Source organism: Hakea prostrata, chromosome 4 (assembly GCF_041222555.1).
Source record: "Hakea prostrata isolate BN-2017 chromosome 4, UWA_Hpros_2, whole genome shotgun sequence".
NCBI lineage: Eukaryota > Viridiplantae > Streptophyta > Magnoliopsida > Proteales > Proteaceae > Hakea > Hakea prostrata.
Window position 1 is genome coordinate 20,762,691 of NC_142603.1, and position 144,179 is coordinate 20,906,869.

The following is a 144,179-nucleotide window of genomic DNA, read 5'->3' on the forward strand; positions in this document are numbered from 1 at the left end:
TTTTAACTATTAGGGTGATTACGGTAATTTAGGGTTTAAAATGAAAAAATAAAATAAAATTAGCCAAGGGTAGTTTGGAATTTTAGAAAAATATTTAACGGTAAAAGTTAAATTTAACCGAGAAAGTTAACAGAGGGGAGGTGTTTGATATATTTGCTAGGTAAGAGGGGAGGTAAGTGATATTATCCAACTAAGAGGGGGTGTATATGCTATTTGTCCAGCTAAGAGGGGAGGTAAGTGATATTTACCCTTGTTTATTCTAAAGAAGAAAAAAAATGCAGTAGTCATCTTTTGGGAATAGACAATCCAGGTCTTCCAATTTCACAAAGATACCCATAACCCTAGCTCCTATCCTTCAACTATCTTTGTCTTTCTATATAAATTTAATCTTAATGTTTGCTTTGAGGGACTTTTGATTCACTCCTTTATCATTATTCTTCTCTCTTCTTTTCTAGTTGGCTTTCCAAAGGCAACCCTTCATAACTGGACATAAGTGGATTGATAGCATTCACTAGAAACTTTGCAGAGATTTAGGTTGAAAACCCACATGCCCGTTGGGTTTTTCCATAACTATGAGACCTAAAATGCCATGATCGAGAAACTCGCTCGTGCCCGAGCTTTCCTGCCTTTGGAGGCCCTTCTTTCGGACCTCCAACGTTCAGATATCAAATGTGGCGAGAACCTCTTCGTAACGGTGATCCGCAATTACGGTATAGCCAGCCACCCCAAGCAGGCCATCCAAACCTTCCTTCGAATCCCAGAACTTGGTGTTGCTAGATCCGTCCGATCCTTGAATATGCTCTTGAATGCTATGATCCAAAACAAAAGATATGACTTGGTGCATCTATTGTTTAAGAACTGTAAGAAGTTCGGGATTAATGTTTTCACGAGTAATATCTTAATAAAAGCTTTGTGTAAGAATGATGATTTAGATAGGGCACTTAAGATTCTCGATGAATTTCAGACAATGGGGATGGTTCCTAATCTTGTCACCTACACAACGATATTGGGCAGTTATTGTTTCCGTAGTGATATGACTAGAGCCAAGAATGTTTTTAATGAGATCTTGGATTGTGGATGGAATCCAAATGCCACAACATATACAATCTTGATGGACGGATTTTGTAAGCAAGGGAGGTTGATTGATGCTATTAAGGTCATGGACGATATGGAAGAGAATGGAGTTGAACCCAATGAAGTTACTTTTGGACTCATGATTGAGTCCTACTGTAAAATAAATAAATCTGGTGAAGCTCTGAATTTGCTCGATGATATGCTAGAAAAAAAAGTTCATTCCAAACTCAACGCTCTGTTGCAAAGTGATTGATGTTTTATGCGAGGAGGGTAAAGTGGAAGATGCTTGTGTTATGTGGAAGAAGCTACTGAGGAAAAATTTCGCTCCAGATAATGCTATCTCGAGCACGCTCATTTACTGGCTCTGCAAAAAGGGTAAGGTCTAGGAAGCAAAGGAACTATTTGACGGGGGGGGGGGGGGGGCTTTTTGGGTTTTTTTTTAAAAAAAAAAAAAAAATTCTCAGTGTTGGTAATACATCAAAAGTAATTCAATTCAATTAATTGATGGGGAAAAAATTCCTTACCTGAATTCGCTTTCCCTTACTTTAAGTATTCACAGCGGAAGTCTAGATCCACGTCCTCGTTCCACCACCAAAGATTTACCGGCGAGATTCCTCAATCACAGGGAAAGGGAATAATATCCACAACCCAAATGCCGTGGATTAATGGAATGAAGATCAAATACTAGCAAAGAAGAAAATCTAAGCCTGCGATTCTAAGAGAGAGGGAGAGAGAGATGGAGCTGCCGTTTCTCAGAGATTCGCTCGTGCGAATGAATCACTCCGTTACTTACTCACTAATGCGGTGGTTACCAAAATATATAACCCTATTTTGTAACCGCCCTAATAGTGAGTTTCCAATATTGCCCTTGGGCATTTAATTTATTAATCAAATTAATAAATTCCAACAGCTCCCACTTGCACAAGGGCAAGTGTTAATCTTTCAATGTGTCCCAGACACACTTGTATATCCCAGATATACACATTCAATCTCTCTCGCTATGTATCCCGAGATACATAGACCTCTTGTGTCCCAGACACACATGCATATCCCGGATATACATATATATTAATCTCTTCACCATGTATCCCGAGATACATAGACCACCCGTGTCCCGGACACTAATATCCACAAGTCATATCGGCAAAATGGGTTGTGCGACCGGTGATATACCTGCACGCGTGAGCCCCAAACTAGAAACCTTCCCGAAGAGCCGTAATGGCACATCACTCATAGAAACAAATCAAATAAGCATTAGTATAATACAGTGTCCTAGGTTTATTCAAACTCACTAGACCAAAGGTATCTCGATCCCTCTGAGAGATCACATTCTTGTCCTTAAAATGTTCACTACTGTAACACATACAGTTGGCGCCAGCAAACACTTTTTAGGGTGCAGTTGAATCAAACCTTTCCTTTCGCCCCAGACCATCACTACACTTAGGATTGACTCCTTTCCCGGTAGTGCCCCTTTAGGTCGAATCTATCATGACCATAGGTAACACCCCAAAGTAGCCACATCAACCCTTCGTTTCATGATGTCGTCGAAAGTCACTAAGAACACTAATGGACCATAAGGTCCAGGACTCACACAATGAGAGGAGCAGGGATCCATCCTCTCATTTCCAATGATCGCTAAGCACACATAGTATGATATATGTGCTATGGTGGAGCATTCTATATACAAATAGAACGTATGTCCATCTTAACACCATACAGGTCTTAGTCCAGTCGCAACCCCTTGCGCCTAACCCGAGTTACTTTATTGTCGCCACCCTAGCGCCACATAAAGTACTCGCACCTGGCTCCTATAGGCAACATGAATAGTGGGAACATTCATGTCGATTCTCTTCACAATAGAGAAACTCATCTTGATTCCAAATCAAGGCGACATCATGATTATGAATTGACCAACACAAAGTCATTCACAATCCGTCTCATCTCTCGCTCGCCTCCAAGGCGCCAGAGGCGAATGCTCGTGTGAGTGAGCCATTCTCTTGCCTATTGACATATGTTGTTTTATGCTAGAAGAAACACAATCACATAGAAAGTGAATAAGAATAAATGCTGGAATGAACTCATATTACTCATTAATAAGAAAGTCTCAGTACAAAAATAAGTCACAATCTACGCAAGCCCAAGGATTTTACATGAGAAATAAAAACATCCTTGGCTATAGGTTTGGTAAGAGGGTCAGCTACCATCAAACTAGTAGATATGTGCTTAAGTACAACTTTCTTTCTTGATGTAATGTCTCTAACAAAGTGATATCTCAACTGTATATGTTTGGTCTTCCCATGATACTTGGGGTCCTTGACATAGCTAAGAGCTGCCGTACTATCACAAAGAGACAAGGGCAGCCTCTTTGGATGTCATCACAATCCCAAGATGTCGAAGGAATCTCCTCAACCAAACAGCCTCTTGAACCGCAGCGGAGCATGCCACATACTCGCTTCCATGGTCGAGAGGGATATACAAGCCTCGCTTCTTGCTACACCACGAAATGGCCCCGCCATTCAGCAAGAAAGCATATCCAGAGGTTGATTTGCGCTCATCGATGTCTCCAGCCCAGTCGGCATCACTATAGCCAACTAACCGCAAATCCGATCCTTGGTAACACAACATATAGTTACTCGTTCCTCCGAGATATCTCAATATCCTCTTGATCGCTTTCAGTGCTCTATGCCGGGTTTGATTGGTACCGACTAACCAAACCCACCGCATAACAAATATCCGGCCTAGTACACATCATAGCGTACATAAGGCTACCCACCGCACCGGAATATGGAACTCTTTCCATCTTGGTTTTCTCCTCTGGAGTCTTAGGACCCATATCAAGGCTCAAATGCAAACCCTTCTCCACTGGAGTATCAATTGGTTTGCAGTTGTGCATCTCTGGTATCTCGTCAAGACATTGTCAATATAGGTCTCTTGAGATAAACCCAAGAATCTCTTTTGCCTATTTTCGACAATCTTGACACCAAGCACATAGCTTGCTTCACCCATGTCCTTCATATCAAATACGGAGGACAACCATTTCTTAATGGTTTCCAATAGCTCCTTGCTATTGCTAGCCATAAGTATGTCATCTACGTACAAAGTGTCGAATGACATAATTATTATCAGATCTCTTGGTGTAAACACACGGTGGTCTTCCTCAAGCATGGAAAAACCATTTTCCATCATAGCTTGGTGGAAGCGCACATTCCACTGTCTAGATGCTTGCTTTAAGCCATATATGGACTTCTTAAGCTTGCACACTTTGCGCTCAAGTCCATGTGCTTCAAAGCCTTGAGGTTGATCCATATAGATCTCTTCCTCAAGTTCTCCATTGAGAAAAGCAGTTTTTACATCCATCTGATAAAGCTCCAAGTCCAACCGAGCAACAATGGCTAGTATGAGGCGAATTGAGGCAAACCTAACCACGGGGAAAAAGTTTCCTCATAATCAACGCCCTCTCGTTGGGTGTAGCCCTTAGCCACTAAATGAGCCTTGAATCTCTCAATAGATCCATCCGCCTTTCTTTTGATCTTGAAAACCCACTTGTTCCCAATCGCCTTTAGGCTCGGCGGCAAGTCAACCAAGTCCCGGACATGATTAACTTTCATCGACTCCAACTCTTCCTTTATTGCTTTTAACCATTCCTTTGAGCTTGACCCCGCAAGAGCTTCCCGCACGCTCTTTGGTTCATGCTCATCGACTGAAATAATCTCACGCCGATCTCTTCAGGAGTTACCATGTAGGCTTCATCCTCTATGTCTAAACGTCGACGAGGAACTAGCCCGCGCCTACTACGGCGCAAGTGCATGTCAGATTGCTCACCGTCTAAGGTAGCTATCACATCTGCACTCCCACTCCCACTAGGATCTTCTGGATGAACCCCAGGTTCATTATCCAGAATCTGAATCCCTGGAGTGACAAGACCACTATCTTGTATCTCAAAGAATTCCGATGATTCTTTGTTAACTCCCGAAAGAGATGGAAAATCATTCTCCAAGAATGTTGCATCCCTAGACTCAAGTTCCGTTCTCCTCTCATTCTCATCTAGTCCAATGAAGACATGGCCCTTTGAGGGTTCGGAATATCTCACAAAGATACACTTTCTTCCTCTCGGGTCCAAGCTTTCCATATTGGTGAGAAGTAGAGTGAACATATGCCGCACATCCCCATGCGCGCAAGTAACTCAAATCTGGCTTCCTTCCGGTCCACAACTCATATGGTGTGGAAGGAACCGATTTGGTTGGAACTCGTTGAGGATATAGGCCGCAGTCAAGCAAAGCATCTCCCCAATAAGAGATGGGTAGATTTGCTCGCGCCATCATGGATCTCACCATGTCTAGCAAGGTTCTATTCCTCCTCTCAGCAACCCCATTTTGCTGTGGAGTCCCTGGAATAGTAAGTTGTCTAGATATCCCCTTTTCATCACATAACCCTTTGAACATATCGGAGAGATACTCTCTACCTCTATCCGTTCTAAGAGTTTTAATCCTTTTATCTAATCGATTCTCAACCAAGCTCATGAATTTCTTAAAACATTCCAGAGCTTCGACTTATGAGAAATTAGATAAATGTGACCATACCTTGTATAGTCATCTATGAATGTGATGAAATATGACTGTCCTTTTCTAGTATGCACATTCATGGGTCCACACACATCCGAATGGATAAGTTCTAAAGGAAGAGAGGCTCTCAAAGCCTTTTTAAATGGTTTTCTAGTTGCTTTTCCTACTAGACATGACTCACAAAGTTGGCAAATCAGATAGTGAACCTTGGCCTAAGAGACCTTCTCTTGCCAACCTGTTCATCCTATCTAAGCCAATATGTCCTAGTCTAGCATGCCACAAATTAGAATCAATACACACAAGTATTTTGGCAAACAAAAGCATTACTAGAATTAAATGAATAATCAATTGTATCCAATACAATGAAACCATTATCAAGAAAACCATAACCATAAACCGTATCACCCAGATACAAAACCAAAGAATTGTTTTCAAATACAATTCTAAAACCATGTCTTAAAAGATAAATAACAGAAACAAGATTTCGCCGAATGTCCGGAGCATACAAGACATCATGGAGTAACAACGTCCGGCCACCTCGCAAAACTAATTTGCATGTGCCTATGCCATGAACCTCCACGCTTGAGTTGTTCCCCATCGTTATCCTTTTGCTTCCTCTTGGAATACGACGGTATTCCACGAAGCTCGAGCGTTCCCTTGTTATGTGTTCTGTCGCACCCGAATCAACAATCCACAAAGGATTTAGTTCAGCAAGCATAGTAGAACTTGTTACATAACAAGATGAGGTATAACACACAAGACATACCTCTTGCTCAGGTGCAATCACGAGCAAAATGACCAAAGCTTTCGGCACTTGAAGCAAATCAAAGCTGATTTCTTCTTGCCAAAGCACTAGTCCCCCTTGAACGCTTGGGCCCACTCTTGTTTTTGTTCCCACCCCGGTTACTTTGCTTGGACCGCTGAGGTTGAGCTTTCTCTCTCTTGCGCTTGAAGCCCGCACCCTTACTAGTGCTAGCTTCAGAAGCAAATACATCGCTTTGAGGGGTATCGGCCAACATCCGATCCTCATCAAGCTCAAGGTGCTTGGCAGCTTGATCGAAAGTCTTGACCTCATCGCATGAGTCAAGAAGATCTTCATATGCTCCCAAGTCTTTGGCAATGACCCGATGATCTGCGGAGACTTGCTCCTCATCGCCATGTAGACATGATGGTTATATGCTGCCTCATGGTGTGACCCGGCGCATCTTATAACCGTCAAAAGTGAGTCCGAGCTGGCGGCCTCTTGTGGTGGAAGTCCCTCCATACTGGAACTTCACAGCCTCCCACAAAGACTTTGCAGTCCTATGCTTCTCATAACGAAGCATCAGGTCATCCCTCATGTAGCTCAGGATTGTAATCCTAGCTACCCAGTCTTTCCTCTTCCAAGCATTGTATATATCAAGGTCCCTGCGATGCTGTGTAGTGGTACCTTCCTCGTGTGGGTTCATGGTCCGGTTTATGGTCTCCCAAGATATCTTGCTCTTCCAGAGATATTGCACCTTTCGGTGCCGTAGGTCATAATTCCTCTCATTTAGCTTATCTCCTTTAGTGAGGTCAGCAACAATGCTCTTGGTAGCAGCCATTTTTCTAGAGATATTACATACAAGAATGAGTTCAATAAATCTAGCATAAAACACAACTCATGCAACAACAAATCACACTAGCATAGTCAACCTATGGGATAAGCACTTAAACCAAAAGAGATGCTAAAAAAACATTCAATCAAATTCTCATGCAAACCCACATAGACTTATACACTAGCTTCATTCTGTGCAAGAAACATGATTGATAGACCCATAAATAAAAAATAGTTTTATTAAAATAAAACATGCAATCATGTTAAAGCTATGAGGTGGTTCACACAGAACACTTCTACCTCATTAGCTCCCACTAGGCCCCAATAGGCCTTCAATGCCCAAACATCACACAGACTGTCGGGCCATTGGTGTCCAGTAAGTTAGAAACACATTCTAAACTGGACAGACCAATATCCAAAAAAAATCCATCTCTCGGACGGATTGCCGTCTCGCCGCACGGAATTCCGTCGCCTTTTATGCCCAGACGGATGACCGTCCGCCTGCACGGAAATTCCGCATCGGCGCGGTGTGATCGGACGGAAATTCCGTGCTCCTGCGGATTCCGACAGGACGGATGACCGTCTCCTAGACGGAAATTCCGTCTGGGTCCATAGTGACCAAAAAACGGCGATTTTTCAATTTTTCTTGAACGGAAAAAAACGGTAAAACACGTTTTTTCACTCAAAAATCATCCAAAAAACACATGAAAAAAATCCAACAATAAATTTTAAACAAAAATTTTCATCATGGATTATCAATTCATGCAAATCTTCATTAGATTAGGGAAATTCACAGGGATCCTCCCACTCGGATCCGAATCAAAATTAAAGGTTTCCAAAAACCCTATCAATTCTCCCATGGGTTTCGTATTAAACCCTTGATCCTCCCATTGGATCCATACAATTAAAATAAACAATGGGGAGGAACAATAAACGTGGGAACCAATGGCTCTGATGCCAATGTTGGTAATACATCAAAAGTAATTCAATTCAATTAATTGATGGGGAAAAAATTCCTTACCTGAATTCGCTTTCCCTTACTTTAAGTATTCACAGCGGAAGTCTAGATCCACGTCCTCGTTCCACCACCAAAGATTTACCGGCGAGATTCCTCAATCACAGGGAAAGGGAATAATATCCACAACCCAAATGCCGTGGATTAATGGAATGAAGATCAAATACTAGCAAAGAAGAAAATCTAAGCCTGCGATTCTAAGAGAGAGGGAGAGAGAGATGGAGCTGCCGTTTCTCAGAGATTCGCTCGTGCGAATGAATCACTCCGTTACTTACTCACTAATGCGGTGGTTACCAAAATATATAACCCTATTTTGTAACCGCCCTAATAGTGAGTTTCCAATATTGCCCTTGGGCATTTAATTTATTAATCAAGTTAATAAATTCCAACACTCAGGAATGTGTGAGAGGCGGGAGTTGCAGGAGGCTAGAAGGTTGTGGGATGACATGGTGGAGAAGGGATGTGCTCCAAATGCATTCACCTATACCTTGTTGATTAAAGGGTTTTGTAAAGTGAGTAAAGCAATAGAAGGAGTTAGGGTTTTAGAGGAGATGTTGGAGAAGGGATGTATGCCGAATAAGTCAAAATACTCTTATCTTGGTTGAAGGGCTTAACCAGTCCAGAATGCAAGAGGATGTAACCAAGGTTCTTGTTATGGCAATTAATTCAAAATAAGCCTTCTTGCGACTAGTTTGTGGGAGGTATGTGTAAGCAAGGTTGGCTGCAATTTAAATAACTCAAGTAATTCTAGAGAGAGTATTATCGGATACTATTGGTTGATCGCATTAAGCAGGTAATGAGAGCTAAAATTTGAGCAATTTATTTCAGATACACATTTCCTTGGAGTGAGTAAAAGATATAGCTTTTCGATGATCCCTCTGTAGAAGCAACTGAGTTTAAGAAAAACACCACTTCATTGAGCCTTCAAGGCTTATGGCAGAGGTGGATGTCGTTCACTTTTATATTTGGTTAAACACCCTGGAACATTCATAGGCTAATCAATCAAATCACTATTTAGTTTGTTATGTCTTTGCTGGTTGAAAATTGTGGGATGAAATTTTTTCTTCTTTCCCTAGTTGGAGGATATGAGCGTTGATTATTTGATATGCGCTGCTACTGCAATTTGGATATCTTCTTAGTTTCAGTATTTCTTGTACAGTATGTTGTTTTCATTGAATTGTTGACTTCTTTTCAGGTTTATTTTGAGCCTTTTGTTGCTCTGTAATGTCAACAATTTAGGGGATTGTTCATTTCTAGATACGTGCTGTCACATGAAGGTAATTTCCCCCCCTATAGTTACTTATGATTCTGTTTACCATGTAGATCCCCGACGGGATATTCATATCTAGTTGCCCTAAAGAATGATGGCTGATGATGGAATGCACAATCTTAATGTTATTGTCCTACAGCTAGATGGTTTGATTATCGTCTGGGTCACCGGATGTGCAATGGTGCTTGGATGAAAGTGTTTGGGCTGAACTTTTGACCATCTCAGTAACTTGCTATTAGTATATGAATTGTGTAGTGGCTTTGGCCAAAAATGAATATTGTGGCTGGATTGTGGGTTTAACTAGTCCACCAAAAAATGGAACAAATAAATGCTATACTATGTTTCTTTTGTGTCCTCACTTGAAGCAACTCTTCCTTACCTCCATCTGCTAAAATTAAAAGGCAATTGGAGTGAATTCTATGTTGTTATGGGACTTTTAAAAAATAGATTAATAAAATAAAATGGCAGAGGGTTTTCTAAGCAAGCTGTGTGAAGAGCTTACCATTGAGGTAAAAGGGTGGTGGAACAATTAAAAGCGGTCACTTTTCAAAGACAGGAAGCTAAGTAAGCAACTGCTGAGATTCTAGCCGTCTTGGAAAATGATGGATTTGGTGACTTCTTTGAGACATTTGACTCAAGCTCTGACCAAGTCAATCGGTATAAGGAGGGTACTGAATCTTCAAAGAAACTAGAAAACTTCTTGATTTCAAGAGCAAGGATGAACGAATTGGAGGATTTTTCTTGTTTGGAGCCGAGAGATTCTTCTAAATCTAGTAGAAGTTTATCTTGGACAAGCTGCCCCCTAATAGTGCAACTTCTCTCTACATGGATCAGCCCAGGAGAAGAGGGGCAGTTTCAACAGTGGTGGTTATTCTTCAAGAAGAAATTTGTGTAAATCATGTGGCCAGCTAAACGAAAAGCAATGATATCAAGAGCTAATGAAGTGGGAGGTGGATCTTTCCAGCATCATATCAGGGAAGTGGAGAATCTAAAAGTGTAGAAGTCCTTTCCAATGGTTCTAAAAATGGACTAGTGGAGGACATAGAAGACACATATCAAGAAAGGAAACCAAAGGGATTCTTGAAGACATCAAAACGGCACTAGAACATGAGGCCAAGCTCATTGTTCGATATGAAGCAGAAGAAACTACTTAGAGAGAGTGGGAGGCAAACTTCATAGAAAATATCAACTATGTTCTGGATTCTTGTGAACTTGGGAATCAGTCTAATGTCAATGAAGAGGGGGCGGAAATAAGGCCGGAAACTGTTGATCTAGTTGACATGATTTCATCGCATGACCAAGTAAGGTTAGAGGCAGAATATGTTTGTTGCGATGAAGATGTCATTGGCAAGCCCTTGGTCAATGGAGTTCTTCCTACACTGCATTCTGAGATGGGTTGCCTACCAGTTTAGCAACAGAGTAGTAGCAGCAGCCACTTCATGGTTGATGAAGTCTCCTCTAGTTTCTCTTTCCCTAGATAGTTGAACATAGAAAGTAATACTAAGGGGAAGGAAAAATTGGATTTGTTGGGAGCTCTCTTTGTCAGCCTTTGCATGGGTCATTTGAGCATCACCCTGTGCAGAAATCCACATTGCATGTGCAGAAAAGTTCTCGTAAAGGAGAAGAACCATTGTTCAGGCTGAACAGACCCCAACCAGTAATTTTACATGAAATAAAAGGTAGCTTGGAAGGTGTGCTAGAGGCACTTTGACATGCAAAATCATCTCTTAAACACAAAATCAATAGATTGCCAAATTCCCCTTTTTCAGAAGTAAAGGCTAGGAATGCTATGGAAGTTCTTGTTGGGTGTGTTGGGTTGTTCAGAGTTCCAAAGGATATGAATCCAAAAACTTTCCTCATAATTCCCAGATCAGCTTGCTGAAGCCCTTCTCTGGTTCTCATCAGAGTTACATTGCAAATATGGGGTTGGAGGTGCTGCCAGTGATAGATATAGTGCCAAACTTTACCTAGATAATGGGCCTGGTAGTTCTCCTCAAAGTTTGTATATTGATCCTTATATGGACATGAGTAGTAGATTACCCGCATCCGGTACAAACTTATCCTTCATATGCAGAGTTGGTCCCAAGAATTCCATCTGGTTATGGTGATGGAAGTCAAAGTCAATCAATTTAAGAACTACAATACCTTCTGGAGGTCAATATTACAGTTTCCCTGATGAGATAAGGCCAAATATACGCAATTAATAGCAAGCCATGGTGGTTGATGCATTTTCCCTCAGTATCAATCTTCTACAATGATGTTGTGATGTTTAGTTCGAAATATTGGTTCAATGGTTAAAATTCTTCCTATCGAGGGGTGTGACACCTTATCCTTTGAGTGAGCGTGATGCAATGAAAATGAATGCCCAAATGTAATGTATGCACTACATTGGGATTGCTTGAACTCCCAACAAGCTTTCTATCATCTTAGCCTTGACCACAACTTGAAAGGTTTGACTCCTTGGAATAGTGTTTCAATGGGTTCACAAGGGTGACTGACTAAACACTTGGGTTGAGAGTGAATATGTAAACTTTGATCACTTAGGAGAGTGGAGGTTGTGGGCACTTGGTTGAGGTCCTCATTTAAAGGCGTTTGGCTTTTATTTTTTTATTTATTTATATATATATATATATATATATATATATATATATATATATATATATATATATATATATATATATATATATATATATATATATATATATATATATATATCATACTACTATAATAAAAGCATGTACTCTACATTTTTCGCAAATCTTTTTCTATCTTGTTCTGTCCTTAGAATTTTTCTAAATACCAATAATGTTGTATTATTTGTTATTTCTTTAGTTATTTTTATAAGGATAATTTGGACATTGTAGTTATGAATTATTATGAATTTATCCTTAATTTTATTCTTGATTTCTCTCTTGACCTCTTTGAATCTCTCTCAAACTTTGTCGCTTTATCCCTCTCCTTCTCGAACTCTCTCTGCATCTCTCTCTAAATCACCACTATCTCTTAACACCTCTCACAATCTCAATCTCTCGCTCTCTATATCCTCTCCCTCTCGAAACTCGCTCGGAATCCTCTCGCTCATAATCCCTCGCGATCTCTCTGAACTCGCTCGGGCTGTCAAGTGTTTTTTTTTTTTAATTTTTTTTTAAAATTTTTTAATTTTAATGTTTTCAAGCGTATGATCCAGCGTTTTGAGAAGAAGCTGCTAAGATGAACAAAAAGTCATTCAAGTCCGCTTGGGTTCTGGACTGAAGGGCAAGCGTGAGCGTGCTATTACCATCGACAATGCCTTGTGGAAGTTCGAGATCACAAAATATTACTACAGAGTTATTGATGCTCCTGGGCATCGTGTCATCAAGAACATGATCAGGTACATCACAGGCTGATAGTGCTGTTCTTATCATTATTCTACCACTGGAGGCTTTGAAGTTGGTATCTTCAAAGATGGTCAGACCCGTGAGCATGCCTTGCTTGCTTCACCCTTGGTGTCAAGCAGATGAGTTGTTGCTGCAGCAAGGTGATCAGGATTTCCTCTTCAATTTTTTAGTTTGTCTTTTGATAGTTATATTAACTTTAGACTGTTTTGATAAGAATTCAGTCAGCATGTTCTTGGGTAGTTGAGTACGCTTCTAAAGCATCTGCTTATTTCTTTTAACGGAAGGCTTTTCTTTTCTATTTCTGGTTGACCTTTTACTATATCTTTTTTCCTAATGTCCTACACATAGTGGTGCTTAAAAGTGTTTACACGCTATGAATTATTTCAGTGGGCTTGATGCAACATTCAGGATTCTGAACAATTTCCCCCTGATATGCCGTGGGTCTGACATCATATCGTCAAGGTATTTGAAGCTCAAGAAAGAGCTGGATGAAAACTGAAAAGTGTTTCTCATAATGGTTAATATGGGACGAAGGTGCCAACACAATGGTCAGTGCGTTAGAGTCACCATGTTTATTTGGGTCTGAAATTGCTTATAATACCTTTGCTTAGTCATAAAAAATAAATAAATAAATTGGGTTTTACATTATGAAGTGGGCTTCTTCTTCTTTTTAACTCAAATACTTGATAGGTAGACAATTGGTGAACGCAATGTGTACGTGAGAGTTTAATCATTATATTCCTGTAAATGTTGACAATACAGTTTTGGGTTATGATTGTACTCTTTCAAGTATTTTGAGATTCTGTTTCCTTGCAGACAGAAAGTGAGATGGAAGTCAGCAAATTGCTCGATGACCTGGGGCTTCACTCAAAGCAACCGTTTGTATGGGTTTTATATTTATTTCATTTTTATAATACTGTTAAAATAACTAACACCACTGTTGTTTCTCTCTTTTTGGTTCTGCTAAGTTCTTCTAATTTTTTCCCCCTGTTTTGCTAAATAGAGCTCCACCAAATCATCGATCACTTTTGTTTTAGTCTTGGGAAGTTTTTATTTTGATTCATTTTTGGTTTTTTGTTAAAATTGAGGTCAATTAACTGGTTGTGATTCGCACCACTGCATCAACAACCCCAACACCTCTTCCCAGTTCCCATCCCTTCTTCCATTTTCTTTTTGTCTTTTTTACATGCATAATTTTTTTTTCTTATTACTATAATATTATATTCTCTCCATTTCACACCATATTTTCCTTCCTCATTACAATTATTGCTGGAAATCATTTGTCCAAAATTCTATAGGGAGATAGAGATTGAAGCAAATGTTTTTGAATATTGTGCATGATTCGGATGGATTGTCTAATATTATAATGATCAAGCTCTATGGAGGTTGCCCTCTTTTCCTTCTCTTCTTCGAGTAACTCTTTGTAGATCTTTTTGTTATGTTGATTATTATATTTAGGGATAATATAACTGATCGAGTGCTAAATAGATAATACTGCAACATTCATCTTTTTCTTTTCTTTCTTTCTTTCTTTCTGCTAGCGATGGTGATGAAGGAGTCCATAGTGAACTCTAGAATTAAAATTATTTTAAAAATTTATCTAATTCATAGTTTATATCATGTATAAACTAATATCCTAATGCCCAATACAATACATGCTTATGTTAGGTAGTCTAAAGATGATGAAGTAATCTTAACTTTTACTTTTTTATATTAATTCATTTATATATGAGTAGGTGCTCCTAGCTATATGGTGGGTAAGTTATGTCCTAGAAAAGTGAACATAGGTTTATGAGCAGCAAGGTAATCCCATCCTAATAAAATGCATATGCAACATTTTCATTTGGTTAAATGTGTTTCTTTATGGAGATTGGGTGGTTATCTACAATTTTTTTGGAGTTTTAAGGTGGTTATCTAGCATCTCATCAATTATCTTGGAAACTCACCAAATTTGACAACACCTAGAAATAGCAAGCATAGAACTACAGTTTGACAATATCATGATGTAGTATGATCTATTGTTCATTTTTAGAACCTTGCAACAATACAAGAAAATATTAATTTTTCATGCACTAGCAATATGGCTTTGGATAAAAGACTTGTAAATTTCATATTTAACTTGATGGTCTTTAGCTCAAATTGGTAGAGCATTTGGAATATAAGTTTGTTCCAAAAGATGGTGGTTTGAATCCACCAAGCCCTTTTTAGTCTACTTTTCATAGTGAAATTAATTATGTTCATCATAATTTATATAATTTCAAATGATGTTTTCTCTTTTTCTGTCTTCTCATTCTTTTATTTTTGTCTACTTTTCTATAACTCTTGGTTATATGGTTCACAAGAAAAAGTGGATGCTTATGTTTTCTTGACATCTCTATTGTATGGTTAAATATTATAACCCTACGTACATTTAAATGAATTGTAAAGTATGACAAAAAGTTTTTCAAGAATAATCAGTGACAAAAAGTTTTTCAAGAATAATCAGTTGACAAAATCAGGGTAGCAAACAATTTTCTAAAATGATTTGGTTCATATGACAAAATATTGATATCAATTCCAAATGACCCTGAATACTAAATTCAATACAAAGAAGAACAAAACCCTAAGGTTTGATAATATATTTTTTTTTAATGCCAAATAAAGCCATCAAGTCATGTTTCATTTGATTTTCGAAAAGAACTTATGTCTTTAACATTAATTCATTCAATTAGGACAAATGCGGGAAATCCACGTGCATTTGCACGTAAATTTAACTAGTATATATATATATATATATATACACATGGGGTTTGGGTATTTATAATGTTCAAAAATCTCATTTGGTTTGAGTCCCAACATATGGTCAACAACTACATTTTTACCTAAAATGGCAAGCTTTTTAGGACAAACGGCTTGCCATTTGAGGAGTTGACGTTGGAAACTTGGAATATAGTTGTTGGATTCAAACATGTCTTTTAGCAACAGATTTATTCTGTTTAGCTTATGTGATTGCACATAAGTTCAGAGGCAAGCATCTTGATTTAAAAGGCCTGCTGTTGTTGGATAAATGGCTCGCTGTTTCTGGAGAAGCGGCTTGCTTTTTAGTACAACAACTGGACGCCTAATTTCATTGTTGGGTTTTTGGTTTTCCTAACCAGCCCAATATCCAAGTTGACTCTATCTAGCATGTCCTTGGTCTATCTAATAATATAATGAGCACGATGTATGGGAGTGTGCAATTTTATGTGTGTTCATAGTGTTCCAAATGCACTTAGTCAACTTGAGCTTCATTGATCCTTCTTCTTGGTTCTTCAAGTCTTCATATCGTCTTCAAGCTTCAGGTCCACATACTCCAATTCTTTGTTGAGTCCAATAATTGCCTTCATTTATGCCTTGATTTCACTCATTTATTATGTCTTGATCATTCTTGCCTTGGTTCCATTATTCACTGTCTGGCCTTCGAGTTAATCTTGAGAAATCCACCATTTTCCTTTTGAGTATCTCTAACTTTGCTCTCTCCTCTCTCTTGCAGCTCTCTGGGTTAAGCTCGATTCCTTTCCTATGACATACCTCGGCCTTCTCTTTATCCCTGGTAAACTCACCCCCCACCATTGCTCCCCGATGCTTGATCACATTCGAAAAAAACTCTAGCTTTGGAAAGGAAAAATTCTCTCCTTTGTTGGCAGAGTGGTGCTCATCCGTTCTCCCAAAAGGGATTTGGTGAAGACAAGGAAGGTAAAGAACCCAATGTTCAGCATGACATACGTGATATATGCTAATTGAACTATGATTTTTACACTTACATACATCACCCAAATCCAGAATGGGAAAATTCTTGAAAAATGTGTAGATTTTTTACTTTTCCCTTAAGTCCCAAAATGCTAGTTTGTTTGGTTGCTTGGGGTGGGAAAGTGGGAGACAAGTCTCCTTGATTCAAGGAAACTTGTCTGCTGATGTGGCAGCCCAACTTTCCCACCCCATGCCATTTTAAAACCCCACATATTTGGTGGGACTTTGTGGGAAAGTTGGAAAAAGTAAAAAGTGGGACCCACCCCTATTATTTTTCCACAAAACCCTTTCTTTTCCTTTCCTTCTCCCTCATCCCACTACACATGGGACCCACATGTTTTTTTTTTTCCCACCCCACCTTTGCAAATAAACGCAGCCTAAGGTGCACCGATATTTTGGTAAGAAAGGAAAAAAATAAAATAAAATGAAATTCACTAAGGTACACCGATATTTTAATAAACACCAAAGGAGATCCTCAAATGTTTGACAACCATAGGTTTGGGATACGGGTGAGACTGGGCCCAAGTTTGAAATGAAGACGGCCCTTCCTATACTAACAGGCCTAGCTATCCAAGACATAGCCAAAAAGGGCTCTATCACAAGTTTGTTTTGTTTTGTTATTTTTTATTTTAATATTTGGTTTTTGGTTTTTCGGTTTTAAATATTTGTTCTATTCTTTTAAAAAAAATTTATAATGACTTTTTCCAATAAAATTAAAATTAAGTAATTTCAGAATGGACAGACGGGTCATGCTTCCATCGGATCATGTCTCACTTAACCAATAGACTCGTTTTCCATGGTGAATCCCTTCATGATTGGATATATTTTATATCTGATAAATTTAAAGAATATGGAAATTTGAATTATTTAGATCAAATGTAGAGCTCTCTTATGTGGTGTATTTGGAAATTTAGAAATTTCATTCTTTTTAATGAAAATGATCTTTCCATAAGACAGACACTCACATCTTTTCATACTTTATGTGCAGAAATTCAATCTTTTTGTACTAATACATCTCATGGAGACACTAGGGCAGCATACCCTTTGCATAGAGTGGAAAGCATGGATGATGATTCGGAATTATTTTACCTTTTTGTCGATGGATCATGGAATTCTAGATCTCTTTATAGTGGCAGAGGATGCATTGGAAATGAAGGTTCATCAGCAGCTTTAATGGAATTGGAGGCAATGAGAGATGGTCTCCTCTTGGCAAAAGGTTTGGGAATTTCGAAGGTGCATATTAGCTCGGATTTTAAACCGGTCATTCAAGCTCTTCAAGGTCTTAGTACCTCTCTTGATTGGTAATAAGCCTTGTTTCTGAAATTAGGACAATTGCGTTGGATTTCACCTTTATTAGATTTGCTTACATATCTAGGTCTAGAAATAGTTTTGCTGACTATCTAGCTCGGGGAGCTAATCTTTTTAAACTCTCTAGACATTGGTGGGGTTTGCCACCTTTCTTTGTTGTTTCCCCAAGCTTGTTCCTCTCCAAGCCTTTGGCTTTGGATGCTTTTAATTAATGAAATTTTCCTGTTGTTAACCTAAAAAAAAAAAAAAAAAAAAAAAAAAAAAAACCAATAGACTCGTAAATGGAATAGACTAAATCCACCTCTGAATTCGCATTCATATTCGTTTAAGGGTGTGTCCGTACTCTGTACATATTTGGGAATTTTCTTTCTGGAAAATATGCATATCTGTTCACCAAACAATTGGATTCGGATTCAGATAATTGCTTACTGCATGGGATAGTCTGCCATTTTGGCTACCACAATAGTGTATTCCGTCGCCCTTTCGGATTGGATAATTTTCAGATGGAGTAAAATATTCAACATTTTTTTCCTCTAAAAATGGATGATAATTGAATTTGGAAATCTGTAATCGATCATAGCCGGATAATCGAAAATAAAATTATCTAGTTAGAGTAAAATATCAAACATTTTCTAAAAAAAGGATTGATAATCAGATTCGAAACTGAAAATTTGTAAAACGGAAATAAAAAAAGTTACAATCACCAGTCAATAATCGGATAGTTAATCGGATCATCAGATATCCAATAAAGTTTAGGATTGGAATTTGGATGCCTTCTCTAAATTTTTGCTAGACTTGAATTCAAATAGCAGTTTTTCTAATCGGAATCGGATTCAGATATACCAGTATCTGAATCAGAATCTCATCCATTTAAAAGTCTACTAACGGCGTACTGAGAGAGCTTCACAGCTGAACTTAACTGGAATAAATAATAAAAAAGATATATTTTTTTAAAGAGACAACAAAATCTTTCCAAAAATAGTAAAATACACGAAAGATAAATAACAAAATCGTATTAGTGGATGGCGACCCCTCAATACGTTTCACTGTGAGAAAATACGGAATTCCGGCTTGTCGGCGAGGATCCGATCATCTTGTCTGTTCTTGGAAGCAGAGACCAAGTACTTTTGACAATCCATCCTGACTCTTCTGGTCTGTTCTTTCTGATTCCTCATCTATCACTTTTCTTTTTCTAAATTTTGATTGATTCTTCTCTTCTGTTCTTTCTCGTTTGAACACCTGATCTTATAGTTTGTCAGAATTTCTCAGAAACAATCACGCATTGCAGATTGTTGATTAAAATATACTTGCATTGTTACGCAATGTTCCGAATCTTTGACCAATTATCAGTTGCAATTTCAGCTATTAACTTATTTCTTGAGTAATTTAGAGAAATGAAAATGATTCTTTGAATTCTTGAATGGTACAACATTGGTGCTGGCAGTTTGCTGGTGGATTTCCCTTTTGGAATCAATTGCTAAATATATATGGCGACCAAGAAATTGCCAGACGGGAGAGAAAGTAGATCTTTAATGGAGGTTAACCTTCTCTTCTCTTAGTCATACATACAACGGTGCAGACGTTTCTTGAGAAAATCGTAGTAAAGATTCGTTGCTCCCCACCTTCAACATCACTTCCGTTGTCAAATGATCTTAGCATTTTTGGATATCCTTCTCTGAACACATTACCTTGTGCTTTGTAGCAACTTCATTTCTTTTTCATTTTCACAGAGGTCTCTGACAAAAAGTTCCTTTCTTCATATATGACCTGACTCTGAACTAAATTCACTTCCTGAAATTGTTCAATTCATCTGCCTTAGGTCTGTGGCACTTGAGTCGACAGAAGCCAATACCCTAAACGCATAATGAAAGAAAGAACCATCTTGGAGAGTCTTTTAATGCACATAACAATTTTCCCTTTCCATATTTTGATAATAAACTATTGCATTGCCTTCTGGAAGTTTCAATTTACTGCTAACTGCCAAGAAACTCACTTGGAAAACTTGAATTTATACAATATGAAAGTAATGAGAGAAAATCCTTTTCTGAGTAAGATGTTTACCCTCTATGCGTTTCTGTGAGGTGTTCCTTTCAAATTCGGAGGGTCTATCATTAGAAAGTGGCCCAATGTTAGAAGTGTCGAGAAAAGGCATGCATAGATTAGGCCTTGTATGATAGAAGTGGTGAGAAAAGACATGCATTAATTAGGTATTGTATGAGGAATTTACTTGAATAGAGCCGATTGAAGGATCCTTGTAGCCAACTCCATTTAGTTGGAATAAGGCAGAGTTATTGGATGTATTTGGGTTCAATATAGGGCATTGTCTACATGGTTTATTATGTTTGCATATGCTTCCCCCACCCTCCTCCCTCTCCACCCCCAGTTATGTTTTGAGTTCTTTCCTTCTATGTTGGGAGGGTCTATTTTTACTATGTGGCCAAATTTTTTTGATCCTTAACTTACACAATTTCACATTCAATTTGAGATTTATAAAATAATTGGATTCTGAATTGGGGAAATTGTTTATATGTTTTATTAAATTTGCAAACATGCTCGAATATATAGGACTATATTTTTTATATTTTTGGAGGGTCTAGACTGTATTTTTTAGTTGAGAAAAGGCAGAGTTGAATTGCTGTTTTAGAATTTTGTTCATCTCCTTTTACCATCTAGATTTTTATATATTTAGTGTTCCACTTTCTACATTTTACAAGGTTGTCATCTCTTTCTCGACAAATGAATTCATTGCTACAATTCATATCCTTTTTGTATTGTTATTATAATACAACCCTCTATATTATTAGGTCATATGGAGTTGTTCTTAATTGTGAACTCTCTCACCATCAGATTCTTACGAAGTTGTAGACAAGACATCTTTGAAGCATATCAGATTATAATCAGCATTTAAGATATCTCAATAATATATGTAGGCCTCTCTTTCTCATTTAAAAAAGAAAGAAAGAAAGGAAAGTTATGTAGGCCTTGTTGGAAGAAAGTACCACATTGTCATCTATAACCTGAACAATCAAATATTAGGTGTCTGATGCGACATCAAACATCTTTGAAACTATTGAACACCAAGTATATTGTAGCTTATGGGGAGTGGGGACTATTCTTTCTACCACTTTTTTATGTCATCATTTAGAATTTTAAGCCCAAACTGATGGTACTACCTTCCCATTGTCTCTGTATTTACACACTGATCTGGTGATTCTTCTCTTAATACTAAATGTTGCAATAGAAGGCTTTTTGGTGGAAAAGTGGGAGATATTTCTTTGTTTCGAATCATGGAGGAACCAAATTCTTGTAGCTGTCATAACTCATAAAGAGTAGAATGGTATTTGAAAATGATAATTATAGAACTTCTGGTCTGTCAAAGAAATGCCTGGCATTTTTAATTTTTGTCACAAAAATGTAGATATGAGATTCTCTCAGAATACAAAAACCCACCCTATATATTTTGTTGATTCATACAAATAAATGTTTTGCTATTGATATTGTACTCTGTAGGGTATAGACAGATAGCATGCAAGTGTGATAAATGCATTACAGGGTTATCACTAACTTTGTTTTCCTGCTTGTCATGTTCATCAGGATAACTATATTTGGTTTCAAAGGAAGATGTTTTCTTAAGAAACATGGTAGGAGGGATAGCTAATCAACAGAGCATAAGGAAAGCCCTTGGAGCTCTCAAGGACTCCACAAAGGTCGGGTTGGCAAAAGTGAATAGTGAATTCAAGGTGATTTATCTACTGTTTCCTGATCCCCTTTCTTTCTCCATTAACGGTTTCTCTTGTTCTTCCTTTTTATGTTTCCTGAAGTGTTAATCTTGTGTTTCCAGGAATTGGATATTGCAGTTGTCAAGGCCACAAACCATGTTGAGCATACAGCAAAGGAGAAACATTTCCGCAGTGAGTGAAGCCATCTCCCAGACTTGTGTCTTCATTGTGCACAACTAATAAATGCTTCTTTTTCTACATATTGTTTTAAATTAGAAAGTTGACGTGTACTATGCTTTTGTCCTTACATGTGTACATTTTGTTTGTATGTTTGGTTCTTTTGGGGGGTGAGTATACACCAGTATGTTCACAGTGCTATTTGTTCTATGCTGGCAGCTATTTTTGATGCAGTATCAGCTTCAAGACCACGGGTTGATGTTGCATTTTGTATACATGCTCTTGCCAAACGTCTTGCTAAGACACATAATTGGGCAGTATGCTCCAGCCTTTGCCAAAATGAATTTCCTTTCTTTACAACATCATGCTTCTACATGTCGGTCTTAATGTCTTATTCACAGTCTCATTCATCTCCTGACATTTATTTAGGTTGCTTTAAAGACTTTGATTGTAATTCACCGTGCATTGAGGGAGGTTGATACCAGATTCCGTGAAGAGCTTATTGATTATAACAGGGGCAGAGGTCATATGCTGAATTTATCTCATTTCAAGGATGATTCAAGTCCAAATGGTACTTCCTGTTTTCTTGATTTATCTTCGGCATTGGAGTATTGCACTCTTAAGATTTATGATTTGGAACTGATTCTGTATTTATGTTGTCAAATTTTTGGTGTTAAGCATGGGATTATTCTGCTTGGGTTCGTACCTATGCTCTGTTCCTGGAGGAGCGGTTGGAATGTTTCCGCATACTGAATTACGATGTTGAGAAAGATCGCTGGGTAAACTGTTTCAATTGAATTCATCTTTATGTTACCTTCTTATTTTACATTCTACTGAACATCTGTGTTACTGTCACAAGTTTGTGGGGCGTCATAGATTATACCAAGCTTGCACAAAGGACCTGGCTGTTAAACAATATCAATGAGGCACCTTGGTGCAGTGGACTGCTATATCATAATGAGCATAACTAGGCTTATTTTCCAGAATAACCATTGCCTTGGACTTGTGTTTGTGGAGATATTCAAAATTTTCAACTCTGAAGTTGGGAGGGTATCTCAGGAAGCATGGTTATATTAATTATTGATGGTCTCTGATTCGGTGTAATCCATTATATTTGTTCTATTGAATTTTAATTGGTAATGTTGGTAATATATTCCATGTCCATCAAATCATAACTTCTCCTTATTCCTCCCCTATCCCAAAGCAAAGGAACTTTAAGACCCTGGGATTTAGATGCTCTCAGAATTATTATAAAATGATTTAAAAAAAAAATGTACTACAACCTAGGGGTTTGGGGTGTAAGTTTTCATTACTTGAATTTGTCATTATTGAAGTTATTTTCTATCAGGAACTGGTGCAATAAAAATGTTTTAAGTAGAACTGGACTTTGTGTAATATAAAAATATTGTATGTTAAACTTTTCTGTTGGATGAAACCATATAGTTGGTGTTTGTGCCTGAAGTGCTTCGTCCTGGGGCAGGACTATGAAGCAGGAATATTCTCTTGCTTTTGAATATCCTGCAATTTGAAATGAAACTCGCAGGATGTGTGCACTTTCATGCACTATGAAAGTTGTAATACCATGCATTTCAGGAAATTCCTTTAATATTGTGGTGCCCTTTTGCTGTGCTTGACTACTTTTGGAGAGTAACTTGTTTTTCTTCTTAAACAGAGAACCAAGGAACTTGACACTCCAGGTATGCTTGAGCACTTACCTGCCTTGCAACAGCTTCTTTATCGTCTTCTTGCTTGCAAGGTGAAGGATCTACTTATTATGTGTGTGTTGATATTTCGTTGTTGGATTTATCTTCGAAATGATGCATTTTATTTGTTCAGCCACAATGGTTGTCTATGTTCTACATTTTGGTTGAGGTGTAATGACTCAATTAGTTTTCTGCAGCCAGAGGGAGCTGCTGTATATAATGGCATGATCCAGTATGCACTTTCAATTGTAAGGACTCTTCAAGCACAACTTCTGTAGTGAGAAAGAGATTCATAATGTTAGTTTGTGCCTCTTATGCCTCTTTTTCTCAGGTTGTTGGGGAAAGTAACAAAATTCATGCTGCAATCAATGATGGTACTCTTAATTTGGTTGACAAGGTGGGTTTTGCTTTGGTGGTTTATTCTTACTGATTTTTCATGTGAGTAATAGCCACTCAAAAATTGTTTTGTATGACTAGTAATATTTCTGGGGCAGTTCTTTGAAATGCAGCGGCATGATGCTATAAGGGCACTTGAAATTTACCGAAAGGCCCAGAATCAGGTGTGCAGCGTTGGTGAATGTTATTCCTTAAGGCAAAGATGGCTTGTGTATACTCTTTTCAAGTTTCTACTCTTTTTCTACTGTCTGCTAAGTTTTGGTTTCCTTCTTCTTCTTTTTTTCCTACAGGCTGAGCTGTTATCTGAGTTCTTTGAGATCTTTAAGGACCTTAACATTGGACGGGGACAGAGATTCCCTAAAATTGAAAAGGTGCAGCCATCAAAGTTGCTTCACTTTTCTCATCGCCACTGAACAATGGATAGTTGTCAATGACATTTATGTTGTTTCTTCTTTCACTTGGAATGTGATATCTGATATGCTATTTTCCACTGGCAGTCCCCTGAATCATTAATCAGAGCGATGGAGGATCACTTGAAGGAGTCTCCACAGCCTTTAATGCTTCAGCAGACAACGGTATGCTTCGAATTTTGTGTTCTATTCCGCCTAAGTACATATGGAGCTGATGTGGTCCCGTGTTCAATTCCCTGATTACGGGTTCTGTATAAGTCCACAAGAATGATAAGTATCTCAAATTGAGGGTTCAATAGAAAATCTGTAAATTTCCAGAGCAAAACATGTCCTTGAAAGTAGTTAACAGGAGCTGAGATGTATATCCTGAATCAAACTTTCAAAGTAAAGACTGGACTATTCTGGAAATTAAAAAAATGTGCAAGTAAACCTAATTGAAGTTCACTAACAGGGGTTTTGTGTGAATTACAGTAATAAACCTGAGGTATTAATTATGATGATTCAAGATAAAGAGGTCAGACATAAAACTTAAACTGAAAACCCTGTCAGATATGATTTACCTCACTGTCCAACATCCAGAGCTGGACTTGGTATGGATTGTCGATAAATAGTCATAGAAATGACACATGACCTGACTTCAGACCCAGACTCTTCTGTTTACCCCCTCAACCGAACACCCACAGACAGGGAATAACTGTTAAGGTGAATAGAGTACCTTCTTGTTGTATCTGTTGGTGGACTGAAGCCGCCCATTCAGAGTTTATTAACTGTTGGAAGGTCAAGTTTGGCATAGAAAAATATACCCATTGAGAATTAGCACCTGTTTCTTCTCGATGTAGCTTTCCTGGTCTGAGTAGGATTGAGCTATTTAGGATTTCTAAGTTGTATTTTGTTTCTATTCATTATTTTCTTATCCATTATAGGACTTTTAATTTGGTTCTATAAATAAATTGGTGTTATAGGAGTCTTCACAATTCAAATGAAGCTCCACACCAGAATTTTGGACAGATCTCTCTTCTTCTTCTTCTTCTTTTCTCTTTCTTCAAACTGAGTTCTATTTACATGGTATCTGAGCTGCTTGAATAAAACACTAGCTGTGATCCTTCAAATTTTCGTTTCTCTAATAAAGGACATTGCTGCCGGATTTGAAGATGTGCAAGCACTCATTGCTGCATTTTTTGATGAGGGGTTGAGACTAGTTCAATTCTGAATTAAAGAACTAGTTCTCGCTTTGAAGGACAGCTTCAGTCTCCCTAAAAGGTTAGTGTCCTCTTTTTTTGCCTTCTCTCTCTCTCTCTCTGAAATTAGGGGTCTTTGGTGCACTCAATCCTAGTTTGTTTAGGAACTCCTTTGTTTGGGGTTTTCTTTTTTGTGGATTTTTGGGTTTGGGGGGGTTTGTTTTCTTTTCGGTTTTTTGAAGGTTTATTCTTTTCTAGGTTTGGGTACATGTACTCCTTTTTTGGTTCTTCTCTATCTGGATAAATAAGATTCTGATTTCTGAAAAAAATACCTACTTTGCTGTCAGTTTTTTGGTATAAATTCTGGTTATAATACTCAAGTTCTGTTATCTATTTTGGGGAATAATTGGGAAAGTTACAGTATTACCCATTATTGAGTTTTCTGTACAGAACTGTGTACCTGAGTTTCCAAAACTAATCAATTTTAGGTTTGGGTTTACAAGACTAGGTAGAGCATTATTTCAACGTCAATTGTCTACTTATTTTTGACTGTTTTACCCTCGCCTTCTTCACCTCCATCTCCATCTATTTTGGATGGTCTAGTGTTAGAGTTACTTCATAAATGCAATGTCCCGTGATTGCCATAGGAATAGCTGTTATTACAAGCTCAAGTGGAGAAGACAACTTGCAAGTGATAATAGAAGCCTTAAATGTCTGTCTATGGAGACATTGTTATATGAGTTTGGGTCTAGGGTGGCTGGGATTGGGAGGTTCCTATCTGTAAAATCGAAAATTAAGAAAAGAAGAGGGGTTTACCTCTAGGCGTTGGCTGATATCTGCTTTCAGCAATTAGTAGCAGTGTCAATAAAGATTTGCTTTTAGTAAAGCAACAAATTTTCATGGCTTAAGCAGGTGGATGGAGTTGCAGCAATTGTTGTTGTTACAAATTCATTCAATTTAGGCTCACAAGTTGATCAAAGGAAAAAAAGAACTGATAAAATCAAGAAGAAGATTGATCCAAGCAATTAACTAAAGAGCTACAAAACAATCAGAAGATCTGTAAGATATAAATTAAAAATTGAAGAGGCAAGGATATAAAATTCCAACCTGAAAGTTGAGAAGGATTTTGATGGGTTAAGTTTCAACTTTTGTATCAATGTCCTAGAAACTGTAATAATCAATTATCCCGAGGTGTTAACTCTCTACTCAATTTATCATCGTAATGAAAATATGATTTCCTCGCCTCCTCGGAACTAAATATGTCAATCTTTCTTTTTAGGATTTTATGCTTTCTTTTGTGCCTTTCATTATATTTATTGTAACTGTGAAGCCAAAGTGAGTTTGAAAATAGTGGATTTTGATGTACAATTTTATTGCATATTCATCTCCATAGCTTGTGTTTGAAGACATGCTTCACTTTCCTTGAGTTGTGATTTTGCTTAAGTTTTTCATTCTGTTTTGTCTCTATTTTTTTCTGGATGAATAAGAACTCATTCCAAAAGAGAGAAAAAGGGGGGGGGGGGACTAGGGAATTACATAGCTAGTCAAGTTAAAGCCTATCTAGGAGAAGAGACATTCCAAAAAAGGCACCAGACTTGAGACAAACAAGAGGGCGAACAACAATAAGCAAGCTAAAACACCCTAGACAAGCCAACAGGCCTGTGTTTCTTTCAACTCTTTTTCTACTTATTCTGGAGGGACTTGATAAAATTGCCATCCACATGGGAGTGCCCTTTGTTTGAGCGATTACTCTACAACCTTCATAATCTGAACAATTGAAGGGGTAGGAATCTCAATGTCAGTAGCAAGGTTGTCAAAGTGACAAAGCGACCAAGGCAATGGAGGGCTTCCAAGGTAATAAAGCGACAAAGCGCCAACTAAGCGATGACTAAGTGGTCAAAGCATTCTAGTGTTAATTTTTTTACATTTGATCCAAGTATCAAAAGTTACATAAAATTCCTAGCATTTTAGTATGAAACATTTGCACTTAATGAAAAGTTCATTCATATAATCAATATATAAGATTGGAAATTGTAACATAGTCGTTAACGTCAAATATACAACATCAAAGTCACAAATCATACTTCAAAGTTTAACAACCAAAATGACAAAACAACTAAACAACCCTACCGGGAGACAAAAAGTTACTCAGACACTTGTTGAATAAATAACTTAGGCATTATGCATTCACTTCCAGTTGATAACCAAGAAATGTAACATAAAAAAAAAACCAATATCAGAATCTCATAGAAGAAATGCTATTTCAGAATCACAAAGATGTGATATTGAGCTTACTGTTGGTTACCAAATATTTGATATACTGATATTGGGTTTACCATAGAAGTATTATTTCAGAATCTCAAAGAAGAAAACAGAAAAATCGAAAAAAAGGGGCCAATTAAGCAGTGGCTGGGCGACCAAGGTGTCTAAGGTGGCGCCTAGACGCCTAAGCGATGCTTGGGCGACAAAGCGACCACTTTATTGATTTAAAAAAAAAATCAACGGTTGCTTTGACATGGTTGAGACCGCCGGGACGCTTAAGCGATGCTTTGACAAATATGGTCAGTAGTACCCTTAGAAGCCACCAAATCACACCTACCAGGGGGACTAGAGGAGGGCCAAGGGGTTGAGAGAGAGGGAGTGGAAGAAGAAACTGGGACCGAAGGAGAATGGGCTTGGGAAGTAAGGAGAAAAGAGGGAAGTTGGATCGGCTGAGAGTGGGGGAGGCGAGAGGGCTACGCTGGGAGATAGAAGGCAGATTGGCCGAAGAGAGGGAAGGGGTGGGTTAGGGGCATGGGAATGGGCCTGGGTGTGTGTGGGGATAAGGGGGTGGTGTGGTAGGGGGGAATGGAATGGGCTGAGGGCGGTTGAGCCAAGTGACCTACGGCATGATTGAGGGAAGTTTTGGGTTGGGGAGGGGCGAGAGAGGTGCCTTGTAAGGGGAGCAACAGAGAAAGAAAACTTGGTAAGGGAGGGGAGGTTCAGAGAGAGATTTGAGGGTGACTCACTGGAGCAGCTTTAGAATGATGTGAATCAGTGACTGAGGCAGAAGCGGGGACCAATGGGCTGGGATTTTCCCCAACAACGCCTGAAGTTGAAGAACAGAGAGGCAAAAACCTGACAGAGTCTACTGAGGCATCACATGGAGTAGCAGTCAAAGGCTCAGGTGTAAGGGCAAGCTGACTTCGTTGGCAGGACGACAGGATGCATTGGGAGGTGAACTGTGTCAACCAAGAAGTAGAGACCAGAGGTTTTGGGGGCAGTGACAGAAGCAGGCCCAGGCATCGCAGAGAGAGGTGGGATGTGATTGGTGGAGATAGGGAGGTTAGACTATGGTCTCGGTGGGGGATGAGGGTGAATGGTTGGGGGGGGGGGATAAAGGCTAGAAGATCCAGAAAGGAACTTAAGGAGAGGTGGAGGGTTCTGTGAGGGGGGGATGCTTGCTGGAACAATTCAGGGAGGGATGATCGAATGCGTTGCAGTTGATGTAGTGGGGAGGGAGGCTTTCAATATGGATTAGCTGAACAAATCCATGACCCTTTTCATCAATGGTTTGAACTGAAGGAGGAGAAGGAGCAACCGCAGAGAGCTCTACACAGATTCTGAAGTAAGACAACCTTGTCATTTTCTTGTTTGAACGGTCATGTATAGAGGGTGGACGATGATAGAGCTGATTCAGCTCAAGCATTTTGTACTCCAGCAGTGAAGGGGAAGACATGGGAGAGTGATCCAGAGAGGAATGGATTTGAGATAAATTTTCCCCAACTGCAGTTGGGGATCCCATTGCCTGAGGAAAATTCGATCAGGACCAACATGTTGAGGGGCACCTTCAAGGGCACACTGCAGGGCTTCATCATCAAAAAGAACAAGAAGGAATGTGGTCATTCATGCACCAACTTGAGGGGGAGTGTTGTAAGTTTAAGAATAAAGTGTAGAATTGTCTCTAGGATGCTATCATCTAAATTCCCTCAATAATCCCTCATAGGGAATTTCTTTTCTGTGTACTCTCCTGTTATTATAAATAAAGACTAATTGTGTCTCTCTGACATAAGTCAGAAATTCTCAGACCATTCAACAATGCTTCCATGTGGTAGGAAGTAGATCTCTTCCCTTATGTGGTTGTCAGTCCTACTTAGACCCAAAAAGTAGAGCTGGAATTTTCTTTTTTGGGGCGGGGTGGGGGGTTTCAAATCCTGTTGTTTTTCTTGGTTCTGAATTATGTGAAAATAATATTATGTTTGTGTGAGCTCACTAGCTCAGTGGCCTAAAATGTTGTTTATTTATATGGAAGAACCTCAAGCACCAGGATCACAAGTCATGAGAAAATGGTTTCCTCTCTGATTTTCCATCGAGGGCTTCATGCATTTATGAATAGAACAAGAAGGAATGGATAGTCATTCATGCATTTATTTCATTCATATACTGCTGAATAGTTACAGAACATAGAAATAGAACATAGAACTTACAAGGTTGCTGAGCTACTTCCATTAACATCAAAACACAACTGCGGCAAGAGTAACTGCAGACACAAATACTCACCTGAGAACTAAGTTCTCCCTAGCAGGACCCCCCTGCTTCACTTACTGACTTCACACGTAAAACCCTCCTTCTCCCTCTCTAACCTTACATAACCAAATGTCTCCTAACTAACTGCTGTACTATTGATTACTTTGTTGCCACCTGGACCACATTCTCTGTTCCCTGTCATATGCCAAAGGTATGGTTCTTGCCCAATCTCCTTTTGCCACTTGCCCCTTCCAACTGAGTTTGTCCCAAAGTGTTAAGCTGGGGTTGATTCCCTGTAGCAGCTGACACTGATTCTGTGTTGCTCCCTCTCTTCTTGTGCCTGTCCACTTGAGCTATTAGTGGGTTATCACTTTCTCATCTCTTGTCTCCAAATTGAGTTCTATTTATGTCGACCTCTCTCTCTCTTTAAGGTCATCTTCTGGTCTTAGCACCTTTTTTATAATGCATTCTTGTTTTGGGCTTTCCACCTAGGGATCTCAAAAGGTCAAACATCTAATTGACCTTATAACTGCGAACAGTTCTCTGCATTGTCATGAGAGTTTGACAGATTATGTGGTTTGGATCATACAATCAGGGTAAGGTTTTATAATGAGTCAATCGCTCCACAATTAGTAAGTTTTTCCAGTCAGTTTTCCATTTTCTGAAACTAGTTGTTCTTTTTATGTGGCTCTTACCTGAATGCCCAAAAAAGTTAATAGACTGCTTGCTCAGGACAGGGATAATGCTTTTTATGAAAAGTTTCTTGGTTTAGTTTTATGGTTGCATCCTTTGAATGATGACTCGTCTCTATTTTATGTGGATCTCGTGTGCTGCTTTACTGTATGTATGCTTTTTTTATGTCAATATTTAGATTTATCTGTTGATGTGGAGACAATTATGCAGCCTTGATCATTATCTTATGCATAATGACGGTTCTTTTTTCTTTTTCTTTTTTGGTTCTTTTTCTAATTTTTCTAGATCTGCAGTGCTACATTCCTCAAAAGTCCTTTTTGATGCAGATTAGTCAAATAAATTGAATTGTTTTATTGGAAATAAGATTTAGGTTGGGCTACATACGTGGTAGGTTTTTGATGCCTTGTGTTACATTCTGATGGCCTGTATAATTGGCCTATAATATGGGTATGGGCTTGGCATATGGGATCAGTTCGTTAAGTGGCTTATTTCTTTACTTTAGTTGTTGTTAAGTGACATAGGCTGGATTAAGATTCTGTAAGTCCAGTCCTACTATGCATCAGCCTCCTGTTCAGACTTGTTACCTAATTATGTATGGGCTTAGGCTTTTTCTTTTCAGTGTCTCAAATCTGTTTTTGAGCCTTCTATTTAAGTTCTCAGAGGGGCCAGCATTTTACATAAACTTTGATTAATGAATAGCCTTTCCCTTCCTGTGAGATGAACCCTTTTTTCTGATAAAGGTTGGTTGGTGTTCGATCCAACCAAATACCTTCTGCTGGGCAGGCAGGTGCCCTTACCCTCGCCCTTTGTCTTATTGTTCTCCTTCATTGTTCAAGCAGGTACTGTGTTTTTTGCAAATTTCATGATCTCACTGGGATTTCCATACAAATGATCTTTGTCTTGTTAACATTGACCTGGCTATTAAGGATATCTGACCAATAGATCATCCTTATATTTTGAGGTGTTCATTATCATCATTGAGAAGGCCTTCAACCAAGACCTGGTACTGATCAGGTCTGCTGATCTTTAGATATTTAATCTCTCAAGCCTTTTTGCTTCCACCTTTAACTTCCTTAGGATTTTGCTACTGGAATTGGTTGACTAGTTCTTGTGGGATTTAAATCATGATATTGGTTTTTATTCATATTATAGTTTTGTTTTAAGATTATTGTTCTAGTCCGTGATTTGATTGTTATACCCTCTCATAGTATTGTCAATATTAGTACTCATAATCCAACCATTGAATCCATATGGTAATTTTCAGGGTTCCTGACACGCAGAACAAAACTTGATTCCCATCTGAAGATCTTAGTTGCCTGTACTCACTGATCTGGATTATCTGTTCTCTAAATTCAATCCCTGTAGCCTGTACTGTTATCCATTAATTAGATTCTCCAGAGATATATTTTGACTGGTACAACTTGAGGGAGGTGCACAAGTTTATATAGGTTTAATTGCAATTGATTGGTCATGCAAAAAGGGGCTGGCATGAAGGTTCAGATTTATATGACATGAACCTAGGACTTGGGAAGAGATAAAGTGCAGGCTGAAAAAAAAAGCTATCTATCGAAGCATATCCAAATAAAGCTCACCTTCACGCAAATTACTACCAACAGGCATTTAAAGGTGAAGAGAACTTGAAGCAGCCATGTATAAAGTTCAGTGTGCAATGGGGGAGTGTTGGAAATTGAGCATCAACAATGTCAAAATCCAAGCTGAACTCAACTTTGCATCACCAAGATAAGTAACAAAAGAAGTATTCAAAGAAAAGGAGCTTAAAGTTGATGGTGAAGCTAAATAATTTTCTTGAATAATGATGGTGATAGAGATAGTACTTGACTTGTGTCAAATGCAGAAGGTCAACCTGTAGAGGATTCTATTAAAGTGGTTTATGTAGAAGAGATAAAAGTAGGGGAAGCTAAATTAGCATAAGATGACCTATTGTTTGAGGTCACTTTGGAAGAAATCTCTAGCGTCCATGGCACTGTTCTTCAAGAGGTGGAGCATGTAAATCAAATTATTGATGAGAAGGTTACTAAAGTGGAGGATTGCATCATAGAGGTTGACGGAGACATGGTAACGAACTAACAGACGAAGTCTTGTTTAATACACTCTCTGTGAAGCTTCGTCACCTCAGATGCTTTTCTTACCATGGGAGAATTTATTTATTTTGTGAATCCACCTGTTGATTTTGAAGGAAAAACTCCAGCAATTGAAGGTTATTCCTAATGTTACTACATCAACAGAGTTTTTTTTTTGGGAGAATGATCAACTGCTATTGAAATGTTTCCTCCACTGTAGAACTCAAGAAAGATTTTTCATTCCAGGATAGAATTGATGTAGATAAATCATATAGATATGCTTATTTCATTGGAAATATGCTGTGGGTTGGGTTCTATATCTGTTGGGCCTTTGTTCCTGTGTGTTATCAATGTAACGGGTCTATAAAGAGGCTATGCATACAGGTTTAATTAAGCTCTCTGTGTTATAGTTCATATTTGTGTTGATGATCTATTTATGAATAATTGATTATGATGAAGATTATGGACTATAAAAAAAACTGTGTGCTTAGTAATATTAGACATATAAAATGAAAAATAGGTTTGGTATAGTTGGATGAAAATTATATTATGTATTACAGGTTTGGTTTTGACATTGATCTCAATGTTCCAGTTTTGGGTTGGTTTCTGTTTTACCTTATAAATATTTATAGAAACATGAACAAAAAGTGTATTTTTAATAATTTTTGGCTGGTTGCGTTTTCTTCCGGATTATATTTGTTTTGGTTATTGTTCAATTTGGTCACGATTTTACAGAATCTCTAGTTAAAACATGTTCTGATAAGTTCATATCAGTTTGACTCCAGTGTTTCACCCAATTTTGGCTGGTATACCCATTTTAAGTAGTCTCAGTTAGGTTTTTTTTCTATGAATTCATTTTGATACCCCTTAAGTATGATAATAGAGAAGTGGGAGTACAAGAGATTAGATTGAGAGAAAAGATTTGTTCTGTTCTGATTTTATCAAGTTTACCATTCTACCCCTACTTGCGTAGCAATTATGCACATGTTCATTGATGGTCAAAATACCATAAGCATCTACTTATATATGTGTCTAAAAAAGAAAAATGGTACTAAAGCGAGCGTTATTGTTTTCTTTAGTCTTTTACTGTAAACATATTATATATTATAATATACATAACATACTATAATCTATTAAATTATGAATGATATACTATATCTTACAATTTTCACGTTTGCAGTTGCCATACTATTTCTCATTCTATACTCTATCATGTCTAATTGTAATGGTTACCAGACCAGTTTTTGTTAATTAACTTTATTTAATTAGGCTATAATCAAAATTCCAAATGAAACCAAAGAAAGCCGAAGTAACATTTCTTTATTTTAATTGTGATTCAATTAGACCATACTAGGATTCTATAAGTTCAGTGTTGTTTTGAGCCGGTTAGTATTAATGATTGGTTAGGCCTTTTTCTTTTTTGTCTGTTTCGTGTCTCCTATGTAAGTTTGTAAGGGGGACAAGCGCTGTACATGAATTTTGATTAATTTAAGTTTTCTTCTTTTTGCATGAAGCCTGATCAAGGTAGGCTGATATTTGATCTAAACCAAATACTTGTGGCAGGAAACATTGGTGCTCCTACACATACAACAACAACAATAAGCCTTGTCCCAACTAAATGGGGTTGGCTTCATGGATTCTTGCCCTCCAATCAGTTCTGTTCGAGGCCATGCTAGATACAAGGCCTAAGCTATACATATCCTTTCTCACCACTTCTCCTAAGGTTATCTTAGGTCTACCCCTAGCTCTTCTAGTTCCTTCAATATGGATTATATCACTTCTCCATACAGGGGCATTTATAGGTCTCCGTTGAACGTGGCCGTGCCACCTCAAACGACTTTCTCGAAGGTTATCACTTATGGGAGCATCTCCTAGACCAACTCTAATATGATCATTTCTTATCTTATCCATCCTAGTTTTTCCACTCATCCATCTTAGCATCCTCATTTTTGCTACACTGAGTTTATCTATATGATTCTTTTTAACAGTCCAACACTCTGCACTGTACATCATAGCTGGTCGAACAACGGTCCTATAAAATTTTCCTTTAAGCTTTAATGGAATACGCCGATCACATAAGACCCCGGACGCACTTCTCCACTTCATCCACCCTATTTTAATTCTTTGGGAAACCTCATCCTCTAAATCACCTCTTTTACTTATGATTGAACCTAGGTATCTAAAACAATCACTTTGAGGAATCTCTTTATCGTCAAGTATCACCACCTCATCATCTGCCCGATCATGACTAAAGTTACAAAATAGATATTCTGTCTTCAATCTACTAAGTTTAAAGCCTTTTGATTCCAAAGCTACTCTCCATGATTCTAATTTGGTATTAATCCCCACTTGGGTCTCGTCAATCAACACAATATCATCATTGGTGCTCCTACACATACGTTACTCTTATTCTTCTCATTCATTGTTCAAATAATTGCTCCTTTGTTTTCTGCAAATTTTATATTCTGCCTTGCAGGTTTACGCCAAGTGTTTTTTTTGTCGCATTAATATTTTCATTTCCTGTCAAGATCTGACCAGCAGATCATCCTGCCTTTTGAGGTGCACATTATCATCCTTGAAGATGCCTTTGACCAAGACCTGTAACTGCACTGGAGATATTTTTGTTACCTCCAAATTCTTCCCTTCTATTTCTAAATTTGATTCTCTCTCAATTCTAATTGCTTGATTTGATTCAGTAATTCTGTTGGCTTAATATTGCTGAGACTTTAATGATGCTATCAGTTTAATTTGCTCTCGTAATTGTGGATTCTTAATGTCAATTCTTTTGATTTGGCTTTTATACCCACCCCCCTCTATAGTTGGATTACTTTTTAGCTCCTGATCCAAACTATTAGATTGAATTTTTTTTTTTGTTTATTTTTTTAAGCAAGAGTTCCTCACAGTCAGATCAAAACTCAACCTGAGTTTATGAATTTTTTCCTTCATCCCCACACCTCCCCCCCTCCCCCAAGAAAGAAAAAAAAAAAAAAACTCAACCTGATTTTTGTCCCATCTTTCTATTAATTTTTTAACTTCATTTTGGTCTACATAACTTTTAGATTTTATATTACCGTCCCAGCTTCTAAATCTAATATCCTTTTGATCACTAGTACAATGATGAAAGAGGAGCTACTCCCAGAGCAGAAGCTAGAGGAGCTACTCCCAGAGCAGAAGCTACTCCAAAAGCAGTTTTGCCACCTGAGAAGGAAGATGTTGATGAAAAACCAGAATCCCCAGATTTGCTACCTGAGGCCCCTCAGACTGACCGAAGTCTTCCAGTAACTGCACCAGTTGTCGATCTGCTGGTAAGGGATTTTTTCAACAAAAGTTGCTCATATAGTAAGAGGTTTTGAAACTTACTGTCTGTTAAGGCTACATTTGAATTCATTGTTTGGCCATAAGGGATTAGATGACTTGAGCCCTGAAGTATCTCAACTAGAAGAGAAAAATGCTGTTGCACTTGCTATTGCCTCATCTGGTAATATTTTTATGTACATCATTTCATGAATTATCCTGCACATATCTGATCAATAATTCTGCAGTCTAATGTTGATATTTTGACAGTAAATTCGGCAAACACTGGAATGGATCTGACTGGACAAGCCACTGGGTGGGAACTCGCACTTGTTTCTGCGCCAAGCTCTAATGAGGCTGCTGTAGCAACTAGTAAATTGGTAAATGCATTTCACATCTCAAGCCAACAAATACTATCACTATTTATTAAATTTTTATGTATCATCTTATCATCATTGCCGTTAATTTAAGCTATCTTAATTACTTGAGTCCTACATCTTCAAATATGTTATTAGCATTTATATTAATATTTTCTGCATCATCACATCATCATCTTCCTTACCCCCCCCCCCCCCCAAAAAAAAATAAAAATAATAATAATAAATAAATCATCTTCATTAATTAACAATCTCAGTTGGTTGTGTCCTACATCTGACAACCCCAGTGCTGTAGTGCACCATGCTGTATATCTGTTACCACATCCTCTGTGAAATATGTGTTTGACATGCACTTCTAATATCCTAACCCCCTAATGAGTTATGACTACAGGTGTCATTTTCCACCCTTGTAATTCCAAAATAAACCATATTAATCAAATCAGGCACTTATGGTTGTGGTTGTTCTATGATTTCAGAGGATGCCAGCTGATGAACAATAATTGTCTGCAACCAATTAGAGGCTTTGACTTACTTAACAATGCTGAGAAATCTATATTTCCTACTCAATTATTGCTTTGGCTGTAATTTCTTTACAGATGAAATTCATTTTCCTTTCATGTCATAAATGATGGGGCTTTTTGTTCTTCAATAGATTCAAGCCATTTTTTGTCCTGCTAGTAGTTTTGTAATCTGGTGTTTTGGAGAGTCCAGGTGTACTGTTCCCATCACAAGTTTAATTGTACATTTTATTTCATAACATGGCTTAAGTGGTGGATATTTTAGTTTTGTTGAGATCTTTGATAACTTGGTTTCCTGAGAGTTCTTAGTCTGACTGAACCAGACATTTTCATGTCCCTTAGAAAAGAAGATAACTAGTCTTGATTCAGATACTCCTTGAAGAATGTTGCCTAATTACATAGGAAGCCCAACACTCTGTTTGTCTTTATTGAAGAATACTTATACCTAGGTTAGTCTAGGATCAAGTCCCATTGCATGATTTAGTAGATGAGTATCCGGACTGATGGAAGTGCATTTTAAACTTATTTTCTGTTGTATAGCTGCAATTTTTTTTATTTGTTTTAGAGAAATAATCCAATATTAGATGTGATAATTTGGGAAGCAAATTAGTCTGTATTCTACTAGACTACTACATCTTATCTAGTCCATGTTTTTCTATTAGAAGCCATCAAAATGCATCGCATCCTTTTATAATTTTTCTTGTAATCATAAGGTGTCAGCTGCATTCTATTTATTTCATCAGGCTGCAAGGTCATTTGTTCTGAAATTAGTTATTTTGATCCTTTGCGGTAAAATCAGTATGGTGCAAGTTCTAAGAGAAGTAACCTTAAAATTATCATAGGGTTTCTCGGGTTTGGAACCCTAACATGTACTTCGCTATTTATTTTATCTGTCTTAGTCGGAGTCACTTCTTAACATCAACAACAACAACAACAACAACAAGCCTTTTCCCAACTAAATGGGGTCGGCTACATGGATTCTTGCCTTCCGATCAGCTCTGGTTGAGGCCATACTAGATATAAGGCCTATGCTGTATGCATATCTTTTTTCACAACTTCTCATAAGGTTATCTTAGGTCTCCCCCTAGCTCTTTTAATTCCTTCAATTTGGACTAAATCACTTCTCTGTATAGGGGCATTTACAAGCCTCCATTGAACATAACCGTGCTACCTCAAATGACTTTCTCGTAGCTTATCACTTATTGGAGCTACTCCTATACGAGCTCTAATATGATCATTCCTTATCTTATCTTTAGTTTTCTCACTCATCCATCTTAGAATCCTCGTTTTTGCTACACTGAGTCACTTCTTAACGTCGTTGCTCTCAAATATTAATATACCATTGATCACTAGTTCCATGATTTTACCTTGATGTTGCTATTGATAAACCTCTGAAATAGCTTCATGTTCCTGTGATACTGAATTACTGATACCTCGTCATCACTTCCATTTATTGTCATTATCCGTTTATGGATATGCTACCCACTCATCTACAATGTTCCAGTTCATTTGATCAAAATTAGAGGTTAAATAAAACAAAAAATGGGAAGAATCCAATAATTAGGGGGCCAAATGGTTGAGGTGGGTTGTTGAATTTGCCATACGACCAATCTGGAGAATCCCTGTCCATCCATATGATCTGAATGACCAATTGAACCTTCGTAACTTTTAATCCTCATGCCAAAATACATCATCTTTGATTTCTACATTGTTTTCACCTATACAACCATTCACTTGATCTTTTTTTCTGTTTCCCTTTGATGCCTTAACCAGGTTATCCAACTTTGTTACTGTATCCTGCTAGGTTTGCTGACCCTTCTTATATTTGCCATGGATTTACTTGGCTGAACAAATAGCCTTTGGGGAAAAACTTTATGAGCTTTTGAGGTGGTCATGAATGGGTAGGAAATACTGAGGTTAGCTAAATTTTGTAGATTCCTAATCGAGCAAAGTTGGTACTATGTCTTCTATTTATGGGTTCCATTGCTCTTGTCATTTCTTCTATATTTGTGTTGTTTGTTTAAGCTTATTCGTGTTCATCTTTGCATTTGCAGGCTGGTGGTATGGATATGCTAACACTAGATAGTCTTTATGATGATGCAATAGCAAAAAGAACGAACCAGAACAGGACCTACCACATGGGACAGGTGGCCCCTAATCCTTTTGAGGCTGCTCAGTTCTCCCATAACCCATTCTATGCTTCCAATACCACTGTGCCGCCCACCGATGTGCAGATGGCCAATATATCACAACAGCAACAACAGCAGGAACAGAAAGAATTGATGATGAGCTCAGACTCGGGCAATCCATTTGGTGATCCACACATGGGACAGGGTGGCCCCCCGAATCCACCACCGAATCCCTTCACGGGCTAAATTTAGGTAATCAGTTCTAAATAGCAAGAAATGCTGCTAGGAGATACTAACAGTGCGGGTTAAGACTTGTAGATATTTAGGCTGTGGCAGTGGAGGCAGTGTTGATTGACAGTTTGGTACCTCCCTCTTGTACTTGTTGTGGCTCATTCGTTTTCTTTTTAGGGTTATGTAACTGAAGCTGCAAAGCTGCATAGGAAAATGTACTATATCCTCACATGGAAACCCAATCAATTGATTCTGTCCACATTCTTCATAACAGATAGTTTGATTTTGAGTTAGATGAATGCATATTGGACAATTCTTCCATTATATCATGACGAGATTCTAAATTCAGTTGCATAAATTTAATTCTGTTCAGTACTAACTAGTACTAGTTTCACACTTTCACCAACCATCATCCCCAAGGAGAAAATCCATTTTGCAGTTGAGGGCACATCGAAATTGAAGCGAAATTGATTCCTCTCCTCTATAGGATTTGTTGGAAGTTCATCAATTTGAGCTTCAGAAGGATAAACTATCCTTGCTTGAGCAGATCCTTGCTGCCTTCACTTACTTGGATCTAGATCCTCTCTCTACTTCTTGAAATTGCGTGCCTATTGTGCCTTGCTGTTGGCGAGCAATCTGCATGCAAGATTGGAAAACCAGCACAGCCACCAATTACTTTATTGTTGATTTTGGGGTTAGTGATCATATGTGCTACTCCTCACTTGGCTTGTCTAGATTTTGTTGGATTCATACAAATTCATATCTACAAATTATTTTTTCTAATGGAACTCAAAGTTCTTGTAAAGGCACTAGGTACAATTACATTATTTTTATCCCCTTGTGATGTTTTATTTGTTTTTATTTGATCTTCAAATCTATTGTCTATTATTAGCAAACTCATTTAAGATTTATTTTCTCTTATAATAATATGGCATTGGCAAATGGGTCTCCCTCTGACAAAGTTTTGAAATCCTTAAACTCTTGTTTATTCTTGATTCTAGCAGTTACAAAATTTGTCGTTATTCCAAACAAAAGACTTCCTTTTTCTTCTAGCTCTAATACATTAATTGAATTGTTAGGATTGGTCCATTCTATGTGTGTGGTCCTTCAACTGTTGGTTCTAGAGATAGTTTTAGGACCTATTTGGTTACATGAGTTTGGAGATTTCAAATATCTAGAGATTTCAAATTTATGGATTTATAATTTATAAAATTAGATGTTTGGTTGTGGAATGAAATTTGTGGATTCATCCTAAAAAACTATTTGATTCGACGTGATTTTTGTGAATGTGCAAATGTATAGTTTTTTTGAAATCTTTGGATTTCACCCCTTACCCATAAATCTACAAATTCAAGATTTTTACAATCAAACGGGTATAATTCTCAGATTCATCAAATCTCTGGATTCATATAACCTAGGCCCTCAAGTATTTTATTATGTTCATTGATGATAAATCTCTACTACTGGGTTATATCTGGTGCATCTGCAATTTTACCTCATATAGTTGTTAATATGCATTCTACAGTTAAAAATAAAAATTAAAAAAAAATTGTTGTGATTTGTATAACTAAAAAGAAAATGTTAAGAGTGAGGTTTTCACTTGGTTATGTATTTGGATGCATGCCTTATTTGTTTAGGATCAAGATTGTCTAAAGTAGTCATCTTATAATAATCCATCTATTTTCTATTAATACAACCCCCTTTTTTTGGGTTTTGTTCCCCAGAGTTTCCGTTGCAAGGGAAGGTGAATTCTCCAAAAGAATTGAATTTTCCATTGTAAGAGAACCATAGAAAGAGAAGAAAAGTTGGAATTGAAATGAGTTGAAATAAAATATTGGATCAAGCTTATATTGTTTGGGCTCTCATCTATATTTTTCTTTAAGTGTTTTAGAGATCCATAGTTGTTATGAGACATCCTATTTGCATATATTGTCATTGATTATTAGAACCCATTTGCATATGTGGCCATTGATTATACGTTTCTTGTCCACTCGTAAAAAACCCATTTGCATATATAGTCACTGATTACTAGAGATCCATAGTTGCTATGAGACATCCTATTTTTGTTCTAATTCTACATAAAATATCAAAACCATTTACATGTTCATTAAATATTATGTGCATTCATTTCTTTGTTGCTTGGATCACTATGCCCTTTTGTATCAGGATGTCAACATCTAGTGTGAACGATGTCAAAAGTTTTTATTTGAATTTCAACAATATAAATTGCAGCTATGGGAACTTAACTACAGTCAAAATTTCAACATCAGTTCAACATCCTAATAGGTTATATTAAGGATGTGCATCATTTTCGAGGGGATGTAGTTTTATTTCAATGGTATGAACCAATAGGAGAAGTGCCGACACCAACTCCTTCACGTGGGACGGAAACAAGACAAGATAACACACTAGTTAGGGAACTGTTGAAGTCCAAAAAAAAAGGGGAATGAAATGTATGGAGAACATAGAGAATGATGTAACATTAATTAAACATTTAGTGATAGGAGTAGTTGTATTATGTGGTATACTTTTATTATTTTTTTGTTCACTTGCTTAATTGTATTTTGTTATGTTGTTATGGAATGCTAACTAATATCATGGTTGTTTTCATTAATTTTTTAAATGTCAGAATCATTGTTGAACTTTTCAACCATAGGCACTCTTCGGTAAGGAATGTTATAGAAATATGTTTTTGGTGCCTAAAGAGCAAGTTTCCAATTTTGTGTAAAATACATCATTGGTTTACATTACGTACTCAAGCCAAAATTGTCATTGCTTGTTGTGTTATTTATAACTACATCCGTAATGAGCAAGTTGCTGACAAAAAGTTTCAAGAGTATGGAGATCCGCATTGGATACCTGAAGAAGTCATATGGGACCCTTATGTTCCCCCTAAAAACACCCAAAATGAACCAAGACAAATGGAAAAGCAAAGGAAGATAATTGTAAATGAATTGGCAGTAATAGCGAAACTCCTTTTAATAACTTGAAACATTAGAATCTACCTGATTTTATGTAAACAATTGTGTATCACCTCATGTGTATTTATCTTTTTTCATTATTTTATATTTACCTTTTTAATTAATTTATTAAATTAAAAAAAAGGTGCCCATTTTGTACTTTGATTTTGTACATATCATACAAGATTCTATGCCAATTTTGCCAGAGAAACGTGCCCATCTATGTCCAATCATACAAGATTTCAGTACAGATTATGTGTCAAATTTGCCCAATTTGGCATAAAGCATAATAAGTGCATTAGGTGCCGAATTGAAAATTTTGGCATAGAATCATTGCTATACAACCCCTAATTATCTTGTGTTGGCAGCACTCCACAAGGAGTAGTAGAAAATTATCACTTGCTTGAAGTGATCATTTTTTCTCTTATCACATGGTTGCTTACCCAAACGTTACTGGTCGGATGTTGTGTTCACCAGCTACTACCTAATCAACTAGCTTTATGTTAAGGTGCTAAAATACAAATATTCTATGGAAATCTTCTTGGTTGTTCCATCACCCTTTTGCATCTTCTTTTATTTGGAAGTGTTTGTTTTGTTCACGTACAAGATAGTGGAAAACTTGACCGTCAAACATAGAAATGTGCTTTTAGGATACTTAGCACTTAAAAAAGAATACAAGTGTTCTGATCTTACCAACAACCAATTGTATATTTCTAGTGATGTTAATTTTATTGAAGATCAAATGTTCTTTCCTCCTAGGGATCAAATTGAAGGGGAGTTCACTGTTGATGATGATGGTGATTATAATGGTTTAGATATTGAATTTATTGCTGTAGAGGATTATGGGAACAAAAATGATGAGCTCAGCATTAAGCATCCTACTACCACCAGCATCCCTAATATCTCCATTGAAGAGGGTGTTACATTTGCCTTGAAGTGATTGCACTAGCACCTAGTGAGGAGGATGTTGTGTCAAACCAAACATTTGTTCGGAGGTCCACTTGGGTGGAACAACTTTCCATTAAATTTCAAGATTATATTGCATATTTCTCATTAAAATATCCATGTCAAAGAGACATCTATTACGAGAATATATCACTCAAAGTTGACAATTCCTATCTTCCACTAACAACCATAAGAAACCAACTACATTCCTTGAAGCTCAAAGCTCTATTGTATGGATTCAAGCGATGAATGAAGAACTTGGAGCTCTTGTTAAAAATCATACTTAGGATATAGTTCCGTTACCTAAAGGAAAAAAATGAATTGGGTTTTACAAGGTGAGATACAAGAATAATGGCTCTATCGAGTGGCACAAAAAGCAAGGTTAGTTGCCAAAGGTCACACTCAAATGTACACTGAGGATTACAAAAGAAACATTTGCACTCATTGTCAAGATGAATATTGTCAAGTGTAATGTCCATTGTTGTTAACTGTAATTGGCCGGTGTTTCAAATAGATGTTAAGAATGCATTCCTCCAATGAGATCTTGAAGAAGAAGTATTTATGGATCTACCTCCAAGACACTCTTTAGAATATAGAGGCAACCTTGTGTGCAAAATTAACAGAGCAATATTTGGTATTAAGCAGTCTCCACGTGCTTGGTATGATAAGTCAAGCTATTGTAAGTTTTGGTTTCAAGAAATGTGATTCAAATCATTCATTATTCATAAGGAGAAATGACGAGGGTATTGTTGTCATCCTTGTATATATTGATAACATTATTATCTTTGATAAAAACTTACAAGAAGTAAAAGCTCTCAAATGTCAATTAGATTAAAAAAATTGATATAAAGGACATGGGAAGACTTCATTATTTTTTAAGAATTGAAATAGCCCACTCTAGTAAGGGTCTACTTATGTGTCAAAGAAAATATGTACTTGACTTGCTAGAGGAAACAAGGAAATTGGAAGCACCACCTATTGAGTCCCAATGGACTACGGTAGCAATTTTTTTGGAAATGTGACTTTGTTACAAGACATTGGGCGGTTTTAGAGGTTAATTGGGAAACTAATCTATTTAACTATTACAAGGCATGATGTCACCTATAGTGAGTTATGTGAGTAGATTCATGCATGGCCCAATGGAAGGACATATGGCGCTTGTAGATTGAATTCTCTACTATTTAATGTCTTGTCCTAGATGTGGTATTTGGATGAAAAAGAATAACTATACTAATATTGTTGCTTATTGTAAAGAAGATTGTGCAAGAAGCCCTAAATACGTAAAGTAAAAAACATGTTTCTATACATTTGTAAGAGGAAACATTCACTTGGAAAAGTAAGAAGAAACCAGTGGTAGCCAGATCAAGCACTGAAGCATAATACAGAGCTATGTCTTTGGAAACAAGTGAATTAATGTGGCTTAAATTGTTGTTACAAGAGTTGGTTTTGTAGTACCAAATGAGCCTACAAAGTTATTCAGTGAGAGTCAAGCAACAATTCACATTGCCTATAACCTTGTGGTCATAAACAAACAAAGCACATCAAGGTGGATTGCCACTTTGTTTTAGAGATGGTTCAAGACCGAATGATTGAAACTCCCTATGTTCGTAGTGACAATCAGTTAGCAGATATTTTTACTAAGGCACTACCAAAGGGAGGACTTCAAAGCATGGTGCTCAAGTTGACTTCAAACGTTGTCTTCGCTCCAACCTTGAGGGGAGTGTTGACAAACAATCTGCATGCGAGATTTGAAAACTAGAACAGCCAACTTCTTCTAAGCACAAATCCAGAGGAGATTTTGTAGGATCTTCTTGTAATAGTTGTGAATCCTCTTGTTACCAAACTGGTACGTTGAAATAGTTGTATTCACCATTATTTAAAGGGAACAAATCTCCCCAGAGTGGCTAAGAAACACTGGGGATTTTTTTTATTGTGGACGTAGGCCCTTCAATAACCTAACAAAGTTAAACTTTCTTGTGCATCTTTGCTTCTTCTATTTGTTCTCTTGTTCTTTGCGATTACTCGTATTGAATACTTGCATATTTTGGGGGTCTTAATTGTCTATCACACTCAAAGTAGTGGTCATCCATCACCATTCAATTTGGAAATGCTATGTGTCTCTTCATACGTCCAACCATGGAATGGTTGGAACATGTTATTAGGTTTTAAATTGGTTGAACCACTACCAGATCATCACAACATATCAAACCAACTCATCCAAGAATAGAAACAACTGCTCTGAGAATCCTTTCAGTAGTATGGAATGATTTTTCGAGAATAAATTGGAAGTGATATAAATTATGGTAAATTTATAAGATTATGTTAAACAAATTCTACATTAAATGATATTGTTCATTAAAGTACCAAAGATCTTGCCAATGCTTTGCCTTCAAGACCTTCAACTAACAAAGAAGAGAAAGTAAGGCTATCGAATCAATTGGAGTCTCGGATATGAGAAGCTTTCGAAACAAAATTTGCAGGTATTAGTTCTCTACTCTGAGGTGTTCTCAGTGCTCGAGTTTGTTCTCTGTAACATAGAATTCTTTAAATAGCTATCAGAACTATCAACACATGCAGTGGGTGCTCTCGTTTGCCGCAACAAAGAAATGTTCGATGGTCAATGTCTACTAGCATATTTATGGTGCTTCCACACCCATATAGAGTGGATGATGGGTGCACAAATTAAAGAAGTAGAAGATTTCTATTTGAGTAAACCTTTTTTTTTTTTTTGAATATTGTGGTGGTGCAAAGAAAGATAAACCTTCTCCTTGTTTGTTCTCCAAGATATTGAATAAGCTGAACACGGTTGTGAGCTGACAGGAAAATCTTTTTATGCAGCAAGGGTGGTTAGTTATTCATAGAGAAAGGCTAACAATTAGAAACTCTTTCGTTCTCCTAGACCTAAATTGCCATTATGTTGGAAACGTCTGATTGTTAGGAATACGCAATTAATGAAGTAATTTTTGGATATCATTTAATGAGTTATACAAGCCTATTTATACATAATATACATAAGTAAGATAACAACGAGGGATTACATATTGCTCCCAAACACCCTCACACAAAGTCAAGGGTCCTTTGAGAACCTTCAGTTTGGACCGAAGATAATGAAAACGAGCGGAGGGGAGTCCTTTGGTGAACACATAAGCAAGTTGTTTGGCAATAGAAACATAATGAACCACCAAGTCTCCCTTTGCAACTTTATTCCTAACAAAATGAAAGTCAACCTCTATTTGCTTCATACGGGAATGAAACACGAGTTTAGTCGATAGATAAACACTAGTTTAGCCGATAGATATGTAGCACCCACATTATCACACCATAACACCGGCAATGAGGACAAGGTAATCCCTCTCTCTAAAAGAAGAGATTGAATCTAGGTGAGTTTAGTAGTGGCGAGGGCAAGTGCTCGATATTGGCTTTCGATGTTCGAACGAGCAACTGTTGATTGTTTCCTAGATTGCCAAAAAATCAAGTTGTCACCAAGATAAATGAGGTATCAACCTTGGGACTTGCAATCAAGAGGACAGCCGTCCCAATTGGCATCAGAGAAGGCCTCAAGAGTACATGACGTGGAAGGAGTAAGATGTAAACCATATAAGATAGCACCCTTCAAGTTCCATAGCAATCTCTTCAAAGCAGCCCAATGGGCTTCAGTAGGCATGGCCAATAACTGACACAATTTATTGACTACATAGGAGAGGTTTGGCCTTGTAAAAGTTACCTATTGGAGACCCCCAACTAAGCTGCAATATAGGCTAGATCAGCTAATAAAGGCCCATCAGTGGTAAGATGTAGTGAAGGAGTGAAACGTGTACATGCAGGCTTAACCTGAGAAGGTCGAGCACTATCCAAAAGATCACCTATGTACCGTTGTTGAGACAATAATCACCCAGTGTCCATATGAATGAGTTCAACACCAAGGAAGAAGTGGTTTGGACTCAAGTCCTTGAGGGCAAATTTAGAACTTGGTGGCCTCATAAGTGAATCAATATCAGATGCCGAAGACCCAACAAGGAGGATATCTTCTACATAAACCAACATAAAGAGTGGCCCATTAGGCCCATGATGATAAAACAATGAAGAGTCCGTTTTGGAGCCAGTGAAGCCCAAAGAAACAAGGCGAGTGCTAAGGTGAGTGAACCAGACACATGGTGCATGCTTGAGGCCATAAGGGGACCGTCGAAGTTTGCAAACATACATTGGATGTTGAGAATCAACATAACCTTGAGATTGGTGCATATAAACATCCTTGGCCCCTCCATAGATCGAGATCAGTAGTGGGCTTCGAGCTTGGGCCTACCCTTCGCTTCCACCATAGATCTCTAAAATTGGATCATTTAGGTCACCCACCAAAATATGTCCGTGCAGGTCCATTTTCCAAATCGGGTACAAGCATTCGGGTCACAACATAGCAATGAGGACCACTGCAAAATTATGAAGATGATTTTTTGTCGAAAGTCTTTGAAATAAACTATTGAAATATAAAAATAGAGCTGCAATGGTCGGGCTGGGTCGGGATTTTGCAATCCCAAGCCCTGCCCTATATATTATTATCTAAGCCCACTCCCACCCTGACCTTAATTCAGGGCTAATGATTATTATTCCTAACTCTAAGCCCTACAGGGCCAGCCAAGCCCATTCCTGGCCTGATTGGCCTTGTCCCTAGCCTTGATTGGCCCTGTCTGTAACCCTGATTGGCCCTATCCCTAATTGGCCCTATACTTGACTCTATCCTTGGCCCTGATTGAACATAAGTAGTGGTTCTTCCTGTGTGCCCCTTGAAGAAGAGGTTAGCACCTCTTAATGAGGATGAAGAATCTAAGTGGTGGTTGTCCCCATGTGTCTCTTGAAGAAGAGGTTCTTCTTAGTGAGGACAAAAAACCTAAGTAATGGTTCTTCCTATGTGCCTCTTGAAGAAGAGGTTTGTGCCTCTTAATGAGGATGAATAATCTAAGTGGTTCTTCAAGTGTTCCTCTTGAAGAAGAGATTAGCGCCTCCTAATGAGGATGAAGAACCTAAGTGGTGATTCTTCCGGTGTGCCTCTTGAAGAAGAGGTCAACAACTCTTAATGAGAACAAAGAACCTAAGTGGTTCTTCAAGTGTGCCTCTTAAAGAAGAGGTTAACGTCTCTTAATGAGAACGAATAACCCAAGTGGTTCTTCAAGTGTGCCTCCTTGAAGAAGAGGTTAGCACCTTTTAATGAGGATGAAGAATCTATGTGGTTTTTCAAGTGTGCCTCTTAAAGAAGAGGTTAGCGCCTCTTAGTGAGGGCAAAGAACCTAAGTCGTGGTTATTTCCATGTGCCTCTTCATAAAGCGTTTAACTCCTCTTAGTGAGGACAAAGAACATAAGCGAAATGGTTCTTCCTGTGTGCCTCTTGAAAAAGAGGTTGGCGTATCCTAGTGAGGACAAGAACCTAAGTGGTTCTTCAAGTGTGCCTCTTGAAGAAGAGGTTAGCGCCTCTTAGAAAGGGCAAGGAACCTAAGTGGTTCTTCAAGTGTGCCTCTTTAAGAAGAGGTTAGCACCTCTTAACAAGGATGAAGAACCTAAGTGGCAGTTCTTCCAGTGTGCCTCTTCAAGAAGTGGTTAACGCATCTTAATGAGGACGAATAACCTTATTGGTTCTTCAAGTGTGCCTCTTGAAGATGTGGTTAGCACCTCTTAGTGAGGAAGAAGAGCCTAAGTGGTTCATCTGTGTGCCTCTTAAAGAAGGGTTAGCACCTCTTAGGGAAGACGAAGTGGTTGAGTAGTTCAGCTCAAGCACCTCTTCAAGAGGACAGTTGCACCTTTCAATGAGGATGAAGAGGTTGAGTAGTTCAATGTGAGCACCCCTAAATGGTCACAATAATACTTCTTAAATGAAGAGATAGAACTTGGGAAGTTCAGTTCAAGTATCCCTAAATAGAGGCAATAAAATCTCTTGAGAACCCGGCCGGGGGCTTCTCGACTAAAAGAGACAAAGTCTAGAGACAAAATTGAGATTTAGCAACAAAAGGTCAAGCAAAGAAGAAGAAAAATTGAAATAAGTACCTAAAAAAGTGGCATTGAGAAAAGTGAGCATTCCATCTACTCGAAAGAAGTCGACCAAATGGAATAAGGGCCTTTTTAGTGGTGGATAACCAGCCCAAGTAGCCCATGATTAGGATGGCCTTTACTCTTCAAGGGAAAGGCATGGAGAACCTCCCCCCTTGGGAAAAGGCATGAAGAACCGAACCTCCCCCCTTGGGAAAAGGCATGGAGAACCTCCCCCCTTAGGGAAAGGCATGAAGAACCTCCCCCCTCGGGGAAAGGCATGAAGAACCTCCTCTCTTGAGGAAAGGCATTAAGAGCCCCCCCCCCCCCCCCAAGAAAAGCGTGAAGAGCCTCCCCCCTTAGGAAAAGGCATGAAGAGCCTCCCCCCTCAGGGAAAGGAGTGAAGAACCTCCCCCATAGGGGAAAAGCATAAGGAACCTTGCCCCTTCAGGGAAGGTACGAAGAACCCCCTCTTGGGAATGACCCGAGTCAATGAGTTAAGTACTCTAAATTTGGAGAGCCATGTTCGGAGAAGCCTTCGAAGAATGACTAAGTCAAAGGGGTCAATTGGGGAAATAACCACTCCATATGTCCATAGTGAAACATGGGGGGGGGGGAGTGACATTCAGAGTAACGGCTCCATTAGAGTCCATCAGGGAACTGCTAAGGAAAGGAAATGTGCTTCCTAAGGAAACTCACCCTACTCTTCACTAAGTGGGTGAAGTCTATTGAAAAACTGCCTCAAGGTAATCTCTATATAAACTCAACTCAAGAGACTCGCAAGGTATGAAATACTAGCTACTACTATTGCTTACACTTTGAGAACTCCTCTTAAAGCCTTCAACTATTGTGCCTAGACTAACTTTGAGATTCGGAGGGGTTCCCTAACCTACAGTAGGTCGGGCCGCTCTAACTTTATTGTGGGCGGGCGGCCGGGGGGGGGGAGGGGGAAGAACAAGCGCCAAGGGGGCCAAAGACCCGGGGACCAGAAAAAAAAAGAAAGCCACAAGGGGGCCCACACAAACAAACGAAAAGATAATTTCAACAAGAAGGTAAAAAGGACCAAAAAAAAAAAGACCACCAAAAGCAAAAAACATAGGAGAGCAAAAACAACAAAAAACAAAGAAAAAAACAAAAACAAACAAAAAGAAAACAAAAAAAGAAAAAAAAACAAAAAAAAGAGAAAAAAAAAACCAACACCCACCCCGAGAAAGAGAGAAAGGAAAAAACGGGGTAAGAGAAGAGAGGAGAAGGAAAAAGGGAGAGGAGAGAGTAATGGAGAATGAAGATTCAAATAAAAATACCACGAAGAAGAGAGGAAAGGAAAAAGAGGGGGAGGGGGGGAAAAAGGGATGGGAGTAGACGGGCAACCACCCAAATTCAAATGGGGGGGCAAAAGTTTCGGGGGAAAAAAGGAATACAAAGGATAAAAAGGATTATTAAATTTCCGGGGGGCCCCGCCCCTAGTGAGTCCGCCCCGTGGTTTATCACCTACTCGGGTAACATCAAAAAAGCCCTTAAGAGGTCGTCCAACCACTTAGGTGGCTTGAAGAAGGTCTAGAAGCAACACTTCCACTTTGAGCTCTTCTTTAGTTAATTAGCTTTTGGTTCTCCACTATCACATAAGAATGGTATAGATTAGTCCACAATGTAAGATATAATCTCCAAGTCTAATAGAAACTTTCAAATCTTGACAAACCATTTTTCTACATCACAAGGTGTAAGCTACTTTGGTGGTGGAGTAGGCTATTTATTTTCTTTATGCACTACTTCTGTATGTAATAGTTTATCCTTCCATTAAATGGACCATCCTGGAGGTGTATTTTCTGCCATCCTTTTTGGTTTGGAAATCTAAGTTTGTGAAACCAAATACTGAATAGTGATCATATTCATAAATCAAGAAATAATCCTTAAGCTGTATAGGTAGCTTTAGGATATTGTTGATAGTAGTCCAATGTTCTTATTCGGATTGGACCATCATAGAAAATCTGTAGTCTTTTTTCTTTTTGGTAAAGCACACCAAAGTGTGTGGATAATGACCCCAAGGTGAAAGAGAAAGGTTTTATACCCTTAAATGGTCCTCTTTTGAAGAATATTAGAAAGAGGAGTAAAATAGTTATTCAACATAATGGTATAAGTCTCATTTAATTCAGTAATAGTTGCATTATAAAGTGAGGATTGCCCACGGGGTGTTTTAACATTTGATATTAAGAATTGTTTTTGTAACCTAACCGATCACAATAGATTTTGTAACCATTTTCCTTATTTTTAACTTTATTTGTAAAACATTATAATTGTCTAATTAGAAAAATTTTGAAATTGGATTTGATAGTTTAGGACGCCTTCCAAAAGTCAAAAATGTCAAATTCTATTTTAAAATTATAAGGAATGCCAATTCTATAAATTGCAAATTCTCATTTGTTATGTGAACCAAATTAAAATGGAAACGGAGTTCAAATACATTCTAAGGATGAAATTTATGAAATCTTTAAGGGTTGGAGGGGCATTTGTTCACAAGGATTCTTGAATATCATGAACCTGAAAATTCTTGTACCTTGACGAAGCTTTTTTTCTATTTAAGGAAAATGTTTTCCTCTATAATGGATAGAGAAATTTTCATCTTTTATTTTGGTTATGATGAAGGGCATTTTCCTATATAATACCAATTAGAATTTTAACAAGCAATATTAATCAGGAAGTATCTTACCATGGGAACAAATCCAAGAGCAAGATTTTCCAACCTTTTCACCTGGAAAACATCATCTGTTGTGCGTAGTTTTCTATTGTGCACAACAGTGCACTTTTATACCAAATCATATGCTGGGAAAGCAAAGAAACTATAAGACTATTTTGAACTTTTCAAATTTGAAATCAAGCTTTAAATCTCAGCCTGTGATTTGGTATAAAAGTGCATGTTGTGCACAACAGAGAACTGTGCACAATTGTGCACAACAGGGGATTTTTTTCCCTTTTCACCATAATTGCAAGCTATTAATTTAGCTAATAAAACAAGTGCATAATTGCATATAGCAAAGAATATGAAACTTTTTTGCATAAATGAAAATTACCTACACCTTTTTTGTCAACAATTACCTAAATCAAGGGTGTTATTTAATATTATTTTGCATATCTTCAATATTAGAACATTTACTGAGATATTATTTTGGAGTCACTTATCGTAATATATCTGTACATATCTTACATATGAGGTAGTTTATTCACTGTAATATTGGATTGTAATCTTCTCTTTCCAGGAATATCATTTATTGTAATCTTCTACCCTAAGTACGTTGTTTTTCTTATAGAGAAAGTCAATCTCCCATTTATGTTTTTTTATGCATCGGTTCTCAATAAATTCACACAAATAAACTAAATCTAAACTTAACAAAGGGATTTGGCACCCTTGGTTATGGCAAACATCTCTTAGTGAAGAGGTCAAGGGTTCAATTCTTCTTGGATATATGTTATATCAACCCCCTTCCCCGTCAAAAAAAAAAAAAAACAAAAATTATATATGTATAATTAAGAAAATGACAATTACCTCCCCTTCTAGTCGACAAAATGACAACTTAGACCCTACAAAATCTGCAAATGTCACTTAGCTACTCTATTACTGAAATGCCTGGGAGTGACTATCCTCACAAATATTCATTTTTTAAGTGGTAGTAATTTTGTTAAATTTTTATGAAATTAGTCTCTACTAAGATGGCCAAAAGAAAATCCCCTCCACCCATCTTCTTTCTTCTTTCCAAAACACATCCTCCCAAATTTTCCACCATAGGCAGTTCACCCATTACCATTATTGATCCCTCACACATCTTTTTTGTAGCAACAACAAGTCATTGCCTACAGCTACTACAAGGCACCCAACACGAGCTTGGCCTGGTTTTTGCATAGTGTGCACCTACAATTAGCATACATCACTTTCCTTCACTTGTAACACCGTAGCATTACCTAATGCCCAACAAAGTAGCTCACTAGGCCCACAAGCTTAAACAAAGACATCTAGAAACCGTAAGTGGCTGCATAGTTACCAGTTTTAGGTCAACTTTGAATTAATAACTGTGATTCTAGAAGGAATTAATACGAGATGACAATAGACAGTGAGTCATTTGTTATTTCCTAAAAGAAGTTATAGCCATTTTGGTGAATGAGGTCCAGTCTGCCTATCTATACAGAATTCCTAGCTCTACTGAATTCTCAAGGTTGTTTCTCACTTCCAACCACATTAGAATTAACCTACCTTGGAGGCCACACAAACAACTACCTCTTCATACTTTTAAGGTCTTGTAAATATCATTCTAATGTTTCAAGAAGTCTTTATATAATATGGAGGTTCACTAGTCAAATTAGGTGATCATTTTAAGGGTTTTTGGAAATTGCCTAAGCATGAAAGGATGTTCCAATGCACTTCTATTTAAACTCTCTATTGTGAAGAAACTTAGCAAGTTATTGGAATGAAATTTGAGATTGGCCTTTGGCTTTAGAAGAAAGAGTTCTTCTAGTTTTGCTCTTATTACCTTGAGTGGATTTCCTTTGGGTGGCAAGTGTCCTATCTTAAGTGTTTACTTGTAATACTTCCTATTTTTCTAATATTTCCACATCAACTTTGGTGTCAAAGTTCAACGTTTAACAGTTGATCATCGTCAATGTGGACCAAATGTTGATTCTCTTACAACTCGAGAAAGACACCTACAAGATATGGAGTTAGATGATTTCAAGAGACAAGTGCAAGAACTTTAGGAGCATTAGCAATGCTTCGAACTTCTGAGACATGATGATTAATCATTTTGTCTCTCTAATGGAAGAAGATCTTGAAGTAGAGAGAAGTGAAGACCTATCAGCTCTAATGAAGGCTCGAATTAAAGTGATGAATTTGAATGTGAAGATCCACAAGAGTTTCTTATCCTTTGCCAAATTTTAAATGCCACTTTTATCAAAGAAGATACATGGCTCCGCAGTAACATTTTTTACATGATACACATCTCATGGCAAGATATGTGATGTCATCATTGATGGAAGCTGTAAAAATTTTGTGGCAACAAGAACAAATTACAGCTCAAGACAAAAAAACACCCTCAACCTTACAACCATTTCTGGCTTTACAAAGGTGAGGGTAGAAAAAGGATGCATTGTTCAATTTTCAATTGAAAAAAATATATATATAAAGATGAAGTGTGGGGTGGTGTTGTACTCATGAAAGCTTGCCATTTGCTTCTCCGAAGCTTGACAATATGATAGAAGGACTTGTCATGGTGGCTTCAAGAATACATATACTTTTGTGAAAGAAGGAATCAAGTCACTTTGGGTCCCTCCTAAATGGAGAAAATTCCTAAACTATCAAATGGAGAGGGAAGCTATTTACTCACTAAATCTAAAGTTGACAAGTCTTGCTTATCTATACGAAATTCCTAGCTCTACTCAATTCTTAAAGCCACTTCTCCACTTTCAATCACATGAAACTCGTCTACCATGGTGGAGCACACAACCAACTACCTCTTCATATTTTCAAAGTCTTATAAATGCCATTCTATAGGAGTTTCAAGGTTTTTTTTTTTTTTTTTTTTTTTAATTTAATGTGAAAGTTAACTAGTCAAACTATAGGTGGTCATGTTCATGTGTTTTTCGAATTGCCCAAGTTTGGAGATGTCTTCCAATGCACTTCTATTTAAGCTCTCTATTGTGAATGATTTCAACAAGTTATTGAAATGATACTTGAGTTCAGCCTTTGGCTTTATAAGGAGCGAATATCTTATCTTCAGTGTTCACTTGTAATAGTTCATGTTCTCTAATTTTTCCAGTATCAACTCGCGTGCTACGAGTCTCAACCCCTTCTGAAACCTCTCTATATGACATTGACAGCCGTTCGATTCAAGCTTGCATGACTACCATAGGTAATTCAGTGCACTCTTTCTTTTTGAAGTGTTTGCAATGCACAAGACAAAAACCACCACATGAACAAGAAGGTAAAAGAAGGTAGAATCCTCAATTTTCTCGTAAGGGTAATATGGTTAGCAAAAGATCCTTTTTCCAGTTCAACATTGACCTACACTAAATGTATTCAAGAGCTAAGGTTAGGGCACATTGCAGGGGAGATCCAATTAATTGTCAAAATTGCAAAGGAGACTAATTAGTCATCAGAAAATGCGAGGGAAGCTCTAAGCAATTTACTCAAATCGTTTTGTATTTTGCAAAAATTTGTTTCTACCATTAGTAGGGGGAAGCACCTACTTGATGTTGATCGTAACTATTATGCCTCATTTCTACAGAGAATAGATTGCAGAGAGCCTCATCTTCTAAATATTGCTAGGGTTTGATCAGACACATCAAATAACTCTCATCTCCAAGAAATCTTACAATTGTGCTCCTTGATCTTTCCATGGCTACTACAAGAGTTTGGTTGTCACTTCATCTAGTTCCCGTCCTGCACAAAGTCGATAACCTTCGCTGTCTTCGCTGTCAATATTTACTTTTGTCGAGGATACCAAATATAACCATAATCCGAAAAATCCTTATAGGTTAACATTTAAGTATTTTATTTCACAAAGAACTGGGGGAAAAAATGAAGAAGAAGAAGAGAAATAAGGCATGCCCTCCCTCAAGTAATTTCACATTAAAAATAAAAGGGACCTGCCAGCACTGGTCTCTGAAGACAATGCAGAAATTGTTTTGATTCAGTTCTAGTCATAATTGGGCCATCTAAATACTGGTAAGCAGCACGACTCACTGCTGGAAATCAATGTAAATTGCATGATATGGGTGATCTATAATGGATCTTGTTCATCTATACGTTGCCCCCAACAAATAAACCAGGTTTAGTTGCCAGGTTCCATTAACAGGATTAATACAAGCATCCTACAAGTCCCAGGTTTTAATAGACATGCATAAACTCCCAGTTTCATTATCATGTTAGAGATCTGCAACGCAGCACTCGAAATGAAGCTGTACCATTTTCCAGTCTCATTCACAATAACATCTCTCTCCTGTTGCAATTTTCTTTTTGTGTTGAAATCTGGAATATCAAGAGACTTATCTGCAGTCCTATTTCTGAAATGAGACCGAGTAGGATCCCGTGTTTGGATCTTTAACAGTTTTGAAGTTGTCTAGGCTCATACCGAAGCGCCCTAATACAGAGTTCCCCATTTCTTTCAGCTTCCCTGCCCACAAAACAGACAAGTTAAAAACAATTGCTGTTTATTATAGCAGTTAAGTCAGTATGCATACAGTAACATGAACTCCGCAGACTAGAAAACTTTCTCAACTACAACTCTTACCATGTCTAAGCTTCATGTAAAAATGATATGATGAACACATATATAAAGAAATAGTAAACTTTATGAATAAAATCACCTGACATAATAACTAACATCTAGGTATAATTGCAGTAATAATGAAAGTAATAAAGGATGAAAGGTGAGCCCACATATAACAAAATCAGGGAACACAACCGGAACACAACGGTATTGTTAAAATGAAGGTACAGAAATGATTAGATTTGATTACTTCAGGGAGGGATGTGTGAAATAGTAAAGAAGCCAGGGATCCACAACCGCTGCCATTCCTGAACCACATCACAGGTCTCTATTACTTAAAAGACAAAATAAAGGATGAAAATAATCCTGACTACTAAAGTAAAAATGAGATATTCATGGTTGATCAGTTTGGGCCATGGAATGTCTGCCTCCAGCTCATCAACACAGACCTTAAATGTTCATATCTGGTTCAGTAGCCAGTAGTTCCCCACCAGAAGCACATTATTGCTCGTTTTTCACTATAACATGACCACCTATTCCAATTAAATATAATACACAATAGATGGTTCATCCAAAATGCCTTGCTAGAAGACAAAGAAAAAGTTATCTAAAAGACTAAAACTAATATCAGAATAACACACTAATTAGTTGAAAATCAGAAGATTAAGAGAGTGATTTGGTTTGTCCAATATAAGAGGCTTTTCTTATTTTTAATGTAGATACTGATCAATGCCTTCTTTTCACAGTAAAGCTTCACACATCACATTCTTTAATAATCACTCTCACATCACCAAGTAATACTCTAAGCCATAAAAGCTCACAAACAACATGAGCCACTTCTCAGTCCTCTTCTTCTGCACTGGATTTGTATTACCATTGATCTCTTCAGGCTTCCCTAGGCAACCGATCTCCTCCAAGTAGAATGCCTGGAAGTAGATTGTGGATCATCTAAGCAAGCCCACTTTATGTCAATAAAGGCTTCTAACTTCAGATTGTTGTCAGAGAATACAAAGTTCCCTTCCCTCTGAGTGTTCCCCCCCCCCCCCCCCCTTTTTCTATTTCCCACAAACAAGTGATGTCCTCTACTAGCCAAGGATAAAAACTTCTTGCATTATGTATTAGACAATTCCATAATTTCATAATCAATCTTAATCTTGGTCATAGAAAGAGGGGAAAACATTGCATATATATTTAGAAGATTATCTTCAGCCTTATATAGCCCAAAGAAAAGAAATAATAAATGACCAAATATTTAAATAATGAATTTTCAAGGCTTGGCTGTTCAAACTAAAATGGAATGAAAAACAAATGAATCACAAGACCTCCTTATCCAGGCCAAGTCTTCCAGAATAGTATCAGCAATCAGCAAAAACCTCGCAAACCCACGTCTTGTAGTAAACAACTGAAGCAAAGGAGAACCAACCATGAGTTCAGTCCTGGTTTCTGAGGTGTCAATAAACCAAACAAAGCTGTGCCAATTATTGATGCCCTAACCCATTTCTGTATCCATGTGGTAACGGACTGGTTCCACTTGGTCTTTGGGTTTGGTAGTAGTACTGATGAACCAAGTGGACAGAAAAAGGTTTTCAATTGCATCTAGGATTTGGGTCAGCCAATTAAAACCATAGATTAGCTCCAAGTGTTTCTTTCACTTGAGAATCAAAGCCATAACAAGGATCAACATCTGCTTTGCTGCCAGATCATTGCAGCAAGTATCTTTAATCTTCTACCTTCTATTTAGAGTGCTGCTTGTATGGAATCAGTAGAACCTGGAGTATTGAATCTCCACTTGGACTTTCAGGTTCATCTGATGGTTAAGGAAGTAGATGTCTCAATCAAAGCTTGCTGATTTCCCTTCTCTGGTTTAGTCTAGAAGTCGACAACCATCACCCCCAAACCTCTTCCATGATCTTTTCTTTTCCCTCTTCCATTAAACCTATCTATAACTCAAGTTCCAAAACTACCCCTTTCCTTTGTACTTATTCCATCCTCTAGCCCTTTAATTTATAATCTTCCAATTCAGTCTTCAATTGTTAAATCAAATACCATATTGGCATCCATTGTTCTTACCCATAGCCTTTAAATTATATTTTATTACAAAATGCAATCCATATGACCTGTTATATACCATTCTGCCTTTGTCCTTAAAAGTTTAAATGTTTACTAATTTGCCACTCGTGCTTTTTGAGTTATCCAACTCTTGGGTGGGCCTATAAGCAATCCAATAAACATTAACCTGGCGGGATTGCATCAGGCCATTAGTCAACCCTGGCTTTAAATAGCAGGTCCCCTACTAATAAGCCCAAGCATGCTCTTTCAGTCGCAGAAGCTTATGAGCAGTAATAAGCTTCTTTTAATAATAATAATAAATAAATAAATAAAAATAAAAACCGAGATAAATTTTGTTTGCATTTGAAACTACAGCAATGTTGACAGGCTGTGGTTGTTCAGCAAAAGACACACTAGCACCAACAATCTGACAAAACATTAAGCCTTCAAGAAAGATCACCATGTGATTATTGATATGCTTGATACTAGAACTCGCATGATACCACAATATATGTGAACTTGACTCAAATAAGAAATCGAGAATAGGATCCTTCAATCATGAGTGCAGCTAATATCCATTAATGCTATGAAACAAATCTTTTTTACTTCATCCGAGCTTTGGTTTCAGCTCATCGGGATAGGGACTGACAAAAGAGAGATTTTCATCATTTCTAAATCACTTGGATAAATACGATAATTTTTGAAAAAAGGGTATTCTATAATAAAAAAAATTGCCGAAATACATAGCCAAAATAAATAAATAAATATATCAAATGTCATCTCAACTGAGTGTCCTGATTTCCCACAAACTAAAAAACAAATGAAAAAAGACAACAAAATTTTTTTTTTAAATAATATTGAGAAGAGTAACCACCAAGAGAAAAAGTATTCATAAAATATTGCAGCAAAAAGGGCATCGCAAAAGAGTGCACTCAAAACTTACCAATCATCTCTTCCTTCATTTTTTCCCGTTTCTCTGCTGCCAATGGCTCCAAACGCCTTATGGCTCTTCTAGCTTGATCATTTGAAGGATCCAATTCCAAGATTTTTTTCATGTCTACAGGACAAAAAGAAACCCACATAAGTAAATATTATCACCGCTACCACAAAAGAAACGGCTCCCAAATGCTATAAGCCCATGAAAATAACCCAAAGTAATTGTTTTTGAAAGGATTACACAAAAGCAGGTTTATATAACACGAAGAAATGTTCTTGATAATTTTATTATATAAAGCTCTTCCAAGATTTACTTCAGTCCATCACAAGACCATCCAGGAGTAATCAAGTCAACTTTGAAAGGAAGACATCCTTGAAGTATTCAACAATTCAAGTTGAAGAACCATGACATCTGATTTCAAAAAGCGCCTCACTACCTCTCACTATTTGAGATGCAGATTGGGAATATCCAGATGATCGGTATAGGAAAAGATGGGTTTGGAGTCATATGGGAGGTGGCAGTGCCAGAGAGTTCAGAGGGAGAAGAAAAGATGATCATTGGTTCATTAGAAGTGTTAGGAAAGAATAAAAGGGTCTTCTCATGTCCAAAGTATATCTCTTCCCAAATTATCACTTGACAGCCAGTTTTTAACCAACCATCATTTGTGCTTACTATCATAAATGTGGGGGCTCCAAGGTGGTTACTAGAAACCTCGTTTAGTAATGTCTTACACCGAGTACGGAGGTGTAAGTCTATATTTTCCTGAACAAAATGTCAGACAGCAAGTTGACTGGTTATTTTAATAAGAAATGGGAATTCTTCCCCAAGGAGTTGGCTCAGTTGGTGTACTAATGGCTCATAGGCTCATAAGTGAGAGGTCAAGAGCAAATCTCCTTGGGGCTGTGGCTTCTCCCCTGCATTAAAGTTAACCACCCACCCCACCCCATATGTAAGTTACCCCCTTCCCCCATACAAGCTACAGCTGCGCGCCCCCCCCCCCCAAAAAAAAAAAAAAGGAAAAAAGAAACAGGACTTTTAAATTTCGTTGGCCCCATCTATGCTATAAGCAAAAATAAGTAAGAGCTCAAAGTGATCCTTGATGAAACCTGACTGTATTAAGAATACGGCATCCTCACTCTAACCCCCTGATGTAAGCACAAAATCCCCCCTTGCCAAAACCCTAATTTGGGCCCCAAGGCCCAGCCTAGGTGGCACAACTAGGGGCCTGGCCGAAACCTCCTAGGGGCAACTTGGTCATTTGCCGCTCATATTTAGTTAATTATTTTTATTCCAATAATTCTGTTTTATTTTCATGAGTCCAAATCTGTTTTTATTTCCTTGTTTGAGTTAATTAAGTGAGTCCAATTTAGAGTTAGAGTGCCACTAGGAATCTGTTTTCTTCTCTGCTGCAGTAGCCTTGGCCTGGCTGACCAAGATGAACCACTTTGGAAACCCAGACGGCCAGACCAAGGACTAAACCAAGACCAATTTTCTGGTCTAAAGGCTGGAATTTACTTTGGTTAGTATTTTGTATCTCAAATGATAGATCAAGGATCCTCTGAGTTCTTTGCTTTTTATCCAATTTAGTTTCTTGGGTTTTTCACATCATTTCGTATCGGAGTTTTGGCTCAAATCAAATTGATCTATCGTTAATTCTATTTCTTCTTAAGGTTATTACAATTTTTCAGTTGACATTATTCGTTAATCTCTTGGATAGTCTACATTTTCCTCTCCATTCCTTGTCTTTTTATTCGGAAACTTCATAGCTCAAAAAGGAGGGGAAAAAGAGAGAAAAGAAAGCAAGAACAAAATTCCAAAAAAAAAAAAAGGAAATGGAAGTACAGCGAAAAAAGGGCAAATTGTGTAAGGTTTGAAATGGTTAGTATTATTTGATTTGATAGAATCCAATTCTTTCCATCTTGATAGTTGATTTTAAAGCTGCAACAGGGGGGAAAAAGTGAGAAAAGAAAGCAAGAACAAAATTAAATAAATAAATAAATAAAGGAAAGGGAAAGTACAGCGAAAAAAGAGCAAACTGTGTGAGGTTTGAAATGGTGAGTATTATTTGATTTGATAGAATCAATTCTTTCCATCTTGATAGTTGATTTTAGGGCTGCAACAGGGACAAGCTGGGCCGGGCTTTTTCGAACCCAATCCCAGCCCTAAATGCTTATAGATAAGCCAATTCTTACCCTAACCTTAATTCAAGGCCTAAAATCCTTGTCCTTGACTCTAAGCCCTAGCGGGCCAAACCCGTCCCTATCCCACCCTAATTTTCCCCAATCGGGGGAGACAGGGCAGGTTGGCCCTATCCTTGTCCTTGATTAGCCCTGTCCCTATCCTTGATTGACCCTGACCCTGGCCCTAGACTAGCAACTCTAATATAAAAATTATCTCAAGTAAAAAAAAAAAAAAAAAAGAGATACCAAATAGAACAATGACACTTTCAAAATCCATACTCTTATTAATTTTAAAATAAAATAAAAATCAAGAGGAAAAAAAAACTTCCAAGCTATTATTATTCAATCTAATATGATAATATCTTAATTAGATGTACAATAGAAAAATAGAACTTCCATAATCTAACCTTTTGTTAAATCTAAACCATTTCATATAAAGAAAACAAAGAAACAATGCAACTTTCAAACTTTTCAATGTTCTTGATAAATTTGAAATGAATAACATCTCAATTATATAAACAATGAAAAAACAATAAATTTTCTAAAATACTATTAATTTTGATATCAAAAATAAAAAATAGCTCAAACAAACTAAGAATAGAATACATAAAAATAAAAAAAAAAACTCAAACTCCATATTGTTTTTTCTCCATAAATCAATAAAACAATTTATAAATTCATATTGTTGCCTTGACCACAAAAATTAGGGCCAAAATCAAGGTCATGACCAGCGGCAAAATTAGGGTCATGATTAAGGCCAAAATCAGGGACAAATCGAGACGGCCTAGGCAAGACAAACACTAATCCCAGGCCCGCCCTTGGCCCCAATTCAAGGTCAGAATGGGACAATGTGGGTTAGGGCCGCAAGGGCCAAACTTGCACCCCTAGTTGATTTGATTTTTCAAAATCCTATTTTTTTTCCTTTTCTCTTATCTTGGAAGCTTTCCCATATTAACTCCTTGATCTTTTTCCTTTTATAAGTTGATTTCCTTGTTGTTGATATTTTACTTTTCTAGCTGTGTTACATCCTTCTATTTTCATCCTAAAAACACATCATTCCTTTCCAAACCTACCTCCTACATGCCTACAGCTCTTTCTTTTTATCTACCCTTCTTTATTGCTTTTCTTTCTTATATTTTCAATTGATTCCAATGCAAATATGAGCTTATTAATTGCAAAACTTGGACAGTTGGACTCTTGATCTCATTTGTGCTGTGTCTGAGTTTATTATGGCAACCATCGTCATGCCAAGTAGGTGGAATTCATTGAAGCATTTCCTTATGTCATTCAATACAAACAAGAAAAGGAAAACGTTGTTGCAAATGCCTTGTCATGAAGATGCTGAGTCGAGGACGAATCATTTTGAGGAAAGGCAGAATGTTGTTATCCAACCCAACAATTATGACTCTCTAGAGAATTCTCAGGTGCCAAGTGGATCGACAACAAGTGCTAGGGCTAAGAGACATCAAGAAGCCTTGCATCGATTGACAAAGAAGATACTTGCATCAACAACTAAAGATGAAGAAGGCTTGGGCATTAGTCAAGCCCGACAAGTTAATTTGTGCAAGTAATTTAGGATTGGACATGACTTTATTAGTTTGAGCCAAGACCTATGTTCAAATGTGCTTGTAATGTATGTTGAGTAGACTGGGCTTACAAAACATAGTTTAAATAAGTTGAGTGGTGTTTAATGGGCCCCACAAAATTCTCTTAAGAGGGGCCAAGAGTTTGTCTTGTAGTTATAAATATATCCTTTCATCATGTAGAAGACAATTTTTAAGTGATAATAGATAACAAATCTGGTGAGGCTGGACTTTTCCTTTGAGTTCTTTGAACTCCATTGAACTTATCAAGGTTATTCTTCCCTGTGGCCTTTATCTCTTAATATTATTGGTTTGTGTTTGGCTAATGAAACATCAGCTAGGCATTGTTATCTTGGTTTTGTTTTGTATCTCAAACGTTGGGTCAAAGATCCCTTGAGATATTTGTTTTTTTATCCAATTTAGTGTCGGGGGTTTACAAGACTTTGTTCCTCTAATACCAAACGATGTGGAGACCCCAAGAAATGAAGTCTTGTAGACCCCCAAAACTAAATAAGATCAAAATAAAGAACCCGTAGGATCCTTGACCCAACATTTGAGATACAAAACATAAACCATAACAATGAATAAAACCTAACCTGATGTTTTAGTAGCAAACACGAACCAAGAATATCAAGAGATGAACGTCACAAGGAAGAATAACCTTGATAAGTTCAATGGAATCTGAAGAAGAATTCAAAGGAAAATTTCAGCCTCAAAAAATTTGTAATCTATTATCACTCAAAATCTCTCTTCTACATGATAAAATGATGCATTTATAACTACAAGACAAAAGCCCTAGGCCCCTCTTAAGAGAATATCATGGGGCTCATTAAACAACACTAAATTAATTTAAAATATGCTTTGTAAGCCCAATACTACTAAACATGAATTTTGAGGATAATCAAAAAATAAGACTTGGCCCAAAATACCGAGGCAGGGCCCAATCCTAAAAAACTTGCAGCAAATTAACTAGGTAGCCTTTGACTAATACCCAAGCCTTCTTCATCCTCAGCCACCGATGCAAATACCTTTTTGTCAATCCATGCAAGGCCTTCCTTGTTTTACCAGCTTTTTGATAAATAGGTTCAGGTTTTCTCCTCTTAAGCTTTAAAAGTTTAAGGACTTTATCATAAGGCAAAGAATATAAATATCTTCCAGTTCAGCATAATGAAACACATGTCCACAATTACTATTATACGGTGAGTGATTAGAATCTCCCTACTGTAACCTTGCAACCTTTACATAACAAGCTATCTGCCCTTCTACTTGGAAAGAAATCCATCTGGTACACAAAGCCCTTAAAAAGAAACAAAATGACCCCCCTCTCTTTTCATGTGTGTCTACTACAGATTAGTCATTGCAGCAGCAAAATCTAAAATCATATCCTTCATGTACTTCTTTATAGCCTCTAAGATCTCTTCCAACATCTCCAATCGGATCACTCGACCTATCTAGAAGCATAAATGCGAATCATAGCAACATCTTTTTATTTTCTGCGAATACTATCCTCTTTTCTTCATAATTTACATGCTATACCCTAAAAATACAATGTGGCAGGGATATTGTCGTCAGAGAAAAAGTAGAGCCTTTTCCTTGTTTTCTAGTTAGATTCTCATCTTGAACAGCGCATTGAATTTAAACTTGAATAAATCTTTAAAGCTTCAACTTACCTGCAATAGCCTCTTCAAAGTGTTCAAGCTTTTCATGTGCCTCTGCCCTTCTGAGCAAAGCTTTCACATATGAAGGATTTAGCTCCAATGCTTTTGTGCCTTCCTTGATTGTCTCATCATATTTTCCCTGAAATATGCAACATTTCAAATTCCAAGATCCAAAGAGTATTCCCAGAAAACAATGTCATTGAATGCACAAAAAAGCCCTTAACCAAAAAATTAAAAAATAAACAACAGTGAAAAGGTTCTAGTAGGCGGCAGGAATGTTAAAAATGACGAGTGTGAAGCTTCAGCACAGGGAGGCATGGAAGTGCAACTAGAAGCATCATGAGGGTGGATTTCCTGTCCTTCCATGGGGCAGATAATGCCGCTTCGGGGAATTCAAATTTCATCTAGGCTCTATCATTTTATTGAGTTATTTTTTGGTATTTTGCATTATCTAATTCCACATGACAGATGCACAGTCTTGGCATGGTTGTGCAAGAATCAAGCATATTGGGGAGATGATATTCCTCATTGATGGAAAATGATAAATTAACCAAGACGCTGCCTTCTCTCCCCCCCCCCCAGAAGGTGGGAGAGAACAAATTCCATGGTAATGAAGTCTCTTTCTAACCAGTATTCATTTGCATTATTTTTATTGCATTTAGATACGATAATTCTGGTTTTCCTACAAGTATAAAATTTCTTAGACGTTTTAAGGGTGAATCATGCATAATTGGAGCCAAGGAGTACAGTTCATGCGCACTGATACAGAGTATAAGGCATGCAGACATAACTGGATTAAATAGATTCTACCTCTTTACTTTTCTCAAACAAAGGACAACTTTCTTACATGTCAAATGATGTCTGTCAAGGAAATGAGACAACATTGGAAGGCAAACCAGATAGAAATTGGTCGGTCCAGACACATATCAGTTGATATTAGGAGTTGGCCAAAGACTGGTGTATTAACTGGATAAGTCAGTACTCAGTAGTCACCGATCCTTATTTTGGAATCTTGTAAGGATTAACAAAAGGTAATATCATTACCACAACTCAACACTTTTCCCACTTGGTGGGGTACCTGACTGCTGAGCAAGAAGTAACACTATAGTTTCCACACTAGAATGGCAATTAACTTTTCTAAACAGTGGAAGTCAAGACATCCAACCTTCCACAGCCTATTGAAGCATAAAGTCAGCCCTTGGTATTGCACTGAATCAGTTCTCAAATTTCAAGCAGCCACATACAGTTAAAAAGAAAAAGGCTGCATCCTTCAAGCTAGCGAATAGAAAATTTTAACAACTTAATTAGAAGAGAAGCGAATGAGCTTGAAGCCTTGAAATTGAAATCACAGGGTTATTCCAACAAGTAAAGAAGGTAAACAAAGTTGGTTCAAATCTACCAGCTAAATCTCTAGACATGAAGCAACTGTAATGCAGCTAGAAAACTTGACATTAACCAGAACAGTAGAAGCCACCAGGAAGTTTCGGAACTCAGTTAAGAAAAATGGTAATGAAACAATCATCAAGCACGTGCTCGTATATCCTTGGGTTATAGCCCTTCAGTCTCTCGTAGGTGCAAAATCTTTGTAACAGAAGTCTGCGCTCTTGGGTTGTTGTCATAGTTACTGAGATATTATTTGTTTATTGAGAAAAATACAAAGCCCTTTTTTCTTGGTACTGCTAAATGGATGGAGGCACTCTTGCTGGGCCTCGTAAATATATATATGATGGTGTATTCTTGTTTATTTTGTTGGATATTGCAAGTATGTTTGCTTTAGAGTGAATGTGCACACATGGCTGACCTTGCATATGAGGCGCAGTGTTGAACACAATTGTGTGACATCGGCCAAAAAAATCAGCATCAGACAAAATGTTTGTTGTACGCCAAGTGTTTTGAGGATTTGCTACCATAACAGGAGACTTCAACAGAACAACTACCACCCTCCCTCCCTTTTTTTCTCTTCTCAGCAACACATTAGGGCTAACAAATAAGAATATCCCTCAATCATTGAGGTCCATTTCCTTCACCAATTGATTAATTAAAATCCATTTAGTATACTTTTCTGTCATCACATCTTCAGACCTGATGTTTCAGATTTCTACATTGATTCTGATCCTTTAGTGACCAAGTCATAAACTAACTGTTCAGGCGTCCAAGAACTCCATTAAAAAGACAACTGAGAAACTACTTCTAAATCTCCATAAAGGCACAGCCTCCGCAACCCAATAAGTTACCTCCAGCTTAACAAGTTGCTATATAAATCAGCTCCAGCCCCCAAGTCCTAACGTGGATTTTCTTAATATGGTAGGAGGACTCTTGAGATCTGATCTAGTGAGTTATCTATCTCTATTCATTTAGTGAGACGAGATGATGTGTGAGACAAGACAATGTACTTAGCACATAGGGTTCTAAGTCTCGACTCTCGAGAGCAACTTTGATGATTGGATTATCATTTGTACTTCGAATTATGAACTGCGAACATCTATAAATGTACTAAACTTATTAAAATTTAGAACTTTGAGCATTAATGTATATGTAATGTGTACAATAAGTTATCTTGAGGTTCCACTTCAGCGTAGTCGTTTCCCACTTCAGGTCTGAAGTGGAACTCACATGTACGTTAGTTTTATCTAATAAACTAAAGTCAACAGTTTGTTCAGAAGGGCTGAAGTAGGTTGACAGCAAGTTTTAACCCCAAATGACCCCTAATACCCCACTAACTGGAGCCTCAAGCTGGAGGAAAAATCCAACCAAATCAGCTTTCTCGAGCCAACTCTCTTTTTTGAGTTGGCGAGATGGGCATCAAGATTGAGATCTTAAATGCATACATGGATTCCACACTCCATCGAACTAGATCTCGATCACAACTGACCAAACTCTCCAAACTGTCTTCGTTTTAGGCTGAAGCTAAATGAAACCCGTGGTCGAAACCCAATTTTCATACCTAGTGGTGAACACCCGCAACAAGATCAGGCAGATCTTGATGTCAGGCCTTAGTGGAACTGAAATTTTGATCATTGCCAGACCCAAGCACTCCCTCCATGCATAAAGTCACTTAGCCTGCTTGTCATGATAAATTGGAAACAGTTTTGTGCCAAATCACAGCATGCATAACAGTGATTTCTCATTTGGTAAATGAAAAACAGTTTTGTGCCAAATCACAGTATGAATAACAGTGATTTCTCATTTGGTAAATAAAAAAACAGTTTTGATGCATACGAACCAGAAAAGTGGGCCTATGAAACAAGTGCTCACTTGGATTTACATATCTATTAGTCCTTTGGTCCAATAAATGGGCCACTTTAATGGTTCTAACCTAAGTGTAGAAGTTTGGACTACGAGATATAAAGCTGGTTAAGTTAGTGATGTGAACCCAATTTCAGGGTTAGGGTGTCTTGGAAGAGTTCCTTAAAATTGAGGGTTGCCCAGAATCTTCCAGCAAATAATTTTTAAAAAATAAATAAATAACAAAATGCCTATGGATATCCAAGAAAGTTGTTGGAAGATCTTAGGAGTGATATGGGTTGACAGGAAAACAGTGTGGGTTAAAAAGGATCAATCAAATTATATGGGAAAGCTCAAATCCTAGATGGGAAGGTCTATTTAATAATAGGGAGTCAATATGGGATGAAGGGAACTAGGGTTTCAAAATAGAACTGGGTTTAAGAAGGGATGTTATGATGGATATAAAGTTGGAGGGAAAAGATCTCTTCTAACTTTCTTTTCTTTTCTCTTTCTCTTCTTGCTTTTCTTCTTTCTTTCTTTCTTTTCTTTTCTTTTCTTTCTTCTTTCTTTTCTTTTCTTTTTTCTTTCCTTCTTTTTTCTTTCTTTCTTTTTCTTTTCGGTTTTCTGTTTATCAGTTTTTTCCAATTCTGCCGCAAGGAAGAAGAAACAGAGAGGGAGGGCCGGCAGGTGTGGCGGGGGTAGGGGGTCTTGTGAGGTAGGGGAGGGCTGGGCAGGTCATAGGTGATCATAGGGATGAGGGGAGGGGCTGGGTAGGATCATAAGTGATCGTAAGGGTGAGGGAGAGGGGCTGTGATTACGGTGGCAGGGTAAAGGGGAAGAGTGGTGAGAGACTTGCGGTGGCAGGGTAAAGGGAGGGAGGGAGGAGCCGGGGGAGGTTCCAAGTGAAGGGGAAGGGTTAGGGGAGTCTTACAATGGGAGGGAAGGAGGGGGAAGGGGCTGTGACTGCTGTACTTACTTGAAAAACCTGCTGTGATTGTTGATGGACGCTAGAATTCTTAACAGAGACGTTGATCCTTGAATGAAACTCTTAATTACTCAATTGTGGCCCCCTCAACAAGGCCTCGATCCTTAATTCAATTTTATTGCATAATCAGACTTAAGGAATACAAAGAAAGAATAGGCTATTTATAGCCTGCTAAAAGATCTTAACTCTAAGTGGGATTCCTTGTATAGATTAGGATCCCACCATGTTAATCACAACCATTGAAATAAATAATAAAAGATTGAATGGAATCTCCTTGAAAATAGATTCCCCCTAAGACTTGAACGCTAAGGAACTCTTCTTGTAAATAAAGATTGTTGGGAATCTTATCTTTAAAGAAGAGTCCCAAGACTCAAGAACTCTTAGGACCCGTTTGATAACCCACCAAAAAACATTTTCTGGTGTTTCTTGATTCAAGAAGCAGAAAAGTCGGCTGAAAACTGTTTGATAAAACCATTTTGTTTCGCATGATTTTGCAATGTAAATTGAAATTTGCGAAAATTTTTACTTTGAGAAACACATTTGACGTTGTTGTGTCTATTTCTCGAAGCAAAAATTGGATGCGAGCTAGGTTTAAGTGAAACACTTTTAGAAGGGTTATGTTTGGAATTTGGCAATCTAAACATAACAATGGCAAATTTCGTAAATTTTATTACAATTTCCAAATTTGTTTCAAGAAACTAATTTTATCAAATGCCAATGGGTATTGTATCTACTTCCAGAAGCAAGTTGTATCAAATGCTTAAAAAAAGGTTTCTACTTCCAGAAACACCAGAACTCAGAATTGCTTCTGGTGTTTCTCGAAGCTTAAAAACTTGGTGAGTTATCAAACAGGTCCTATCTCAACTAAAAATAGACCTTCAAACTAACTGAAACTTTTCAACAAATTAAAAAAACAATTCTGAAAAATAAACCCGTAGCTAAATTAGGGCTGAAGTGACCAAAATACCCATCCAGGAGGGTTCAGCTAGCCCTAGATGGACCCACTTCGCAGTTCGGTCGGGGGGTCCACCCCTGTTCACATCAGTTAGAATCTTCAACTTCATTTAACATTTGTTATTATATTCCCGTATTAGTTTGGCCGGATTAAGTGAGATGTGAGACTGCTAGCTTATCTCAAACTCCTAGTGACAGTTTTTTAAGTTAAACTGTTTTCTATTATTTTCTTTTGAATAAGACAATCTGTAAACAGTCTCTATACTATTCTACCATGCAAAATATACAAATACATATAAAGGCTGCTGGCAGTCAATTAAAAAATCATATTGTTCAGTTTTCCTGAAATTTCGTCATTGTGGATAAAATTGTTGCCAGGGAGATTCTCATATGTACTTTCTAGATCCCAACTTCCAAGTGAGGGCTAAGGTAGATTCCTCAGTGTAAGAATATATTTTCTTCGATGGTTTGTGAATTCCTGTCCTCTCCTATTAATTCTTTGATTTTCTGTTTATCTACTTACATTCCAAGTTCTAGTTCCACCTTTAATTTTTGTTTAGGCTTCATATGCTATGTTCTCTCTTCTATGATCCTACTTGTACTAGTCTCTAGGTGGAATTTTCTGGTTTGAGGTTAGTCAACATTAGGTTTCAGCATTTACAATACTAGGACCTAATATCTACCAGATTGCAGCATATTTTTTGTACTCACTTTATAGGACATTTTTATGTCATCTTTCACCATCTAGTAAGTTTCAGCATAAACCATTACACCATATGGCAAGACCAGGAGTTCAGCTTATAGCTAAAAACTGGACATCTAGGAAAATTTTCAATAGGCTCTTTAAATAAATTTGATTATGCAATTCAAAATAAAATAAAATGTGACCTAAACACAAGGTTCCCCTACCTATTTAAAAAAGGGAGGGCAAGTCCATCCACATATTTAATGGTTGATAGTTGGACGTATTGTTAAGATTCACAGTAGGGTGCCCCATTACCAAATCAACCTTAAATATGGCTTCAAACGAGGCAGCCAGACAGTAATTTCTTCTCCCTTCAGACAATGTTATTGTTGTTATTGTCAGTGTTGCTGTTGATGGTAGTAGTTTTTTTCTTAGCGAATAAAAACAACAGATTTTTATTGGTCTATGGTGCACAATTGAAAGTGGAATGATTAGAGATCATATTTATACCCCTTCCATCTTCTGAACTTACCTGAGCAGTCATTGTCATGGTAGTTCAAGCAACTCAAGACTCTATATATAGCTATTTTTCAAAACTGTGGATTGGTTTTTTGGTTTGTAGCTTGTTCAACAACTTCTACATTGCTAATTCAACTATTACATATTATAAATTAGCAACCAGATGTAACAGATCTTATCAATTTCAATCATCTGATCTGCAAGTTCATTTCAAAGAAATAGCAGGAGAAATGTCCAAGATAAGAGTTCTAATACTTTGTGTAAGCATATAAATAAAGACATACCATTTTCGAGAAACAAACAGCACGGTTTGCATGACACATGGAACGTGTTTCTGTGGCTGAAGGAATCTCAGGAGCCAGTTGTAAAGCGAGTTCGTACTTAGATAGTGCATCTTCATACTGCCCAGCCCCAAAAAGTTTATTGCCTTCAGCCTTCGCATCATTGGCTTGAGATAAAGCTCTCTGTTAAAAAGAAAACAGAAGACCATAACTTGTGGGTTAACTGATTTTAAGAAGCTCTAGAAATACATCACATGAAACCACAGGTCCATGGTGAAAGTTTACACTCCCCAATTCTGCCCCCAATTCAGCATATAGATCATAACTTCAGGAATTCACTTAAGTAAATGACCGTTCGTCATAAAACCGAGACATAAAGCTATTATAGGTTCCCCATCATGCTCCTTATTTAACAATTTACACAGATCAACTAAGGAGTAAGGAGGAAGAGCAGACAGGTACAGGTACCCATCCAAACATTAGGCCTAAACCTGGCCCACCACTACAGATTATGACTTGCATCGGGAGAATACTAGAAGATCTAATATGTTTCTATTTAAACCTAGGGTCTACCCACTTATCCAATTAAAAGATGCATTTCAGCTATCAGCAAAGAAAAGTTTTGTTTACATCGATTTACATAATCAGTATCTGAGCTGAGGTTTACCTAAAAACCACGTATTAGAATACATCATACGATCTGCAGCAAGGATTCCAGACCATTCATTTTGTGACATTAAATCAACACTTCAATTATTATTGAAACTATTCATAACTTGGTGATTGCCCATAAGTTTTGAAGCTAAAACACGCCACCTACCTTAATTCCAGCACCAGTAATCAGCCAGAATAAGCAACAACCGTATTATGCCATTAAGGTAAAAGAAACCATCGATTCATACTTATGTAATGAAGCATTGCTTTAAAAAGCCATTTATTTGCCGAAAAAAACTCGAGTTTAAATAAACCGAGACAGAAAACAAGGATTGGAGTTGCTAATGATTAATGTGTCTAGTATGAATCTTCGACTTAGGGTTCCATCAGGGTTCCATCGTATTATGCCGTTAAGGTAAAAGAAACCATCGATTCATACTTATGTAATGAAGCATTGCTTTAAAAAGCCATTTATTTGCCGAAAAAAACTCGAGTTTAAATAAACCGAGACAGAAAACAAGGATTGGAGTTGCTAATGATTAATGTGCCTAGTATGAATCTTCGATTTAGGGTTCCATCAGGGTTCCATCAATCGATTCAAATATCACTTTGTATAAATTAGAATGAGAACACATCGATTCTCTCCAAATCACGGCTCATTTTAACGAAAACACAAAACATGAATAAGAATTTCTTATATAATCAAGAAAAGAAATATTTAATTTGTTTATAAAACTTCACAGAAGGAAATTCATTCAAATGGGCACCTGTTGCAATTGCTCATCAGTCAAGGCATCTTCGTAGGAATCACCCTTAGGAGGTACAGGTTGTTCTTCGGTTTCGCCATCGCCTTCACCTTCAGCTTCACCTTCACTGGCTGTTTCAAAGCCTTCCGCTTCCCTTCCAGTTGCCTCTTCAGTAGCATCAGCGGAAACTTCTGGTGCAGTTCTTTTGTTTACATGATCGTTTTGGTTTTCCTCTTCAATGACAACCATTTCCTTCTAATCGAAGCTCGAACAGGATGAATGAATTAACGATTTAAATCAAATAAATGTAAAGTTCACCCAGACGCAGAGAGGAAAATCACTGGTGAATGAAAATCTAAATAAAAGGGAGAAAAAACGCTATTACGGGTCGCAGAGCATTCGAGAGAAAGCTCGTCGAGGAGAAAAGGTATATACATTACCTGTATTTCGGATTTTTTTTTTTTTTTTTTTTTGTACAAAGGCGGTTTTTATATATTAAGGAATTGAGATGCGGGTATTGTATATGCCGCCGATAAAGGTTCAACCCACGATCTCTCCATTGAAAAATAAGGTTCTCAATCATTCTATGATTCTACTAACCCTCCATTTGGCGTTTTAGCAATTTTGTTTTTTTTATCAGTTCAACGAACCATCCTCTGCACACCCATTAATCCTGGCCCTTGATTCCTCTACATACCTTAAAGGTGACCGGTTTGCTAACTTTGAACCGAACCCATCCAGCCGGTCCAGACGAACAACCTCATACCTTTTGAAAACACAAAATCACGATTTTGCCCTAAATCTAATCCTCTTATTTCTGCCACTCATCTCCGAATTCGGATCATCACCCTTGACAAAGAGCACAGAGTGCTCCCCGGCAACTTTTCCACCACAAATTTGGTGGGGCCCACCTGAAAAAAATAAAAAAATAAAAAAACCCTCCCATCACCCCACCCCTGGGCCCCCCCGTTTTTATGGTGGTAAAGCCGTCAGGGAGCACTTTGTGCTACCCCGACGGGGAGCTGATCCGGACTCCTCATCTCCCATCCTTTAAAGATGTCATCGAGCGCTTGATCCTTCGCATCACACAATCCATCCTCCATACTCCTTGGCTCCGACTTCTCCTTCAACGTTTCTGCCTGTGGAACTGACCAATTTAATATTCCTGAGCTTGATCGTATTGTTCTCAAAGGCAAGACCTCAATTCCCCCCTATGTGAATGTATCTACTGTCTGCAAGACCACCATTACCACTTGTATTCTATAGCTCATTCATCAGCTCTACCTCAAGAACATTCTACAATGATGTCAAGCTCTTCCAAGACCAAAGCCAGTTTAATGTCATGCTTGCCAATGTCTCTTGCCTGCTCAGATGTACCAGGTCCAACCTCAATGTCGTCGTTGCAAAATAGGTAAATAAGATGTTAGAGTAATTGTATTAGAAATTTTAAAAATATAATAATAAAATTGCAATACAATTGAAAATTGAAGATCCTTAATTAAACTGGAGAACTTGATGTTGTAATCAAACGAACTGGCAATGAACGAGGTTGAATAACACCTTAAATGTTGCCTATAAGGTAATTGATGCACTCTACTACCAAGGGTTCTTCACTCCACCACCTCTAAGATAAATCAACCTCCGACTAGAGGATGAGGTAGTTCTTCTAGTCTCTTCAAGGAGCCAAAAGGTACAACACAACACTAAGATAAACTTAAAAAAAAAAAATTAAAAAAATTAAAAACTTTGTAAAGTAATAAGCACCTAATAATGCAAGTGTGAGGAGTGTATCAATTACACACAAAATGCAAGAGTTTGGATTAATATAGGTTCAAATCACACCTTACACCCCTTGAGATTCTTCAGGTAACAAAAAAATCCATCTTTAAACAATATGAAATTCTGACAGATCTTTCGAGAAAAAGTATCCCACAAAAACTAAATGATGTTAAGGTGGGAAGGATTACTTCCATTGTTACAATTAGAAAATCAATTGTTAGCAACTAAATGCTAAAGCTAAAAGATTTTCCTAGCGACCCTAAACCATCCATTATTTTTATTTGACTCTAATTCAATGTTCATATGTTGTTGGTAGTCTAAGTTTGATCGAATATTGAAATCATTGAATAATTAATCAAGGAGTATCATAAAACTAGACGGGTCAAATCACTGAGCGCCATGTGTAAGGATGATTGTTCAAGAAGGATTTGATTGACCAGCACTCTCTAGATAAGGAATAAGGAGTTCTCTCTTCTTTGCCGCTTCTGCTTGCTCTATCTCGTTGAAGGATTAACAACTTATTTATATTTCATACTTATATTTTTAATTCCAGTGTTATAAAGAAGATTTCTACAGACCCATCTCTTGTGATGAGCCGTAGTAGTTACAAGTTTGGCTGCTAAGCTTCATTCATCTTAAATTTTCTTCTGTGGATCCCAATTGAATTAATTATTTCGCTATCTCCCTCTTTACATTTCTCTCCCTCAACCCTCTCTATTTGATTAACTAGATTTCTCTTTTTAACCCTTCATTGTCTTCGAAGAAAGAGAAAAGTCCGAGCTCCCATCTGGATCGGTCCTTGGGAAATGGAATCTGAAGGATCCAAGGTCGTAGGTGCAGTTTGTAACACTGATTTCTTCTGCCTCATCTTCTTTTTTCTATTTGATCAATCTCACTTCGCCCCGGTAATAGAGGGCCATGAGTGGAAATATAGTTTTATCCACTCCTACTACCGTTGATTTTTTAGAGTGGCGGAAGGAGGAAGAGGGAGAAAATGAGGCAAGAAATGAGAGGATTAGATTTGGGGCAAAACTATTGTGTTGGGTTTCCCTCCATGTGGGGATGGCCCGTTAATTGAGTTAGTCCATTTGCTTTATGGAAGAACATTTTAGTCTTTTTCTTTAGAGGTTAAAAGAGAGACTAAATGCTTGTTCTGTTAAGGAAGAAATCCCAAAAACAAAGAGGAAAGAGCTCTAATCCCCTTTTTGGGTGTGCCCTGTCTAGTTTCAATCAAACTCTTCATCTGGTGGTCATTCAGTGTCCGATCAAGCTCAAATTTGGATTCGTGACTTGTTATTGTTCAAATCCAAGGTGGAATTGTGAATCAGAGCTCACAAAATTAGTGCGATTTATACACCTTTGTGCCTCTATTTTTTGTGAGATTTATTTGAAACTTTTTATTTCATTTTTTGTTGGAGTTCATACAATGGTATATGCCAAGAACTATTGTTCTTGATGAATATTGCTGATTATTGATATATTTTTTTTAGTTTTACCTAGAGAAGATCCTTGTGTTCTCAATTTTGGTGATTAGTGGATTTTTTTGTGGACTATGGTCCCGTGATTTTTCCTCCTCATGTCAGAGAAGTTTTCCACGTTAAAATTCATTTTTGTTATATGGGATTTTGTGAACATGTTTATAAATATGTTTGTAAATGTGGTTGTGATACAATTAGCAACTAAGTTGTGAACAAAAGATATTGCCTATAATCTGTTCAATAAATTGCTAAAAAAAGTTTCTACTTGTCTATTTCCTAACTGGTTCCCTCAAGAAGGAGAAGAATTAATTTGTTTCCGCTATTATTATCAACATTGTGGTTGAGCTATCCATTCCTTCCTAGCTTACCCCATCAGAGTGGTATCAAAGCAGCTAGGTTAGTTGTCAAAGTGGTTGCTTGAGTTGAACAATGGCGAATACTAGTAAAATGATCACTTTGAATGGTTCTAATTATCATATTTAGAAAGGCCTTCTTCATGTAAATGATTTTTATTTGCCTTTGTTTGCTAGGGAGAAGCTTGAAGATAAAACAGATAAATAATGGATTATTTTTCATAGACAGGTATGTGGTTATATCAGGCAATGGGCCGTTGATAATGTTTTGAACCATATTACTGAAGAGACACATGCACACACTTTGTGGTCTAAGCTTGAGTAATTGTATACTCGAAAGAGAGGGAATAATAAATTATGTTTGATAAAAAACATATGATGGCTTTGAATGATGGCTTTGAAATATCAAAATGGAACTTCAATGACAAATCATTTAAATTCATTTTAAGGAATTATTAATCAGTTAGCAACTATGGGAATCAAGTTTGATGAAGAGATTCAAGGTTTATGGTTTCTTGGTTTTTTGCCAAACTCTTGGGAGACATTTAAAACATCATTATCTAACTCAACTCCAAATGGTGTAATCTTAAAGGATTTGGCCAAAAGTAGTGTTTTGAATGAAGAAATGAGAAGAAAATTATAAGGTACCTCTTCACAGTCAAATGCTTTGGTTGTTGAGAAAAGGGGGAGCAGTAAGAGAAGAGGCCCAAAGAATAATGGCAAGAGCAAGAGTAAGTTTAACAAGTATGCTAATGTTGAGTGTTACCACTGTGGTTTGAAATGTCATACAAAAAGATATTGCTAGAAGTTGAAGAAAGAAAATAAAAAAGGAAAAAGACAAAGAAAAAAAAGATGATGACAAAAGTGAGGATAGAGTTGCTACTACTTCTGATGATTTTTTCTTTGTCTATGAGGATGATGTTGTTAATTTTGTATGTCAAGAGACTAGTTGGATGATTGACAGTGGTGCTTCGACACATGCTATATCTCGAAAGGATTACTTTACATCTTACATACTAGGTGACTATGGAGTTGTAAAGATGGAAAATGATGGTTTGATCAAGGCTATTGGTATTAGAGATATTTGTTTGGAAACCAATATTGGCACAGAGTTGATTTTCAAATATGTGAAACATATACTTGATATCCGTTTGAATTTAATTTCTACAAGCAAGCTTGATGATGAAAGGTATTGTAGTACATTTAGTAATGGCTAGTGCAACTTTACTAAAGGTGCTATGGTCATGGCAAGAGGTAAAATTTCATCATTGTATTTGATGCATTCAAAACAACACTCTAAAAGCATTATAAATGCAATAGAGAATGTACAGTTGAGTTATGGTACAAGAGGCTTGGTCACATGAGTGAGAAGGGAATGATGATGTTGTCCAAGAAGAATCTCATATCTGAAATGAAATGTACACATTTAAAGAAGTGTACTCATGTTTGGTAGGTAAACAAAATAGAGTTTCTTTCAAAAGCTCCCCTCCTTCAAAAAAGAAATATGTATTTGACTTAGTACATTCAGATGTGTGTGGTCCTATGAAAATAAAGACACTTGGAGGCTCTCATTATTTTGTAATATTCATTGATGATCATTCAAGGAAATTGTGGATTTATACCTTGAAGACAAAGGATCTAGTGCTTGATGTATTCAAGCAATTTCAAGCTTCAGTTGAGAGAGATTGGAAATAAGTTGAAGTGCATTGGCACAAATAACAGAAGAGAGTACAAAGGGCCATTTGATGTTTATTATAGAGAACAAAGAATTTGGCTTCAAAAGACTCCTCCAAAAACTCCCCGACTTAATGGTTTAGCTAAAAAAATGAATATGACATTGGTGGAGAGAGTCAAATATTTGATTTCACATACAATGTTGCCAAAATCCATTTGGGGTGAGGCCTTGGGCACAATTGTGCATGTTTTTTAATCTGACACAATGTGTTTTATTACAGTTTGAAGTGCCAAACAAAGAATGGACAAGTAAGGATGTTTATTGTGATTATTTGCGTGTTTTCTTGATGCAAAGTATGTGTTCATGTTCCCAAAGATGAGAGATCTAAACTTGATGCTAAAACACAACAATGTATATTTTTGGGTTATGGTGAAGATGAATTTGGCTATAAGTTGTATGATCCAATTCATAAAAAAATTGTTAGAAGTAGGGATGTTGACAGGATGGAAAAGATAGGGCTTAAGTATAGTAGTGACTTGATTGACTTGGATCTAATTCCTCCAACAGTGGTACCCGAACAACTTGGAGATGAAGTTCAAGATGAACAACAAGGTCCAAGATGCAGATGCTCCCATAGAAGTTGAGACAAATGATAGTTCTCAAGATTAGTCACCAACACCAGAAGCTCCATCACCTATTCTGCTTAGGAGGCCTACTAGAGACCGATAGCCTTCCACAAAATACTCTATTGATGAGTATGCATGTGTTATTAACAGATGAGGGAGAACTAGTGTGCTTTGAAGAAGCAATGATAGATGAGCATAAGAATGAGTGGATTGAAGGCATGCAACATAAGATGAAATCCTTGCATGAGAATCACATCTTTGAATTAGTAAAGTTTCTTAAGGGCAAGAGGGCTCTAAAGAATAGGTGAGTGTATAAAGTAAAATAGGAGGAACACTCTTTACTTTTCGATACAAGGCTAAATTGGTTGTCAAAGGTTTCAGTCAAAGTAAAGGTATTGATTTTGATGAGAGATTTTCTCTAGTTGTGAAAATAGTATCCATCGGGTTGTTCTTAGTCTGACAGCTAGTCTAGACTTAGAGGTTGAGCAAATGGATGAGAAGACTGCTTTCCTTTATGTTGATTTGGAGGAGAAAATTTACATAAAGCAACCAAAGGGTTTCAAAGTGAAAGGAAAAAAAAGATTATGTTTGTAAGTTGAAGAAGAGTCTTTATGGCTTGATATTAGGCATTGAAGCAATGGTATAAGAAGTTTGAGTCAATTATGGGTGAGCATGGCTACAAGAAAACTTCTTCTAATCATTTTCTTTTGTTCAAAAATTCTTTGATGATGATTTTATAATTCTTTTGCTCTATGTGATGATATGTTGATTGTTGGCAAGAATCCAACTAAAATTGCTAAGTTGGAGAAACAGCTAAGCAAGTCTTTTGTTATGAAAAACATAGGACTAACAAAGCAAAATTCTTGTTATAAGATCATTTGAGATAGAGATGCAAAGAAGTTGTGGTTATCTCAAAAGAATTACATTGAAAACGTCATTTAGAAGTTCAAAATAGGTAATGCTAAAGTTGTTAGTTCTTCTACCCTTGCTATTCACTTTAAATTGAGCACCAAATAAAGTTCTTCTACAGTTGAAGAAAAGGAAGACATGGAAATAATTCTATATGCCTTTGCAGTAGAGAGTTTGATGTATGTCATGGTTTGCACAAGACCAGATATTGCTCATGTTATTGGTGTAGTTAGTCGCTTTCTCTCAAATCCAGGAAAAGAGTATTGGAATGTTGTTAAGTGGATTATGAAATATCTTTATGGTACTTCAGATTTGAAGCTTGGATTTGGAAATGATAAAACTCTTTTGATTGGTTACATGGATGCAGGTATGGCTAGGGATGTTGATTCTAGGAAATCTACCTTAAGTTACTTAATTACTTTCTATGGTGGTGCGGTGGTATGGCAATCAAAATTGCAGAATGTGTTGCCCTTTCTACTACTGAGACAAAGTTTATTGTAGCAACGGAAGCTTATAAAGAGTTGTTATGGATGAAGAAATTTTTATAGGAGCTTGCTTTTAAACAACATCAATTTGTATTATTTATGATAGTCAGAGTGCCATCCACCATGGTAAGAATTCATTTTTTCATGCTAGATTAAAGTATATTGATGTTAGATACCATTGGATTAGGGATGTGTTGAATTCCAAATTTTTAGGAAGTGTGAAAATTTATATTGATCAGAATGGTTCCAACATGTTGACGAAGGCTCTACCAAGGGAGAAGCTTCAAGTTTGTTGTTCGATCACTGGGTTAGCGAATCCCTCTACATAGTCGGGAGAGGGAGATTTGTGGGGTTGGATTTCTGTCCATGTGGAGGATGGCCTATTACTTGAGTTAGCCCATATACTTTATGGAAATGCATTTTTGTTTTTTTCCTTAAAAGTTAAAAGAGAGATTAAATATTTGTTTTTTTAAGGAAGAAACAGAGAAGGAAGAAATCCCAAAAATAGAGAGGAAACAACTATAATCTTGTTTTTGAGTGTGCCTTGTCTAGTTTCGATCAAACTCTTCATTGGGTGGTCATTCGGTGTCTAATAGAGCTGAAATTTGGACCTGAGGTTCATGACTTGTCGGTCTTCAAATCCAACGGTGGGATTGTGAATCAAAACATGCAAAATCAGTGCAATTTGCACGTCTTTGTGCCTCTATTTTTTGTGAGATCAATCTGAAACTTTTTAATTTCATTTATTGTTGGAATTCATACAATGGTACATGCCAAGAACTGTTGTTCTTGATGAATGTTGATGCTTTCCTCTAGTTTTAATTAGACGATTATAGTATTCCCAATTTTGGTGATTAGTGGATTTTTTTGGTAGACTATAGTCTCGTGGTTTTTCCTTTTCATGTCGGAGAGGTTTTTCACATTAAAATTCCTTTGTGTTATGTGTGATTTTGTGGACATGTTTACAGATGTATTTGTGGATGTGGTTATGATACAATAAGTAACCAAGTTGTGCGCAAAAGATATTGCTCACAATTTGTTTGATAAATTATCTGCTAGAGTTTCTACTTGTCTATTTCCTAACAGATTTGCTCAAGAAAGGAAAATAATTAATTTGTTTCCATTGTTATTGTCAACATTTTGGTTGACTTGTCCGTTCCTTCCCCCATCAAAAACCTCTTTGGTGTTTTCAAAAGGTATGGGTTCGTTTGTCTGGACTAGCTTGTTCGGTTTGAAGATAGCAAACCAGTCACTCAGGTCACTTAAAGGTGTATGGAGGAATCAAGGGCTAGGATTTAAAGGTGCGCTCAGACACTTCGCTGAACTGTTCTACATAGCACAGAAGCAAAACCGGTATTTCAGACTCTTTACGGAAATATAGTACACCTTATTTTGTCCCTAGCGTGAAAACCATTGGATTGGAATATTTTAAAACTCATAAAGGAATGAATGAATGTCAGAGAAATATTAGAAACTCTCTTTGAGATCTAGGAAAAAGAAGATAACAGCATAGCAACTGTGTGCTAGACTATTAGCTTGCAAGAAAAGATGAAAAAACTAATTTTCATAAATACTCATTCCTTGGGCGGAACCGGCCGCCAAACGAGGGGGGAGCGGCACAACGCGCGGTTTTGGGCATGAGCTCCCCCCGGCCCCCCGGAGGTCAGAATCAGGATTCCAACGGGACGATTCGACCGGATTGAAACTTGTTTTAACGCCCTAGTGAATGGATCTATCATAGAATTTTTAATTTACAAGGTCACCTGAAAGATCGAAGAAATTAATGAAATCTGGTTTGGGGATTTTATTTTTCATGCCACGTATAAGAGGTCTTCCTCCTTGCAGTTGACATTGTAAATTCACGGAACAACCAAAAAGCTTCAAAATCTCCTCTGTGTGTGTCTCTCTCCCAACCTCTTCCTCTCCCTGTGTGAGTGTGTTCTGTGTACTGGTTAAAAAGGATATCGTTCTTGACAACAATATATCCATGGTGGCTTTTAAAAGGATGAAAGGGGCCAAGGGAAAGAGTCTTAGGCGACAGTCCGGAGGCAGCGCCGGAAAAGACGAATCCCACGCGGATATGGGGGGGAACCGGATTTCAAAAGCGCACACACACGCGATCAATAGTTTTTGGTGAATCTAGTTTCTCCCAACCAAACAAATTTTATAAATTGTTCCATAGATTTGAGTCTATAGTTTGATCTTAGATTTTGAATCTTCGCTCGTACCAAACGCCTTAGGTTCTTTTTGGTATCAATTATCATTGTCAATTATGAGAAATTTTCATTATTTAAAATTGTTTGGCATCTATTCTGAATTTTATTTTTATTTAAAATAATAGAAAAACCTCCAAAATCCATAATGAACTTTTTGTCCATTATAGATTATGATGAGAATTTCATTATCTTTATTTGTGTAAGTTTACTTAAAGTTCTATAAAGTAAGATGAGGGTAAAATAGTCAATACACATTATTTTATAACAACCATACTTTTTCCTTCTTTTCTCACTTGTTTTCTATCATTTTTAACAATTTTTTATATTGACACCAAACTTATTTTCCATTTCATAATTTATTTTCGATAAAATTCACCAAACCATTTTTCATTCTTGACCAATAATGAATTCTTGTACTTATTTATTTTAAATAGGCATAATAGAGAATGAGAATTGATACCAAAAAGAGCCTTAGAGAAGGGGGGGGGAAATTGAAATGAAAAGAGACGGAGCGTAATGTATTATTTACAACCAAGAGGAAGAATTGTAGGAATTGCAAGGAGAGTTTGGTGAGGATTCTCTGCATGAAAGACCATAACGGATCTGTTATGGTTTGAATTCAAATTTGAATATTGTAAACGAATTTTGTACAACAACTATGTTTATTTATAAATACATAAGACCTACTCATCAAGGTAAACAACCTACTTATCAAAATTAGAGTTTTTCTTTGCATTCTTTCATGGTATTAGAGCTAAGGTTTTGAGATATTTTTTTTTTTTTTTTCTTCCCTTTCAAACTTTTTAATGGAGTAGTTTTCTCGTGAAAAACCATAATGGCGTCGTATGAATAAAGCTAGACAATCTACTTGAGATGCCAATTATGGTTTCCACGGGCATCCACAACTTCAGCAACCTCAATAGTAGGCATGCCTCCCCACAGCAACAGATCCAACCAGCTGCAATGCAGCCTCAGATCTTTATAAATCAAGGTTATCCATGTCAGCCGCAGTATGAGCCACCTGGTTTAATTCTTCTTCTTGTTTAAGCTTTATAATACTGTGACAACCACAACCACAACAGAGAACAACTGGTTTATGCAATAGACTCTGCAGCAGCCATAACCACAACAACCACTACATACTCTGCAGCCACAACCACAACCGATTATGCAGCCACAACCACAACCGATTATGCAGCCACAACCACAACCGATTATGCAGCCACAACAATAACGACCCTCGCAACCACAACCACAACCCCACTAGCTACAACAACAACAACCGCAATCTTCTCTGCAGCAACAACACTACCAGCAACAACACTACCAACAACAACGTGAACTATCATTTTGTCCTAAACTTGGTTCAGAACAACACCATAAAGTGCACTTTGTTCGGTCAGATGATCAAATTGCAGATATGTTTACTAAGGACTTAACATCACAAGCTTTCTCCAAACATAAAGACAAACTCTTGCACTTGCCAATGCAGAGTTTGTTGTATTATTTTTAATATAATAAAATAATAAACGTTATGGTTTGAATTTGATTTTTGAATTCAAGTTTTTAAATTTGAATTCAAATTTTTAAATTTGAATTCAAATTTGAATATTGTAAACGAATCTTGTACAACAACCATGTTTATTTATAAATACATAAAACCTACCCATCAAGGTAACCTACTTATCAAAATTAGAATTTTTCTTTCTTTGCATTCTTTCATTGCACGGGTAAAAAGGGATCAAAGAAAGGGGAAGAATGTTCTGCACGGGTTTTGTTGTGGCTTGAATTACAATAAGAAATAAAAATTTTAATCCAACTTTTATCAAAATATTATTGGTGGTAGTTTTTCAAAGTTCATTGGCACTCTCTGCGAGAGTATAACACGTGTGTGTTTGATTAGAGAGTTTCCATCCTGCCGAAGACTCCATAGGGCACATTTAAAAATTTCTAGCATGATAACTTCCCCAGGTTAGATCTGGTATCCGTGTCTGTGGAATGTGAAGCAAATTGGTATTGTAAAGGGATCTTCAATGAAAAAAGAATTTTAAAACAAGATGTTCGCGAAGAGTAAATAGGGTGTAACAATATATGAATGAGAGTATATGTTAAGATTAAGGCCATGAAATCCAAAGGGAACAAGAAGTAACATTCCAACTCGTGCTGTTTTCGTTCTCTTCTCTCCCCCCCTCTCAGCTTTTCTAACAATGAAATTGCAACAGAATAATCAATACAAACAATCCAAATGGTAATGCATCATTAACAGTGAATATAAAAGCCTTGGATTCCATCAGCCAAAAAAATTTGTAAAGGTGTTGAAGTGAAAAATGATTGACATGATTCAACTACTAACTGAAATATCTAATGAGAAGTAACCCAGAAAAAGTGCCATGGATAAGGGGTGAAAGACAGGTAAATTTCCAAGCTTGCTAATATCATAGATCAGCTGACTCCAAATTGGCAGACCCCAAAGCAGACTCGGAATTGCTTGATCATCTAAGCGCTAGCATGAGGCTCAGCATACTTCAAGTCTAGAATGTTCTGTTGAGAAGAAACCGGGAAGCATCTCTCAACTTTTCCAACAATCAGTGAAAGTTCATCAAGCAAAGATTGAATCACGGGGAATTCCTACAATGACATAGAGGGAAAATCAAGTTAGTGAACAATGAAACAGAGCTATGACCAGACACTTAGAAGAATGGAAGAGAATTCACAACATAGGTTTGACATGTATACCTCCAACATGTCATTGAATGTGCCATCCATGATCTGATCTGGAAGATTGTCCATCACAGCATTACATCCTCTGGAACACAGTTTGTATTAGCAGGGAGCTTTACAGTAGCAGCTCTTAGTTTTAGCACCCATTCATATCAATAAGAACATAAAAACAAGCTGAAAACGCAAGAAAGTTGGAAGATGAACTTTTTTTCCTTCCTCGATTGCTATATGTATTTGGTGATTAGCAGAAAACAGAGATTAAGCTCAAATTTCTATTCAACTCCTCACTAGGTTAGGTTACCTCCTATGCCGACAGAGAAGAAATGAGCATCTCAGGATGTGGAAAAGAAGTCTTGGAGAGAAATCTTGATCCTCAGCCAAATAAGCGACCTTAATCAAATCAGAAAAATGTTAAGTTCAATTAGGCTAGAACCTTTGCCCTCATTAAATGTAATGCAATCATCAATAATTTATTGGAGAACTTCAGAAAGTTGGATGCACCAGATGTCGCCAGGTTTGCATTAATCCTTTCAGAAGATCATCGCCTTTTGGGCTACATATGTAAGATATGCCTGACCCATCTTGTAGAATAGCTTCAAGAATGTGCATTGCAATCTGTATGAACATAAGATGCAGTAAACAGAACAAGATCTATCCTTTTTTAAGACAAAAGAAAAATAAATAAACAGGAAGCCTACCAAAACAAACCAAAAGTCACAACTCGAATATTTATGTTGGGTACTGAATTGACCCAGCCCACCGAGATTTGTTGATACGAAATAATTTCAGAATGTTATATTTGTGTCCATGACAATCACACAGTTGGAAAAGAATATCATTTTCATATTAAACTAGGTTACAATGTTGATAGAATCACTGGCAAAAAAAAGAGAAAAATAGGATATCACAGCAAGAAAGTCATACCACTTTGGAGAGTTCATCCCCATTCTGTATTGAAACTCGACATACTTCCACAATATCATTGTTGATAGCCCATTTAATGATCTTCGGTTCTCTAGCCTTCAAAGTTAGTTGACAATCTGCTTCACTACATTTCATCTCAAGGGTCTCCAACCAAAAATGAAGCCAATCAAAAATACATACCTGGCATAAGATCCCAACAACAGACAGTGCCATTGCTCGAACAATTTCATATACCTCCAAAGGGGTCTCAAAGAGTATTAAAGGAATCAAATAGTTGGGCAAAAGAGCTACAAAATTAGGAAAATAAATTAAATTAAATTTGATCCAAATGTGGTAACAGATGGAAGCTAAATATTTCACTTATACATGAAATCCATGAAGCAGACTTACAATCTGCAAAGTTATGCCTTGTTTCAGGATTAGCAGCAATACTCTGCAATGTATAAGTCAGTTGAAGTTAAAATAAAAATAAAAAAAAATTATAAAAAAATAAAATAAAATATGCACACCTGAAATAGGGTAAGAACATTAGCGAGCCGCTTGGCAGATCTAACATTTAGACTTCCATCCGTCATCTTTCCATAGAACATAATCATCTCCTAAATTGAAGAACCAATACCTCTTTTAAGTCCTCATCTTGATTTACATAGCAATATAAACGAGAGATTAGTTGCAAATTACCTGTAGCAATATGGCCACTGTGCCAAAAGAGTTGTACAATAAGTATCCAGTTCTGCTGTAGTTCTCTGGATCTTCTTCCCTTTTCTGCCTCCAAAAGAACAAACCATCAGAAACGCATTTCATGCATAAAAACAATCAAAGAGCGAAATCAACCATATAGAGTGAATTCAAAACAGAAGACATCCAAGAAATCAACCAGAATAAGTGTAAAACCAGGACAGACAGAAGAAGAAAACCTCAACGAGGTATGAACTGAGACATCTAAGAGCGGTCTCTCGGTGTTCTTGATCTTGAAGCTCCAAAATAACTTCGGGGATGGCCATTGGGGTTTTCATCCATTTCATACTGTGCTTTTTCCGTCCCCTCCGGCGTGATTTCGGCGCAGCAAGCTCTGTAAAACAACAGAAACAATCAGTTAACCCAGAAACAGAACTTGAAGAAACCACATACAAAAAGAGAAATCGATGAAACCTTGATCAATTTTGGAGTCGTCAAGGAGATTGAGAGTTCGTTCCTCCCATGGCTCTTCTTGGAGTTCTTCGTTGTCGGTCATTTTGATTTCTGCTTTTTCTGGTTCCTGTTGAAAACAGTAAAGCTGCGAGACTTAGAGGACTGAGAAATCTCTTCGTAGCCTTAATGGATTATCAATTCTCCATGAAACCTAGGGCTTGGAGATTCAAGAATTGGGGTTATGGGTTCTCCATGAAGCCTCGTACTTGGAGGGAAGTTCAAGAATGGGAGAGGAGAGAAATTAGGAATTTGAGATTCACGGAGATAAAACGAGAGAGAGCATTTCAGAACTTAATGATATTTTTCTTCATCAGGTACGTACTAACTTAAATCACTTCCGTTAAGAGACGAGCTGACGTCGTCATAGACGATTCCGCTTAACCGCTTGTGACGTGTTTGTCGCGGATTTCTGGCGAGAAAACTGAGACTGCTAGTGGGGCGTGCTATGGATCGGGTTTGATCCGACCCATTCACAAGCGTGGGTTCTTTTTCAATTTTATTTTATTTTTATTTTAATAATGTGCTTTTTTTATATTTGGTGAATTAAGAAATGACGATATTACATATGCCGCCAATTGAACCATGGCCTTTAGGGTTTTTTGTTTTTTTTTGTACGAAGGGGCTTTATTAAGCCGGGGGATGAATATACCCAGTGGTGGAGCCACGTTGGGACCGGAGGGGGCCATGGCCCCCCCCCGGATTTTTTGAAATTGTAAGTATCCTTGTTTTTTTTTCCTTATTTCTCTATCTTTAAATGTGAAATACCACTATTTGGCCCCTTCCCAAAATTAAAAATAAAAATTTAAGATAAAGATGATTACAAATGTCATTCATAATCTTTATCTACTGATTATCATTAAATCCTTAGTTTTAAGGAATAAAAAGTTAAAATTATAATTAAAAACTAACTCACGATCCATGAATTTCTCCTTATATATTCTCTCCTATTTTCATTTCTATTTATTCTCTCATGAATCTCCTCTTTTATTCCTATTTTTTCTCCTTTTTTTTTCTCACACGTCTCACCAAATATTAAAGTAGTTAGCAAACTTTGGAATTTTCCTAAATCTTCTCCACATCAGGTATTCACTTTCTCTTTCTCAAATTATTCCTTTCTCTCTCTCACACATGAATTTTCTATTAATTTACCTAATTTTTAATGTAGACTCCACATTAAAATATAATAATATTTTGAGATGGGACCTACATTGGGTCCCACATTGGCCCACATACATTTGGCCCCCCCAATGTTCAATCCTGGCTCCGCCCCTAAATATACCTCAGCGAGAGCCACAACCTCTTCACTAAGGGGTGTTGGTTTCAACCACTAGAACAGCTCTGCGTTGGTACCTTTAGGTTATTTGTTGTTGCCACTGCAGGCACCGTTGCAAATATAATATTACTATTAGAAACCTTAAATCAATCCGGGAAAACACATTTTAGAGTGTAATAGAAATTATATGGAACCAACAGGGGTTAGTCCAAGTGGTAAGCAATTTGGTCAGCTTAAGCAAGGTTTCGGTATCGAAACCTTGTAGATGCAAAAAATCCCCACTGGGAGACTCACCCACCACAGCCACGTGTGCGATTCGGGTTGAACACCGGATTAGTCAGGACAAAGCCTTGGAAACCGAGATTGGCAAAAAAAAAAAAAAAAAAATTATATGAAAATATGGAATAGATTTTAGGGGAAGAAATTGCAAAGATCTCATGAAGCACACAATTCAGTATGAGATCTGATTTAGGGTTTCCTTTGGGTTCGCTCTTGGCTTCCTAAAATGACAATTACTTTTGACTGGCCAAATATAGTAGTAACAAAAAGGCAAAATTGATGTTAACTACCCAATTTATTTATTTTTGGTTAACTACCCAATTTAGAATCTTAAAATCCCAATTGAAATGTTGGCACAAATATTTACATAGAGTAAAAACTGACTATGTTTAGTAATACCATATTTCTTGCACTAAAAGAAAGGCAGTGCCACATTTATTCTCTTATTATGTACAAATTATTTTAGATTTATCAAGTCAGAAATAGGTAATTTTTTTGGTAACAAGCCAATAAAGGTAATAATCACAATAATACAACAGAAGATACTAAAAGGAAGTAATTATATCATAGACATATTAATATTGGGATGTAATCTCTAATAACTTTAGTAATTCCTTTTTCTTATAGGTCACATTTTCTTGGCATTGACACCTATAAGCAACAAAATAAATCTAATCAGTACAAATCAATTGAAAAAGGACTAGTGTTCAGTTCTTAATTTGGGACCCGCCCTATGTTTATGTATTTGAAGAATGATAAATATTCTCCCAAAAAAAAAAGAATATTCTTGTACTGGAATCTTACATATTAACATTTTATGGAAATTCCAACCTTCCAGGACATCTCAAGATAACCGGAAAAAAAAATAAAATAAAATCATCTCTTGTGCATATCTCTTTGTTGTGTACAATAGTGCATTTTTGTACCAAATGATTAGTTGAGATTAAAAGCTTAATTTTAAATTTAAATATCCTCAATAGTCTTATATTTACTTTGTTTTTTTAGTCAATCATTTGGTATATATGTGCACTGCTGTGCACGATAGAGATTTGTGCACAGTAGAAAATGTTTTCCCTTCAAAACAATGCTAAATTGACATTCACATTTTTTTTCAAATTATTAATTGATTTGAAAAAATGACTAATACATCCTTAATTGTATTATGTCTTATTCTATATTTTATGATGTAAAAAAAAATGTTCTATATACATTTACTCACCATACAAGATTTCAAATTTACAAACCAAGCCCCTATTAAAGATTTGTAGAAAGCTTAAAAGCCTCTCGCTTCCCCTTCATCATCCACAAGCCATCATACGCTCATTTTCCATCTTAATATATAGAAACTCCAATAATTTATGGTAATACTATATTCGCATCCTATTATATTCAGACAAATTCAGATATCCTATCGATTTTCGGACATATTCAATCGGATTCGGATGTTAATAAGATAATTATTTTCTTGAGTAGATTTTTCTAAACATGCATGAATACAAATTGAATATAAGTTTTCAACTACCTATTGATATCTTTACTATTTTGTTTGTGAGGTTATGTTTGAAATCTAAGAATTTACAACTTTGTTAGTTATTTTAGTACAAAACCTAGAAAAATAGTCACATATCTCAAGTAAAAAATTATAAAAATAAGAAGAGCAAATTGCACTGGCACCCCAAAATAGAGGCTTTAAAGCACTGACACCCCACTTTATGTTTAATAAACACCGACACCCCAGTTCATTAAACACACTAGTCTATTCTATTAGTAAAACCATTAATCCACTGTTTATTTTTCTTTAATTTCAAAAATGCCCTTACCAAATTCTCTTTCCTCACTCGGCTCTCCACTGCTTCACCCTCTCCACCTTCAGCTCCGATAGCGCAGCCGCCACCACCATTACCGCCTCCTTCACTTGCTGCATCAGGAAGATGCAATTCATTTTCTCACTTCAATGTACTACTTACATTTTAAATTCTGTTATGGTTTGGTTTCTTCAAGTCTCACTTCTCTCATATTTAAAAAAAAAACGGACTGAACAAAACTATATAATATTGTTCATAACAATACCAGATTCAATTAATACAAAAAAGTTGAGAAAGATTTAGGGAAGAAAAGCTCTTGAAGAACACGGTGGTGATGAAATCCGAAATGGGTTCTCCCTGCAATATGTGTTGGTCCTATATCAGATTCAGCCTTTTACTTTGGTTCCTCTAATCTGTTTTTTTTTTGCTAGATCAATCATTCTAGCAATTTTTCTAGCCGACCCAGTTGCAGGGGTTGAGTCCTGGGCTTGGGCGGTGCTACAGTTACCAGAGCAAAGGTGGGATTTAAGGTTCAGTCTCTAAAGCTTCTTCTTCCTCTTTTCTCTAGTTTCGATTCCTCTTTCCAGCTCTGTTCGTTAGGGAATTCTATAGTGCAAGATTGAGAAATAGAGAGAAAAGGTAGAATGGGCATAATTGTACTTTTATATTTGGACACTAACCTTTCTAATGGAATAGAAATTAGATGTTTTTTAAACTTAAACTGGGTGCCAGTGCTTTAAGGCCTCCATTTTAGGGTGTCGGTGCAATTTGCTCAAATAAGAAAAAAAATTCAAGTAAGTAACTTAATCAGACGGATAAGAATCAATAAAAAAGGGGTATACCATATCAGTATCCTATTAGCAATCAGACGGATTCGGATACTACTAAATGGATGTAGATGAGAATGCGAATGCGAATTCGGGAGCGAATTTCAGTTATACACTTATACCCCTAGTTTTCGGTTTATCATGATCTAATTCCTTCAGTAATTACCCTACCACAAATTTAACCAATATCTAAAGAACATCAATGAAGAATAAGAATGAATCTATCAGTTGATCATTCACCATAAAAATAAAAAAAGAACAAGAAAAAGAAATGGAAGACCCACAAAAGGAAAAAGGCAAAACACAATCTTGTTTCTTCCTCATTGGTCCTTTCACCGGGATGATACCTTAAATTGGGGCTGATGCATACTCGTCTCTCCTTGTTCAGTGTTCTTGAATTACTAGTTCCATTACTCTTTTGTGTTTTGGTGCTTTGCTTTATTCAGATTCAACAATTTATTTTCAGCATTTGGGTTGAAGATCAATTTTTCCTTCCTTTCTCATATAGTATTTTTATCTGTTGCTAGTAGATACTTTGTCAGTTAAGTCCACTTCGTAAACTATGAAGAAATCAAAGCTGAAGAAATTGACAGTGCAGATTAATTTACTAAAAGAAACCACAGAATTGGATCAATGAAAATGCAAAGCTTAGGGCCTTGGGCAATGAAATTGTACTACTATAACAAAGTTTGAACTTAAGGAATATAGTTATATTTTTATTACCTTAAATACCCCTTGTCTATTTAATTCATTAGACTTTCAAGCCATTGATGAATGATATCTAAAACTGTAATTATCCATTCGTAAGTATAATAATTATTAATGGATAATATTAATTGATCAAATTTCCTTCAAATACACTCAAATAATTATAATGTTAATTTTCTTATTATTATTAGTTGTAACTACATGATTGGTTTGTGACAAATCTGTCATTGGACCAATTTGTCACCTACAAAACCACTTAGATACTAATAATATATAGTTAAGTTAATTTTACAGCTGGGCATTTGGTCTAGTGGTATGATTCTTGCTTTGGGTGCAAGAGGTCCCGAGTTCGATTCTCGGAATGCCCCCATTATCATTTGCCAGAATTCTAATTATTTTATTTATTTGTATTACATTTGTAGCATATCTTTCATATAGTTGAAATTTATTTAAAAAATAAAAATAAAAAATTCAAATCTAAGGGGTTTTATGGTAACTATTTCAACATACACTTGAGAAAATTTGGTGAAAAACGTGACTCAAGGTATTCGAGTAGTTTGATTCTAAAATAATAGAAGTATAAAACTCATCTCTTTCTCTTCATTCTTCCCTACGGCAATCAAACTTTCTCCTGTGAAGAAGATGACCTTTATTCCTTTGACCTTACTCTACTCAAAGGAAAAAAATTTTCGTTGATCAACACTCTCCTCCCAAAATTTCTAAACTTGAAGATATCAAAGAACAACATCAAATTCACTTTCTTAGATTGGATGTCTGTTGATCGGAACTTTGTGCCGTTACAAGTGGTATGATTTAACCGATATCAAGAACAACCTCAAACCTTCAACTCCGAGATGTTTGAAGTTAATGGATTTCACTTAGTGGAAGGTGTTACCGATTGCTTCACCATCAAATGCAGGAATGAGAAAACTCAAATCTTATACTTTTTGCTCAACCGTGGAATTACAAGAGACATCTAATCATTTTTAAACCTTGGGATCACAACATACTAGCTACCATCCTTCCATTTCGCTATGTGATTACGTGGGTTCAGATTCTCAAACTACACTGGCGTTTTCATGACCATGATGTGCTCAATTTGATCTTCAACAAGGTGGGATATGTTATTGAATGTCCCAAGGGTGATGGATCTTCCCCATTTGTTCCAGTTGCTCGCGTTCTACTACCCATTAACCAAGATCTAACTTCTTCAGTTTTGTTTGAAATTGCACCAAATGAGGTTACACAGGTCAAATTTGCTTATGAGTTACGCCCTACTCTCATGTGTTCCTATTGTATCTGCATGGGCCATAAACACTCAGATTGTAAAATTTCGCAAATTGACTCCTCAAGCTAGTATTGGAGATGTCCTTTCAATGACTCATCATGCCCATATACCTCTTGCTACAATTCCTCCTAAGCAAAATGGGCATGTAAAGTTGATTATGGATTTGTATGACAAAGTTTTCATTCGCAGTTTCCACAATGATCTTTCACTTTATGAAGGTGCAGTCCCGAAGTCTAGAGAGGATGCAATCAAACGGAGCTTCCTCAAACTTGCCTTTGTTTTTGAAGTCTGCATCCCTCCTCACATTGAAGGATCGCACTCCCCAGCTGTTGCCATCGTTCAGCCCACAAGATCAACAACAACTACTATCTCTACTGGCATTCACGATGTGGATGTGCACTTTATTATTCACCACCTTAATCCTCCCCATTCATTGTTGGAATTTACACATGAAGCATCTCCCACTTCATCACTGGAGTATGTAACAGTGTACAATCCCCCCTGCTCCTCCTACAACTCCAGTGGATTTCACCCATACCACATTATCTACTAATGTGGAGCTCGACCTTCAAAATACATGGGCCTCAACTTTCCCAGCCACTTCGTCCAGAAACAATACAGGAAAGTTGATAGTTACTAAAGACTCTGATAAGTTACCGTGTAAACGCAAGCTAGTGTGCTGCAAGAAATTTTGGATGGAGACCACAAAAATCAAGAATCAGATTTTGGAAAGAAATGAGAGTCGATTAGTATATCTCTAACTGTTATGCAATGAAGCGATGATGGCTAGCTTGGAAAGGCCATCAGGGGAGAAATGAGAGCTCTATCTCTCAATTGTAGAGGACTAGGTCGATCCTCTATATAGAAGGAGTTACAGGTCCTCATTCGTCATCATAGACCCAACTTTGTCTTCCTATCCGAAGTTAAGTCTGATAGTTTAAATGTTAATCTTTTATGTAAAAAATGGGGGTTTTTCTCAGTTTTTTCGGTCTCGCTTGAAGGTCAAGCAGGTGGTCTTGTTTTCTATTGGAAGGTTAATATAATAGTTGATGTTGTGTGGTCTTCGTCCTGGTGTGTGCATCTTTTATGCGATGATTCCCTAATCTGTGGTACTTTTCATTTGTGTATATGAGTTTGGTTCCTTCTATTCAACATTATCAGTGGCGAACTCTCAATAACCTTGCCTCATTTATTGATCAACCGTAGATCATTGGTGGTGATTAGAATTCTTATCTGGCAACTAATGATCGACAAGGAGGTCATCCCATTCCTGATTCCCTTCTACTACGTATGCAACATTTCATGAATGAGTACAATATGCTTTGTCTACCAGTGCTTGGAAATAAGTTAACCTGGGCCAATGAGCAAAAACACCAGAGAAGAATTGAAGGTTTATTGGATTGATTCATTTGCAATATAGAGTGGCTGTCCTATTTTAAGGATGCATAGGTATCCCATATAGTTGTGACACACTCAGATCATAAAGCTCTCTTGTTATCTATTGAGAATTCAAGTGCATGGATGCTTAGATCATTTTGATTTGAGCACTTCTGGACTCATGAAGATACCTATGCAAATCTCTTAAGCCATGTGTGGAATATCCCAGTTTGAGGTTCTCCCTCGTACATGTTAACAAAAAAGCTTCAATGTCTTACTACTAAACAAAAGTCTTGGAACAAACACACCGTTCAAAATCTAGACACCAAGGAAGATGCAACCAGAAAAGAAATGCTACCCTTGAACAACTTCCGTCACACCCCACCCATCAGTCTCAGTTATCCGCCCGACAACCCGTGGGTGTGATCCATCATAGAATCCACGGTCTTACCTATCAATAATAATCAATGCAAGAAATAGATAATCAAGAGCAAGAGCAAGTTCAAATAAATAATTAAAGGGATTACATGAGTCTAAATATTCCAATAAAAGAATCAAAGAAAGTAATCAAGTTCAAAAGAATATCGAGTTCAACGGAAGCAATAAAATAAACTAAATTCTCTTCTTTCCAGTTTCTTTCTCTAAAGCTAAAAAATGCTTTTCAAAATTAACAAGAAAGGGGGTTCTCCAGTTTTCTCCAAACATTCCTCAAAATATTTGGCGATCTACCTCCTTTGGCCATCAATGGATGCTATAAGTGCACTCCAAGCATCTACAAGAGGCTTCATGCAAGCTATCTCCATCTCCCACTAACGGTGCCACATCTTCTTCATATGAGATGGTTCGATCATACGAATTCTCTCCAATTTCCGACGACTTGCAACCATTTGAACAGTTTAGTATAACATACAAAGAAAGGAATGAGTTCTAACGAACTCAGTAAGGATAACACATTTCTCATACATATGTCAACATATCCAGCAATGCATATATGAAATGAATGGTATGCAATAATATGAATGCTACTAAGATCCAACCATGCAAGTCTTTAGATAGTTGACATGCTTTAAGATATAACACCAGCCCTCCTCTAGGTAGGTCTAGTCACTTTGATCCCTCATGGACTGGTTACCTTTATTGGGATCTCGGGCAAAGGGGTCAAGTTCTCATCAAGCATCCATAGCTAAGGATTAAGTCAACACTCTCTTACCACGACCATTGGCATGAGTATTGGTGCTGTGAGATCCCCTAATTTTCTAACCCGATACCGCAGGTCCGCATACCCGAAATTCAGGAAGAGATCAACTCTAGACCATTAGAGTTGAACCCGAAGGTTCGAGGATCGAACCCATGCATTTGGATGATCGTGATGAAGACCCTGCCACCTTATTTGACTTCACCAGGAGAGAGAAAATTATTTCCGAAGGCATTAAAGTGAGGTTTTGGTGTGCCCAGAAAGCTATGCGAGAGGACATAAAATCTCAGGTAAATTATACCATTGAGTAGGGATTTTCGTAAGGTACCTACCCTCCAGAGGCCTTTGCGATCGGACCTCGCATGAGTAAGTTATGGGGGCGGTCGGATAGGGGCGGTCAGCTAATTTATCTAACCTGTCCCTACCCACTAAGGGCAAAATGGTCTTTTTACCTATTAGATTGCCTTTTTAACTAAAGTCTCACTCACAAACGTTTTTGTGAGCTCTTTTGAAGGAAGAACTTTTGGGAGAGGAGAGAGAAGAGAGGACAAAGCTTAGGGAAGAGGGTTTGGAGTGTTTCGACGTGCTGAATTGCGATTTGGAAGTTTGATCGCGTAAGGAGGTAAGGCTGCTTCACCTCACCTAATTCTGGGTAGATTTCTTGATATATTTGATGGGTAATTTTATTTAAATGTGATATTGGAGGGCTTAGGTTGAGGAAATAATTTCTGACTCCGTAGAAAGATTCGCATGGCTATTGTGCACGTCTTTATCGAACCTCGTGCGAAACCGAGCACTTTCGACCGAGTTGACTCAGTGAGTTACCCGCCGAGTTAACCGGGTCGATTTGGGACTGAGTTGACCCGCCTTGTTGGACTAGAATTAATACCCGGTTAACCCACATTTGGTCTGTGTTCAAATTGAATCCCGAATTAAATCTTATTTATCCTGTTTATTTGCTAGGTTAACTGAGTCTTGGGCAGTCGTTAATTTTGTGAATTCTCGATTAACAGGTGAGGATAACATCGCATATATTATGTAATATCATTGTGTATTTGGACTGTGAATAATGTGGTATTGCATGATAATTTCTGTTACCTTCTATAATCTCGATAATCCCGCGTATCATACTGTATTTCTGATTGAATGATTAAAGGTAAATCATATGTGATTATGGGATTTGTTACTTCACTTGATTGATGCATATGAATGTATGTGACTGTGAAATGGGGTTTACCTATCTGGTAGTCCTAGCTTGGGTTATCAGCGGCTGTGGTATGGGACCCGTCCTCTCGATGTCGAGCACTTTCATGTCGGTGTGGTTGTCTTAGATGCATGTGGTTAAGAATCTCGTGAGTGCTACTACCCTTTCGGCAGGGGTATTGAAGCCGAGTGACCCGTGATATCAGTGGATGGGGTTCTGTGTGCATCAAACAGACCCACGGTATCATGTAGTGGCATAGTGACATGTGTTAGAACGGACCTCGTGATCGCCCAAAAGACGGCGGTTAGGCGGCGTGAGGGGACATGACGGCATCCACCCTAGCATATGTAGATGACCACAGGGTTAAGGAATGGGATCCAATAGATGCCTCCCGTTGAGGATTCCATTCATAGGTGAAAACGATACTGGACCAAAAGGGCGCTTAGGCATGAGGAAAGGTATCCGGATCACATGTAGCACGAGACATAGTGACTTTGCATTGGGCTAGAGTAAATCCTTGACACGCGCCAGTTCTCAGGCCAATGGTGATGGGAGAGAGTGTTGACCTAATCCCCAGCCATGGTTGATGTGACAGGACCCAACTACTGCGGTGAACCCAACAGACGGGCTTAAGTGTCGTGAGGGTGAGTGATGAGACTACTCAGAGGAGGCTGGTGTGTTATCTTAAAGCGTGTCTATTGTAGAGACTACATGGTAGAAGTTATAATCATATCTTCATGTTCATTCTTTTATTCATCGACTGTATATGCTGATATGTGTGTGTGTACATGATGAATGCATGATGTATGATATGTTCGACTCACTGAGTTCTGTGGAACTCATCCTCTGTGTATATTTCCTTTTCTTTAGACTCTGTTGCAGGTGGTGACGATTCATATTACCTGGAGAGTATGCCGCCAGTAGAGTCATACGTAGGACCGGCGTGTGAGAATATCGATGTACATGACGCATTGTGCGTATGTGCTGACTGTGCGTACGGGGGCTAGTATCTTTGATACTTGGGGATTTTGTTTGGGATTGGAAGACTTTGTTTCTTTTTGCAGTAAAACATCGAATAACATAACTTCCGCTGTATAACTCATGTGTACCTTTTCTCCTAACACAGACTATCTTGTCGTGTGCTTTTGTGGAAGACTGTAATAACTCTTAAAGTACTCTTTTGTACACTCTTGCTCTTAAATCATGCTATGTTGTATTTTTGTTATGGATTGGAACTCGAACCGGATCCTGTAGTGTTATCACCCCCACGGGTATTTCGGGTGAGACAGGAACTGGCTGGGGGGGGTGTGACAGGTGCATCTCGGGGTATCTAATCCAATGGAAGGTCATAATGGAACATACTATATGAAGTCCAGATACTTCCCCTATGACACTAACCAACTCGGTTCCATGCCATATCCTTCGCAACCTAGGAATGAGAACCCTCACGGACTGGCTACCGCTATTGGACTCCATTCCCTAACCCTATGGTCATCTACATATTATTGGGGCAAAAATCTTTCATGACTCTTCACGACACCTGGGCCGCTCCTTGGACGTCCATGAGCCCAACCCTAACATATGGAACCCTACCATTGCATGAGAAACAGTAGACCACTGAGTCTTCGCACTGGTTACCGCTATAGGATGAAACAGAGTCATGTTACCATTGTACAGGTCATTCGGCTTCAATTCCCCTACCTAAAGGGTAATAGCATGTAGGATACCTAGCCATGCAATTTAGACTCCCTAGGAATGTCATCCAACAGTCATGATAGTACTGGAGGCATCAATGAGCATGTGTCCTATACCACAATCCTCTAATATCTTAAGCAAAGATACCCCATTGGATACCCTTTCTATCACAACTACTCCACATCATTCATCATCATACGATAATTAGTTCAATATCATAAAGAGATAAAGTATATAAAAACATCACAAACAACAGATATACAACACTATTATAATGAATTATACAACTAAAGCAAGGTATATAACCAATACATACTGTAAAAGTAAACTGATTCATCATATAGCATGTTATTGCATATAAACAAGATAGTGTGTCCTTACTTTTAAATATGTAAAAATTATTGAAATGCAAGCAAACTTCACCCACTGTAGTTTCAGAGAATCTCAGAGGTCACCTAAATATAAGGTTACAAGAATATACAAGAGACATGAGTCAAATCAGAGTAGCAAACAACTTCACATAGCTACTGTGACCCAACCGGTCGCTTGGGTCAAGCGACTGCCCCTATTACAGATAGTCTTCCAGATCCAAAATTCAGACTTTTGATCATCCAATTTCAATTCAATTTTGAGATTATCTTAATCCGAATTTCAATCTTAATAAGTCTATAACAAATGTACAAATCAACAACCTAAAATTAACGCAGATCCATAACCCAAATCATCTTCCTTGATTAGATCCATCTTTTATTTGAATGCAGGTATTCGTTTTCGGACAAGATCTTCTCAAGAACATTGATTAGGGAATAGAACTAATCACAACTAGGTTACCCCAACATAAAGGAGATGGATCTACACAATTCCAAAGTTGAGGGGAGAGAATGGAGTGAAGGAGAATCACTTACCTCAACCAGATTTGCAAAATAGACGGGGAAAAGATCCAGATCGCAATCCACGCTTCTCTCACCTTCCAGCACATGTCTTCTGCCTCCTAACCATCCACAGCAGCAATCCCAAGTATAATAATGAGTTAAAAGGACGGGGATTGCTATATATAGAGGCAGGGGGAAAATTAGGGCAAAATCCCTCAAGCAGACCATGGCAGTCGCTTGGGGCGGTTGATTGGCCCAATCAACCAATCAAACGCCTTAAGCAACCGTCCCCTAGTACTTTGCATACATGGATGCTTTGCTTAAGGGGTTGATTCCCAACCTCAACCTAACCCTAAACAACACATGGGGGAGGTCTTACCCTCAAGCCGGACACCTTCAAACACCTCTTGACCTTGGCTGGAACTCCACTTTTCTAGCAAAGCAGGTTCTTTATGAAGAGAATCCAGATCTATGGGTTCAGGGTGTGGATCATAGACTTCTATTTGGATACTCCACAACTTAATTCGACTTGACCTTCGGGCTATCGGACCTGCAATATGGATTCCGGGTTAGAAATACAAGGGTTGTTACAACTTCCACTCGCAAAATTGCATTTGGTGTTGAAGCAACAAGTAGATAAATGGCATCAAAAGTCCTGCACTAAATGGAAGCTTTAAGGGGATCAAAATACTCGCTTCTTCCATCAAAACACAGTGACTCGAAGGGCCAAGAATAAGATTAGATCTATTACTCAAAATGGTATCTCTTATACTAATCACCGTGATATAGAAAATGCTTTTGTCTCGCATTTTAAACGGCTATATACCTCGGCATCACTGACGCATCAAGACAAATACTTTATTCCCATAAAAAATAGAGTCACTGAAGCTAAATGGCATTCACCTTTTTTTTGTTAGAATTATCAATTGATTCAAGAAAATGAGAAATATATCTTAATTGTATTATGCCTTAGTTTATATTTTATAATGTTAAAAAAAAATGTCCTAGATACATTTACTCACCATACAAGATTTCAAATATACAAACCAAGGCCCTATTAAAGATTTGTAGAAAGCTTAAAAGCCTCTCGCTTCCACTTCATCATCCACAAGCCATCATAGGCTCATTTTCCATCTTAATATATAGAAACTCCAATAATTTATGGTTCTCCTTCAAGGTTCAATATTTCCATGCTTAGGCAATAAAAAAGAAAGAGAACTATGAATTTGATCATCCACGAGAGCCTCCAAGATGATCACTATCCGGGTGATTTAACCAATCTGAAGAACATCAATGAAGAGTAAGAATGAATCCTCTTTTCCTTGTTAGCAGTCCTTATGCTAGATTTATCAGTTGATCATTCATCAGTAAAAATCAAAGAAGAACAAGAAAAAGGAAAAACATAAAAAGAAATGAAAGACCCATTACTCATTGGTCCTTTCACCGGGATGATACCTTAAATTGGGGCTGATGCGTACTCGTCTCCCTTGTTCAGTGTTCTTGAATTACTAGTTCCATTACTCTTTTGTGTTTTGGTGCTTTGCTTTATTCAGATTCAACAATTTATTTTCGGCATTTGGATTGAGGATCAATGTTTCATTCGTTTCTCATATAGTATTTTTATTGGTTGCCCGTAGATACTTTCTCAGTATGGTCTACTTCATAAACTATGAAGAAATCAAAGATGAAGAAATTGACAGTGCAGATTAATTTACTAAAAGAAACCACAGAATTGGATCAATGAAAATGCAAATCTTTCAGTGCAAGTAGAATGAAAATGCAAAGCTTAGGGCCTTGGGCAATGAAATTGTACTACTATAAAAAAGTTTGAACTTAAGGAATATAATTATATTTTTATTACCTTAAATACCCTTGGTCTATTTAATTCATTAGACTTTCAAGTCATTGATGAATGATATCCAAAATTGTAATTATCCATTCGTAAGTATAATAATTATTAATGGATAATATTAACTAATATGTAACAACTGCTATTAATTGATCATATTTACTTCAAATACACTCAAATAATTATAATGTTCATCTTCTTATTATTATTAGCTGTAACAAATCTTTCATTGGACCAATTTGTCACCTACAAAACCCTTGCATACTTATAATATTTAGTTAATTTAACTGTACAGCAGGGCATTTGGTCTAGTGGTATGATTCTTGCTTTGGGTGCAAGAGGTCCCGAGTTCGATTCTCGGAATGCCCCATCATCATCTGCTAAATTTCTAATTAATTTTATTTATTTGTATTACATTTGTAGCACATCTTTCGTAGTGCGCCAGGTCGCGCTTCTGCATTCCCTCTTTTCTTTACCAAATTTCTTTTGCATCCTCTCTTTTCTTAACCAATTTTTTTAAAATATTATATTTAATTGAGCAGCAGGGCATTTGGTCTAGTGGTATGATTCTTGCTTCGGGTGCAAGAGGTCCTGAGTTCGATTCTCGGAATGCCCCATCATGTGCCATAATTTATTTAATTTTGTTTATTTGTATTACATTTGTAGCGCATCTTTCACAGTTGAAATTTATTTATAGGTCGCACTTGATAAAAAGTCCGAACATTGAGCTGCATCCCCTCTTTTCTTTACAAGAAAAGAAAAAATATTTATACAAAAAAAAAAGGGGTTTTATGGTAACTATTTCAGCATACTTAATTTTGTACTCATTCTGCATTTGGGCATACAAAAAGCTAAAATTTTGTATAATAATTTAGTCTAAAAAATGTGTGCTGAAACAACCTATTTGGTACACATTGCTTGCTGGGCATGGACAATGGTTTTGAAAAAATGCGGAAGGCACACTTGAGAAAACTTGGGGAAAAACGTGACTCAAGGTAATCGAGTAATTTGACTCTAAAATAATAAAAGTATAAAACTCATCTCTTTCTCGTGACAAACCCCATTTCTAACCCTAGCTGTTACCATCAAATTTCTTTGTGTACGATAAAAACTTCCGAATGGACCTCTTGACGTGTAAAATTGCATGATTCATACTCAAAACTTCAAATATTTGCTTAAATATTGAAAAGTCTTAAAATCTGCAAAAACAATATAAAACCCAAGGTAGCTCCACTTTAAGTGTGTAAAATGCATGCTTTATGCCCTAAGATTTCACACATAAATGTGCTCATCAGATTCCCCCACACTTAAACTAAGCTTGTCCTCAAGCAAAAATTAAAGAAAAATACAAATGCAGGTAAAACACTAGTATAACAAAATAAATCCTAACTCACTTTCGTAGGAATCACGGTTACACTTATCATGTGCAACAAGCATTTAAACCACAAGGTTACCCCTAGAGGATGAGTTTTGTCTCGTGGATGTTTGAAGTGAATTTACATCAAAAATTCCAATTCAGCTCAAAATAAAACATTGCAAATTCCAACTCTAACAATTGGTAAGTACTCATATAGGATCAATAGCTATGACAATTTTTCTCACCATTGATTTAAGAAGCCAGGGCACTCCGACTCCGGATCAATAGCTATTACAATGTTTGCTCTATTATGTCATTCAAGCCAACCGTAGTGGAGTAAAGTAGAATTCACTATTAAAAAGAAAAGAGAGAGAATACAAGTATCATTAATACCTTGGTAAAATTGTTTGGTCAAAAATACTTCAAAACCTTAGTCCTTGGTCCCCTAACTTTATGAGTGGTTTTGCTTAAAGGAGAGGTGTACTTGAAAGATATAAGGTGAGTCTTTGATTAAGATATATGCTTTGTCTCAAGAATCAATATGGGGTAATTAAGTTCAAGTGTGGGGGATCTTAAATCAATGGTGAGAAAAATATTCATAGCTATTGATCCTGTATGAGTACTTACTCATTGTTAGAGTTGGAATTTGCAATGTTTTATTTTGAGCTGAATTGGAATTTTGGATGTATATTCATTGCAAACATCCACGAGACAAAACTCGTCTTTAGGGGTAACCTAGTGGTTTGAAGGCTTGTTGCACATGCTAAGTGTAACCGTGATTCCTACGAAAGTGAGTTAGGATTTATTTTGTTGCACTAGTTTTTTACCTGCATTTATATTTTTCTAAAATCTTTGCTTGAGGACAAGCTTAGTCTAAGTGTGGGGGAATCTGATGAACACATTTATGTGTGAAATCTTAGGGCATACAGCATGCATTTTACACACTTAGAGTGGAGCTACCTTGGGTTTTATATTGTTTTTACAGATTTTAGAACTTTTCAATACTTAAGCAAATATTTGAAGTTTTGGGTATGAATCATGTAATTTTACACGTCAAGAGGTCCATTCAAATGCGAAAATGGGCCTGATCTGGAGCATGATGGGCTAGAGATGTGATTATGGGCCAACTCCAAAATATTTAAGAGATAATGAAAGCAAATTTGATCTACGGTTGAGATTATAAATTATTAATCAAATCTACAGAGATATTATTGAGAGAGTCCAATTGGAGAAAAGAGTCCTTGCACACCTCAATATCTTATTTCCTATTTGTGAGTTGATTAAAGAAAGAAAAAGAGGAAAAAGAATTATATTCAGATAAGGAAGAAGGAAAAATCCCGTTTTTGAATGTCTGTTTTCAATTTTGATCAAGCCCTTCATTGAACGGTCATCTGGTGTCCGATCGAGCTGATTTTTGGAGGAGAGCTTCACGACTTCTTGATCCTCAAATCCTTAAAGATGACCTTGATTTTGTTCTTTTCGTTCACACTCTTAGGGAAGGAAATTATGTAGCTGATAGACTTGCTTCATTTGCTGCTTCATCCCAATCCCCTATCTGCTCCCCTTCCCCCGCTTCCCCCCCCCTTCATCCTTTGGTACTTGTACTTTGACGCCATGGGGTGTCTCTTCCCTCGTGGTTTTTCTTTCAAATAAATTTCCTATATTACCAAAAAAAAAAAAGCATCAACTATCTAACATAAGTATTTATGTGTACACACCCCTCCCGCTTCCCCATCATCGTCCACAAGACATCATAGGCTCATTTTCCATCTTAATAGAAACTCCAATAATTTATGGTTTTCCTTTGAGCTTCAATAATTCCATGCTTAGGCAATAAAAAAAAGAAAGAGAACTATGACTTTGATCATCCACAAGAGCCTCCAAGATGATCACTGTGAAATCCAGTCCAAACCTATCTAGGACACCCTATTTGTTTTGGGTTAAAGAAAGGCTTGTTTGATGTTAGACCTTGAAGTTGGACCTTGATTTCAGTGTTTTATCTTTAAAAGCCTTAGGAAGTCATGTTCGACCTTTCCCTTAGTGTAGATCCATGTCCCGAAGTGGAGGAAGAAGAGACATGTGAACTCTTTTGGTTGATGATTTGGTGTCGGAGTCCGAGCCCATGGACATTGACGATGATGCCCCTTACTTGAGTACATTGTCAGTGTTTAGTGAAAATCTGCGCATCGAAGAGGGGTGAACTAGTTAAAGTACCTAATGAACTCCCATGCATGATCCGAAGGTATTTCCTGAAACTAGACTTCTTGATTGACTTGTAGAAGAAAACCCCACTCAATTTGACCCCGTATAGCCCTCAGAATCCCTGTCCGAAGTTGCTGAACTATTGCTGATTTTTCTGCTGAACTATGCTTGGTCGATCCCATCGACCAAGGCTGCCTAGATTCGAGTTAATGACTCCTTTGGAATATTCCACACCCTATTTAGCCTAGCCTCATGTTTTGAACCCTATTCTAATCATTGCAACACCTGAGAATGTGGAGAAGGTTCCCAAAAGCTCCTCCTTGATATTGGTGAAGGTTATTCTACTCTAATCATTGTCTCTTGCCTCCATTATCATTTTCTAAGGTATGATTCTCTCTCTTGCTCTCTATCCTACTCACTCCTCTTCTTCTTCTTACTGTTGAGACCATGGCCAGTGTGTTGCAACCTTGCAAACACCTTGTCAAGAGTGTCTCCTCCCATTTACATTGATTTCCCTTCATTCTTGCTTTACCTCACTTTCATTTTGATCATTGCATATGCCTTACCATGATTCCTTGCTTAACAACTTGATTTCTTGTCTTAAACTGAAATGTGGAGTATGATTAGTCTAATTAATAGCTTGCAAATGATTGTAATCTTGTTCCTAACCCATTCCCCAACTAATTCCCTAGCTTCCCTTTCAATTGCATTGATTTCTCATTGATGCTATGATTCTTGTCTCTAGAACTTAGTATTCCAATTTGGGGCTTTCTAATTAAACCATTAGATGATGTTAATTACTTGCTTAGATGTGTTCTTACATTGTTATTAATCATCCCTCCAAGTTTTGGATTGATCCGAGCCCCGGAAGACCGATTTCGGACCAAATCACCAAAATACACTATGCAGCCCCGAGACTGTCCTTGGGATCAACCAAGGAGCATCGACCAAGCATGCTGCTGAACTGTGTTCTTCGCCGTTTTGACCCGTTTGACCTCTGATTTTCCCGATTTCTTCTCTAATCTTTCACTTATGTTTGTTTAGGGTCTTAATACCATCATTGGATCATTCTTTTGTAACTTTTGGATCATCATCATCACAACTTAAGGTAAGGATGGTTATCACCATATAACATAGACTGTATGACTTTTACACTGTTGTTGGCAACTTAGTAGGCTTAACTTATTAGTTGATTCTAGACATCATATGACTACTGTAGTTACCTTATGACAGTAGCACCATACTTAATTACTTTGTTTATCATGTCTATTTATTCTTGTCATTTACTTATACACTTGATCATGAGATGTTATGACTTATCTTTCAATATGATGATGTATCGTTGATATATGATATGATGGAAATAAGCATGTGATTGCTTAGGTATAATTTGGGATTTGGGAGTGTCCTATTGACGCTTCTGTCCTTGGACATCGGAGGGAATAGTATGGGATGTTCTCCGAAGATGCTCATCGACACTTCTCCGGATTATTGGATGACATACATAGGACTGTCTAGTGATGTGGCTAGGATGTCCTTGTCGTGTTAGACCTGAATCAGAAAGGTATTGAGACCGAACGACCCGTGGTGATAGTGGGGATTTGTGGGCACTCAAGACCGGTGAAATGATCCGTGAGGGGACGTGAGAGCTTCCCGTCTACTATTTGTGGATGACCAATAGGGTTGATGAGTCCGTAGTCCGAGAAGGAATACACTGACTCTAGTGTGAAGGATACCGGAAAGGATCCAAGATATCTTAAACGGTTGAGGAGAAATGGACATATCCGGATCTGACTTGATACGACTGAGTAGATGACTTGCATCGAGCTAGGTTTTACCGTGACATGCACCAGTACTTGTACTAAATGGTGATGCGAGAGAGTGGTGACCAAATCCCTAGCCAAGGAATGTCCGAGAGGGATGCAAGACCCATTACCAACTGGTTGCCCAAGATATCTTAAATGGTTGAGGGTGTGAGTGGACCTACCCAAAGAAGTATGCTGCTATGACTTAAAGCATGTCTACCAATAGAGACCAACATACGTAGAGTTAGATTCATATTTGCATCATCTGTTTCATATCATATTGCATCATGCTATGTTTTGTATCATGTAATTTATGTTATTATGGAATAGCTTGCCTTGCTGAGTTCTTTTGAACTCACTCCTTTTTGCAATATCTTCTATTAGACTTTTCTACAGGTACTACTATTGTTGACTATGATAGTCAACACTATGAAGACCAAATTGATGACTCACACAATACTGATCATGGTGACTACGTTGGTGAAGACTATCGTTCGAGACTGATATTTGTCAGGAGCAGATTCAGCCTGGTCTAGTTTCTTATGATTATCTTATTGAGGAAACATTGTATGAGTTAGAAGAAATTGTAACTTAGTTGATTACCTTTTTCTTTCCCTTCTTTTGAGAACTGGTTGTAACCTTTACTTTATTTTGATCTAACTTCTGCGGTTGTTGTAGAATGGGTTTCCCCCCTTCTTTTCACACTTTAACTATTTATTTGATTGGTATCATTTCCGCACTCTGATGTTCTTTGTGATCCTTCTAAGATCCTTTCTTGACTTTTATTATTAAAGAAATTGAATACAAAGATTTGTTCTTGCTTTTGATTATATTATTGTTCTAGGTGGCTATGATCGTTCCTAAACTTGATCGGCGGGACCATAAACCACTCCCCCGGGCAATCCAGGTAAGGTACCCCTTGGTGGATTTAGGGTGGATGTGACAATCACTAACCGGGTGATTTAACCAATGTCTGAAGAACATCAATGAAGAGTAAGAATGAATCCTCTTTTCCTTGTTAGCAAGTCCTTATGCCGATTTATCAGTTGATCATTCATCAGATTTATCAGTTGATCATTCATGGGTAAAAATCAAAGAAGAACAAGAAAAAGGAAAAACAAAAAAAGAAATGAAAGACCCATTACTCATTGGTCCTTTCACCGGGATGATACCTTAAATTGGGGCTGATGCGTACTCGTCTCCCTTGTTTAGTGTTCTTGAATTACTAGTTCCATTACTCTTTTGTGTTTTGGTGCTTTGCTTTATTCAAATTCAACAATTTATTTTCAGCATTTGGATTGAGGATCAATTTTTCCTTCTTTTCTCATATAGTATTTTTATTTGTTGTCAGTAGGTTAGGTCCATGTAAAGGATAAGCCTCAGAATTCAAATTCAAATACATTGTAACTAACTCTATCCTCGATTGATCTTATCTCCAATTGATCAAGAAGAGTTTGAGTTATAGTTAAAGTATCAACAAGTTGTAGAGTTTGATTGTGAACAAGTTGTAATTCAAATTCAAACATTTGAATTGTAATTCAAATAATATTAATATACATCTCACACTCACTAATTTGAGTGTGAAAGATTTCTCTCTCAGACGAAATTATAACTTGGTATTAGTTTTTCAGCCTCTGACCGCCGCCATCTACACGATCCTCTGGACCAGCTCCACCACTGCCATGGCTTTGTAAACTATGAAGAATCAAAGCTGAAGAAATTAATAGTGCATATTAATTTATTGAAAGAAACTATAGAATAGGATCAATGTAAATACCAAACTTTTAGTGGAAGTAGAATGAAAATGCAAAGCTTGGGCAATGATATTGTACTAGTATAACAAAAGTTTGAACTTAAGGAATATGGCTATATTTTCATTAGTTTAAATACTCCTTGTCTATTTAATTCATTAGATTTTCAAGTCATTGATGAATGATATTCAAAACTGTAATTATTCATTTGTAAGTATAATAAATATCAATGGATAATATTAACTGATTTGTAACAACTATTATTAATTGATCATATTACTTCAATACACTCAAATAATTATAACGTTCATCTTCTTATTATTACTAGTTTGTAACTACATGATTGGTTTATGACAAATCTTTCATTGGACCAATTTGTCCTATTTATCACCTACGAAGCCACTTAGATTTAGTATATTTAATTATTTCGGTTGTTTAGCAGGGCAGGGCATTTGGTCTAGTGGTATGATTCTTGCTTTGGGTGCAAGAGGTCCCGAGTTCGATTCTCGGAATGCCCCATCATCCTCCATTATTTTATTTATTTGTTGTATTAATTATTTGTATTACATTTGTAGCACATCTTTCATAGTTGAATTTTTTTTAAGGGGTTGTATGGTAACTATTCCAGCAGACTTAATTTTTTTTTGGGTAAACATAAATATTTATTAAGAAAGCCGTGTTATACACCTAGTTGAGGAAGATCCTGCAACCAGGGAGTAGAATGTGGCCAACATGTCATGCACTGTGTGGACACAGCCTTTCGAGCCAGGGCATCAGCACAAGAATTTGAAACCCTTGGAATTTTTACAAAAGTGCAAATATCAATTGTAGAACCTAAAGCAAATACATCATCTAGGATATCCTTTGTAGCTTGAGATTGAGAGTTGTCCAACCCTAAGAGGTAAGAGATACAAGCTGCATTATCTGAAGCAATCTGAATACGTCGATAACCACGATCAATGGCAGCAAGAACGCTTTCTCGGATAGCTACCACCTCACCAATTTGGATATCCCTGAATTTCCAAGGTATGGAGCATGCACAAACCAAACCATCTATTTCCATATTTAAGTAACCAACACCACCATTAATTGAACCATGACAAAGACTTGCATCACAAAACACATATGCTTGTAAAGCATATGACAAAGACTCATGAAGATACCTATGCAAATCTCTTAAGCCATGCGCGTAATATCCCAGTTTGAGGTTCTCCCTCGTACATGTTAGCAAAAAAGCTTCAATGTCTTACTGCTAAACTAAAGTCTTGGAACAAACACACTGTTTGTAATCTGGACACCAAGGAAGATGCGACCAAAAAAAGAATTCCTACCTTGAACAACTTCCACTTGCAAATCTGCGTTTGGTGTTGAAACAACAGGCAGATAAATGCATCAAAAGTCCTGCACTAAATGGAAGCTTCAAGGGGATCAAAATAATCGCTTCTTCCATCAAAGCACAGTGACTTGAAGGGCTAGGAATAAGATTAGATCTATTACTCAAAATGGTATCTCTTATACTAATCACCATGATATAGAAAATGCTTTTGTTTCGCATTTTAAAGGACTGTATACCAAAGCAGCACCGAGGCATCAGGACGGTTACTTTATTCCCATAAAAAATAGAGTCACTAAAGTTGACAGGCAATGGCTTCTCCGCCCAATCACTAATGAAGAGATAAAAGAGGTTGTTTATGGAGTCAATGGTCTCAATTCCCCTGGTCCTCATGTTATCTAGGAATTTTCTACCAACAAGGTTGGGAGGCAATAAGCCCTAAAGTCCAAGCTATGGTCCACCAATTCTTTGATACAGGTACTTTTTCTAGATCACATAATTCTACCTTCATCACCTTGATTCCAAAAATTGATTCTCCAACTCAAGTTGGCGACTTCCGGCCTATGAGCCTATGCAATATGAGCTACAAGATCATAGAAAAAAATATTGTTCTCCAAGCTCAAACATATTTTGCCTAAGTTGACCTTTTTAGCAAAATGGTTTTGTCAAGGGCAAACACATTCAAGACAACATTCTGATTGCTCATGAAATCATGCACAAAACCATAGCCACAAATGGTGGAATAAAGGCTTTGTGGCAGTAAAGTTGGACATGAGTAAAGCTTATGATAGGTTATAATGGAACTTCCTCAAACATTCTCTTCAAGCATACAGATTTCCGGATAGATGGATTGACTAGATCATGTTTTGTGTCAGAACGGTCACCTATGTACCTTTGATCAATGGTTCGCCAGCCACTACTATTACTCCTTCCAGAGGTTTAAGGCAAGGGGATCCATTGTCACCCTATCTCTTTGTTCTTTGTTCAAAACTACTAACATCTTATCTGTAATTAACAATTCAAAATAAAAAATTGAAGGGTATCCAATTCTCCAAGGGAGGTGAAAGGCTCTCACACTTAGCATTTGCAGATGATCTCATCTTATTTAGCCAAGCTACTAGACAAGAAGCGAGAACTTGTGCACAAGTCATCAAACAATATTGTGACATTTCTGGACAAGAATTAAATGGGAGCAAAACTCAAACCCATTATAGCCCAAGCACATCGGCAACTATGAAACGTGATTATCATTACATTTTCATATCTCTCCTACGTCAGCGGCAGATATATATTTGGGAATTCCACTCTTTTCCAGGAAACTGAAGAAGAAACATTGTGACACGCTCCTTGACAAGGTCAATGCTAGATTGCAGGGTTGGAAATCCAAATATTTGGCGTCCCCAGGAAAAGCAGTACTCATTCAATCTATCCTCGCAACTCTCCCCTCTCACTTTATGTCATGTTTCTGTTTGCCGCTAGCCGTCATTCAATCATTGGAGAAAACAATGTGAAGCTTCTTCTGGTCCAATGGTAACAAACAACAGGTACACACCATTGATTGGCACACAATTTGTACCCCTAAATCTGCAGGAGGGCTGAATTTTTGCAACCTCCTAGCTTTTAACCTCGCTCTTCTATCTCGTAAGGCATGGGAATTACTTCAGAATCCTCATTCTCTGTGGGGTCGATTAATGCTTAAGAAGTATTGTCATCATTCCTCTTTCCTCAATGTGGCACCATCACCCACGGACTCTTGGAGATGGAGATCCATCTTAATGGGGAGAGATTTGCTGCAAAATGGACTATTGTGGCAAGCGGGATATGGTCAACTACTCAACCCCTGGATCGATCTAGGATCCTTCAAGCTACTCTAGACTTGGGATGTTTTCATTTCACTTCCTCTGCCCTTAAGAAGGTATCTCAATTCATTGATATACGCTCTCACTTATGGAACAAAACATTGTTGCATCAATGGTGGACTTCGGAAGTCGTCCAAAGAATCTTGGAGATTCCCTTATCAGTTACAAAGCATGCAGAAATACAGATCTGGCACTGGACCACTTCAGGTACTTTCTCAGTTAGATCTGCATATAAGTTGGCTATTACCTCTTTTGTTTCCTCTATCTCCTAGACGAACATTTGGAGATGCTTTTGGAAGGTACTGCTGCTACCTCGTGTACAACATTTCCTTTGGAAAGTCCAACATCAAAAATTGCCTATTGCTTCTTTATTGGAACAGAGAGGCTACACATGTCCCACTTGTTGTCTCCATTGGGGCGTAGAACATGCAACCCCATACCACATATTTATCACATGTCCTCTTGCTCATGCCGTCTGGGAAGCTTTACACTTCCCTATCTTGGAACAACAGGGTAATCTGGTGGACAAAGTCATATGTTTACTCAACCAATGGCATGATGACCCATGGGCAGAACGACCCATTACCACTCTCACAATGCTTTGGCTTTTGTGGAAAATGTACACAAGTCTTTTTGACACTCAAGAGCATCCTTTAATAGCACAGGTATCTTTTCAAATTTGGAAAGGTCTCTAATTTTATAGTCAAGGGTCACAGACTATCCTGCCACATTGTCCACTCCTTCCTATATTAAATGGGAACCACCAATTCCCCCTTGCATCAAATTAAATGTGGATGGTTCCTTGTTTAAGGACCATAGAGCCGTTGGTTTTGGAGGAATTGCTTGGGATCATAGGGGCAATATGCTCTCTTGCTTTGGTCAAGGAACTGACTCTCATGACATTCTCACCATTGAAGCCCTGTCACTGCATTAAGCCTTGTTATGGGCTCGTGATTTTCACTTGTCAGACCTTCAAGTAGAAATAGACAATCAGACCCTATTTTACATATTGCAACACTGTCCACATGAAGCACTGTGGAAGATATTCCCTATCATCTCGGACATTCTAGAACTTAAGACTCTATTTGCCTCTCTCACATTCAAACATATTTATTGCGAGGCTAATATGGTAGTTGATGTGCTAGCGAAGGAAAGTGCCCTTTCACAAGATGCCTTCCTAACTATCACCTTACCCCCCCCTTCACCTCCACTAGCCTTTACTGTTTGAACAAATAGGTTTACGCTGTAATAGGAGATTCTCCCTTTAAATAAATAAACTCTATTCTATCAAATAAAAAGAATACAACTTCTCTATGGTCTTTCTCTATGCACATGCCTCTGCCACATTGATTGTTCCTCTTACCTCCAAATCCATCATTACATCATGTCCATATAGGTCCAAGACAAGGAAAACATACCAAAACATTAGTACACAAGAAAATTCAAAAAAGCTGATGACTGTGATGTTGGGCTTACATCATACCCATTTGGATTATCCATAGCGCAGAACAAAATAGAATTCAAAGCAACCAGAATGCTATGGTAATCAAGAACATCAACAGTGAACACAACCAGTCTCTCTTCCTCCGACCTTTTCATTTTCTTTGATTTCCTTTCTATTCTGTCTTCCCTAATACAAAATCGTTAACACCCATCCTTCAAACTTCATGAGTAGACCCAAAAGAATAAAAAATTCAACCTTAGAACAGAGGAAAAGGCAAAATCTATATTACCATTACTTTGGATGGCTTGCATGTATCCTATAACCTGTACTCAACAGCCCTTTCAGAATCCATAAGCAAACATATGAGTTGGGTGATTAAATGCTTCTGTTGCGTTCCCTTCCTATTCCCTATAAATTGTTTATCTATCTCAAAACTTGTGAACTAAAGAAATTCTTTATGGGGTTGAGCAGGGGTTGTTGGATGTAGTTCACGCTTCCATCTACCACTCTCCTAGCATGATGAGTTGGGTGATTAAATGCTAAATTATTTCTTGTGGCCAAGGTTAGCTCCCACTTCCCATACTCCCATTACATTACACTATTTAATATGTAATCTTCTATCTCCCCACGTATGTGGGATTGGTTGAAGTTTCTTCCATTGGAAAACAACTTTTGCTTAGGTTAGGGCTATGGTGGTCAGAGGAGGGTTTTGGCACCTGGGATGTTGATGCATGGGAGATTCGTTATCTCAAGTATATGACACACTTCACTATCTCTTAAAACATAATTTAGAGATTTGATAATCAAGGGACCCATTTGAAACCTATCAAGAAAATTGGGCAGCAACTAGATTTATCATTGTCTTTTATCCGCCAAAAATAAATAAATAAATACAAAAAAAAAAACACTTAAATGGTTTCGTTGAGAGTTGAACTCAAGACCTCCCGCTTACTAAACGGGTGCTCTAACCAACTGAGCTACGAAAGCTAGATGTCACAATTTGGTATTATCCAGTAGAGGTTGCGACTGATTTGCATAACGTTCAGAGACTAAAAGAGAGGCTACTCCGTAGGGGTGTCAACGGTTCGGGTTGGGCCAGTTTCGGGCCGGTGCGGTTTGGGTTCGGGCTGACTAACGGTTTAGAATTGAGTTTACTAACGGTTTGGGTTCGAGTTTAGTAGCGGTATGTTTTGAGTACCTTGTTGACGTGTGAAATTTATCAAGATCATGTGAACATATATAATCATTAAGCATACCATACAAAAAGCAATAAAGTATTTCCCTAATCTCTCTTAATTCTTTCTCTCTGTCTTCTTCTTCTTCAACTGTTGCTCTACAACACATTTTCAATAGAACTTCAAATATTGGAAATAGGACACATGCAAATACCGTCACTGGTGTAAAATTTATGACATTGGATATATCTTCAAATGCTACCAATCCCAGCATTACAAACCAAATGATCCACTGGAAAAATCAAAGCATTTGAAATGTCACAAACTAAAACAGAGCACCAAAGTTGCAAATTCAAAGAAGTTAGATTGAATATCATAAGCTTCATTTCCTATAGCAATCCACCAGGAAGCACAAAGAGAGAACAGAGACGATGATCAAACCTTTCACTGGATGAATTTCTATTTTGATAGTGTGTGTAGTTATAGTTCCTACTTGGATCGATAATCATGATATTAAAACTGATTTTTTGCTGGAGTTTCGATGATAATTTTTCAAGGAGTGTGACGAGGAGATGTTATATTTTATTAAGCCACCCAAATCATCTAATGCACTGCTATAATTTGATAGATTACAATTTCATTGTTTGAAAAACTAAAGTACGTATCTGCTGAAATTCCAGTTTCAGTGGGCTTGGCAACAATCAAAAAAGTCTTTGGCCGTTAGAAAAGCAGCTGCAGAATTCAAATCCCTATTTGGGGTTGCCAATAAAATCAAGCTTGCCTACACATATAATCATCTTGGGGGTTTTCCTTTGTTTTACATTTAAATTTATATATTTTTATTTACTTATAACGGGTTTATCGGGCTGGTTAGGGTTTGGGCTGGTTTCGGGCCAAACGGTTCGGGCTAACAGGCCACACATGGGCTGGCCCGGCCCAGCCCGAACCATTGCGGGCTGAGGTTGTTCAGCCCAAACACAGCCCATTAAGCTTCGGTTCGGGCCGGTTCGGGCTATAACGGCCAGTTCTGTCCGGTTTTAACGGTTCAGGTTAGGTTTTGACACCCCTACTACTCCGTATGGTTGGTAGAAGCACCAAATCACAGAGCTTGAGGCCTTGGCTTTCGAGGGTGCTTCATGCACACGTAATACTCAATAGCTGGCTATCTTAAAGACTTAAATGCTGATATTCCTTTCCCTCTAGTGCTCTTTTTCTGTCTTTCTATTGCTCTTTTGTCCCTTCTTTTTGCTTCCGTATTAAATCTTATGATTTTTTTGATGGCTAATTTATTTGCGATTCTACTAGCAATTGTTTTCTCTCTTACATTTTATTTTCCCTAGACTCTCTCTCCTTCATGGGTTTGGCAGCTGGTTTATGCATGCATTGAACAAAAATCTCATTACAACAATTGTTAGCGTTAACATAAGTATTTGCATCATCTTCGTCCTTCTTATCTGGTTTTTTTCCAGGCTTCATTGCTGCATTTCCTATCTCCCGCAACCGCCTGCCTTTGGTGCTTCCCCCTTCCTCTGAAGTGGGTGTTCCTTTCTAGTCCCCCAAGCTTGCTTTGGCCTCGCTGGCTTTTGTTCTTAGAGTTAATTTGTTCCATGCAATCAGCATCCCTCTAATGCCTGCTGGGTTTTCTCTTAATTTGTTTCTTTCTCTTTTTTGAGAATGGCATGCACCCATCTTAGTTCTCATCAATAGACCTCCAACCGAGGGTAGGAAATGCAAACCTCGGACTGGTTCTAACTTCTAAGTGCAATGGGAAGAAGGTTGCACCTTGTATACCTTAATTGGTACACTTCGTGTGCAATTTGGAAGCCACCCTCTCTCCCTGGTCACCTAGCTAGCTTTAGTTAGATACCATTCAATTGGAATGAACGTTGTAGCTAAGAGTGTCAAAACCTAACTTGAACGGTTAAAATGGGACCAAATTGGCCCAAACCAAAGCTTAAGGGGCTGTGTTTGGGCTGAACAACCTCAGCTCACACTGGTTCGGGCCAGCCCGTGTTTGGCTCGCTAGCCCGATCCGTTTGGCCTGAAACCAACCCGAACAAGCTCGTTAACCCGTTATAAATAAATAATTAAATTAAGTTTAAATGTAAAAGACAGGAAACCCCCTAGTATCCATTTGCTTTCCTTAATTGTTTTACTTTGGAATATGCAAACAACAAGCTTGTCAAAGCCTTCGACATTTGGAAGATGGGCTTAGTAAATATTTAGCAAGTGTATCATCATTTAAAAATCTTTTAAGGCTTTATTTTGATCCATTTTTACAAGTGTCAGGAAGGGGGAGGGGAATAAGCAGAGAAAACGCACTAAAATTCATCAAGATGCTAGCTTTCTTTTGTATATTAGTTCTATAATTTTTACTTCTTTGTAGAAAAAATGTTTTGGTTTTGAACACCCAACACAAGAGACTTGGAGAGAACTTAATGCTTATGTGTTCACATACTTTTAGAAATTCCACACATCAATAAGGTACTCAAAACATACCTCTAGTAAACCTGAACCCAAACTGTTAGTAAACCCAATTCTAAACCGTTAGTCAGCCCGAAACCGACCTGAAATCGTTATTTTCTTAATGGGCCGTATTTGGGCTAAGTGCTTTTCAGCCCAAAACTGTTAGGCCCAGCCCAAAACCAGCTCAACCTGAACGGTTGACACCCCTAGTTGCAGCCTTTGTTTGCTCCCTTTTATGGTTTTGGTGTTGGCTTTCCTAAGCCATCAAAAGATTATTTGCTCAATGCTTTAGGCATGTTGGAACAGAGTGGGAGAAAGAAATATCGTTTGTTTTAATAGGGGCTCTTTCTTTACTCAGTTTTACTCAATGGAGGATTCAGACAGAAGTTATTAGTCTTGGATCATGGTAGTGCAAGGAGATTAATTCTCCTTCAACCTCTTAGGGTTTTTGAGCAAGTGAAGAGTCTCCTCTAACGACTCCTTTGTCTTGACGGAATAAGGCTCTCCTAAACCTAGTTTTAATTATCATGATTGTGCTGTTCAATTGTAGTGGGTGGGTCCCACTACAATTTGCTCCATAGGTGGTGGCAAGACGGTTACATAGTCCAAGATGACTACCCCTCTATTTAGTTGAGTCCAACCAGGACTCTAGTGTTTGATTTCCAAGAGTCCAAGATGACTACCCCTCTATTTAGTTGAGTCCAACTAGGACTCTAGTGTTTGATTTCCCTCACTTGGATGAGTCTAAGTAAAACCCTAATTAAGGAATTAGGGTTGAGGGAAAATATTATAAATAAAGGGATGGAATACCGAATAGAGGACTAATAATAGAATACTCTCCTATGCTCTGCGAATTCTCCAAGCTAACCCTGAACCTCCATCACTATGGTTCATCGATTTGGAAACGTGAAAATAACCTTTAGAGTGCATAAGGCAAATCAAGGGAAATGGAATACAAAGAGGCACCTCCAGTATCTAGATCCATTACAGTAAAGATCACTAAAGTAAATGATCAAGAACTCTTCCTTTTATGATTTTAATTTATATTGGTATCTGAGCCAAGTTGGGGTTAGGGTTGCTTGGTTTTATGGGTGTTGGTTAATTTAGGATAAAAATCATGAGTTTTATTTTTTTCATTGATATGAATGAGTGTCCTAACCAATTGTCTGACCTCTACCGAATCTGTGGTATGAAATTTAATGAGAAGTTTTTTTTTTTCTCTCTTTCTTTATCATGTTTCCTTTACATAGAAGGAATTTTTTTTTTCATATTAAAAAAAAAAAGGAGTTCTACATTACTAGATGTTCACCGTTTTTTTTTTTTTTTTTTTAAACTAAAAAAATAAGAAAGGAAAAGAAAATTTTGTATCTTCAAGTACTAAAGGATGTTTTTTTTTTGTTATTGAATTTTTTTTTTAATAAAAAAAGGGAAAAGAGGGAGAAGATAAATGTCTCCTCTTTGTATGGAGAGAGAGAGAGAGAGAGAGAGAGAGAGAGAGAGAGAGAGAGAGAGAGAACTCGTGGAGATCCTGTTGCCGTCTCCTCTTTGTATGGAGAGAGAGTATTGCCCCAACTAGTTTTATTATTTATTTATTATTATTATTATTTTTTTGAAGTTTTTTTATTTAGATTTTGGTTTCAGCATGTTCAATCGTGGAGATCCTCTCCATGAGTTTATTTTATTTTTAATTCAAATTAAGAAAAAGAATAAACTTTTGTTGATAAGAGGTTTGAAAATCAATTAGGCAGGAATACAAAAATTCTACAAACTAACCTTGGAAGCAAATATTTATTTGAACAACTTAAAGAATTGTGTGAAGAAAAAGGAATTGTGAGACAATTGACTATTCCTAACACTCCGCAACAAAATGGTGTAGCAGAAAGAAGGAATTGAACTCTATTGGACATGGTTAGGTCCATGATGGCGCAAGCAAACCTCCCAATTAGTTTTTGGGGAGATGCACTTCAAACTGCAGCCTATATCCTGAATAGAGTACCATCTCAATCAACACCATTTACACCCTATGAGCTATGGAAAGGTACAAAGCCTGCTCTAGGACATTTACGACCATGGGTTTGTGCTGGGTATGTTCACACCCCTTCCCATAAGTACGAGAAGTTAGGACCTAAAGCTAAGAAATGCATCTTTATGGGAGATGTTACTTTGGACATGTCTTTCTTACTCCCACACTTTCCATGTTTCTGTTTGACCATTTCTCGCCTAGGTGCCAAGTTCTTGGTAGCGTCTTGATTCATGGGCACTGATGAAACAAATACTTACTCACCTTGAGAGCATCAAGACGTATACTGATCTAGCTCAATACCTTGAGATGAAAGTAGAGGACCTAAAGGCGACTTGCACAACTGCTTTTGTTGCTTAGGCAAGTACAGGTAAGGGCAAATGGCCCAAACAGACTTAAGAGAGGGAATCAGGAGACTACCAGGAACTTGGCACCTAGGGGAGGAATGGTTAAATAAAAATGTGGAAAGCGTGGGAGTAAGAAAGACATGTCCAAATGTGGTTCGTCGATTTGGAAGCGTGGAAATAATCTATAGAGTACACAAGGCAAATCAAGGGAAAGGGAACACAAAGAGGTACCTCCAGTGTCTAAATCATTGCAGTCAAGATTACTAAGGTAAATAATCAAGAACTCTTCCTTTTATGATTTTAATTTACAGTGCCCTTTGTGTTCTTCTTTTGAGACGGTTTGAGTTTGGTAGCGGCGGTTGAAGGTCAAGATGGATGGAAACCCGGCCGTTTTGTCTCACCCGGCCTTGTGCGCTGCAAAGAATTTTCTTGCTAGCACTTTGGAGGGGGCTCTTGCTTAATTTACCCCCCCCCCCCAAATTCTCTCTCTCTCTCTCTCTCTCTCAACTTGTGTTGCTAAGCTCATTTTGATCAAAGTCTCCAGAACCATATATCCTCCTCCCTTTTCTTTTGCGTTGGCATGGTTTTTTAACCAATTTGTGGAGTCTGTTCTTAGTCTCGTTGCTCAAGCTAGCAATTTGCCATCTCAGATAGGATCTCAAGCTCAAGGCTTGCATAAATTGGTCTGTCCAACCCAACCCAGCTATATATTCTTCTGGAATTTCTCTATTTGGTCTTTTCATTCTTCTTCTTTGACTTTCTCAATCTACAATTCATGTCTCTCATCTATATCTCTTTAGAATCGATTCTGCAGTTTTGTTTCGTAACTTATCTTTTTCTGCTTCTATTTTATTTTATTTTATTTCTGCCCTGCGTCTTAGATCTATTTGTTGTGAATCATGAATGTTCTTGCATGGAATGTGAGGGGAATCCATTCTTTCGTCACTCTCAAATGCATTTGTAAGCATGTTAAACTAATCCATGTTGATGTTCTCCTTTTGGGTGAAATTAAGTGTGAGGATATTGCATCGATCAAGCTTGTTGGTCCTCTAAAACATTTTCTAACTCTTGGTTGGACCCCCAGTGCATGTGGTGGTTCTAAAGGCCTACTTATGTGTATTATATAGGTAGTCCAAACTTGATTGTGTTGGATTCGGTGGTTATGAAGCACTTTATCGGCATTAAGATTAGGGACCCTATATTTGGCATTCCATGGATCATTGGTGTCTACGCTCCACCAAATTCTGGTGCTAGATTATCCACCTAGAAAGAGCTTGACTCTTTCTTTCTTTTTGGGTTTGAAGGAACCCTTCTTGTTATAGGGGATTGGATTTCATTAGTTTCTACTCCCACTTCTAATGGGAAAGACAGTTGATTTCCTGGATTTTATCGGTCATGTTTGTTACTTCTTATTACGTTTGGAAGTCAAGAAATGAGTCCTCCTTCGGAATTAGAAAAGCTGATCCTGGTAAGACTCTAAACACAATTAGGTTTTGGCTCAAAGAATTATATTGTTCCCCTCCTGATGTGAGGTAGTATAATGGTTTTGAAAAATGGTAGGTTTTCTAGATTTGAATACTTCAATTGGGATATTATTTCGAGCAATACCTTAACTGTAGTAGGACGCAGAGAGCAACACCAAGGAGACTGGACATGGGACACAACGTTAGCAAGAAAGGGAGAATGTCTTCACCAGTCTGATAGCGCCAGGATATTTTTGTCTTTCCTGGAAGCAGTGCTTGATGGAATAATTAATGGATAGAAAGTAGTTGTTGATTTGGTTGATTTTGTATCAGGAAGTGAGGTTAAATTGTGATAAATTGCTTAGCCTTCACCCTGTTGATGCCATATCAGGTTTTATTCACCTCGCTTGGATCCTTGGATCTCTGTACTCAAGTTCCAGTGTTTGTTGCTCGTGAGGAATGAAATACTTTCCACAGTTTTTTTATTTTTATTATTGGTAACCAGAGAATTTATGGTGAATTTATATATCCTTACTTGGTGAAGGTTGACAGTTTTAATGGATCTAATAGAAATCTAGCAAAGATGATTAATTAATAGAAACAAGGCAGGCTGCAAGCAAAGAATCCAGATATAATGCAGTAAGAGATTTGTATGAGTAGCTTAAAACTTAGGTTGGTGAGCAAAGACGAGAGTGAAAGAGGCTTGTATGATCACTTTGTATGTTCACTATTTTTAGATTATGCTTAATTCCAAAGAATTTTATCAAATCCCCTACCATTTCAAAATTTCCGAAGTACATTCTTTTAGCATTAGATCAGTTTCTACTTCCAAGAGGAAAAAGGAAGGAAGAAAGAAAGAATTAGGGAGTGTGAGAGTAAGGGTGCCAATTCGGTGTGGCACGGTTCTTGAACCAATTTCAAAACTTCATATTGAAACCGTACCGTACCAAATTTATACGGTATGGTATGAAAACTGTATTTTTGAAAACGGTTAAGTACTGTTTCGATATAAAAACGGTACGGGAAAAATGGCATGGTTCAGTGTACAGTACGGTATAATTTAAGTATGAAAAAATCGATATTTCTAATCTTCAAACTGTAATCGCAACTCCATCGATCTATGCCTTCTCGCCTCTGGGTTTTGAGGAGACAACAATAAAGCCAGATCTACTGAGGTTCAAGGAAGAAATAGAAGAAGTCGGCAACTGTTTGGAAGCTGGTTACTAGGTTTTCGTCTGGCGGTTCTGGAGGCGGAGAGACGCTGGCGGTCCTTCGATGTGTGTCTCTCCGCTTCCTTCTCCCTTCTCCTCTCTCTCTTCCTCTCTCTCTTCTCTCACCTCTTCTCCTCGACAGGTGTCTTTGGTGGCGGAGAAGCGCTAGTGGTCCTCCACCGTGTGTCTCTCCACCACCCTCTCCTCCTCTCACTCTTCTCCTTCTTCTCCTCCCCTCCTCATCTCCTCTCTATTTCGGCAGTTCTCTGGTCGTGCTCTCTTATCTGAGCACCTTTCTCCTCCCTCTGGGCTGTTTTTGCAGAGGTTACGTTGATCATTAGACTTTCAATGAATGATATTCAAAACAGTAATTATCCACTTGTAAGTGTAATAAATATTAATGGATAACATTAACTGATCTGTAAAAACTATAATTAATTGATCATATTACTTCAAATACACTCAAATAATTATAATGTTCATCTTATTACTAGCTGTAACTACATGATTGGTTTGTGACCAATCTTTCATTGGACCAATTTGTCCTATTTATCACCTACAAAACCACTGACATACTTTTATATTAAATTAAATTTATTGTGTAGCAGGGCATTTGGTCTAGTGGTATGATTCTTGCTTTGGGTGCAAGAGGTCCCGAGTTCGATTCTCGGAATGCCCCATCATCTGCCATTATTTATTTGTAATACTTTTGTAGTAACTATTTCAGCACACTTAAATGTATGATGAATCAGCCTATTGGTACACATATTGCTTGCTGGCATGGACACAATTTTGAAAAAATGCAGAAGGCCTCATCTCTTCTTCGTGATAAACCCCATTTCTAACCTTGGCTGTTGCCATCAAATTTCTTTGTGTGCGATAGAAACTTCCTTCGTTCTTCCCTATAGCAATTGAACTTTCTCCAACGAAGAAGATGACCTACTGGCTGGCTCCTTGATCTTTTTTTTGGTACAAAAGTGCTTTTTATATATGGGGATAGGGATATTCCATATGCTGCCGGTAGGAGTTGAACTCATGACTTCTCCACTGAGAAGCAGGTTCCTAACCATCCTACTACTCCTCCATTGGCGGCTCCTTGATCTTTCTCCAACATAGAAGAAGACATGCTCTCAACCTCTCTTTTGACTTGTCATAAAGGAATGATATCATCACTCTACACCTCAATCAATTCAAAGAGAAAATTTCTTTCGTTGTTATTATACCTGATGATGGTGTCTATTTGATCGTAACTTCATGTCCCTCACAAGTGGTAAACTTGAAGATATCAAGAACAACATAAAATTCACTCTCTTAGGCTGGATGGTTGATGGAATTGTGGTTACAATGTATGATTTAACCCATTTTTTGTCCAAAGCCTTAAACTCCGAGATGTTTGAAGTTCATGGATTTCACTTAGTGGAAGGTACCACCGATCACTTCACCATCAAATGTAGGAATGAGAAAAACTCATAATCTTATACTCTTTGCTTAACCGTGGAATTACAAGAGACATCTAATCATTTTTCAACCTTGGGATCATAGCATACTAGCTACTATCCTTCCTTTTCGCTATGTGATTATGTGGGTTCAGATTCTCAAACTACACTGGCGTTTTCATGATCATGATGTGCTCAATTTGATCTTCAACAAGGTGGGATATATTATTGAATGTCCCAAGGGTGATGGATCTTCCCCATTCGTTCCAGCTGCTCGCGTTCTACTACCGATCAACCAAGATCTAACTTCTTTAGTTCTGTTTGAAATTGCACCAAATGAGGTTATACATGTCAAATTTGCTTATGAGTTACGCCCTACTCTCATGTGTTCCTATTGTATCCGCATGGGCCATAGACACTCAGATTGCAAATTTTGCAAATTGGCTCCTTCTCAAGCTAGTACTGGAGATGTCCTTTCAACTCATCATGCCCATATATCTCTTGCTGCAATTCCTCCTAAGCGAAATGGGCACATAAAGTTGATTACGGATATGTATGATGAAGTTTTCATTCACAATTTCTGCAATGATCTTTCACTTTATGAAGGTCCCGTCTCGAAGTCTAGAGAGGATGCAATCAAACAGAGCTTCCTCAAACTTGCCTTTGTTTATGAAGTCTGCATCCCTCCTCACATTGAAGGATCGCACTCCCCAGCTGTTGCCATCATTCAGCACACAAGATCAACAACAACTACTATCTCTACTAGCATTCACAATGTGGATATGCACTTTATTATTCATTACCTTAGTCCTCCCCATTCGTTATTGGAATTTACACATGAAGCATCTCCCACTTCATCATTGGAGTATGTAGTAGTGTACACTCTCCCTTGCTCCTCCTACAATTCCAGTGGATTTCACCCATACCACATTATCTACTAATGTGGAGCTTGACCTTTAGAACATATGGGCCTCAGCTTTCCCAGTCACTTTGTGTAACAACCCCCGTATTTCTAACCCGGGATCCGTATTGCAGGTTCGAGAACCCTAGGTCTAGCCGGGTAAATCTATGGAGTGTCCGGATAGAAGTCCATGATCCATACCCTGAACCCATGAATCTGGATTCTCTTGATGAAGAACCTGCCTTGCTTGGTAGTTGGACTTTGTAAGGAAAGTGATGTCTGGAATGAAGGTAAGACCTCCCCCATGTGTTCATTAGGGTTAGGTTTTACTTGAACATCAACCCCCTGAGCAAAGCACCCATATAGCAATATACTTGGGGGCAGTTGCTAGTGGCAGTTGGTTAGACCAATTGATTAGACCAAGTGACCGCCTGGTCCTAGTTGCGGGGTTTTGCCCTATTTTGCCCCCAGACTCCTATATATAGTAACCCTCACCTATTTTACGAATATTATATTTGGGATTACTGTTTTTGGAGGTTAGACGGTGGTGGAGACGCGTTGGAAGGTGATCTGAAGTGCTGTCAGTGTTCCAGAAGGTTCCACTGTCCTTCATAGCTGATCTAGTTGAGGTAAGTAATTCCCTGTTCATTCATACTTCACTTTAAGCTATGATAAAAGTATATTAGTGTTCCCCTTTGGTTGTTCTTGATCCTTCTATTGCATTGTCTATCTTTTTGATGATCTTGGTGAGATCAGATTTGAAAACGAAACCCTGCTTTCATGAAAAGGGTTGATCTAATCAAGAGGGAGGATTCTGGATAACCAAATTGATGTCATTGGTTAGATTTAGTATCACCCATGGTTATGGGAGTGATAGATTTGAAATTCGGACTATGATCATTCAAAATTCGGATTGAAATCGGATGATCTGAAGCCTGAGTTTCGGATTAAAAACTCTCTGTTACCATTATGACTTGCCTTGGATTAGAAATCCCGACATGCGCCTGTACTCATGCCAATGGTCGTGGTGAGAGAGTGTTGACTTAACCTCAGCCATGGTTTGAGAGCCAGGTGTGGACTTTCCATTTTACCCAGGATCCCTACAAAGGTAACCAGTCCTTGCCGAATTTGAGTGACTAGACCTAGTAGGGCTGGTGTATATCTTAAAGCATGTCAACTATTAGAGACTTGCATGGTTAGATCTTAGCGGTATTCATACTTTGCATTCATACATATCATATATGCATTTCTGATTGGTTTGACATATGGATGGGAATCATTGTTTGTTCTTACTGAGTTATCAAGAACTCATTCATTTATTTGTCTATGTTTTATTAGCTTGTACAGATGGAGGATATACGCCGGAAGATGGATTGGTTTCCCATGAAGGAACCTTCTCGTATGAAGAAGATGTGGCACCGGCAATGGGAAATGGAGATAGCATGTTCAGGAGCTCCTGTGAGTGCATGGAATGCGCTTATAGCACCCATTGATGGGCAAAAGAGACAAGTTGCCATGCAGTTTGCACATCGTTTGAAGAAGAATTGGAGAACCCCTCATCTTGATAAACTTGAGTCTCAGTTTTTAGCTTTAGAGAAAGAAACCGGAAAGAAACTTATATAACTCTTTTTGATTGCTTCCGCTAAACTCATTTTCATTTTGATTATTTATTCTTTCCTTGATTATTTTATTGGAGTATTTGGACTCCTGTAATCCTTTTATTTAATTATTAAACTTATTCTTGCTCATGATTATCTTTACTTGCATTTATTATTATTGATAGACTAAAAACCGTGGATCCTGCGACGGATCACTCCCACGGGTTGTCGGGCGGGTAACCGAGATGACGGGTGGGGTGTAACACTTTATCTAGAAACAATACATGCAAGTTGATAGTTCCTGAAGACTCTGGTAAGTTACCGTGTAAACGCAAGCTAGTGCTGAAGAAATTTTGGAGAAAGACCACAAAAATCAAGAATCAGATTCAGGGAAGAAAATGAGATTCGATTAGTATGGCTCTGATTTGTTATGCACTGAGGCAATGATGGCTAGCTTGTGTCACATCCACCCAGCCGGTATCCTATCTAGCATACTCGGGATGTGATCCACAGCCCGAAGATCTAGATTGAGCGGCCATGCCTCCCACATACCCGATAACATAATCATGAACAATATAATCAATGTATAAAACAAACAATAAATAGATCAATTGAATAAGAAGAGATAGTAAATCAGAGTGCGGAAATATTAAATGTCAACTTCATATAGAGGTAGTCTCAAAGAGAAGAAGTGATCAGAAGTCACTCCTCCAGCAATAGCGGAAATGTAATTAATAAAGTTAAGTTACAAACTGTGCCGAGAACAAATCCATAATAATTAGAGTGAAGATATCCAAATGATTACAGTTATCCAGGGAAATGGGGCCTACACATAGGTTTCTTCTATCCTAATGATTTCTTCTTCAAAAGTGCGGATGAAGTAAACCCAACGTGGCCGCTCCCTCACTAATGTGGGGCTAACCCTGGTACGCACTATAATCCTCCTCAGTATAGCAATCCTGACTCTCCGCATAGCCATCACCCCAAGGGTAGTATGAGGGATCATAGCTCGGGTCATAGGATGTGCCATCAAGGTCTTCTGTACCTGCAGTATAATTTAACAAATTGCACAAAAGGAATGAGTTCAAAAAGAACTCAACAAGGCAAGTCGTTTCATAATACACATTTCAATCGATACAAGTCACAATATGATGCAATATGATATGAGACAATGATGAAATATGATTCTAATCTTAAGTATGCTAGTCTCTAAGGTAGACATGCTTTAAGCCATAGCACCATACTTCTTTGGGTCGTCAGTCACTCCCCCTCAATCATAAGATATCTTGGGTCTGCCGTGGTAATTGGGTAAAGTCCTTATCAAGCCATGGTTGGGGATTTAGTCACCACTCTCTCACATCACCATTGGTCTAAGTATTGGCGCATGTCGCGGCGAAGCCTAGCCCAATGCAAGTCATCTACTCAGTCGTATCATGTCAGATCCGGATACTTTCCCTATGGCACCGACCAACTCGGTTCCGTATCCTTTACACTAGAGTCAGCCTATCCTATGGCATCGACCAACTCGGACTACGGACTCATCAACCCTATTGGTTATCCACAAATGGTAAACGGGAAGCTCTCACGTCCTCTCACGGGTTGGTTACCGGTCTTGAGTGCCCATGAGCCCAGGTCTATTCATTTGCAACCCTACCAACAAATGGCCCCTTTTGGGTATCCGCAGTATAGTTCAAGTCCTCTCACGGAGTGGATACCGGTCTTGAGCGCCCTTCAACCATACTCTACCACGGGTCGTTCGGTCTCAATACCCTTCCGATTCAGGTCTGAGACGACAAGGGAAAAAATACTAACCATACACCTAGACAATCCTATATATGTCATCCAACAACCCGGGAAAGCGTCGATGGGCACCTTCGGGGAATATCCCATACTACTCCCTCCGATGTCCAAGGACAGAAGTGTCGGAAGGACACTTCCCAATCCCAAGTCATACGTAGTCAATCACAGACTCAATCTCATCATATTATACTAAATCAATGATTCATCATATAAACAAATACATATCATAACATGATTGATCATATATAAAATCATAGAGTAAAACTGAACATGATATTCCAAATGATATATACATTCTATTACTGATAAGAAAACACATAACAGTCATGTATAGTAAAGGAATACTCATATGAACATAGCCATTAAGTTCCCATAATGTAAGCATGTTGATATAATTAACATACTTGAGTTAACGACTGTCCTTACCTTAATCAAGTTGTAAATAGATTCAATGATTACCAAGTATGGTCCCAAAATCAGTGTTGATACCCTAGATAATCATACAAGTAATGTCAGAGAAGAAAGCAATTGAATCAGGGTTCAAATGGATCAATTCAGCTGAGTACAGGGCCTTAACAGCTCTTGGTTGACTGGCTTGGTCGACTGTCAATCGACCAAGCAGTTGACCAAGACTTGTTAACTTCAGGACAGCAATGGAAACTTGATCTGAAACTGCCCTTCCGGTACTCCGATTGTCATGAAATTTGGAGAGCATGTTTATAACAGTAAGAGGATACTACACACTAATTTTCATGATGATCCAACGGTTCAATCAAAAATACCCAAATCGAAATTTTAGGTTCTATATGATACTTAACAAGAATTAAATTGAAATTGATAGAAATTGTAAAGGATGATAGGAACCAATCAAATGAGTGTTAAGAATCAAGCTAGAATCTTAATTTCATTATAGTCTAAGCTTATCATGCATCTACGTATCAGATTTGAATCAAAATAGGTTAGATTGAATAGAATCGAAGTGATGGAGTGCAATTAATCTCATTTGAATCATAACATAGCAAGAGTGGAGGAGGATTAAGGAATTGAAAGGGGAAAACTCATGGTTAAGTGTTTGCAAGGTTGCAGCACTTCAGCCATGGTTTCAAGATCATTAATTGACAGAAAAATGAATAGATTAGAAGAGGAATAGAAGAATTCATACCTTGAGTTGATGATTAATGTATACAATAATGATTGGAGTCAAAGATCTTCCCAAACATCAAGGAATAGCCCAAGAGAGTGTCCAACCTCGAGCTCTGGAGTGCCAATGATTAGTTTAGGTCCTCATTCACGAGTTCCAAAAAGGTAGGGGCAAAATGGGAAGAGATTTAGTGTAATTTCGAATTCCATTACTCTTGGTCGACTGGCTGGTCGACTGTCAGTCGACCAAGCCATGACAGCAACTTCAGGAGTGGATTCGGGAGGCTATACAGGGTCAAATCGAGCGGGGTTTTCTCCTACAAGTCAATCAACAAGTCTAGTTTCAGATAATACCTTCGGATTGATCACGGGGTTCCAAGAAGTGCTTCAACTAATTCAATCTTCATCGATGCGAAGATTTTCACTCAATACTGACAATGTGCTCAAGTGAGGGGCATCATTGTCAATGTCCATAGGCTTAGCATCAAGCATCGAATCATCCACTAAGAGGGCCCACAGGTCTCTTCTACCACCACTTTGGGTCTTCGGACCTGCAATAGTATAAAATCCGGGCCGGGTCAGGGTTAGGATAAGGCTGGATTTTACAGCTTGGAAAGGCCATCAGGGGAGAAATGAGAACTCTATCTCTCAATTGTAGAGGACTAGGTCGATCGTCTATAAAAAAGGAGTTACAGGTCCTCATTCGTAATCATAGACCCAACTTTGTCTTCCTTTCCGAAGTTAAGTCTGCTAGTTTAAATGTTAGTCTGTTGTGTAAAACATGGGGTTTTTCTCAGTTTGTTTTGGTCTCACTTGAAGGTCAAGTAGGTGGTCTTGTTTTATATTGGAAGATTAATATAATAGTTGATGTTGTGTGGTCTTAATCCTTGTGTGTGCATCTTTTATGTGGTGATTCTCCTAATATGTGGTATTTTTCATTCTTGTATATGAGTTTGGTTCCTTCTATTCAACATTATTAGTGGCGAACTCTTAATAACCTTGTCTTGTTTATTGATCAACCGTAGATCATTGGTGGTGATTAGAATTCTTATCTGGCAACTACTAATCGGCAAGGAGGTCATCCCATTCCTGATTCCCTTCTACTACCTATGCAGCATTTCATGAATGAATACAATATGCTTTGTCTACCAGTGCTTGGAAATAAGTTCACCTGGACCAATGAGCAAAAAGGCCAAAGACGAATTGAAGGTTTATTCGATTGATTCATTTGCAATACAGAGTGGCTGTCCTATTTTAAGGACACACAGGTATCCCATATAGTTGTGACTCACTCGAATCATAAAGCTCTCCTATTATCTATTGAGAAATCAAGTGCATGGATGCCCATACCATTTCGATTTGAGCACTTCTAGACTCATGAAGATACCTATGCAAATCTCTTAAGCCATGGGTAGAATATCCTAGTTCGAGGTTCTCCCTCGTACATGTTAGCAAAAAAGCTTCAATGTCTTACTACTAAACTAAAGTCTTGGAACAAACACACCGTTCGTAATTTGGACACCAAGGAAGATGCGACCAGAAAAATAATTGCTATCCTTGAACAACTTCCACTTGCAAATCTGCGTTTGGTGTTGAAGCAACAGGCAGATAAATGGCATCAAAAGTCCTGCACTAAATGGAAGCTTCAAGGGGATCAAAATACTCGCTTCTTCCATCAAAGCACAGTGACTCGAAGGGCAAAGAATAAGATCAAATCTATTACTCAAAATGGTATCTCTTATACTAATCACCATGATATAGAAAATGCTTTTGTCTCGCATTTTAAACAGTTGTATACCCCGGCATCACAGAGGCATTAGGACGATTACTTTATTCCCATTAAAAATACAGTCACCGAAGCTGACAGGCAATGGTTTGTTCGCCCAATCACTAATGAAGAGATAAAAGAGGTTGTTTATGGAGTCAATGGTCTCAATTCCCCTAGTCCTGATGGTTATCCAGAAATTTTCTACCAACAAGCCTTGAAGTCCAAGCTATGGTTCACCAATTGTTGGATACAGGTACTTTTTCCAGATCACATAATTCTACCTTCATCACCTTGATTCCAAAAATTGATTCTCCAACTCAAGTTGGTGACTTTCGGCCTATCAGCCTATGCAATATGATCTACAAGATCATATAAAAAATATTGGTCTCTAGGCTCAAACATATTTTGCCTAAGTTGATATCTTTTCAACAAAATGGTTTTGTCAAGGGTAGACACATTCCGATTGCTCATAAAATCATGCACAAAATCCATAGCCACAAATGGCAGAAGAAAGGCATAATGGCAATAAAGTTGGACATGAGTAAAGCTTATGACAGGTTAGAATGGAACTTCCTCAAACATTCTCTTCAAGCGTATAGATTTTCTGGATAGATGGATTGACTGGATCATGTTTTGTATCACAACGGTCACTTATGTACCTTTGATCAATGGTTCGCCAGCCACTACTATTACTCCTTCTAGAGGTTTAAGGCAAGGGGATCCATTGTCACCCTATCTCTTTGTTCTTTGTTCAAAATTGCTAACATCTCATCTAGAATTAACAATTTGAAAAGAAAAAAAATTTAAGGGTATCCAATTCTCCATGGGAGGTGAAAGGCTCTCACACTTAGAGTTTGCAGATGATCTCATCTTAATTGGCCAAGCTACTGGACAAGAAGCTAGAACTTTTGCACAAGTCATCAAACAATATTGTGACATTTTTGGACAAGAATTAAATGGGAGCAAAAGTCGAACCCATTATAACCCAAGCACATCGGCAACTTTGAAACGTGATTTATCATTACATTTTCATATCTCTCCTACGTCAGCGACATATATATTTGGGAATTCCACTCTTTTCCAAGAAACTGAAGAAGAAACATTGTGACACGCTCCATTACAGGGTCAACGCTAGACTGCATGGTTGGAAATCCAAATATTTGGCATCCCTAGGAATAGCAGTACTCATTCAGTCTACCCTCGCAACTCTCCCCTCGCACTTTATGTCCTGTTTTTGTTTGCCACTGGCTGTCATTTAGTCATTGGAGAAAACAATGTGAAGCTTCTTCTGGTCCAATGGTAACAAACAATAGGTATACACCATTGATTGGCATACAATCTGTACCCTAAAATCTGTAGGAGTGCTGAATTTTTGCAACCTCCTAGCTTTTAACCTCACTCTTCTGTCTCGTAAGGCATGGGAATTACTTAGAATCCTCATTCTCTGTGGGATTGATTAATGTTGAAGAAGTATTTTCATCATTCCTCTTTCGTCAATGTGGCCCCATCACCCACAGACTCTTGGAGATGGCGATCCATCTTAATGGGGAGAGATTTGCTGAAAAAAGGAATATTGCGGCAAGTGGGAGATGGTTAACTAATCAACCCCTGGATCGATCCATGGATCCCTCAAGCTACTATAGACTTGGGATGCTTTCTTTTCTCTTACTCTGCCCTTAAGATGGTATTTGTATTCATTGATATACGCTCTCACTCATGGAACAAAACATTGTTACATCAATGGTGGACTCCGGAAGTCGTCCAAAGAATCTTGGAGATTCCCTTATCAGTTACACAGCACGCAGACCGACAGATCTGACACAGGACCACTTCAGGGACTTTCTCAGTTAGATCCGCATACAGGTTGGCTATTACCTCTTCCGTTTCCTCTATCTCCTAGACGAACATTTGGAGATGCTTTTGGAAGGTACTGCTGCTACCTCGTGTACAACATTTCCTTTGGAAAGTCCAACATCAAAAATTGCCTATTGCTTCTTTACTGGAATAGAGAGGCTGCACATGTCCCACTTGTTGTCTCCATTGTGGAGAAGAACACGCAACCCTAGACCACATGTTTATCACATGTCCTCTTGCTCATGCCGTCTGGGAAGCTTTACACTTCCCTATCTTGGAACAGCAGGGTAATCTGGTTGACAAAGTCATATGTTTACTCAACCAATGGCATGATGACCCACGGACAGAACGGCCCATTACCACTTTCACAACGTTTTGGGTTTTGTGGAAAATGTACACAAGTCTTTTTGACACTCAATAGCGTCCTTCAATAGCACAAGTATTTTTTCAAATTTGGAAAGGTCTTCAATTTTATAGTCAAGGGTCACAAACTATCCTGCCACATTGTCCATTCCATCCTATATTAAATGGGAACCACCAATTCTCCCTTGCATCAAATTAAATTTGCATGGTTCCTTGTTTAAGGACCATAGAGCCGCTAGTTTTGGAGACATTGCTTGGGATCATAGGGGCAACATGCTCTCTTGCTTTGGTCAAGGAATTGACTCTCATGACATTCTCACCATTGAAGCCCTGTCATTGCATTAAGCCTTGTTGTGGGCTCGTGATTTTCACTTGTCAGACCTTCGAGTAGAAGCAGACAATCAATCCCTATTTTACATATTGCAACACTGTCCACATGAAGCACTGTGGAAAATATTCCCTATCATCTCGGACAATCTAGAACTTAAGACTCTATTTGCCTCTCTCACATTCAAACATATTTATCGCGAGGCTAATATGGTAGTTGATGTGCTAGCGAAGGAAAGTGCCCTTTCACAAGATGCCTTCCTAACTATCACCTTCCCCCCCCCCCCTTCACCTCCACTAGCCTTTATTGTCTGAACAAATAGGTTTAGGCTGTAATAGGGGATTCTCCCTTTAAATAAATAAACTCTATTCTATCAAATAAAAATAATACAACTTTTCTATGGTCTTTCTCTATGCACATGCCTCTGCCACATTGATTGTTCCTCTTACCTCCAAATCAATCATTACATCCTGTCCATATAGGTCCAAGACAAGGAAAACATACCAAAACATTAGTACACAAGAAAATTCAAAAAAGCTGATGACTGTGATGTTGGGCTTTCTCTTTTTCCAAACAACTTACATCATACCCATTTGGATTATCCATAGCGCAGAACAAAGTAGAATTCAAAGCAACCAGAAAGCTATGGTAATCAAGAACATCAATAGTGAACACAACCAGTCTCTCTTCCTCCAACCTTTTCATTTTCTCTGATTTCCTTTACTATTCTGTCTTCCCTAATACAAAATCGTTAACACCCATCCTTCAAACTTCATGAGTAGACTTAAAAGAATAAAAAATTCAACCTTAGAATAGAGGAAAAGGCAAAATCTATATTACCATTACTTTGGATGGCTTGCATGTATCCTATAACCTGTACTCAACAGCCCTTTTAGAATCCATAAGCAAGCATATGAAGAAGCATCAAGAATGCTTCTATTGCGTTCCCTTCCTATTCCCTATAAATTGTTTATCTATCTCAAAACTTGTGAACTAAAGAAATTCTATATGGGGTTGAGCAGGGGTTGTTGGATGTAGTTCACACTTCCATCTACCACTCTCCTAGCATGATGAGTTGGGTGATTTAATGCTAAATTATTTCTTGTGGCCAAGGTTAGCTCCTGTAAAATCTAGTCCTATCCTAACCCGGATCCACTGTTGTTTTTAGGCCCAAAGACCCGAAGCGGTGGTAGAAGAGATTTATGGACCCTCTTGATTGATAATTATGAGTTGGAGACCGAGTCCATGGACATTGACGATGATACCCCTTGCTTGAGTACATTATCGATGTTTAGTGGAAGTCTGCGCATCGGAGAAGAATGATTTAGTTGAAGTACCTAATTGACTCCCATGCACAATCCGAAGGTATTCCCTAAAACCAGACTTCTTGATTGAATTGTAGAAGAAAACCCCATTCAATTTGACCTTGTATAGCCTTCCAAGACTCTGTTTGAAGTTGTTGAACTAAACCTATTTTTCTGTTTAAAAACATTTTGGTCGATCCTCTTTGGTCGATGCCATCAACCAAGGACCATTGACCAAAGTTTCCCTGTCAGACAAGTTAATGATTCTTGGAATATTCCCTATTCTATTTATCCTAGCCTCGTGTTTTGAGCCCTATTGCAATCATTTTCACTCCTGAGAACGTGGGGAGAGCTTCCCAAAACAACTCCTAGGCACTTGTGAAGAAGATTCCACCAAAACTCATTGTTAATCTTTGTTTCTTGTCTCCATCTACAACTACAAGGTATGATTCACCACTTCCACTCTCTATTCTATTATTTTCTATTCTTTTCTATCCCTCTCTTGCTATTGAGACATTGGAGATGGTGCTGCAACCTTGCAACCATCACTCCAAGTGTCCACTCTTGCTTAACCTATGATCCTCTCACTTGTCTATTGATGCTATGCCCCCATTTCAAGCTTAGCATATACGTTCTTTGATTTTCTTTTTAACATCATGCCTTCTTGTACAAAACCGAAGTATATAGTGTGCTATGTACATGTTTATCACTAGCATATGATCCTAATCACATTCCTATAAGTTTCCTTAGCTAATGCATGCCCTTTCAATATCAATGCAATCAATTTCAATCCATGCTATGATGCTTGTCTCTTGAACTTAGTAGCTCAATTTGGGGCTTTCTATTTAGACCATTAGATTATGTTAATTCCTTGATTGGTAGTGTCTTTATACTGTTCTTAAGCATTCCTCCAAGTTTCGGATCAATCCGAACCCCGGAAGACCAATTTCGGACCAAAATCCCCAAAACCCACTATTCTGTCCCGAAGACATTTTGGTCGATCCTCTTTGGTCGATGCCATCGACCAAGGACCATCGACCAAACTTGTTGCTGACAGCAACCTTAGCCAGTTTTGACCCGTTCGACATCCGATCTTCCCGATTCCTTCTCTAACTTCTTATTTATGTTTGTTTAGGGTCTTAACTACTTTTGGATCATTCCTTGGTAATTCTTGATTCATCATCAACTCAACCTAAGGTAAGGATGGTTATCTCCATAAACATATAGGCTATGAACTTATGTTTTAGTACTTATATTTAGTGAGCATAATCTCTTATTTGTTCTTGATTATTATAGGACTGCTATACATGTTTTAGAACAGTAGTATTACAATTCATATACTCTTGTCATAATGAATTACTATTCTTGTTACTTATATTCATGGTGGATCATTTCAATATTATGACTTAACTTTTATCATGAAGATGTATTGAATGTATGAGGAATGATGGACTTGAATATGTGATTGCCTAAGTATAACTTGGGATTGGGGAGTGTCCTATTGACGCTTCTGTCCTTGGGCATCGGAGGGAATAGTATGGGATGTTCTCCGAAGGTGCCTATCGACACTTTCCCGGGTTATTGGATGACATACATAGAATTGTCTAGTTGTGTGGCTAGGATTGTCCTTGTCGTGTCAAACCCGAATTGGAAGGGCATTGAGACCGGACAACCCGTGGTAGTGTATGGTTCGATGGGCACTCAAGACCGGTAACCAACCCGTGAGAGGACATAAACCATGCTACGGATACCCGAAAGGGGCCATTTATTGGTAGGGTTGCAAATAGCTAGACTTGGGCTCACGGGGGCTCAAGACCAGTAACCAACCTGTGAGAGGACGTGAGAGCTTCCCGTATTCCCAATAGGGTTGATGAGTCCGTAATCCGGGATTACGTTGACTCTAGTGTGAAGGATACCAGAAAGGATCGCCTAGGGCGAGGAATGGACGTATCTGGATCTGAGTTGATACGACTGAGTAGATGATTTGCATTGGGCTAGGCTTTACTGTGACATGCGCCAATACTTATACCAAATGGTGATGTGAGAGAGTGGTGACCGAATCCCCTACCATGGTTGGAGAGGACTTTACCCAATTACTACGACATTCCCAAGATACGGAATGGGTTGAGGGAGAGTGACTGACTACCCAAAGAAGTATGGTGCTATGGCTTAAAGCATGTCTACCATAGAGACTAGCATTCATAGAGTTAGAATCATATTTGCATCATATGTCTTATATCACATTGCATTATGTTATGATCTGTATTTATATGATTTTGGATTATGGAATAACTGCCTTTGCTGAGTTCTTTTGAACTTATTCATTTTGTGCAATTGTTGTAGATTTTCCCGCAGGTATCGAAGACTCTGATGGCTCATTCTACGAGACAGAATTTGATTCCTCATATACTACCCTCCGGGTGGTAGCTACTGTGAGGATCAAAGTTATGGTGTCGAAGAGGATTATTCTAAGTTCCAGGGTTAGCCCCACTTTGGTGAGGGAGCCGCCGTGCTGGGCTTTCTTCGTCCACACCTATGAGGAGACGATCATTAGGATAGAAGAAACCCTTGTCTAGTGCCCCATTTCCCTGGTTTATTGTGGAACATTTGGATATGTAATTAACTTTCTTTGGATTACCCTTTAAACATGGGATTGTAACTAACTTGATTTTTACTACTTTTCCGCTGCCTTGAGAGAGTGACTTTCATTTGGTATTATCTATTTCCGCACTCTGATTTGATGATCTTATCTCATTCATGATATCTATTATTTGTTGCTTTTACCTTGATTATTATTGTTCATTATTGTGTTATTGCGTATGTGGGAGGCATGGTCCCTCGATGCTTGATCCTTGGACTGTAGATCACATTCTCGGGTATGCTAGATAGGGTACCGGCTGGGTGGATGTGAGAGCTCCCACTTCCCATACTCCCATTACATTACACTATTTAATATGTAATCTTTTATCTCCCCATGTATGTGGAATTGGTTGAAGTTTCTTCCATTGGAAAACAACTTTTGCTTAGGTTAGGGCTATGGTGGTCAGAGGAAGGTTTTGGCACCTGGGATGTTGATGCATGGGAGATTCGTTATCTCAAGTATATGACACACTTCACTATCTCTTAAAACAAAATTTAGAGATTTGATAATCAAGGGATCCATTTGAAACCTATCAAGAAAATTGGGCAGCAACTAGATTTATCATTTGTCTTTTATCCGCAAAAAAAAAAAAAAAAAAAAAAAAAAAAAAAAAAAGAAGAAGAAGAAGAAGAAGAAGAAAGAAACAAGCAACTTTATTGCTTTCGTTGAGAGTTGAACTCAAGACCTCCCGCTTACTAAACGGGTGCTCTAACCAACTGAGCTACGAAAGCTAGATATCACAACTTTTCTGTGTTATGGTATTGATCATGCAGTAGAGGTTGTCGTTGATTTGCATAACGTTCAAGGGTTGGCTTTCGAGGGTGCTTCATGCACACGTAAAACTCAAGAGCAACCTCTAGTGCTTGAGGCCTTGGCTTTCGAGGGTGCTTCATGCACACGTAATACTCAAGAGCTGGCTATCTTAAAGACTTAAATGCTGATATTCCTTTCCCTCTAGTGCTCTTTCTTTGTCTTTCTATTGCTCTTTTGTCCCTTCTTTTTGCTTCCTTATTTAATCTTATGATTGTTTTGATGGCTAATTTATTTGCGATTATACTTGCAATCGTTTTCTCTCTTGCATTTTATTTTCCCTAGACTCTCTCTCCTTCATCGGTTTGGCAGCTGGTTTCTACATGCATTGAACAAAAATCCCATTACAACAATTGTTAGCGTGAACAAAAATATTTGCATCGTCTTCGTCATTCTTATTTGGTTTTTTCCAGGCTTCATTGCTGCATTTCCTATCTCCCGCAACTGCCTGCCTTTGGTGCTTCCCCCTTCGTCTGAAGTGGGTGTTCCTTTCCAGTCCCCAAGCTTGCTTTGGCCTCGCTGGCTTTTGGTCTTAGAGTTAATTTGTTCGATGCAATCAGCATCCCTCTAGTGCCTGCTGGGTTTTCTCTTAATGTGTTTCTTTCTCTTTGAGAATGGCATGCACCCATCTTAATTCTCATCAAGAGACCTTCAACCGTGGGTAAGAAATGCAAACTTCGGACTGGTTCGAAGTGCAATGGGAAGAAGGTTGCTCCTTATATACCTTCATTGTTGCACTTCTTGTGCAATTTGGAAGCCACCCTCTCTCCCTGGTCACCTAGCTAGCTTCAGTTAGATACCATTCGATTGGAATGAACGTTGCAGCCTTTGTTTGCTTCCTTTTAAGGTTTTGGTGTTGGCTTTCCTAAGCCGTCAAAAGATTCTTTTGTGCAATGCTTTGGGCATGTTGGAACAACTTAGGAGAAAGAAATATCGTCTGTTTTAATAGGGGCTCTTTCTTTACTCAGTTTGACTCAATGGAGGATTGAGACAGAAGTTATTAGTCTTGAATCGTGGTGGTGCAGAGAGATTAATTCTCCTTCAACCTCTTAGGGTTTTTGAGCGAGTGAAGAGTCTCCTCTAACGACTCCCGTCTCGACGGAATAAGGCTCTCCTAAACCTAGTTTTAATTATCATGATTGTGCCCTTCGTGTTCTTCTTTTGGGTTTGCGAACAAAGTGGTGAACCAGTATGACAGTTTGAGTTTGGTACCGGTGGTTTGAGTTTGAGTGGAAACCCGTTTTGTCTCACCTGGCCCTGTGTGCTGCAAAGAATTTCCTTGCTAGCACTTTGGAGGGGGGCTCCTGCTTAATTTACCCCCAGAAATTCTCTCTCTCTCTCTCTAGAAACTTGTGTTGCTAAGCTCATTTTAATCGAAGTCTCCAGAACCATATATCCTCCTCCCCTTTCTTCTGCGTTGGCATGGCTTTCTAATTGTTAGATGATGAAATTAGAATGACTTGTGTTACCCTCAGAGAGAGTACAACACATATATATATCATAGGTATAAAGTACAATATACGATATAGTATATGTGGAAAATACACAACAAATACATAGTATAATACTAGTCTCTAACACCCTCCCGCAAAGTCAAGGGGCCAGAATGAAGCTTGACTTTGGATCGTAAAAGTTGAAAGCGAGACTAGGAGAGACCTTTGGTGAGAATATCCGCCAACTGATCATTAGTAGAGATATAGCGAACCTGGAGATCTCCCTTGGCAACCTTGTCTCTAACAAAATGAAAATCCACCTCAATATGCTTGGTGCGAGCGTGAAACACAGGATTTGCAGACAAGTAGGTAGCACCAATATTATCACACCATAACACAGATGGAGAAGACTGAGGAATACTCAACTCAGTAAGTAATGACTGAATCCAAGTGAGTTCAGTAGTAGCCAAAGCCAAGGCATGATACTCATTTTCAGTGCTAGATCTCGCCACGTTGCCCTGTTTGCGTGACTGCCAAGAAACCAGGTTATTGCCAAAGAAAATAAGAAACCCTCCTTGAGACTTCCTGTCATCAGGACAACCTGCCCAGTCAGCATCAGAGAAAGCGGCCAAAGAATAATCTGTAGAAGGCGTAATATGGAGACCATACAAGATAGTGCCTTTGAGATACCGTAATAACCGCTTCAAAGCCACCCAATGATCCTCAGTGGGAGAAGCAAGAAACTGACAAAGCTTATTGACAGTGAAAGCAATCTCTGGACGAGTCATAGTGACATACTGAAGAGCACCAACCAAACTACGGTACAAAGTTGGGTCAGAGAGACATTTCCCTCCCGTACTTGATAAGTGGTGAGAAGGGACAATTGGAGTAGTAATGGGTTTTGCATCAGATAAACCAGCCCGTTGGAGAAGCCCACAAATGTAACATTGCTGAGATAACAACAAACCCATGGAAAGAGGGATAAGTTCAATCCCTAAGAAGAAACGTGCAGGACCAAGATCCTTTAGAGCAAATTCCTTACTAAGAGAATGGATAAGGTCATCTATGGCAACAGCAGACGGCCCAGTAATCAAGATGTCATCAACATAAATCAGCATATAGAGAGGCCCATGAGAACAATGACAGTAAAATAATGAAGAATCAGTCTTAGACCCCTGAAAACCAAGGGTTAGTAAGAATGAGCTGAGACGTTGAAACCATGCCCTGGGAGCCTGCTTAAGGCCATAAAGAGACCTTTGAAGCTTACAAACATGTGTGGGAAAACGAGAATCAACATAGCCAGGAGGTTGATGCATATAAATGTCTTCAGAAAAATGACCATGAAGAAAAGCATTATTGACATCAAGCTGGCGAATAGGCCAAGTGGAGGACACCGCCAAAGATAACAAAATGCGGATTGTAGTAGGTTTGACCATTGGACTAAAAGTCTCAGTATAATCTAGGCCATACTCCTGTGTGTAGCCCTTAGCGACTAACCGCGCCTTATAACGCTCAATTGACCCATCGGAGCGGCGCTTAATGCGAAATAGCCATTTGCAACCGATAATTTGACGATCCGCAGGAAGTGAGGTCAAAGTCCAAGTGTGATTAGAAATGAGAGCATTAAATTCGTTATCCATTGCTGTGCGCCAAACCGTGTGCTTAGATGCTTGAGAGTAACATGTGGGTTCAATATCAGTGATGACTGAAGCAACTAAAACATGAGGGAGAGAGTGGCGTGTCGTATGGAAACTTGTTGGGACACGTGGTATGCGAGTCCCATCTTGGGATCGAGTGACCATGGAGTGAGACCGAAGAGGTGCATGAGGTAGAAGACAAAGTTCATTAGGAAGGGTAGATGAAGGCCCACTACTAGTATCATTAACCAAAGGAGGTTGACTAGGAAGAGAAGGCCCATGACCAACAGTATCAGTATTATGCCCATGATTATAAACATCAAGAATATCTTTATTAAGCCCATGACCAGCAGCAGCATTATTAGGCCCATGACCAACAGCATTATTATGAGGCCCATTAGCAACAGCAACATTATTAGGCCCATGTGCAGGTAAAGGCAAAAAATCACAAAGCATAGAAGAGGGTAAAGGTCCACATGCATCCGCAGCAGAATCAATGTGAGGCATACTAGTAGCAGAACTATTAAATCCATCAGTGCAAAGTCCAATAGTCCTTTTAGGTACAAGCCCAACAGACTCAACATGAGTACTGTTATTAGTAGCATTATTACAAAAATCAGCAACAAATTCAGTTTTACCTATAGTTGCTGATTTTTGTAGAAACATTAGATGGAGCAGAAGTAGCAGCTCCTTGACCATCCCTAGGCAATGTACATGGCACCCGAACTGTTGTAGAAAAGAGATCTGAAGATGTACCAGATGCCAAAGCTGTAGTAAAAGACCTGTCCTTATATGGAAACAAAAGCTCATCAAAAATCACATGTCTAGATATGATAACCTTTCTAGTGACAGGATGAAAGCACTTGTAACCATGATGATGAGGGCTGTAACCAACAAAAATATAAGCTGTTAGAGACTAGTATTATACTATGTATTTGTTGTGTATTTTCCACATATACTATATTATATATTGTACTTTATACCTATGATATATATATGTGTTGTACTCTCTCTGAGGGTAACACAAGTCATTCTAATTTCATCATCTAACACTAATCAATCTGTGGAGTCTGTTCTTAGTTTCGTTGCTCAGGCTAGCAATCTGCCATCTCAGATAGGATCTCAAGCTCAAGGCTTGCATAAATTGGTCTGTCCAACTCAACCCAGCTTTATATGCTTCTGGAATTTCTCTATTTGGTCTTCCCATTCTTCTTATTTGACTTTCTCGATCTACAGTTCATGTCTCTCATCTATATCTTTTTAGAATCGATTTAGTTTTGTTTCATAACTTATCTTTTTCTGCTTCTATTTTATTTTATTTCTGCCCTGTGTCTTCAATCTATTTGTTGTGAATCATGAATGTTCTTGCATGGAATGTGAGGGGAATCCATTCTGTCCTCACACGCAAATGCATTTGTAAGCATGTTAAACTAATCCATGTTGATGTTCTCTTTTTGGGTGAAATTAAGTGTGAGGATATTGCATCGATCAAGCTTGTTGGTCCTCTAAAACATTTTCTAACTCTTGGTTGGACCCCCAGCGCATGTGGTGGTTCTAAAGGCCTACTTGTGGGTATTATATACGTAGTCCAAACTTGATTGTGTTGGATTCGGTGGTTATAAAGCACTTTATTGGCATTAAGATTAGGGACCCTATATTTGGCATTCTGTGGATCATTGGTGTCTACACTCCCCCAAGGTCTGGTGCTAGATTATCCACCTGGAAAGAGCTTAACTTTTTCTTTCCTTTTGGGTTTGAAGGAACCCTTCTTGTTATAGGGGATTGGATTTCATTAGTTTCTACTCCCACTTCTAATGGGAAAGACAGTTGATTTCCTGGATTTTATCGGTCATGTTTGTTACTTCTTATTACGTTTGGAAGTCAAGAAATGAGTCCTCCTTCGGAATCAGAAAAGCTAATCCTGGTAAGACTCTAAACACAATTAGGTTTTGGCTCAAAGAATTATATTGTTCCCCTCCTGATGTGAGGTAGTATAATGGTTTTGAAAAATGGTAGGTTTTCTAGATTTGAATACTTCAATTGGGATCTTATTTCGAGTAATACCTTAACTGTAGTAGGACGCAGAGAGCAACACCAAGGAGACTGGACATGGGACACAACGTTAGCAAGAAAGGGAGAATGTCTTCACCAGTCTGATAGCGCCAGGAGATTTTTATCTTGCCTGAAAGCAGTGCTTGATGGAATAATTAAGGAATAGAAAGTAGTTGTTGATTTGGTTGATTTTGTATCAGGAAGTGAGGTTAAATTGTGATAAATTGCTTAGCCTTCACCCTGTTGAGGCCATATCAGGTTTTATTCACCTCGCTTGGATCCTTGGATCTCTGTACTCAAGTTCCAGTGTTTGTTGCTCGTGAGGAATGAAATACTTTCCACAGTTTTTATTTTATTTTTATTATTGGTAACCAGAGAATTTATGGTGAATTTATATATCCTTACTTGGTGAAGGTTGACAGTTTTAATGGTTCTAATAGAAATCTTGCAAAGATGATTAATTAATAGAAACAAGGCAGGCTGCAAGCAAAGAATCCAGATTTAATGCAGTAAGAGATTTGTATGAGTAGCTTAAAACTTAGGTTGGTGAGCAAAGACGAGAGTGAAAGAGGATTGTATGTTCACTATTTTTAGATTATGCTTAATTCTAAAGAATTTTATCAAATCCCCTACCATTTCAAAATTTCCGAAGTACCTTCTTTTAGCATTAGATCAGTTTCTACTTCCAAGAGGAAAAAAAGAAGAAAGAAAGAAAGAAGTAGGGAGGGTGAGAGTAAGGGTGCCAATTTGGTATGGCATTGTACTGTACCGAATTTCAAAACCTCATATTGAAACCGTACCATACCGAATTTATACGGTACGGTATGAAAACTGTATTTTTGAAAACGGTTCAGTATGGTTTCAATATAAAAACGATATGGGAAAAATGGCATGGTTCGGTGTACAGTATGGTATAATTTAAGTATGAAAAAATCGATTCTTCTAATCTTCAAACTGTAAC

The 144,179-nt window shown here is 37.9% G+C and overlaps 3 protein-coding genes, 7 non-coding genes and 1 pseudogene across 12 annotated transcripts; 7 read left to right on the forward strand and 4 right to left on the reverse strand.

Moving 5' to 3' along the window:
- The first annotated feature begins 547 nt into the window (after positions 1-547).
- On the forward strand, positions 548-13,373 carry LOC149018429 (uncharacterized; annotated as a pseudogene).
- A 5,602-nt stretch (positions 13,374-18,975) lies between these two features.
- On the forward strand, positions 18,976-39,840 carry LOC149018430 (putative clathrin assembly protein At5g35200). 2 transcript variants are annotated; one of them, XM_089152691.1, is made up of 16 exons: positions 18,976-19,102; positions 21,545-21,690; positions 21,792-21,861; positions 22,066-22,163; positions 22,276-22,417; positions 22,525-22,625; positions 23,519-23,602; positions 23,747-23,797; positions 23,881-23,946; positions 24,044-24,109; positions 24,236-24,316; positions 24,443-24,520; positions 35,924-36,118; positions 36,216-36,291; positions 36,378-36,487; positions 39,057-39,840. In XM_089152691.1, the coding sequence occupies exons 2-16, from the start codon at positions 21,589-21,591 to the stop codon at positions 39,375-39,377; spliced, it is 1,641 nt and encodes a 546-aa protein (XP_089008817.1). In that variant the 5' UTR covers positions 18,976-19,102; positions 21,545-21,588; the 3' UTR covers positions 39,378-39,840. The 2 variants fall into 2 exon arrangements, with proteins under 2 accessions (XP_089008817.1, XP_089008818.1); XM_089152692.1 differs by having other exon boundaries at positions 24,059-24,109.
- A 15,670-nt stretch (positions 39,841-55,510) lies between these two features.
- On the reverse strand, positions 55,511-73,430 carry TPR1 (Tetratricopeptide repeat (TPR)-like superfamily protein). Its single transcript, XM_089152693.1, has 5 exons — positions 73,013-73,430; positions 71,595-71,774; positions 64,955-65,081; positions 59,528-59,641; positions 55,511-56,439 (listed from the first exon to the last, which is right to left on the reverse strand). Exons 1-5 carry the CDS (start codon positions 73,238-73,240, stop codon positions 56,324-56,326), a joined length of 765 nt encoding a protein of 254 aa, XP_089008819.1. The 5' UTR covers positions 73,241-73,430; the 3' UTR covers positions 55,511-56,323.
- Positions 73,431-84,362: 10,932 nt separating this feature from the next.
- LOC149018432 (uncharacterized) lies at positions 84,363-87,646 on the reverse strand. 2 transcript variants are annotated; one of them, XM_089152695.1, is made up of 11 exons: positions 87,310-87,646; positions 87,075-87,229; positions 86,839-86,922; positions 86,667-86,756; positions 86,548-86,590; positions 86,338-86,444; positions 86,158-86,253; positions 85,735-85,848; positions 85,535-85,623; positions 85,249-85,318; positions 84,366-85,140 (listed from the first exon to the last, which is right to left on the reverse strand). In XM_089152695.1, exons 1-11 carry the CDS (start codon positions 87,389-87,391, stop codon positions 85,009-85,011), a joined length of 1,062 nt encoding a protein of 353 aa, XP_089008821.1. In that variant the 5' UTR covers positions 87,392-87,646; the 3' UTR covers positions 84,366-85,008. The 2 variants fall into 2 exon arrangements, with proteins under 2 accessions (XP_089008820.1, XP_089008821.1); XM_089152694.1 differs by having other exon boundaries at positions 84,363-85,140; positions 86,158-86,444.
- A 4,890-nt stretch (positions 87,647-92,536) lies between these two features.
- Positions 92,537-92,608, forward strand: TRNAP-UGG (transfer RNA proline (anticodon UGG)). Its single transcript has one exon. It is a non-coding gene; the product is annotated as a tRNA-Pro (tRNA).
- A 9,409-nt stretch (positions 92,609-102,017) lies between these two features.
- TRNAP-UGG (transfer RNA proline (anticodon UGG)) lies at positions 102,018-102,089 on the forward strand. The gene has a single exon. It is a non-coding gene; the product is annotated as a tRNA-Pro (tRNA).
- A 175-nt stretch (positions 102,090-102,264) lies between these two features.
- TRNAP-CGG (transfer RNA proline (anticodon CGG)) lies at positions 102,265-102,336 on the forward strand. Its single transcript has one exon. It is a non-coding gene; the product is annotated as a tRNA-Pro (tRNA).
- A 6,945-nt stretch (positions 102,337-109,281) lies between these two features.
- Positions 109,282-109,353, forward strand: TRNAP-UGG (transfer RNA proline (anticodon UGG)). Its single transcript has one exon. It is a non-coding gene; the product is annotated as a tRNA-Pro (tRNA).
- Positions 109,354-114,384: 5,031 nt separating this feature from the next.
- Positions 114,385-114,458, reverse strand: TRNAT-AGU (transfer RNA threonine (anticodon AGU)). The gene has a single exon. It is a non-coding gene; the product is annotated as a tRNA-Thr (tRNA).
- An 8,302-nt stretch (positions 114,459-122,760) lies between these two features.
- TRNAP-UGG (transfer RNA proline (anticodon UGG)) lies at positions 122,761-122,832 on the forward strand. Its single transcript has one exon. It is a non-coding gene; the product is annotated as a tRNA-Pro (tRNA).
- Positions 122,833-137,943: 15,111 nt separating this feature from the next.
- On the reverse strand, positions 137,944-138,017 carry TRNAT-AGU (transfer RNA threonine (anticodon AGU)). The gene has a single exon. It is a non-coding gene; the product is annotated as a tRNA-Thr (tRNA).
- Between the last annotated feature and the right edge of the window lie 6,162 nt (positions 138,018-144,179).

Coding starts and splice junctions, on each gene's coding strand:
- LOC149018430 (XM_089152691.1), top strand. CDS start 21,589: ATGGTAGGAGGGATAGCTAATCAACAGAGCATAAGGAAAGCCCTTGGA. Junction 21,862..22,065: donor AAAGGAGAAACATTTCCGCA/GTGAGTGAAGCC, acceptor CTATGCTGGCAG/CTATTTTTGATGCAGTATCA. Junction 23,947..24,043: donor CTCTTAATTTGGTTGACAAG/GTGGGTTTTGCT, acceptor TTTCTGGGGCAG/TTCTTTGAAATGCAGCGGCA.
- TPR1 (XM_089152693.1), bottom strand. CDS start 73,240: ATGGTTGTCATTGAAGAGGAAAACCAAAACGATCATGTAAACAAAAGA. Junction 71,775..73,012: donor CTGATGAGCAATTGCAACAG/GTGCCCATTTGA, acceptor TCTTTTTAACAG/AGAGCTTTATCTCAAGCCAA. Junction 56,440..59,527: donor AATGAAGGAAGAGATGATTG/GTAAGTTTTGAG, acceptor TTTTGTGGGCAG/GGAAGCTGAAAGAAATGGGG.
- LOC149018432 (XM_089152694.1), bottom strand. CDS start 87,391: ATGACCGACAACGAAGAACTCCAAGAAGAGCCATGGGAGGAACGAACT. Junction 86,923..87,074: donor TCAGTTCATACCTCGTTGAG/GTTTTCTTCTTC, acceptor TTTTGGAGGCAG/AAAAGGGAAGAAGATCCAGA. Junction 85,141..85,248: donor CATTCAATGACATGTTGGAG/GTATACATGTCA, acceptor ATGTCATTGTAG/GAATTCCCCGTGATTCAATC.